Source organism: Bubalus kerabau, chromosome 13, assembly GCF_029407905.1.
Source record: "Bubalus kerabau isolate K-KA32 ecotype Philippines breed swamp buffalo chromosome 13, PCC_UOA_SB_1v2, whole genome shotgun sequence".
Classification (NCBI taxonomy): domain Eukaryota; kingdom Metazoa; phylum Chordata; class Mammalia; order Artiodactyla; family Bovidae; genus Bubalus; species Bubalus kerabau.
Window position 1 is genome coordinate 73,474,079 of NC_073636.1, and position 142,817 is coordinate 73,616,895.

At 47.5% G+C, this 142,817-nt stretch overlaps 2 protein-coding genes, 1 long non-coding RNA gene, 2 other non-coding genes and 1 pseudogene across 11 annotated transcripts; 1 reads left to right on the plus strand and 5 right to left on the minus strand.

Moving 5' to 3' along the window:
- Positions 1-7,997: 7,997 nt before the first annotated feature.
- Positions 7,998-87,925, plus strand: PKIG (cAMP-dependent protein kinase inhibitor gamma). Of its 6 annotated transcripts, none has more exons than XM_055545080.1 (4): positions 7,998-8,133; positions 63,305-63,374; positions 83,563-83,736; positions 87,178-87,925. In XM_055545080.1, exons 3-4 carry the CDS (start codon positions 83,586-83,588, stop codon positions 87,255-87,257), a joined length of 231 nt encoding a protein of 76 aa, XP_055401055.1. In that variant the 5' UTR covers positions 7,998-8,133; positions 63,305-63,374; positions 83,563-83,585; the 3' UTR covers positions 87,258-87,925. The 6 variants fall into 6 exon arrangements, with proteins under 6 accessions (XP_055401055.1, XP_055401060.1, XP_055401058.1 ...); XM_055545085.1 differs by lacking the exon at positions 7,998-8,133 and adding an exon at positions 49,899-50,047; XM_055545083.1 differs by lacking the exon at positions 7,998-8,133 and adding an exon at positions 50,219-50,444.
- Positions 29,786-32,307, minus strand: LOC129625980 (uncharacterized). The gene is made up of 2 exons (XR_008701681.1): positions 31,919-32,307; positions 29,786-30,020 (listed from the first exon to the last, which is right to left on the minus strand). It is a non-coding gene; the product is annotated as an uncharacterized LOC129625980 (long non-coding RNA).
- Positions 76,064-76,135, minus strand: LOC129626281 (small nucleolar RNA U2-30). The gene has a single exon (XR_008701894.1). It is a non-coding gene; the product is annotated as a small nucleolar RNA U2-30 (small nucleolar RNA).
- LOC129626285 (small nucleolar RNA U2-19) lies at positions 76,284-76,363 on the minus strand. Its single transcript, XR_008701897.1, has one exon. It is a non-coding gene; the product is annotated as a small nucleolar RNA U2-19 (small nucleolar RNA).
- Positions 87,926-88,429: 504 nt separating the features above from the next.
- On the minus strand, positions 88,430-116,056 carry ADA (adenosine deaminase). 2 transcript variants are annotated; one of them, XM_055545088.1, is made up of 12 exons: positions 115,892-116,056; positions 104,113-104,174; positions 98,478-98,600; positions 95,424-95,567; positions 94,321-94,436; positions 93,001-93,128; positions 91,994-92,065; positions 91,804-91,905; positions 91,420-91,484; positions 89,939-90,068; positions 89,221-89,323; positions 88,430-88,745 (listed from the first exon to the last, which is right to left on the minus strand). In XM_055545088.1, the coding sequence occupies exons 1-12, from the start codon at positions 115,922-115,924 to the stop codon at positions 88,732-88,734; spliced, it is 1,092 nt and encodes a 363-aa protein (XP_055401063.1). In that variant the 5' UTR covers positions 115,925-116,056; the 3' UTR covers positions 88,430-88,731. The 2 variants fall into 2 exon arrangements, with proteins under 2 accessions (XP_055401063.1, XP_055401062.1); XM_055545087.1 differs by having other exon boundaries at positions 88,430-88,748.
- Positions 116,057-137,163: 21,107 nt separating this feature from the next.
- On the minus strand, positions 137,164-137,281 carry LOC129626282 (uncharacterized; annotated as a pseudogene).
- Positions 137,282-142,817: the final 5,536 nt, after the last annotated feature.

The window sequence follows — 142,817 nt, forward strand, 5'->3', positions numbered from 1 at the left end:
GTACTGAAATGTTAGAGCAGGTAGGTAGCTAGGTATGAGCAGAAGAATAGTGGGGAGAGGCCAAGAGGCAGGACAATGTGGCCAAAATCTTTGCTCCCTGTCCACTGATGCCAAATAGAAAAACGGAGATAGAATTTGAAGAAAATAGAAAAGAGTGGCTTTATTATTTTTGCCAGGCAAAAGGAATACACACTAGGCTAGTACCTCAAGAACTATGCCCTGTTCTCTTGGGAATAGGGAGAGGTTTTTATACCCTCATGAAGGTCTTGCTTTTTTTTTTTCCTCTTGTGAAGTTTCAAAACAGCTACAGCTGCCACCAGGCAACTCAGCAACCAGGTCTATTGTCCCTGAAGTTGTCGGCCTCTGACCTTTTTGAAATGCACAATGATACAACAGAGTGTAGGGGGAGAAGGATGCCAGGTGCAGAGTACAATTCATATGAAGTCAGAGAGTAATTAGTTTTGTGAAGGACAAGTCCAGCTACAAGTGTTTGCGGTTAGTAACAGCTAAAGAATAACCAAGATTGTTTAACTCTTCCAAGCCTCTTTGGCTTGTCTGTGCCAAAGGCCTTTCACTCATTTCTGTTTTTGCTGTAAACAGCAAAAGTCCAATGGCAGACAGAGAAAGGCAGGAACCTCCAGACTGACAGGAAACCACACCTTTTGGCTGATAAGTATCCTGCAAGCAGACAAAGAAAGGCAAGGAAAGGCAGGAATCTCCTGCATAAGCATGTAACCTGTTGCTCTTTATGCTCTCATTACAATAAAATTAGCTTCATTAAGTGAGCAGAGAAGTTCCCATCATGCACCACCATGACCCTTGTGATCCAAGCTGAATAAGGACAAAAACCCCTCCTCTGCTTGGTAAGATGGAGCTGGGATGAAAATCAGGGACTATGACCTCCAAACTCCTCCTTCCCCAGTGAATATTCCACCCCTTCATTTGTATGCCCTCATATCTGGCTTGCCAGAGAAATCCAGAGCAGCAGCTGCTCACCTGTCTCCGCGCCCTCCCTCTGAGGGCATTGTTGTTCAGTCCCTAAGTCATGTCTGACTCTTTCCGACCCCAGGGACTGCAGCACGCCAGGCTTCCCTGTCCATCACTATCTCCCAGAACTTGCTCAAACTCATGTCCATCAAGTCAGTGATGCCATCCAACCGTCTCATCCTCTGTTGTCCGCTTCTCCTCCTGCCTTCTATCTTCCCCAGAATCAGGGTCTTTTCCAATGAGTTGGCTTTTCGCCTCAGGTAGCCAAAGTATTGGAGGGCGTATTCGAGCTCGGGCGGCTGCGACGGTGCACAAGCGAGCGCGGCTACCCCACATCCGAGGTCAGAGGCAGAAGCCGGGAGGAACCCATGCCCGAGGGGCGGCGGCCTAGAGGAGCTACCCCAAGTCTGAGGTCAGGGGCAGCAGCGGAGAGTGCCAGGCTGCGACGGCGCAGGAACGGCCTAGAGGAGCTACCCCTGCCCCAGGCCAGGGGCGGCGGCCGGGAGGAGCAACCCACGTCCAAGGAGCGGTGGCCTCGCTGGTTCAGGAGGGCCTGCTGCTGCTGCTGCTAAGTCGCTTCAGTCGTCTCCGACTCTGTGCGACCCCATAGACGGCAGCCCACCAGGCTCCCCCATCCCTGGGATTCTCCAGGCAAGAACACTGGAGTGGGTTGCCATTTCCTTCTCCAACACATGAAAGTGAAAAGTGAAAATGAAGTTGCTCAGTTGTGTCGGACTCTGTGCGACCCCATGGACTGCGGAGCCTATCAGGCTCCTCAGTCCATGGGATTTTCCAGGCAAGAGTACTGGAGTGGGGTGCCATCGCCTAGAGGAGCTATTCCACGTTCCAGGTCAGGAGGGGCGGCAGTGAGGAGATACCCCTCGTCCAAGGTAAGGAGCAGCGGCTGCGCTTTGCTGGAGCAGCCGTGAAGAGATACCCCACGTCCAAGGTAAGAGAAACCCCAGTAAGATGGTAGGCGCTGAGAGAGGGCATCAGAGGGCAGATACACTGAAACCATAATCACAGAAAACTAGTCAATCTAATCACACTAGGACCACAGCCTTGTCTAACTCAATGAAACTAAGCCACACCCTGTGGGGCCACCCAAGACGGGCGGGTCATGGTGGAGAGATCTGACAGAATGTGGTCCACTGGAGAAGGGAATGGCAAACCACTTCAGTAGTCTTGCCTTGAGAACCCCATGAACAGTATGAAAAGGCAAAATGATAGGATACTGAAAGAGGAACTCCCCAGGTCAGTAGGTGTCCAATATGCTACTAGAGATCAGTGGAGAAATAACTCCAGGAAGAATGAAGGGATGGAGCCAAAGCAAAAACAATACCCAGCTGTGGCTGTGACTGGTGATAGAAGCAAGGTCTGATGCTGTAAAGAGTAATATTGCATAGGAACCTGGAATGTTAGGTCCATGAATCAAGGCAAATTGGAAGTGGTCAAACAGGAGATGACAAGAGTGAACGTAGACATTCTAGAAATCAGTGAACTCAAATGGACTGGAATGGGTGAATTTAACTCAGATGACCATTATATCTACTACTGCAGGCAGGAATCCCTTAGAAGAAATGGAGTAGCCATCATGGTCAACAAAAGAGTCCGAAATGCAGTACTTGGATGCAATCTCAAAAACAACAGAATGATCTCTCTGTTTGTTTCCAAGGCAAACCATTCAATATCACAGTAATCCAAGTCTATGCCCCAACCAGTAATGCTGAAGAAGCTGAAGTTGAACGGTTCTATGAAGACCTACAAGACCTTTTAGAACTAACACCCAAAAAAGATGTCCTTTTCATTATAGGGGACTGGAATGCAAAAGTAGGAAGTCAAGAAACACCTGGAGTAACAGGCAAATTTGGCCTTGGAATACAGAATGAAGCAGGGCAAAGACTAATAGAGTTTTGCCAAGAAAATGCACTGGTCATAACAAACACCCTCTTCCAACAACACAAGAGAAGACTCTACACATGGACATCACCAGATGGTCAACACCGAAATCAGATTGATTATATTCTTTGCAGCCAAAGATGGAGAAGCTCTATACAGTCAGCAAAAACAAGACCAGGAGCTGACTGTGGCTCAGACCATGAACTCCTTATTGCCAAATTCAGACTTAAATTGAAGAAAGTAGGGAAAATCACTAGACCATTCAGGTATGACCTAAATCAAATCCCTTATGATTATACAGTGGAAGTGAGAAATAGATTTAAGGGCCTAGATCTGATAGATAGAGTGCCTGATGAACTATGGAATGAGGTTCGTGACATTGTACAGGAGACAGGGATCAAGACCATCCCCATGGAAAAGAAATGCAAAAAAGCAAAATGGCTGTCTGAGGAGGCCTTACAAATAGCTGTGAAAAGAAGAGAAGCGAAAAGCAAAGGAGAAAAGGAATGCAGAGTTCCAAAGAATAGCAAGAAGAGATAAGAAAGACTTCCTCAGCGACCAATGCAAAGAAATGGAGGAAAACAACAGAATGGGAAAGACTAGCGATCTCTTCAAGAAAATTAGAGATACCAAGGGAACATTTCATGCAAAGATGGGCTCGATAAAGGACACAAATGGTATGGACCTAACAGAAGCAGAAGATATTAAGAAGAGATGGCAAGAATACACAGAAGAACTGTACAAAAAAGATCTTTACAACCCAGATAATTATGATGGTGTGATCACTTACCTAGAACCAGACATCCTGGAATGTGAAGTCAAGTGGGCCTTGGAAAGCATCACTATGAACAAAGCTAGTGGAGGTGATGGAATTCCAGTTGAGCTCTTTCAAATCCTGAAAGATGATGCTGTGAAAGTGCAGCACTCAATATGCCAGCAAATTTGGAAAACTCAGCAGTGGCCACAGGACTAGAAAAGGTCAGTTTTCATTCCAATCCCAAAGAAAGGCAATGCCAAAGAATGCTCAAACTACAGCACAATCGCACTCATCTCACATGCTAGTAAAGTAATGCTCAAAATTCTCCAAGCCAGGCTTCAGCAGTATGTGAACCATGAACTTCCAGATGTTCAAGCTGGTTTTAGAAAAGACAGAGGAACCAGAGATCAAATTGCCAACATCCGCTGTATCATAGAAAAAGCAAGAGAGTTCCAGAAAAACATCTATTTCTTCTTTATTGACTATGCCAAAGCCTTTGACTGTGTGGATCACAAGAAACTGTGGAAAATTCTGAAAGAAATGGGAATACCAGACCACCTGACCTGCCTCTTGAGAAACCTATATGCAGGTCAGGAAGCAACAGTTAGAACTGGACGTGGAACAACAGACTGGTTCCAAATAGGAAAAGGAGTACGTCAAGGCTGTATATCGCCACCCCGCTTATTTAACTTATATGCAGAGTACATCATGAGAAACACTGGACTGGAAGAAGCACAAGCTGGAATCAAGATTGCCGGGAGAAATAACAACAACCTCAGATATGCAGATGACACCACCCTTATGGCAGAAAGTGAAGAGTAACTAAAAAGCCTCTTGATGAAAGTGAAAGAGGAGAGTGGAAAAGTTGGCTTAAAGCTCAACATTTCAGAAAACGAAGATCATGGCATCTGGTCCCATCACTTCATGGCAAATAGATGGGGAAACAGTGGTAACAGTGTCAGACTTTATTTTTTGGGGCTCCAAAATCACTGCAGATGGTGATGCAGCCAAGAAATTAAAAGACACTTACTCCTTGGAAGAAAAGTTATGACCAACTTAGATAGCATATTGAAAAGCAGAGACATTACTTTGCCAACAAAGGTCTGTCTAGTCAAGGCTATGGTTTTTCCAGTGGTCATGTATGGATGTGAGAGTTGGACTGTGAAGAAAGCTGAGAACTGAAGAATTGATGCTTTTGAACTGTGGTGTTGGAGAAGACTCTTGAGAATCCCCTGGACTGCAAGGAGATCCAACCAGTCAATTCTGAAGGAGATCAGCCCTGGGATTTCTTTGGAAGGAATGATGCTAAAGCTGAAACTCCAATACTTTGGCCACCTCATGTGAAGAGTTGACTCATTGGAAAAGACCCTGATGCTGGGAGGGATTGGGGGCAGGAGGAGAAGGGGACGACAGGATGAGATGGCTGGATGGCATCACTGACTGGATGGATGTGAGTCTGAGTGAATTCCGGGAATTGGTGATGGACAGGGAGACCTGGTGTGCTGCGATTCATGGGGTTGTAAAGAGTCGGACACAACTGAGCGACTGAACTAACTAACTAATTAACTATTCTTGCTTAAATAAATTCTCACTTTACTTTCTTAACCTCCTTGCTTGTCTCTGAATTCTTTCAAGATGAGCCAAGAACCTTAAATTCACTGGGAACCAAAAGAAACAGGCAACAAATAACTGTATAAAATGACATCAGATACTGACAAGAGCTGTGAAGAAAAAAAAAACCAGGAGAAGACAAGACAGAGTTGCTGGGCCTTTTTTAAAGAAAGCAGTCAGGACAAGTCTTTTTGAAGAGTGACATTTGGGCAGATATTTGAAGGAAGTGTGGAAGTCATGGGAATATCTGGAGGAAAAGAGTTTCCAGTGTGGAACAGCAGGAGGAAAATCCCCAAGATGGAAGTATGCATGCACGCCCACTCGCTCAGTTGTGTCTGACTCTTTACGACCCCATGGACTGTAGCCTGCCAGGCTCTTCTGTCCTTGGGATTTTCCAGGCAAGAATACTGGAGTCATTTCGTCCTCCAGGGGATCTTCCTGACCCAGGGATGGAACTTGCGTCTGCTGCATTGGCAGGCGGATTCTTTACCACTAAACCACTTGGGAATACCATGATAGAAGTTTGCTTAACTTAAAAACCACAAAGACAGGGTGGCTGGAGCATGGGCAAGAGGGAACATGGTGAGAGATTGTATGGGACAGGCATGCATGGAGGTAGTTCACCTTGTGGGTGGTGTGTCTGTCGTTGACCATAGTAACTCTAGATTTTATTCAGTACATTCAAAAGTTTTTGAGCAGGGGAAAGATGTGATCATGTTTACATTTCATTTTATTTTTTAATTTTATTTTATTTTTAAACTTTACATAATTGTATTAGTTTTGCCAAATATCAAAATGAATCCGCCACAGGTATACATGTGCATGTTTACATTTTAAAAGGATCATTTTGGTTTTGGAGTAGAGAGGAGACCGAGGCAGGGCTGGAGGTCACAGCAGGAGCAAAGACAGGACTAGTTAGGAGACTGTTGCTGTATGAAATGGAAAATGTTGCCTGCCATGTGTCGACTGAAAAGAAACGCACATGAGAGCAAAATGAGGACTATAACCTGGGAGACAGCATTTAAGACAGCTCTGAGAAGTGCTGGGCTGGGGGCGCTCGGGGTGGAGTTCAGTATATATGTGATTTTGATGATGGGGAAGTACATAAAATCAGGCACAGATTTTTGCCGAAGGTTGCTGCTGCTAGTCTCATGAAGATTAGTCATGAGAAGCAGACATCCTTAGCAAAGATTTTAGTGCTTTTCTAGATATGATGAAATGCAAGACTTGGGCTCATAACACCGTCTTTTGAAACTATTTAACTATCTGGAGACCTGTTTTGCCAGTTATTCCCAGAGCACAGAGTGCCTCACTCCTGATCTCCATCTCTGACTTCTTTTTAGGAGGTGCTGAAAGGTCAGCAAACTGCAGCGGCTCTTAACTGCCGCAAAGGTAGACAGCAAGTACTGATGGTAAGTGCCAATTTCTAAGTGACACGTGTGAGAAAACAAAGGATGTTGCAGCCATTAAGCCATTACCACCACCAAGGACAGTGAGCCCTGAAGGAACTCAGGATGGAGACAAAACCCTTGACCACTGCAGTCATTCCAGCTGTGCACCTGAAGGAATTCAGGATGGAGGAAATCTGGATACTGGACCTAGGTAGATAACGTGCTTATCAAAGGAATGATTTCAGTGTGCCCCGACTCTTACATAGAAAGAGCAGACCCATACATAGAAAAGCGCTAAGTTCTTAAACTTGAGATGTCTGGTTTTCTTTAACAGTAATCTGTGTTGCAAAAACTCCAATATATCCCGGATCCTCCCTCCTCTCTTCAGAGCAGTTTCTCAAAGCTATCTGAGAGGGTGTGTCCTGGACTTAAGTCAATTTTGTCTGCCAAAATTCTCAACTTTTAGGTTGTGCTTTTTTTTTTTTTTTCAGTTGATAGCTGTATGCATAGCTTGAAGACCAGTCTATAGCTAAACTGTATCTACGTCTGTTTCAGTCCTCCTTAATTCTATGATAATCCATTTTATGGATGTACTATTATGTACTTAATTCATCAGTCCTAGATGTTTAGCTTCTTCTCAGCCCTTCTACTGTTACAAACAATGAACCAAATGAATATCCTTTATGTTCATGTCCCAAGATTACCTGCAGGATTATTCCACGACGTATAACTGCTGATCACAGGTTACAGTATGTTATTTCTCACACTGAAATTAAATCTGGTGAACTCATTCTCACCATGAACCCAAAGAAACAAGGGGTTTTGTTCAGTTGGTTGGTTTGGTTTTGGTTTCAGTTAAAAAAAAAAAAAATCTTTGGGGAACTGGCTGGCCGTCAGGTGGTTAGGATTCGGAGTTTTCACTACCCACGGGTGGTGGGCATGGCAAAAAAAAAAAAAAGAATTCTTTGTCATACCACTTCTTCGGATATTAAAGAGAGAGGCATGCGCCACCCCTCCCACATCAGTTTTCTTCTTTAAATATTCCCAGTCTAGCAAGATTCCGCCTGCGGCTCCGTCATCTCTCCCAGAATAGTCTCCATCTCAGGTGCCAGAGAGATAAACTGAGGCACAGGCAGGATCCGAAGCACAAGTCCTCCCCCCGGTTTGGCTGTCCTCTTTTCCCCCTCAACATTTCCTTCCCTCTCCTGTCCCTCCGGGCCACGTTTCAGGTTGCCAGCCCCCAACCCGGGTCCCTCGCGGCTCAGAACTGGAACTTCCACCCGCTGCCCCTCCTCGGCGCGCTCGGGGGCTGCGGAAGGGGCTGCGACGCCTCCTGGTCCCCTCCGAGCCGCCGTAGCGCGAGCCTCGGGAGTTCGGCAGCTCCAGTCGCCAAGGCAACGGGCTCCGCTGCGCTCGGCGGGCGCCTGGCAGCCCTGGGGAGGCGCTGCGGGCCGGCGGCCCGGGCTCGGCTGGCCGGCGGGACGGCAGGTGAGCAGGGGCCGGGCGGGCAATCGCGACCCCAACGCCCGGCTCCCGGCGTCGCTTCTTCGCAGCGGGCGAGGGGCTGGGCCGCTGGGATTTCCGGAAAGGAGACAGGGCCTGACCTTTATCCTCGGCTCCCCGCTCCTCCATCATTGGCGCCTGGGAGGAGCCCCTCGAGCAGTTTAATTCCGTAGAGCGCGGGCGGGGAGTCGCTTTGGGTTGTTCATTATGTTGGAGGTGGGGGGGGGGGCGCAATTGGCTTGATTCAAAAGTTTTTTTTAAAGCACGTCTTATTTGGGGGTCTCCGAACTCCGAACTGCCGAAAATGTGCGTCTGTGCGACTCTTCTGGGGCCAGAGAGGATTAACTTCTTTGTACATCAGTTTTCCTATCTGCAGAATGGGGACAATCATAGCACCTGTTTTAAAAGGTTATTACAAAGTAAATAATATATTTCAGATCTTTGCAGCGAAACCCTCAATCCTTGGGAGCTTTTATTATTACTACTACTACTAAAGAAGGTCCATTATCGAGCATGTGTTGTGTTCCAGGGCCTGGGCTGATCGCCAGGGGTAAAAATAAGTGAATGAGACATCTTGTCCTCAGGGAACTCCACAGAGTTAAGGTATAAATAGGAGCTCATTGTGGTTCCAGCTATGATTTTCGGACATTCAGGGGACTGTGAATACACAGAGAAGGCAGTTAACCCAGATTTCCGGAGATGAGGTTGGGGAGGATGGTCAAAGAGCGATTCCAAAAGAAGATGCTTTCCGAAATGAGACGTGACAGCTACCTTTGTATTGGCCGGGAGATGAAGCTGGTGGAGTGCATAGTGTTCTGGGCAGAGAGAACAGACCAGTGCAAGGTTCTGGGGAGAAAGTGCAGGCTTTTTGGACATCGATTAGCCTCGTTAGAGACATTCTGGGAAGTGGAAGTGGTCTAGCTAGGTGTGTCTGAGAGAGAAGCAGGTGCCTTTCTGAAAGATTTTCTTTTGTCTACCTGTAAGTTTGGACTTTATCGTGAGGGTTGGTGGGGAACACCAAAGGATTTAAATCAGGGCAGTGAGTATGTTTTGTGTGTGTGTGTGTGTAATCAGAGGTGGGGTTTCCAAAAGATCAGGGGTTTTTGTTCTCTCTTGGTCTCATCACCCCTCCAGTCTGTTTTTCACGTTGCAGCTATTCATTTATGGTGATTCAAAATAAAATGTATTTATTGAGCATCTGTTACATGCCAGGCCCTGTGTAAGGAATCAGGTTCCTACCCTCATGGCATGTATTCTAGACATGTTCAAAGGTACATTCATAGAGACAGAAGTAGTCCAATACAGCTAGAACTGAATCAATACCGGAAGAGACCCATCCAGAGAGTGGTTTTTGTATTTTTTAAGGCCCACATCATTCAGGGTCACTATCTTGTACACTCTTGGCAGAACCATTCACTTAGAACTACACCAAGAAGAAATGGCGAGAGAAGTGGGAGGAAAGCTAGGAGAGTGTAGTAAGGAAAGCCCAAGGAAGAGATCCACTTTGTTGGATGCAGTTGAGATTTCAAGTAAAATAAGTTACATGTTAAAATGCGCCTTTTGCTTAAGTAAATATAGAGGTCACCGAGAAACCCAATTGAGCAGATTTGGTGAAATGTTGGGGGCGGAATCTATCATATCGGCATCTTCCAAAGGTTCCATGTAATATGTCAGTGGAATGAGGAGCGAGTGGGATGTGAGAAAGTAAGGTGTAGGCAGCTCCAAGAAGTTTGGCTGTGAAGAGAGGCGAGGAGAAGGCTGGAGAGCAGTTGGGGAATCAGGTGAAGTCTTTTTAAGCAGAAGACAGACAGGAGCAGATGCAAATGCTGATGGTAGAGCCAGTAAGGGAGGGAGAGACTGAGAAAATACAGGAGATTTTCTCAGGGGAAAATAAATGGCACAAACAACTTGCCAAAAATGTGAGAGTGGATACGATCCACAGCACAGATCCTTTACAAAGAGTCTGATGACGTGTTTTGTTTTTTTTTCTTCTTCTTCTTTCTGGACATATGGTAAGCAAGGTAATTGCTGAAAAGGAATGCGCCCATGTAATGCCAGCAGAAAAATAAAGATGTAAATGTGGAAAGTTCTATATTCCTTCTCATCAAATAGGAGACATTTACTGAACTAGCATTGTGTTAAGCCCTCTCCAGGCACTAGTCTCAGTTGAAAGCATGGTCTTTACAACAACCCTGGGAGAGAGAGCGCCTCTAGTGTAATTCCCAGCTTATGGATGAGGACATTGGGGTATAATGCTTAGCCCGGGTTACATAGGATTTGAATCCAGGCCTGAGCCCAGAGCTTTTGCTCTTAATCATTCCTTAAATGATATGATTGTCTACCTATGAGATGATTAGCTGCTGAAAAAAATCCAAGAGAATTGAGTTAAAAATAAGCAAGCTATAAGAGAGACAAAAAAACAATAGCTTTATACCAGCAGTAGGAGTAAGAAAATGGAATTGTAGGTGAAATGGCAGTAGCAACATGAAAAATAAATAAAGAATAAACCTTAAAATAAATGCACCCAGGCTAGTCAAATAGGATAAGAGTTGGCTGGAGGTTGGGGAGTATAGGTCAGAAAGTGTGTTTGTATGAAGAGGAAGTAATTTTTTTCTTTGGGAAAATCAGGGTATTGATACCAGGAACAAAGCATGTAAAAAAACCAGATGTCTATTATGAGACATAATGAGAAAATATGCAAAGATGTTGACTATGATGTTTCATAATATTGAAAAACTAATAACAGACTGGCTAAATTATGATGCGGTCATGTGATTAAAAAAGAAGAAGGTGGGAGCCATATATATGAGAAGGATGTTTTAGTGTAAAAACAGATTTCACTTGGGTTCTGGTTTTGGTGTTTTCTAAAAGATGTCTAGAAAGATGAGTTCTTTATTTTATTTTTAAAAAATATTTATTTTGTATTTAGCTGTGCTGGTCTTAGCTGCGGTCCAAGGGTTCTTCAGTCTTCACTGTGGCATGAGTGATCTTTTTAGTGTGGTACATGGACTCTGTTTCCCTGACCAGGGATTGAAACCAGCCTCCCTGCGCTGGCAGCGTGGTGTCGTACCATTGCATAGTGTCACTACCATAGCGTAGTGGCTTACCACCAGGGAAGTCCCAAGATGAGTTCTTTAAGACAGTTTTTTATTTTTTATTCTGGTAAGCAACCCATAAATTTATCATAACCATATTTAAGTGTAAAGTTTAATAGTGTTAAGGATAGTTACATCCTTGTGCAATCAACCTCCAGAATTTTTTCATCTTGCAAATCTGAAACTTTATGCCCATTAAAACAACTCCATGTTTCTCCCTCTCCCTAGTCTCTGGCAACCACCATCCTACTTTCTGTTTCTATGAATTTGGTTACTCTGGATACTTCATATAAGTGAAATCATTCAATGTTTATCTTTTTGTGATTTTTTTTTCCCATTTAGCATAATATCCTAAGGGTTTCCCTGGTGGCTCAGTGCTAAAGAATCTGCCTGCCAATACAGGAGACATGAGTTCGATCCCTGGGTCAGGAAGATCCCCTGGAGAAGGAAATGGCAACCCACTCCAGTATTCTTGCCTGGGAAATCCCATGGACAGAGAAGCCTGGCGGACTGTAGTCCATGGAGTCACAAAAGACTCAGACACTACTTAGCTACTAAACAACAACAACAGCATAATGTCCTAAAGGTGCATCTGTGTTAGCATGTCAGCATTTCCTGCCTTTTTAAGGCTGAATGATATTCCACTGTATGGATATACACATTTTGTATATACATTGTATGTATGAACACATTTTGTTTATTCATTCCATAGATGGACATTTGCGTTGCTTTCCCCTTCTGGCTATTTTGAGTAATGCTGCTACAGACGATGAATGTGCCAGAAAGCTAAGTTCTTTGTGTCCTGAGACCCATGGGGACCTTTTTATTCCTTTCCTTATTGCCTTAGTTTTCTTTTTTATGAGCATGAATGGCTTTCGTAATCAGAAAAATGAAAACAATAAGGATATATCCTATTTGGGGAGATGGGGGAATAAAGGTTGAAAAAAAAAGGTCAGACCTAGGGCAGTGGCTGCAGGAATGGAATGGAGTGGGCTGATTTGAGAGACCGTTCGGGAGAATCAACAGGACTTGACAACCAAGAGGTAAGGGAGAAAGGCGTGAAGGACGAAGCCTTGGGGGCCTGTGGGGAGAAAGGGCTTCGACTTAGGGAAGTGAAGTAAGGTGAAAGTCACTCGGACGTGTCAGACTCTTGCGACCCCATGGACTGTAGCCTGCCAGGCTCCTCTGTCCGTGGGATTTAGACTTGGGGAGGAGGGAGGAAATAAGGTTAGAGAGCCACCTGAGCCTTTTTGTTCAGCGGTTTAGACTCTTTCCTGATAGTAGAAGGAAACCATTGAAATGAAGGGAAATGACTTAATCACATTCGAGTTATAGAAAGATCACCGTGGCCAATCCATTCTGCGAGCTGAAGCCAGAGTGCAAAATTTCCCTTTGTGTTACTTAGACTTGAACCCTTGTTAATTTCCTCTTATTTGAGACAAAGCATTGGTGCTAAAAGATGCATATCTACTCTTCTAAAAGCACCTGAAATATTTTAAACAAAGTCCTTTTTAGATTACGTTGATTCCTAATTGCATTCAGTTTTATCTTAACGACACAGTCTCCTGTTACTTGACTTTCTATCTTTAGCAGGGGAAATATAATTGGGAAAGCAAACAAGAAATATAAACAACTCAAGTTACAGACCTTCAGTTAATTGCAAATATCTTTGTCCTTTGGGGAAAAGGGGGCCAATGAGGTAAACAGTGTCTTACCAAATGCTTACTACAAAGCAAAAGTTGTTAAGAGTCCAAATGGATTCAGCTCATTACCTACTTCTCCTCCCACAAACCTGTAATGTCTCTGCTTCCAGAGCGTCCCAGAGAGGGAACTAATTGTTGTGCTGACATCTCATAAGCGTTTTGCAGTTTTTAAGAGCTGCATGTCCACAAGATGTGAACCCACGATCTCATTTCGTTCCTTCCAATAATTCTTAGATAGGGATTATCATTCCTATTTTCAGATGAGGAAATTGAATTTCAGAGGCTTTAAGAAACCTCCTAGCTCCTACATCTAATAAATTCTGGATTTTGAATCTAGGTTTTCTTATTTTCTTTTTATATTATAGCCTCCTCTTATGTACAGTTTTAAACATATACAAAAGTAAAAAAGATAGTATAATACATACCTTATACTCATAACCCAGCTTCAACAGATACCAACAAACGGTCAGTTTTATTCCATCTATACCCTCCACTCCCTCCCCACCATAGATTATATTAAAGCAAATCCTAAAATATCATATCATTTCATCTATAAATACTTTAATATGCATATGAGAGAGAAGGATTTTTTTCTTTCCCCTTTCACCCCTGTGATCACACCTAAGAAAATGAACAGGAGTGATTCCTCAACGTTACCTTGTATCCATTTGGTTCTCAGTTTCTCCTTATCTCATAGATGTCTTTCACACTTGGTTCATTGGAATTGGGATCTAAACAAGGATCACATCTGGGTGATGGTCGCTTAAGTCTTAGAATCTGTAGCAATTTTGCCTCTTCTTTTTTCCCCTTACCTTTCATTTGTTGAAAACTCAGGTCATTTGTCCCGTCCAGCTACTCTGGATTTGCCTGGTTATATCCCTCTAATGTCCTCCTCCATTCTCTTTATTTTGTTTGGCCGTTGCTCTTTATGGGTGGTGTTGTGTATCGTATCAGCAGGCAGTAAAGGTTGATTCTCACCTGGTAAGATTGATCATGGGTTCAGGGGTTTGTTAGCACGATCCCTTCATTATAAGTTTCTCATCAGCCTTTCACAAAATGGTTTTAGCAGCTGTTAATGATCATTGCCTCGGTCTACTTACTATTTCATGATGTGTGCGTACTCAGTCATAAAGTCATGTTTGACTCTTTGTGACCCCATGGACTGTAGCCCACCAGGCTCCTCTGTCCATGGGATTCTCCAGGCAAGAATACTGGAGTGGGTTGCCATGCCCTCCTGCAGGGGATCTTCCTGACCCAGGAATCGAACCCACATCTCCCACACCGGCAGGCGGATTCTTTACCATTGTGCCACCTGGGAAGCCCCGATCCTGAGTCATGTTCTCAGTATGTGCTCAGAAAATAGAGCCTATATATTCAGCTCAATACTGGTTGCTCACAGCATTGCTCTCCTGGGTTGGTCTTATGTGTTGGCAAAACCACACTGTATCAGTGCTTGTATCAGTGCTTTTCAAACTGTACCTGCAGTTGGTTGGGGATTAGTAGGTAAAGGAACTGTTTGGGAGAGGAGTTCCAGCATAACGGGAGTTAATCTGCTTTTCTCCCATGCCCAGTTCCATAAGCCTGCCTGCTGTGTACCTCTACCTGCCACCAAAAGGAAGCTTGAAAAAGAAGTGCTGGTGATCTAATTTGCAACATAGATTAGTCACTCAGTCCTGTCTGACTCTTTGGGACCCCATGGACTGTAGCCCCCCAGGCTCCTCTGTCCAGTGGAATTTTTCAGGCGAGAGTACTGGAGTGGGTTGCCATTTCCTTCTCCAGGGGATCTTCCCGACCCAGGGATTGAACCTGGGTCTCCCGCATTGCAGGCAGACGCTTTACCGTCTGAGCCACCAGGGAAGCCCCGTGTAATTGTATTGTTGTCTCGTGTGCATAGGGTTTAACATTCAGTGTTTCTTGATGAGCTCTGCTTGTTGTATGTGGTGCATATGGCCATCTTTTCCAAACCAAACCGTTGGGACTTTTGTGGTCTGCTGAGTATAGTGTACTTAGAGGGTCAAGAGAACAGACTATTTTAAAACAGCACGGTCTCAGGAAAATCATAGATGTGTTTTTATGTATCCAGAGGAAGCAATACAAAGGCTTGATTAGGAAGCATTGGAGTCCTTTGGACATGGGTTCAAGTCTTGGCCCTTTCTACTTTCTTCTACAAGTTACTTAGTCTTTCTTTCCTTTTTTTTTTTTTAATGTTTTAATTTCCTTGATAACTCGTAGAAAAGCCCTTATTGTGATTAGCATTTGAATAGGAGGATCATCTTTTTTTATTTTTAATTTTTTTATTGAGTGAAAGTTTCTTTAAATTCTGTCATGCTTTACAGATTTCACAAATATGATTTCATATAATCCCACAATAACCCTTTTTCTCCCACCCCTATAGTGCCCCTCCCACTTCCCTTGTCCCACTAGTAACCACTAGTTTGTTCTGTGAGTCTGCTTCTTTTTAAAAAAAAAAAAAATTAACTTTTCTTTCTAAGCTTCAGCATTTCCTCATTGTAAAAAGGATATAATGAAAGTTCCTCATCTCTTGTGAGGATTGCATGAAAATAAAGGGCTCAGCACAAGGTCTGGCAGGTAGTTAGTAAGCACTTGACATTATCTGCTAACTGTTAGGGTTATTATAATGCCTTTGAAACGTGTCCACTTATTCAGTGACCTTTTTTTATACAAGTTTATTTATTATTTTTGGCTGTGCTGGGTCTTCTTGCTTTGTGTTCTTTCTCTAGTTGCTGCAAGCAAGGGCTACTGTCTAGATGTGGCGCACGGGCGTCTCGTTGCAGTGGCTTCTCTTGTTCTGGAGCAGAGGTTCAAGGATTCGTAGGCTTCAGGAGTTGCAGCTCATGGGGCTTAGCTGCTCCGAGGCATGTGGAGTCTTCCCGGACTAGGAATCGAACCCATGTCCCCTGCATTGGCAGGGGAATTAACCACCGGACCACCAGGGAAGTCCTTTCTTGGCAGAAGCCTGTAGAAGACCAGAAGAACAAAAAGTTCTTCTAAATAACTCACTATTTGGTACCTTACTGTGTGTGTAGTAACTTCTTTATCAGACCTGGTATAGAAAAGGCATGTGCTTCCCTGGTGGCTCAGATGGTCAAGTATCTGCTTGCGATGCAGGAGGCCTGGGTTTGATCCCTGGGTCAGGAAGATCCCCTGGAGAAGGAAATAGCTACCCACTCCAGTGGGCTTCGCAGGTGGCCAGAGCAGGAACCTACCTGACAATGCAGGAGGCATAAGAGACATAGGTTCAATCCCTGGGTTGGGAAGATCCCCTGGAGGAGGGCACGGCAACCCACTCCAGTATTCTTGCCTGGAGAATCCCATGGACAGAGGAGTCTGGTGGTCTACAGTCCCTGGGGTCATAAAGAGTTGGACACAGCTGAGTGACTAACACTTTCACTTTTCATGGAAAAGGCACAGAACTGTTAAAGACCCAGTGCCTGACTTTGCATGCCCCTTGGGAAGACCTCCCTTATTTGCCTTTCTCACAATATTTGAATAGCACTCAGCACCTAGTCCCTTGCCTCTAAGATGATCTCTCTGTACTGTGGATATTTTTTGGCACTTATAAAGGTCCCAGAGGCAGCACAGACTTCATCATTAACATAATCCACTGTCTCAGGCTGCTCTGCCCTCCCTGGGGTGTTGGCTTCATCCTCGGGCCAGCAGCAAAATATGGGCAGCAATTCTGGGCCCCAGGTCCATGTACAGCACCTACCAAAGGAATAGAAAGATTCTTACTTCCTCTGTTCTCCCATCCCCTGCCCCCAGTACTGATCCTGCAATGTCATTGGCCTGAATCGAGTCATGTGCCCACTTTGCGAGCCACTTCCTGTCACCAGGGCAACGCCATGCCTTATTGACTTCAGCCTGGTTCTTAAAGAAGTTATTTACAACTGGGATGAAATTATCTTTAGGCCAATCCAGAACAGAATTGCATGTCTGTTAGGCAGTTTTTCTGTGAATAGGAGGAATGGATACCAAGTAGTTTGGTCACCTAGGATTTGGGTTGGCTTTAAGACAAATTATTTTTCTTTCAAAAGACATCAAGTCCAAAATAGGCAATCTTGCTGACATGGGACTGCCACAGTCTAGATCTTTCTCTCTTTCTGCTTCACTGTCCTTATAACATGGCTGGCACGCTCATGGTCATCTTGAGGTCACAACTGGACTTCTGGCTCTCCAACCAAACAGTCCTTCCTTGAAGCAGGAAGAAGTAGAAGGGAGGGCCAAGGACACCCTTTTAAATACCAGAAGCCTCGGCCAGCACGTACAGCTTACACCTCATTAACCGTTTATGTCTGTGAGGAGGCTGCTGAATGTCCTTTCTTAGCTGGGCGCACCACTGTTCCCACAATAGAGGGATACCTTGCTGCAAAAGAGAGGGAAAATGCCGATCTGGCAATGCGCAGTGCCCAAGTCTGAAGGCAGCCAGCCATAACCTCCATACTTTCCATTTGGAAGAAGCCAGTCTTGAATGAGTGTACTGTCTTTTTATTCATGTTTTTTTAATCCAGTAACAAGACATACTTGATATAATGTCTTATAATTTCATATTTTCCATTTAACAACATGACAAGTATCTCTTCATTCGGTTAACATTACAATCTGTCTGTGTTAGTCACTCAGACTCTTTGTGAACCCATGGACTATAGTCGACCAGGCTCCTCTGTCCATGGGATTCTCCAGGCAAGAATACTGGAGTGGATTGCCATTCCCTCCACCCAGGGATTGAACCCAGGTCTCAAGCATTGCAAGCAGATTCTTTAGCCATCTGAGCCATCAGGGAAGCCCTAATATTACACTGTTGTTGCTGCTGCTGCTAAGTCACTTCAGTCGTGTCTGACTAGGAGCTTTTAATCCAGTCTCCACTTAATGAATGCTGACAAAGCCTCTCCATTGTCACTGTAAAACTTAGTGTTTAATTTCCACAGCCTTCTGAATGTTCCTGGCTAATAAATGGCTCTGCTTTGCTGTCCGATACAATAGCCATTGGCCATTTGTGACTGTTTATTTTTTTTTTAAGATTTGTTCATTTTTTAATTTATTTTTGGTTCTGCTGGGTCTTCGTTGCTGCATGCAGGTTTTCTCTAGTTGTTTCTAGCTGGGGCTACTCTTCATTGCACTGCGCGGGCTTCTTATTGCAATGGCTTCTCTTGTTGCAGAACACAGGCTGCAGATGCATGGGCTTCATTCCGGAGCACAGGGGCTCAGTAATTGTGGCTCACGGTCTAGAGCACTGGCTCAGTAGTTGCGGCACGTGGGGCTTAGTTGCTCCGCAGCACACGGGAACTTCCCAGACCAGGAATCGAACCTGTGACCCCTGCATTGGCAGGCAGATTCTCAACTGCTCGACCAGCAGTGAAGCTCCCTGACTGTTTAAATTTTAGTTAATTAAAGTTGAATTAAAAATCCGGTCTTTCAGTCTCAATAGCCACATGCGACTGGTGATCACTGAATTCAACAGCCCAGATATAAAACGTTTCCATCATTGCAGAAACTTCTATTGGCTAGTACTGCTCTCGAGCACCAGTACACAGCTGTGCTCACCATTTGGTTTTAGGGAGTTTTAATGGTTCAAGTCACTAAGCTGGAACCAGATGGCCTGAGTTTGAATTCTCAGCCTGCTGTTTACTAGTTGTATTATCTCAAGCAAATTACTTAACTTCCCTGTGCCTCAGTTTCCTTATTTGTAAAAGACTGTTATTACATATTAAAGAACTTCTTTAATGAGCTTCTTAGAACAGTGGGCTTCCCTGGTGGCTGAGTGGTAAAGAATCCAGTTGCCAATACAGGAGACTGGATTCAATCCCTGGGTCAGGAAGATCCCCTGGAGAAGGAAATGGCAACCCACTAGTCTTCTTTGCTTGGGAAATCCATGAACAGAGGAGCCTGGTGGGCTGCAGTCCATAGGTCACAGAGTCAGACATGACTGAGTCCATGCACCCTCATCCAAAAGGTGAATGAGTATTTAAAAAGTTCTTGTCAATTTTAGAGGTGGAAGAGACCTCTGAAAAGATTGAGAGAAAAAAAATTCATCAAAATGTAGAATTTTTGCCGTGTCCAGCTCTTTTCGACTTCATGGATTGGACCCTGCCAGGCTCCTCTGTCCATGGTATTCTCTGGCAAGAATACTGGAGTGGGTTGCCATGCCCTTCTCCAGGGGACCTTCCCCACCCAGGGATCGAACCTGTGTCTCCTGCATTGCAGGCAGATTCTTTACTGTTTGAGCCACCAGGAAAGCCCTTTTGCCTTTGTACAGCTTCACAAGTGGCTTTTCAGTGAAAACTGGAAATCATTTCCTGGGTGTGGTCATGCAGAAACTTTAAGTGCTAGAACTTATTCTCAAAGAAACCACCTTGATCCCTTATCAAGTATTTGGCAAGTAACGTACATTTTCAACAATTCCTCTCTTTTAACTGGCTGTTTTTGTTTTTAATGGATTCTACTGTTATTAGTCCTGATCCCATCAAGGAGAGAGCTTCTACTTTATTTCATTTTAAATTGTTATGTAGAGATTACTGTGCGTCAGTTGACATGAATGATTATCACCAAACCCTATTGTTGGATATTTATTTCTCCGTTTTTTGTATTTTGGGTGTTGTGCTGTTGATCTTTACAGAAAGACCTTCTCCAATCAGTATATTTTAATCCAAGGACTTGGGAGGAATGTCAACCCCTTTTTACTGAGAGGCCTGAATTTCAGTCTGGAAATCATCTTAATACCATAAAAGAGGGCATGTGGGCATGCCAGCCCTAATTGTGCTTTTGGATTTAGCTCCATTTCTCCTTGTGGCCACTCTCAGATTCTAGATGATATTTACTGTTTGGTACACAAAAATTTCCTACTGTCCTAGAAAAATCTGTAATGCACGTTGTTCTGATGTAACTTCTTTTTCCAATTCACATAGCACTTTATTTGAATCTTTTTTTAAAATAGCATTTATCACAAATAGTACTCCTCTATACTTTTTTTTGCATTTGTTTTGTATCTACTCCTAAGCTCTTAGCCTGTTGAGGATAGCAGTCTTTCATTGGACCTTTACAGATCCTAACCTACAGGCCCTCAATTTATATTCATGGAATGAATGAATGAATTTGTCATTTTCTATTATTACATAGCCATCTTTTATAACATTTCCTTTGAATTCATTGTTAGTGGATAGTCTTCTAGTTAAGTCAGATTCCACAGGAAAGCAAAAAAAAAAAAATGTTTATAAGGTGATGTTCAAACGTAAACATTCATAGAGGGACTTCCCTGGTGGTCCAGTGGCTAAGACTCCACACTCCCAGTGCAGAGGGGGGCCTAGGTTTGATCCTGGGTCGGGGAACTAGATCTCACATGCTGCGACTAAGACCTGGGGCAGCCAAATAAATAAATATTAAAAACAAAAACAAAGCTAGGGGAGTGTAAAGAAACCCCCAGTGCATATCATCTAAACTTCAACAATTAACATTTTAGAACCAATTTTTGATTTGGGTAGAGAGACCATGAAGGCTTTGGGGTGCCCATTTTGATTTTGGGGAGAAGGCAGCAGGGCATATATGATGGGCAGTGTAGAGAAAGAGGAGGCTGGTGGTCCACAGCCAAACCTGCCTGCCTCCCTCGCAGGGCTGTGGTGAGGGTTTCATGAGTTGACACACACACAGTGCCGAGAACAAAGCCCAGCCACGTGGTGGGTACAGCTGGAGGGCTGCCCCTGCCACTGCCATTCCTGTCATTGCCACTGCTCTCACTGCTGCACAGGTTCAGGGGGCTGAGTTTGGTGGCTTTGGCACTTAACTTACTTGGGAGCCTTGGCCATCAGACTTTTTGAGCTGCAGTTTTTTGCATCTAAAAAGTAAGAATGATAATAGCATCTGATCTGCTACACAAGGCAGTGGAATCATGCCTGTAAATGTGTTCTGGGCTAATTAACATTAATCCCGGTTTTCTGGGGGTTGTGTTCCCATCTGGCGGGACCCCTTGGAGCTCTTGGGAGCTTTTTGTAAGTCCAGCTTGTCTCTCATATGGACTCTTGTTCTGAGATTTCGTGAGCCCCAGAGTCATTTGTCAGTCTAACAAATACTATAGCACAGTAAGCTTCATTTTTATTTGCAAAATGTTTGTTCCTGAAGCATGACAACAATTTCACTTTATATAGCTTGTCCATACTTGCACGGGAAATGAAATACTTATCAACCAAGTTGATTAAGGGGTAAAAATCGTTTTCCTAAGAAACGGTTTACAGGGGATTCATGTTGGAAAAAACTTCATAGCAGAATCTGTTTCACCATCTTTGAAATATAAACAGTATCTTCATTTGTCTATATTTTTCTTATAACACTTTGCTCAACTCCTAATTAAAAATAGCTTTCCCAAAGCCAGAATCCCTCTAAAAAAATCCATTTTCTTTTAAATGAAGGCTAAGTTTTAAACACTCTGCTTTCTCCTTAGCACTGCAAAGAATTCTAATTATGCAGAACATCCATCCAAACCACGCACACACATATCTGTCTGAGATAAGAGTTCGTAGATACTGTGGGAAGAGAAATGGAATATCCCTGATGGTTATAATACATTTCTGCAGTGTTTGTTTGGACAGACAATCAACTGTTAGGTCTCCTGGGTATGAGAGTTAAATAAATCCAGGTCAGAAAGTCAGTGCCCCAAACTTAATTTCTCAGGAAGATAGTCCCTTCTCAAACCATTACTTGCCATTAGGTTTAGCTTTTTTAAAAAGTTTGATTTTTGTTCTTTCAGTTAGTAAAAAATGTTGTCTTTTTACCATTTGTAATTTATAGCATCTTAAACTTTTATAAACGTCTTCATTCAAAGAAACTAAACCCTTGTTCCGTATCTGCGAATACCAAAAACAAATACAAATAAAAATGCAGTTTTATGTCAAAAAAGAGCAAGCTCTTAATTCCACTATCTGGCCCCAATGACATATGATCTCTTAGTTTTATTTCCCATAGACTGTTCTATTTAAGTGTTTTATTACACAGGCTCTTGACTCTTTTTTCCCCTGGAATCCAAGTATATTTTGGTGATGCTTCTTTTCAAAAGATCCAGCACAAATCATCTTACAGATGTTACCTAGCCAGTGTTGTGTTAGAAGATATGCCACTTCTCATATAAATTTAAATCTTACTGAAACTTCTAGATTGAAAGGATTGGCCAAAAGAACTTTGGATTTTTATAGCCGCAGGGCTCCTTTACTTCGCTGGGATACGTGTTTATGTCTTTTTGATTGAAGTGGATGTTGGAAAGGGGTCTAAATGTACTGCTTGATCCTCCTTGTTAATTGTTGAAAAATGAAGTTGGAAACTAGTTTTCAATTCTAGAGGAACTGGGAGATTTTATCCAGTGTCTGAGATTCACCTTAGTTTTTTATATGCTGGAACTTTAGGCTCGAATTTTTCTTTGATTTTTCACATGTATTGAGCATCTTCTGTGTGCCTAGCCGTGTGTAGGGTGTCTAACACATTCTAGCACCTTTAATCTTATAGCAGCACTGGTAGTTAGATAGGACTCAAATACCCGGTTGCTTAGGCTGCGCACCTTCTTCTTTGATCCCTTTCATTGTTCTGTCCTCACCCAGTCCATTTGGTTGTGTTGCTATAGAAACAAATCACACCCTGCCCCAGCTGCCAACTGTGAGCTGCCAGACAGCAGCCGTGGCCTGCTCGCTGGTCTCCCTGGTTCCCTTCCTGTCCCACTATAGGACACCTGAAACTAACACAGTGTTGTCTGTCAATTATATCTCTATAAAACTGGGGGAGGGGAGGAGGAAAGTGAGTGCGGACAGAAATGAGGGTGGAAGTTCCACATTCATGATCAAAGGCCTTGCAGGGAGCTCTGTAGTGGCGCTGTCCAGTATGGTGGCTGTTAGCCGCACATGTTTACTGAGCGCCTGACGTGGCTGGTCCAACCCGAGATGTGTTGTGCACAGTGGATTTCAAAGACTTAGTACAAAGATCAGGGATATGTCATTAATGGTTTTTATGTTGCTTACATGCTGAGATGATGTTTTGGAAATACTGGATTAAATAGAACAGATTTTTAAGGTTAAAAAAGTTTTGTGTATGTATACATATTATGTAGGTTTGTACACAGTAGCCTCGTAGTAGTAGCCATGGTGTGTGTGTATGTTTTTTTTTTTTTAACTTTTTGAGATAGTTGTAGACTCATATGCTGTTGTAAGAAATAATACAGAGAGATCCCATTTACCCTTTCTCCAATTTACCTTAGTAATAGATCTCAGCTCAAATGTCACCTCCTCCAGGGAGCCTTCCCTGACCACTCTAATGTAGCCTACTTTCCCCACTTTTGTTCACCTGGCCTATTACTCTGTTTAATTTTATTCATAGAATTTGCTTATGTTTGAAATTATCTTTTTTTTTTTTTATTATTACTGTTTAATAGCCTTTTGCTCAGTAGAAGGTGAACTAAATAGAGTGGGAACCTTGCCTGTTCTATTCATTGCTTTATCTCCTGTGGGAGAAGAAAAACTTCTAGAGTCTGTGCTCGTTGCCTTTTAGGACCTCTCATTTAATGGGGGCTGGATTGATTCCCTCCCCCCCAGATTTTTATTATGAAAAACTTCAAACATACAGAAAAAAAATTTAAAGAGTTCAGTGAGCATCTGTATCAAATACCTACATCAAACAACATTAACATTTTGCTGCATATGCTATATCAACATATGTGTCTGTTTTTCAATTTTTGCTGAACTGTTTGAAAATATGGTACTGACATAATTCACCTGTGAATACAAAGCAGATCATCATCTTCCTTGATATTTACATCCACAGTATTTACATTCTTCCTCCCCCATGCATTCTTGGAAAATACATTGTCTCCATGTAAAAGTATTTTGTTCTATGTGAAAAGAAGTTCTAGGCTCAGATAATTTTAAACTGTCTTTCCACTTACATTAATATCTTGGTATTTGAAAGATAGGCAGGGTAAGGGCAATGTTCCTATAAGACTGCCTGACAATTTGCTGGACTTGTAACATCTTGTGTGTGTTAAACACTTAGTCATATCCAACTCTTTGTGACCCCATGGACTGTAGCCCACCAGATTGCTCTGTCCATGGGATTTTCCAGGGAAGAATACTGGAGTGTGTAGCCATTTCCTTCTCCAAGGGATCTTCCCGACCCAGGTCTCCTGCATTGCAAGCAGATTCTTTACTGTCTGAGCCATCGGAAGAAGCCATCAGGAAGACTTGTAACATCTTGGTCTTCACCTATTAAATACCCATTTGAGTGAGGAAGCCGTCAAATATTGTGACAACCCAATACGCCCTCCCCTTCTTCCCCGTTTCCAAAAGGCCCTGCAGTGTCTGTGTAGTGAGTCATTGACCTAACTAGTCCCCTCAGGAAAGAGCTGTGGGTTAAAGGAGAAGAAAACTTGGATTCGCAGAATAACTGCACTCACTGTAACAATTCAGTATTGAGGGAATGGAGGTGGTAGAACATATCTGCAGCGCTCTTTTTGTAATAGAAGCATATGTGTTCTAGATTTGTATATATATTTATTCAGTTTATTTAATTGAATAAATGTATCTGTTTATTCAATTCTGCCCCTATACCACCACCACTACTTTGTTCCAGAAAGACTATATGATAATTCTTGATTTATTTAACCACTAAGTATGTCTTCTGTACCGGTCTGAATCAACTAGGGAGTGTTTGTAATTCTTGTGCTTTTCCATACAAAGGGACTTGAAGCAGACCCAGGACCCTCTCAATTGCTTTATTTCTCCCTGTTTAGCTGGAGGTGCCGAAGGGTGTATCTCAGTGCTGCTGCCTGTTCTGCACTGATCTCTACTTTTCACTGTCACCTGTCAAAGTCCATTTGTCAAGCTTATCTCAAATGCCATGTTGGCTGTGGGTCTTCCTTGGAGCCCTGCATCAAGATGTAGTCTAACCCCCCCTAACACATTCTTTCTCGTATCACTGGCCACGGACTGCCTCGTGTTGCATTTGAGTGTATGTTTCCCTTATCTCCTATATATGTTTTCGGTCACCATTCCCTGGGCAACTCCTATGTGATAGGCCTTGTTCAGGATTCTGGAAATGGCGATGACTGTTCCTAGAGAGTCCCATTTTCTTCTTACTTTTCTCTCCTGATAATAGGGTATCCTCTTGTTCCTTTGGATCCCAGGTGGTGCCTGGTAAAATGCCTTTGCAGTGATTTATGTATATTTCTGAACTGGGCCTGGGATCCAGGGAAACAAGCACTTCGAGATGAGATCTGAGTTCAGTCATAGCACGGCCACGGTGCGACCCTGGGTAAATCACTTACCTTCTGTCAGCTCCAGGTTCCTTATCTAGAAAACACTGAAAATAATATCTATCCTACAGGATTGTTGTAAATTTAAAGATGAATTATATGAAGTGCCAGGACTGTTTTCAGCACATAGTAGGTGCTCATTCAGTGGTAGTGATTATAAGGGAAGCTCAGGGCTTCCTTTAGGTCACTTGAATGAACAGTACGATTATTTAGGATCTTAATTGTCTTAAAGGAAGCACTGACTTTGTCTTGGGAGCCTCTCCCAGAAGAAATAAGCCGTGGGGATGGTCTGGCCCATCACTGATTAACTGTTCCCTTTTTAGAGTCAGTGATCTGAGTCTCTGTTTTTGAACTACTTATATAATATATACCACCTGTTATTTGTGTATTTTTAGCAGTGGGAGCCGAGTAATCCCAATCCTGTCTGTAAAAGAGCAAACTGTTTACCAGAAACAGAGGGTTTTTTTTTTTCTTAACACTGACTCACACTGACTCATCCATCTCATTTTCCTTCCCTCCCCTCATAACAACCTTGCAAGGGAGAGAATTTTGGGGGAATTTAGTTGGCTTACCTTTTTTTCTTTTTCTTTTTTACTTTCCAAAGATGAAAGCTTGAAGGTGTCACATGATTAATTCCATCTCAGGAAAGGCTAAGGTCTATACTGCCCTGGGGTGGCCAGAATGACCAGTGCCATGTAGCCAAACATCTCACGTAAAACCTTGTCTAGACAAACCAATTCTGTTGGCTGAGAGATTGGACGAGAGCCTGAAACGTACACATTAATCGACTTAACACATGTTGTCAACTCAACTTCATCTCTTTTTGAACCTAGAAAATTTCTTCTGAGCTAGGAAACCTGAGAAGAATTATTAATAGAACCAGAGCCTGTGATGCCTAAACATTCAGATTTGAGATGACAGACACAGAATTCAAGCAGCAGCACATTAGAGTCAATAAAATGGGGAAGGAAGGTTCTAGATCAGAATGACTAATATCCTTATGCCTTCATTTGACATTTGTTGTGTGAATATTGACTGATCATCCGTGATGTGCCAGGTGCTTGGGCTACAACAGTGAATAAGAAGACGATACCTGCTGTCATGGATCTTCTCTTCTGATGTGTGTTCCTAATAAATGCTGTGGTGGTAGGAATATAGGATGCTGAGGAAGCGGAGAAGTGCCTTGGCCTGCACGTGTGAGCACGTGGGCGTCCATGAGGATGAGGGGAGGAAGGAAGGCTTCCTGGAGGAAAAGGCACCCAAACTGAGACAGGCTAGACGAGGAAAGGTGTAACTAGAAGGAAGGCAGTAGGATGGGGCCAGATGGCAGCGGAGATGCCAGATAGACAGGGCCATGGGCGTGAAGGCCTCAAGGTGGGAAAGAGCTTGCCTTTGGAGGAAGCAAAGCAAGTTCCAGTGTCAACAAAAGACAGCTGAGTGAGGGTGAAGTTTGGCACAAGCTAACTTTGGATAACCTGACAGGAGCATTGTGGATCTGTTTATTGTCTCAGACTGTCAAGAATCTGCCTGTAGTGCAGGAGACCCGGGTTTGATCCCTGGGTCAGGAAGATCCCCTGGAGAAGGATACAGCTACCCACTCCAGTATTCTTGCCTGGAGAACTCCATGGACAGAGAAGCCTTGAGGGCTATAGTCCATGGTGTCACAAAGAGTCAGACCCGACTGAGCGACTAACACCTTATTAATTAAAAACAATTTTTTTTTAACTGGGGTAAATTTTACATACAGTGAAATGTATATGACAAGTACATATATTTATCCTTGTAACCAATGCTCCATTTTTTTTTTTCTCTTGGCCACACTGCACAGCATGCTGGAAATCCCTGACCAGGGATCGATCCCAGGCCCCCTGCAGTGGAAGTGCAGAATCTTAACCATTGGACCACTAGAGCTTTATTTTTTAATTTGTTTTTTAAATGTTACATTAGCTGCACATGTTGCAAATCTCCTTTGGAGGAGGGAGTGGTTATTTTGAGATGTACTTCTGACATAACAAAGGTCCGTCTAGTCAAGGCTATGGTTTTTCCAGTGGTCATGTATGGATGTGAGAGTTGGACTGTGAAGAAAGCTGAGTGCTGAAGAATTGATGCTTTTGAACTGTGGTGTTGCAGAAGACTCTTGAGAGTCCCTTGGACTGCAAGGAGATCCAACCAGTCCATCCTAAAGATCAGTCCTGGGTGTTCACTGGAAGGAATGATGCTGAAGCTGAAACTCCAATACTTTGGCCACCTCATGCGAAGAGTTGACTCACTGGAAAAGACCCTGATATTGGGAGGGATTAGGGGCAGGAGAAGAAGGGGACGACAGAGGATGAGATGGCTGGATGGCATCACCGACTCAGTGGATGTGAGTTTGGGTAAATTCCGGGAGTTGGTGATGGACAGGGAGGCCTGGCGTGCTGCGATTCATGGGGTTGCAAAGAGTTGGACACAACTGAGCGACTGAACTGAGTCTGAACTGAGTCTGACATAACTTCACAGGTAAGCCTGCTCAGGATGGGGGGAAATGGAATATGAGATGAGAAAGCCAGTGTGCATACTCAGTCGTGTCCAACTCTTCTGACCCCATAGACTATGGCCAGCCAGGCTTCTCTGTCCATAGGATTTTCCAGTCAAGAATACTGGAGCAGATTGCCATTTCCTACTCCAGGGACTCTTCCCAGCCCAGGGATCAAATGCCATTTCCTACCGCTGGGCATGTTTGCAACCCAGGGATTGAACCTGCATCTCTTGAGTCTGCTGCATTGACAGGCAGATTCTTTATCAACTGTACCACCTGAGAAGCCAGAGGAAAGCAACAAAGGGAAGATGGCATCCATTCTTTTTTTTTTTTGGCCATGAGGCATGCAGTATCTTAATTCCCCAACTAAGGATCGAAGCCATGCCCCCTGCAGTGGAAGCGAGAAGTCTTAACCACCATGGAAGTCCCAAGGGATGGGTTTTGAGCAGGACCCAGACTTGATGCTCACTGCTTGCTAACTTAGAATGCCCTGAGGCTGGGGAGGGGCACCAGGACTGGAATGGGTAGTGGTCTGCTGGTGGGTGGAGAAAGCTCCAAGATCGTCGTTTTCCTGAGACGTTTTTAGCAGAGGACAAACCCCTATGTGCTTTGTAGGATCTGGAGCATCTACACAGAACACAGAAGATTGTGGTTTTCCAAGGTCTCCCTGGAAGGAGTCCCAGGCCACCTACATTTTGAAGAAAGCCTCCTGAAAGCATGCCCGGCTTTCCAGGCAGTGTTTCTCCCAACTTCATTGATGAAACGCAGGAAAACAGTCACCTTATTGATTTTTTTTTGTTTGTTACCTACCATACACGTGACATTTTCCTTTTCTAGAAGTCGGGTATTAAAAATATTGTTACAGTTTGGGGTTTTAGGGATTTACTGAAGCTTTTATCATTTAAATGTTCTGACTATTTCAATATCTGGGTTTTTGACATAGTGCCAGAAATCACTGAACGTGTTACTATGCTCTGGCTAGGGTTTCCAGGACTATGTTAAACAGACATGGCAGGAGTGGGGCATCCTTGTTTTGTTCCTGATCTTAGAGGAAAAGCTTTCAGGTTTTCACTGTTGAGTATGATGTTAGCTGTGTGTGGGCTTGTCATATGTGGCCTTTATTATGTTGAGTTACATTTCTTGTATACATTATTTGTTGAGCGTTTTTATCATGAAAGGATGGTGATTTTTCTGAATCTACTGAAATGATCATATGATTTTTATCCTTCATTTCTGTTAATGTAGTATGTTGCATTTATTGATTTGCCTATGTTAAGCCATTCTTGCATCCAGGGGTAAATTAAATTTGATTTCAGTGTATGATCTTTTAATGTGCTCTTGAATTCAGTATTATAGTTTTTTTTTAAGTCCATTTAAAAAAATTTTTTTATTTATTTACTTTTGGCTGTGCTGGGTGTTGCTGCATGTGGGCTTGCTGTGGTGTGCTGGCCTCTCATTGAGGTGGCTTCTCTGGTGGTGCATGGGCCCCAGGGCTCATGGGCTTCAGTAGCTTCAGCTTGGGGACTTAGTTGCCCTGAGGTGTGTGGGATCTTAATTCCCTGACCGGGGATCGAACCCACATTCCCTGCCTTGCAGAGAGGATTCTTAACCACTGGACTACTAAGGAAGTCCTATGCTTAAAATTTTGATGGCTATTTCCATTTTCATCCTTGGAAGTTTTCACTAGTTTCCACTCTAAACTACAGACTGAACTGGCTTTCTTTTGACTTACAAGATACAGAGTTCCTTATAACCAGATAGTCTATGAATGTCACAAAGCATTAAAGCAGGTGGAAAACCAAGTCCAAATGGCTAGAGTATATAAGTTCAAGATTTACCAAGGAATACATGTATCGAGAGGTTTTGATAATCTCCTTTTATTTTTCCATTAAAAATTAACATGTTCGTCAATATCCAAGATATTCCTGTAGCTATTCTATAAAATGCTAAAAGGTAAATGAACATCCCTTTCTTTTCTCCTTTCCACGTTATGTTTTCTCAGTGTTGTATCCTCTTATCACTCTACTTCTTATCTTTTCAAAAATATGTTTATTTATTTGAGTAGACAATACCATTTTATAGTACAAAACTCACAAGTTATTCCAAGACATGTGGTGGGAATTCTGCTTCCAGTCGTGGCAGTCTAGGTCATTTGAATCAACCATGCTGATGACAGCTTAGAAAGCTGGACAAGACGTAAAAACATTTTCTCAAAAGCTTCAGTGAGTTTGCAAGATATTGAAGGATTCCCATCCCAACATCTGGAAGAATGAAAAAATCAAGACAGGTAAGCCTTGCTAGCAAAATCATTTTTGCCCTGAAAACATTTGCTTATCCTAAGAAAGCATCCGTGAGGTTAAGCAGTGCTTTTGGCAGACTCACCCATGAGGGCAGAGTTTATAGTTTGTTGACTGTCAAGGATAGAGACTCGAATAAATCACACCCCCAGTTTGAATGGAACCCCTAAAACATAAAGGGGATCTTGAACATAGCCTTACCACTAAGCTTCCAGGTCCAGGGAAGCTTTATCTTGATTGTCCTAAGCTAATAGCATTATTGGACAACTGATAGAAGCAAGTGACAAAATCCTCTCTAGGGGAAGATGTTAGCATCCTGAGCATCGGAATAATTGTCCTCTCAATAATTTTTTTATATAATGAGCAGCACATAAGGAAAAAATGATTCACAAGGAAAATAGGACACCCATGAAAAGAACTAGAACACGAAAACAATAAAAATATTGTCAAAACCGTGAGATATTGGAGTATCAGACACAGACTCCAGAACAACCACATTCACTATCTAAAAAGAAACAGAAGCCAAGAGTGAAAATGTCAGTTAGTAACTGGACACTGTTAAAAATAACAAGAGATTTGAAAAGAAGAACCAAATAGACATTCTAGAACTGAAGAATGTAATAACTGAAAACAAGAACACAGTGGATTTAAAAGCAGATTGCGTAGGTAAAGAGAGAGTTAATGAACTAAGAGATAGATGAGAAGACAGTGATCCAGAATGAACCATGATGAGACAAAAATATAAAAAATACAGAAAAGATGGTAAGATAATTTAAAAGGATACAGTGAGAAGGTCTAATATACATTTACAGTTGACACTTGAATAACACAGGGGTTTAATCTGTGTATAACTTATAGTCACCCCTCTGTATCTGTGGCAACCCCACGTCTGTGGAATCAACCAACCATAGACTGTGTAATACTGTAGTATTTACTATTGAAAAATATTCACACGTAAGTGGACCTGCACAGTGCAAACCCTTGTCATTCAAAGGTCAACTGTAATTGGAATCCGAGAAGGAGAAGAACAAAAATGGTACAGTGGTAATACTTGAAGAGATCATTGCTAAGCATTTCCCAAAACTATTAAAAGAGGTGAATCACAGATTCAAAAGTATATAACCTTAAATGCATATATTAGGGAAGAAGAAAGGCTAAAAACTGAGCAAATGTTTATCTTAAGTCAGAAAAAGCAAAACAAAATCAAGAAAATAAGGGGAAAGAAAGAATAAGGAGAAGAGGAGGAATGAAGTATAAAGCAAATGTATAATAGAGAATACCAATGAAAGCAAAGCTTGGTTCTTGGAAAAGACTGATGAAAATTACATACTTCAGCAACGTTGATCAAGAAAAGGAAAAAAGGGTACAGATAACCAGTCAGGAGTGAAAAGGGGGATCACACAGTTATGAACAGGATAAGATATAATGAGCAACTTTATGTCAAAAATTTTAGAAATTTAGGTGAATAAATTTATGAGTAATATAACTGTTAATAAAAATTAAATCACCAATTAAAAACCTTTCCACAAGGAAAATCGCAGTCCTATATGCCTTTACTGGGAAGTTATATCAAACATTTAAGAGAGAAAGAATTAATATTACACAAACTTTTCCTGAGAGTAGAAAAAGGGGTTAGTAAAACTAAGAAACCTGATAATGACATTATGAGAAAAGAAAAATCACAGGCCATTTTACTCATGGATATTTGCTAAGCTAAATATTAGCAAAGCAAAATCCAGTATTTCACTTACTACAGTGGTATAAGAAACTAACCAAAATGCTGTGGCTTAAAACGGCCATTTTACTACGATAGGGATTCTGTGAGTCAGGAATCTGGACAGGGCAAAATGGTGATGGCTTACCTCTGCTCCGTGTTGTCTGGGCCGCGTGTTTGGAAGTCTCAAAGAGAATCTTGGAATCATCTGGAGGCATTTTCATTTGCAGGTCCTGCAGCTGATGCTGTCTGTCATAAAGACCCTCAGCTGGCTGTTGTGTAGAAACTCAGCTCATCTCAACCGGAGTGCCTGCATGTGACCTCTCCCTGTGGTCTGTCGGAATGGGGTAGTTCAAGCTTTCTTACCGCATGGCAGCTCGGTTTCAAGTGCAGGGTCCTAAGAGAGCAAATTGGAAGTGCTTAGCATTTTTATTATCTAGTCTTGAAATTCACGTACTGCCACACCCATAGTGCTGTCTTGGTTGAAAATATTGCAAATGTCCCATCCTGATTCCAGGGAAAGGATCATAGAACCTACCACCCGAAGGGAGGGGTGTCAAGGTCACATTGTAAAAGCATGTGGGATGGGATTATATTGTTGAGGCCATCTTTGGAAAAATACAGTTTGCTCTATATGTGAAGTTAAAGTCTCTCAGTCATGTCCAGCTCTTTGTGACCCCATGGATATTCAGTCCATAGAATTCTCCAGGCCAGAATACTGGAGTGTGTAGCTATTCCCTTCTCCGAGGGATATCCCAAACCCAGGAATCAAACCCAGGTCTCCCTCGTTGCAGGCAGATTCTTTACCAGCTGAGCCACCAGGGAAGCCCAGTATATGAAAGGGATAAGACCAAGTTGGGTTTATTTCAGAAATGCAAGATTCATTTCACATGAAGGACTCAGTATAATTTGCTGACACATTAAAAGGGGAAAACGATGATGGTATGATAAAATTTGGCATCAATTCCTGATTAAAACAGCAACAACGATAACTTTTAGCCACCTAGGAATAAATGGGAGCTTTCTTAATATGGTGAAGATATAAGTATAAAACAGGTATAGCAGATATGCTGCTGCTGCTGCTAGGTCGCTTCAGTCGTGTCCGACTCTGTGAGACCCCATAGACGGCAGCCCACCAGGCTCCCCTGTCCCTGGGATTCTCCAGGCAAGAACACTGGAGTGAGTTGCCATTTCCTTCTCCAGTGCATAAAAATGAAAAGTGAAAGTGAAGTCGCTCATTCGTTTCCAACTCATAGCGACCCCATGGACTGCAGCCTAGCAGGCTCCTCCGTCCCTGGGATTTTCCAGGCAAGAGTACTGGAGTGGGGTGCCATTGCCTTCTCCGGCAGGTATCATGCTGAATGGTAAATTTTCACTTTGAGTTCAGAAATCAGAGTTGCCCATTCTCATCATGTCTATTCAACAATTGTTGGAAGTTCTAGCAAGTGCAATGAGGAAAGAAAGATGAAATGTGTAAGTATTAGGAAGAATTAATAACTTATTGTTTATAGATGATATGATTGTTTATATAGAAACCACAGAAGAATTCTATATAAACATTACTGTATTAAAGTTGAAAGTTTTGCAAGTTTGCTCAATACTAAATCAATATACAAAATCAGTTGTATTTTTTATACACCAGCTGTAAATAGAAAATTGAAATTCTAAGCCACAAAATCCACTCTAGCTGGTTTAAGCAGAAGTAGTTTACAGTTTCCAGGAAGTTGATAAGTGTGGACTTTAATGTTACACAGATGGAAATAAAGCAGTCAGGGGCAGTGTTTCCATAGAAATGCCCAGTCACACTATTGGAGAAGGAAATAGCAACCCACTCCAGTGTTCTTGCCTGGAGAATCCCAGGGACGGGGGAGCCTGGTGGGCTGCCATCTATGGGGTCGCACAGAGTCGGACACGGCTGAAGCGACTTAGCAGCAGCAGCAGCAGCCCAGTCACACTAAGGAGGACTGTTTTAGAGAATACACCATTGCTGCCTTGACTCAGTTATTCAGCACAAGTGGTATTAGATGCTGGACATCAGAAACTCTGCCCCGTAACAGCTCTATAACCTGGGTTCATAATTTTATTTAAGGTCTTCGGTGCAGTTAAATGTACTTTCATGACCTTTATATTCCTCATGCCCATCATTGGCCTACAGCACCAATACCTGAGTTTGAAACAGCTTTGCCTTCAGTATGTACTTTACTTGGGATGGCCATAGGTGATGACTTTTACAGCCCTTTCAGCATTACATGCCATTGGCTACCAGCATCCCATCCTCTAATGACGAGTGGGCAAACTCTGGCCTGCAGGTCAAATCTAACCTGCTATTTGTCTTGGTAAGTAAGCTATTATTGAAATACAACCATGCTCATTGGTTTACACATGGTCTTTGGCTGCTTTTGCACTGTGACAGTTGAGTAGTTGCAACAGAAGTTACTTGCTGTGCAAGTTTTTTAAGACTATTGGTTACTTGTTCAGGGAGACACACTCTGTGCAAAATGGTTCTTAGAGACTGAGACAGAGCTCCAACATTCCTTCTGGGCCTCTTGAAGCTCCCTAAGTTACATGATGTCCTCATCAGGGTTCCCTTGAGACATTAGCCCCTTCAGTCAAAAGCTTCACCTGGAGTGTCAGCGTTGATCAGTACATTCAGCGCTGCAAGCCTGTCTTGATTGCTAGAGTCCAAAGAAACTATGGGTTTCCCAGGTGGCTCAGTGGTAAAGCATCCACCTACCAGTGCAAGAGACGTGGGTTTGATCCCTGGGTCAGAAAAATCCCCTGGAGAAGGAAATGGCAACCTATTCCAGAGTTGACCCAACTTAGCAACTAAGACAGGAACAACAAAGAAACTATGGGTTCTATTTCTATAATTAAAAGGTTTTATTTTATTTTTGCCTTTGCTCTGTTAAAGTGTCCCTTTTAGCCCTCAGCTTCAGATAGAACAGTGTCTTCAGCTCATAGAGGGTTCCATTGTTAGAAGTCTGAGAAACGCTCTGTGATAACGTATGGATAATCTTGTTATATGGCCAGAAACTAATGGATGCTGAAGAGTCCTTGGAAGATCAGTCTTTCCTGTAGCTTAAGGCCATTAAGTCAGAATCATTCTTGCTGAATTTGTAAAAATGGAGTTAGCAGTTGGTGCATAAGAATTGTAGGGATCATAAACTTTGTTCTTCTCCTCTTTGACCACATGTAATATGTTTAGTCCACTTTGAAGTCTTCTGATCTTGAAAAATGAAAATGTTAGTCACTCAGTTGTGTCTGACTCTTGGCGACCTCATGGACTGTGGCCCACCAGGCTCCTCTGTCCATGGAATTCTGCAAGCAAGAATACTGGATTGGGTTGCCATTCCCTTCTCCAGGAATTTTCCCAACCCAGGGATCTAACCCAGGTCTCCTGCATTGCAGGCAGATTCTTTACCATCTGAGCCACCAGGGAAGCACAAAGCAGAAGCCTGGTTCTCCTGTCATGGGATCCATGGGGTAGAGAAGTCTCAGTGTATTTGTCCTCTCTAATTTTTCTTTCTCGGGTTCACACTATTTATGGGCTTTTGGTCAGCTTGCGCTAGTTTCTCTCATAGAAGCATCCTGTCTGCTTTTGTTCTCTTTCGAATTTGTTGCCTTTAAATTTATCTTCAAGTATATCATCTTTCTGTTTTCCTAAATGGAACTTTAAAAACTTCAGCCTAAGTATTTGCAGAGTCTTCTTATCTCTCAGCCAACAGCCTTTGTCCTCCCATGGCGGAGGGAGGATCCCTTTGATCTTTTGCCAGTCTGCTCTCTTTAAAGACTGCACTGGTTCAGGCCTGGAATTTTTTCCTGGCGAAGAATTTTCATCTTTGGACGCATTAGCCTCTTTGCAGCCTTCTAATAAACAGTCTCTCTTATAAAGCATAACGGTGGTGCACATTAGTTTGAAGCTACCTTTAGGTCGATGGGCTATCAGCCTTGTCCTTGATCTAATCTTTCGTTGTACTGGAATCCACTGGATGTATAAGTATCACGGAGTTGCCGAGAGCAATACAGTCCGTCATGGGAAATGAGAAGAAGGCTCCAGGGTCCTTCCTCTGTGATTGATTGTCTTATCAAAGCTTTTGAGGCGGAGCTCTGTCTAAGGAGCTCCGAGGCTGCTCAGGGCACTTCCAATCTTACAGGCCCTGCCTCACACTGTCGTCTCTGTCTCAGTTTTCCAAAATCCTCCTTTTTCTTCACTTATTTTGTTTTCCTTTCGAGGACCTGCTTCCCTCCATCCTGTCTCCTTTTCCTTTCTCTCTCCTTATGCTTGTAGGTCATTCCAGTCATTCAAGTGGCCTGGGTCACGGCTGAGGGACCTGGGCAGAGCTTGAAGACTCCCCCCCACCTTCCTGTGCAGCTTCAGTGCTCCTCTCCTTGCTCCTTCTATAGGTCTTGGTCCAGCTGGTTTTCTTGTACATCTCCCACATGTAGGAACGATCCTCTGTGCCAGGCCCAGGCTGGTGGTTCACCTTCTGGGCCAGGTCAGGGGGGTAGAGGTTGGGAACAGGGCCCTGATGGAGCGTGGCTCATGTCTCTCTCCATTATTTTAATGGCCAGTGTGTTTAATATTTTGACTGTTTCCATTTTTTTCACCGTTATAAATAACTACCAACATCTCTCTTACAAGTTAAGAGTGTATGCCTAATTGTAGCAGTTGGTGTGTATTGACCAAAGGAACTTAAAAATAACTTTCTATATGTTTTCCTTTTATAGAAATAATACTGTATTTTTGTTACAAAAAGAATGCTTTGCCAGAAAAAATTTTAAATACCAATGAGCTGAAAGAAGAAAATGAAGTTACCTGCGGTATTACTGATAGTTTCATTCATTTTTAATGCAAAATACTATTTTCTGTTTAACAAACATGAGCCCCTTTATATACATACATAAACATTAAATGGGGCTTCCCTGATGACTCGGATGGTAAAGAATCTGTCTCCAATGCAGGTAGACCCGGGTTCGATCCCTGAGCTGGGAAGATCCCCTGGAGAGGGAAACCGCAACCCACTCCAGTATTCTGGCCTGGAGAACTCCATGGCCAAGTTCTCCTCCATGGAGGAGCCTGGCAGGCCACAGTTTATGGGGTCGCAAAGAGTCAGACAAGACTGAGCGACTAACACTTAAACATTAAATGAGACATTTCATGTTATTAGAAATGCTTCTATAGCATCACTTACGACTGCTTAATATTTCATTCTATAAATGTACCGAGGTTTACTTAGCTACTCCCTCATATGGACTTTTAGGTTTGCTTTCAGGTTTTCACTGTCCTCAGCCGTGCTGGAGTGAACAACCTTGAGTCACGTCTTTACACACATCCATAATGTCTTCTCTAAGCAAATTTTTAGAAATCAAATGGCTGGGTTGAAGGGCATGTATGTGTTTTTAAATTAGTAAACTTTATTTTTTAGACCAGTTTTAGGTTCAAGCAAAATTGAGCCAAAAGTACAGTTTCCATGTCCACAACCCGCACCCCCCAACCTGTGCATGTATAATTTTAAGGATTTCTGCATATGTTGCCAAATTGCCTTTTAGGACTATTGTACCAGTTTCCCTCCTTACCTACATGTTCCCAGAGCCCCACGACACTGAGTATTATCGTTAAAAAGAAATCTTTGATACGGCACATTTAAAGCAGAATACCTTTTCCTGTCATCATAAGATTCAATTTTTTTTCTTCTAAAATATATATTTACATTATTTATAACATTACTATTTATTACAGTTCCTTTGCCAGTTTAACAAAAAAATAAAGTAATACATGTACATAAAAATAAACACCCAGATAGGATAGACAGATGCAGAGGTGTCTGGGAGGAAGGTTTCAGGATATTTGGTTCACCGTATTGATTTAAGTGGCCAGTGTCCTAACCCACTCACTCTGTATCCTTTCATTTCCCTCTGTGCAGAATGAAATTATCATGCCTCCACATTACTCTACCTGCTGTTCTCCCCTCGGCCTCCCCACATTCAAATGAGATAGACACTGTTATGGTCTTCCTTTTACAAATGAGATGACAGAATTCAGAGAGCTGAAGTGATTTGCCTGAGGTCACACAGCTAGGAAGTGGACGAGGGAGCCAGGATTTTCCTTTAAGTCCATATGATTTCAACACCTATACTTAAAAGATGCCACAGTAACAAATTTTCCCTCTTCCCCGTCCCTCAAGGCTGCTGCCTTTCCTGACGTGCCTGTTTCTGTCATTACTGTCATCTTCCCTAAGTTTGGGAAAAGGTAGGTAGGTCTGTATTTTGATTTTGGCTGCAGGACTTAAAAGCTGTATATGACCCTAGGTGGACTTCCCTGGTGGTTCAGTGGTTAAGAATCTGCCTGCCAATGCAGGAGACACAGGTCCAATCCCTGGTCCGGGAAGATTCCACATGCCACCGGGATGCTAAGCCCATGTACCACAACTACCGCGCCCACCAGCCTAGAGCGGGTGCTCTGCAACAAGAGAAGCCACCGCAATGAGAAGCCCACGCACCGCAACTAGAGAGTAGCCCCTGCTCACTGCGACTAGAGAAAGCCCAGCGACGAAGAACCAGTGCAGGCATAAATAAATAAAATTTGTTTTTAAAGTTGAAAAAAAAAAGACCCTCGGCAAGTCTCTCTTTCCTTCTTTGCCTCCATTTCTTCTTCTATAAAATCAGAGTATAATTATCTGTGACAGGATGTTTTGTAGAAAAAGGGACACACAGTCCATGTGACAGTCCCATGTAATGCAAATATCAAGTATTATTATTTCAGAGCCTGGGAAATAATTGCTGATCTAACAAAGTACACTAGCCATGTGGACATAGGCTTCTCTTAGCATACATGACTTTTTCAGAAGAATCTTTGCGTTTGTTATCTGCTTTTTTTTTTAAAGTAACATTGAAAAAAATCCATGGTTACTCTTTATTAAGGAAAAGAGCTCTATTGTTAACTCCTTTTTTAAAAAGTAACATTGAAAAAAAATCCATGGTTACTCTTTAAGGAAAAAAGCTCAGTGTTTGTGGGGGGATGGGATATTTTTATGCAGACACAGGGGAATCCCAAGTCCGCGGAAGAGCCAGCTGGCTGTTTCAGTGGCCCCAGTGCCCTGGTTGGGCGCTGCTTTCCTCTGCTTGTCCTCAGTATTCGTGTAAATCTGTTCCCACCTGTCGTTTCACTTGTAATTAACAAACCCTGGAGCCAAAAGGGAAGTTGAGGGGTGAGGTAGTCTCAAACGTAGGTGGCTCACCCCATCCTCTTGTTGCGGTCTTTCTCCTCATTTCCTCCCCTCAGTTGACCGGAATTCCATGAATACAGGGATTATGTTGCATTTATACCATCAGGACCTGGTGTATTAGGTCTCCAACAAATGTTTATAAACGAATGAATGCTGGCAGTGTTCTTAGGCCTTCTGCAAACTACAAGATGGCTTGTGGTCCCCACGGTCAACAACAAGCAGTGTCCTTCAACACTGTTGTGGTTTCCCTAGAGCAAGAATTATTGAGCTTGGTCTCTGGACCTGTCATGGATCCAGAGAGGGCCTTCAGGGATTCCCACAGACCGCTTGAAATCAGATCCATTTGAAGACAGGGATTTTCTGAAGAGCAGCGTCTTAGCTTTCACTGCCTTCTCAAAGGAGTATGTGACCAAAAATAAATAGAAATCACCGCACAAACTGTGGAAAGCTTTTCAGCGGGGTGGAGTCCTCTAGCCTCTTCATTTTCCTGCACACACGGTCGTATTGATTTGTACCTTGACCCCACTTGATAAATGAACCATACCGTAACCAGGAGGAGTTAGCACTTCAAGATTTAGATCAGGTTAGCATGACCCCTGGCCTCACGTGCTGTAGATCTGCGTGACCCCAGGCTTCCTGTGCTGTACAAGTCCAAAGTTTCCCAAGATTGTAAAGATTCCTTCGTGGGGAAGGAGTGGCTTATATTCTCCTGGTCTTCTCTGCCACCTCTTTCTGTTTCTCAACCTGTCAGCTCATCATAGAAACTCAGTCCCCTCCTGGTTTCCATCAAGAACAAAGAACACACCCACAAAGAGCTTTTATGTCATCATCTTTGCTGACGTTTGGAAAATCCCAGCAAGGGGTCACGGTGGCAGAAAACCCAGACCTCTGACATCTTCCGGGCTCCTAGCTCCATCCCCTTCTGCTGTTCCTCACAGATTTCCCTTAGAAGTCCAGTTCACCTTTCATTACTGCGCAGAGCTACTTGGCAATAAAAACCTTCAGCTTTTATTTCTTTTTTGCATGGCTGAACCCCAAAAGAGGATTAGCAGCCAAGAGGGCCTTCCACTTGACAGGAGCCTTTCTGTTCAGAAGGCAGATATGGTTATAAAGACTTTTTTCTTTTTGTATATACATTTAAACATTTTCTCAAATTTCATGAAGCCATCTAAAAAATCCTGTAGACCTGTATTAAGAATCGCTTTCACTTCACTGTGAATGTAGGCTCTGCAATGAGATAGAGCCTATGAGCACATTGAAGATGTTGTTCTTACATAGAACAAAAGGGCAGGAACATTTTTATTTGAGATCTACTAAACAAGTTTCCCTCTTCTAAAAACTGAGTTTTTTCTTCTGTTTAAGTTCCTCCAACTTTATTTTCCTCATCTTCTTCTTTTTTTTTTTAAAAAGTAATACATTTATTTTTGAAGAGTGTAACACTAATATGCATTTTATAAAAAATAGAACAACACGGAAGTATACCACTTAATGAAATCTGGAATCCAGTTTGGTATATTCTGTATCTTTTCAGAGGTTTAAATGCATATAATAACAGAACAGTGATTGTGAGCCAGGTACAGTGCATTGTCTCATAAAATTCTCACAGTGTCTCTGAGATGGGGCCCCTGTTTACCAGAAAGCAAAGTTGAGGCTTATGGCTAACTGGTGACTTGCCTAAACATATTTCCAATATATTGCTACATAAGCAATCTGTGATAAATTGAGACATATCTAATTGTCTGATTATCTGTTCTTGTCTGATTATCTCCATGTAATAAATTTCCAAAACTGGAATTGCTTGGTCAGAAAGTGTGCATGGTGATAGAACTTCCCTGGGGGTCCAGTGGCTAAGACTCTGTGCTCCCAGAGCAGGGGGCCCGGGGTCTGTCCCTGCTCAGGGAACTAGATCCCACATGCTACAGCTTAACAGTTCGTGGGCCCCAAGTAAAAATCCTGAATGCTGCAACTAAAGAACTCTCACGCCGCAGCTAAGACCTGGCACAGCCAAATAAATAATTTTTTTTTTTTAAAGTGTGTACACTGAAATGTTGGTTCATTTGGAGAAAGGTAGTTAAGAGCTTTGGGCTTCCCAGGTGGCACAGTGGTAAAGAACCTGCCTGCCATTGCAGGAGACGCAGGTTTGATCCCTGGGTCAGGAAGATCCCCTGGGGTAGGACATGGCAACCCGCTCCAGTGTTTTCACCTGGAAAATCCCATGAACAGAGGAGACTGGTGGTCTACAGTCCGTGGGGTTGCTAAGAGTCAAACATCACTGAGCGTGCGCACACACACACACCAGTGTTCACATTCCCACTGCCAACTTGCTGGCCACTCACTAGACTTAGAACTTCCCTGGTGGCTCAGACGGTGAAGCATCTGCCTACAGTGCGGGAGACCCAGGTTCCATCCCTGGGTGGGGATGATCCCCTGGAGAAGGAAATGGCAACCCACTCCAGTACTCTTGCCTGGAAAATCCCATGGACGGAGGAGCCTGGTAGGCTACAGTCCATGGGGTCGCAAAGAGTCAGACACAGACTTAATCTGAACCTCAGTTTGTTCTTATGTTAAGTGGAGCTGATAACAGAAACCTCTTGTGGCCATGAGGACTGAAAGATGATGAATGGTATGTCCCTGGCCAGTGTCCAACACATAGAAAGAGCAGTATATTTAGAAAGACTGGTCCCTGCTCTTACAAAGCTGGCATTTTAATGTGGGAGTAGGGGAGGGGACAGTGAAAGACTGGCAGTAAACAGATTAATGAACAGGAAAAAGAACAGTGCTGTTCAGACAATTAAAGTGATGTGATAGGTAGGTGGGTGTTTCCTGGTGATTGCCAAGGGGGAGGGGGTTGATGGAGGAGGGTTGGAGTGGGAGGTTGGGGTTAGCAGATATAAGCTTTTATATATAGAATGAGTCAACAACAAGGTCCTACTGTATTCAGTACTCTATGATAAACCATAATGGAAAAGAGTTTTTTTTTTTTTAAAGTATGTATATGAATGTATTCAGTTGTATGTACAACTGAATCCCTGTGCTGTACAGCAGTAATTAACGCAACATTGTAAATCAACTACACTTCCATTTTTTAAATTAAAAAAAAAAAAAAGTGGTGGTCATAAATTGACTGCTGCTACTGCTGCTAAGCCGCTTCAGTCGTGTCCAACTCTGTGCGACCCCAGAGACGGCAGCCCACCAGGCTCCCCCGTCCCTGGGATTCTCCAGGCAAGAACACTGGAGTGGGTTGCCATTTCCTTCTCCAATGCATGAAAGTGAAAAGTGAAAGTGAAGTCGCTCAGTCGTGTCCGACTCCTAGCGGCCCCATGGACTGCTGCCTACCAGGCTCCTCCGTCCATGGGATTTTCCAGGCAGCAGTACTGGAGTGGGGTACCATTGCCTTCTCCACATAAATTGACTAAATACTGACAAATTGACCTGCAAAAAAATTTCCTAAAATTCCATTCCCTCTGTGTATAGACATGTTTCTTTTCTTCGCCCTCACGGGCACCTTTCTCCTGATTTTAAAAAGGGGTGTCAAGAGATTGTCTTAGAGAGCTTTCTATCTGTCTTCTAATGAGCTTCACAGGCAGGGGGAAAAGATAAAACCAGTTGATACCTCCGAGGAATCCCTTCTGTCCTCCCTCCCTCAGTGAACGGTCCAGCATCAGCCCTCAGACTCTGAGCCTCCCTTTGCCCTGCCCTTTCTCTCTGTGCCAGTGCCCCTCTGCACCCTGTAATAGACTGGAAACCACCAGCGTTTCAGCCAATATCCATGGGGATCGACCGCCGCTTTCCTCCTCAGGAATTAGGCAGTGCCTGGCTCAGGGGAGACGGCTGATCAAGCATTGATTTTGCTATACAAACAAGGCAGCTTTTAGAGATAAGCTGGTTTTTCCAAACGAATTTGTTGGCAAGGATCTAGTACCTCCTGTGAGTTAAACCTACACAGAGGGCTCTGTACCTCCTTCTGTTACAGTCAGACCCTCTCCTGCTTGGCGGCCAGGGGAGGGGGCCTGCCCAGCTCTGAAGCCTATATCTGCTTCTGCCCCAGAGTCGGTGGGTAAGAAGACCTCCTTTATTTGTTTGTAATGCACCTGTGATTGCGTATTGTTTGTGGATCTGTTCGGTAAAGCCTTTCATCAACCTACATAAACTGTGTCATAAGAAACATTCTCTTCGTAGGTCTTAAGCTTGGAGCCGCAACATTAAATGATACAGCACATGTTAAAATTACAGACTTCATTCAGGTCCTGTTTTTATTTCAGTTTTTTTTTTTTTAATAGCAGTCACATGGTATTAGAATTTAATGTCTGATTCAAGCCTTAGAATAACATTGTGTAGCTTAAACCCGTAGACAAATGGATTAAACGTCACTAGTTCTTAAAATGCCATTTCTTTTTATGATCTTTTTAAACTCACTCAGCAACTTAAGTAAAACATCCCAAGGGCAACATGTGTTCATGATTGGGTGAGGGGGGATAGTCTGGGGATGGCGTGGGGAGGGAATGTGTTCGGTGAAATTGTCCAGGAGCAAAGCACAGCTCACTTGAAGCCCAGAGATTTGTCATCCAAATATGTGCAGATTGCTGGTGCTATAAATAGTTTGAGCTCAAGTAAACAGCTTTCTTCCTCTCTAGCTGTGGTTCGGTCATTGTTCAGATGCCAGAGCTGCTTGGGGAGCAGCAGTAGCTTTCGCTCTTCTCTTAGGCTGCCACCAGCGACCCGCGGTACCCAGGGCTTGAGATGATGGGGGGCACCCCATCCTTGGGCCCTTCAGTTCCCTACCTTTGCTTCCCACCCCGCCCCTGCCTGTCCTGCATCTCTGCAGACCTGCCTCTGCTCCAGAGGAGCCCAGACCTGAGATTCCCGGCAGCTCTAAAAAGCCCCGGGACCACCTGGCTGTTGACTGAAGTAGACTGAGGCGACACAGACGTTCAGTTTTCAGGGCAGAAACACATACGACTCGTTCCCTTCTGTTGGAGCTAAGAAGAGCTGTGCGGTGGTCAGAACTGCCATGGGCTGCCGATGCCAGCAGCTGTCCCGCCGTGTGCCAGGCAGACAGGCAGGCGGGCGGCTGACATTTCCAAAGCACCATTGGGGACTCGAGCAAAATGCTGCCGTTAGAGCAACTGAGGACATTCCACGGTTTATTACTCTACTTCCTTTGGAAAAAATAAGTCTCTCTTTCTCTTAAAATCCCTGCTTCAGCCATGTTCATCTGCTGTGGCTCTCATGTCAGATGCCCACAAAGACCCTAGGAAGATCTTGACATTTTGTTGTTGAGGGCGCAGGGGACAGGAATGCTAGCAAGGACCGGACTAGGATCAGGAATCCTGGGATCCTTGGGCAAGTTACCCAACTTTTCTTAGCTTTAGTTTCTTCATCTGTCAGGTGAGGATAGTCCTGTTTCATGGAGTTGATGAGAAAATGGATGTAGCAGTATTTTCTGGATGGTACTGAACAGCAGGCTATAAAGGAGAGGTGGGGAAGTGGAAAGGGTCTCCCAAGCCTGGCCTTGTGGACTGTGTGACCTCAAGCCCATGAGCCAGTGCCTCGCAGCCTCAGTCTTTTTATCTGTAAAATGGTAATGTCAATACCTGCCTTGTAGCGATGTTGTGAAGATTAGAAATAACACATGTAAAACTCTCACAAATGGCAGATAATAGATAAATGGCAATATCGTGGTGGTGTTACATTTCCTGCGGAGATATTCACTCTGGCCACTTGAGGATTCTTCACCTGGAGAAACAGCTTCAGTTTGTAGATGTTGAGATTACCAAAAGTCCCTGCAAAATGCTTATGGCAATAACTGGTAAAGAATAGATAACATTTTAAAAAATCAAAGTAATGAAATTATTATTAAAAAAAATTCCTACGAGTCCAGAAAGGCATCAGTCTACTGCTTACTCCCTCACCTGACATAACCATTTAATTTTTCTGCCACTTCTCTAAGTAAAATTACCTCTATTACTTAAAATTTTTTTTTAATTTATTTTATGTATTTATTTGTGGCTGTGCTGGGTCTTCACTGCTGTGAGGGCTTTTCTCTAGTTTCGGCAAGCGGGGCACTCTAGTGGTGGTGTGCGGCTCCTCTTGGTGCAGAGCACAGGCTCTAGGGCTTCAGTAGTTGAAGCCTGGGGCTCCGTAGTTGCAGCTGCCTGACTCGAGGCCACAAGCTCAGTAGTTGTGACTCACAGGCTGAGTTGCCCCATGGCATGTGGGATCTTCCCCATGTCTCCTGCATGAGCAGGCAGATTCTTTACCACTGAGCCACAGGGAAGCCCTCTATTACTTTTTTTAAACATTTTTGTCAAAATGGCACAGGCACACAGGTTTGCTTTGTTCTTTTTAAGGTCAAATACCATTATAAACTTACACTAGAAAAACGCTCTCCCCTGTTCCCCACCCCTTCTTCCCTTCCCTCCTGTCTTGCTCCCAAGAGCATACACTTTTGATCCTGTTGGCTGTTTGTTCTAGAATTTCTCTCCCTATATATAAGTAATATATAGTATCTCTCTCTCTTGTAAATCTTTCTACTATGGAAATTTTCAAACATGTTATCATAGAATAGTATAGTGAATTGTCCTGGACCACTCATTACTCAGCCCTAAGGTTCACGACCAGTTTTGTTTCATCTGTGCTAGTGGCCATTTTCCCCCTACTCACAGATAATTTGGGCATAAATTCTAGACATTTCATCAATAACTACTCAAGCATATATCTCTAAGAAAATAAGGACTCCTTTAAAAAAAACTGTACTACCATTATTATACAATAAAATTACTAATAATCCATTATTATTAGCAAAGATCTCCGATAAACTCAAAATATTTATTTTTCAAATCAGATCCAAACAAGGGCACATGCAACCATGATGCTCTTTACTTATCAGTTTTCGACAACTTGCCTGTTGACCTCCTTGGCTGGTGCACGAGGCCTTAGCCTCTGTTCAGACACCTCAGCCCTGCTCACATTCTTTTCTCCCTTTCCTCCCGGCAGCACGGTTTTTTGGTTAAATTCATATTCAGTGTTTTCAGTGTTATGGCACTGTAAATATTATTTACCACCAAGCCAATAACTTTCTAATTTTTTTTTTTCCTTTCTGATGGTTTTTCTGGACTTACTGCTTCTGCTTTAATATGCTCAGTTTTCCTTGTTCCATCGTTCTGAGTCTTTCCATACTTTCCCGTAGTCTTTGAGTACAGTTTTTGGCAGGCTTGTCAGGGAATTCCATGAGGTCCATTTCCCTGGAGCTTCCACCTTCCTGCTTGGATCAGGCTGATGCTCCCCAGGGCTCAAGAGTCAGCCAGGTCCTGAAGCCACTCGCTTCATCATCATCACCATCATCCTTAACATGCCTTTCACCTCTCTTGTTAGATCCTTCTTTTCCAATTCTTACTTTTTAGTTTAAACCCTTGTTTAGGTAAATTTCTCCTCCAGAAGTTTACCGACAAAGCAGTGTACAAGTGAAGTTGTTCTAGGTCCTTGCAATTCTGAAAAAGTCTTTATTTTGCCTAGCTGAGTATACATTCTAGGTCCCAAATCATTTTGAACTTTTTTCTTGAAAAGCATTGCTCCTTTTCTTCAGGCATCAGCATTGCTGGCAAGAGGTCTGATACCAGTTTGATTCTTTTCTATTGAAATAATCTCTCTACAATGGTGTAGCAATTTTTCCTTTTTGAATTCTAAAAGGTCAAGACAGTATGTCTTTTTTCATCCTCTTGGTGCTTTTTAAGCTTTTCGGTTTGAAGATGCAGCCTCCCTTTGTCTCTGAGAACTTTTCCTCATGATTTCTTGGATAACTTCCTGTTGTACTTTCTATTCTGTTCTTTTTCTGGAATTCCTATTTAGTCTGACGTCAAACTTCCTGGATTGTTGTTCTATATCAAGATCCTTTTTTTGTCCTGTGAATGTTTTTTCCCTATATTTTGAAAGATCTCCTTTTCATATTTTCCAGCCCTTCTCCTTAGTTGTCAATTTCAGTTTTCATGTCGTTAATTTTTAAGAGCCCATTTTTGTCTGTTTATTTTATGTTTTATGGACACAGGATCTTCAGAATCTCTGTGAAGACATAAGAATTTTTTTTTAATAAAGCTTACCATTTGTCTGAACCTTTTTTCTCATGGTGGAGTCTATTTTTCTCTTTATTTCAATCTCTGTCATGCTGTTGGTTTTCATCAGATTCTCTGTGATAGTTTTTTCTTTCTGCCGTTTATAGTCGATAATAAAAGCCTCCTTTTAGGAGTGAGGCCTTGATTTCCTCCGGAATTGGTTGTCTGTTTGCCCCCAGAGACCCTACCGCTGCCTGGGAAGCTGCTGGAAGTTCTGAGTACCATCCTGAAGGGTGCATCGTACTCTCAGGCACCTGAGACTGAAGGTCCTTTAAAAGTTAAAATAAGGATGCCCACTCTCCTACTCCAAGCCCTGGCTCACCCCAAGGCAGTTATTCCGTTTATTCAAAGAGCCCTCCCTTCTGCCTGGGTCTCTGCAGAGCTTGCTGACCCTCCATGTGCTGAGGGTGTGTCGTGGGCAGCTGACTGGCACAGGGGCTTCAGTGGGTCCCCCAATTTTCAGTCCTCTTCCCAAATCCTCTTGAGGCCCACCATCCCCAGCCCCAGAGCTTCCCTGGACTTCCCACATTTCCACGGGGGCTTTTCTGTCCTTGTGCTCTGGACTTCATCTTCTGTCATCTTTAACATCTTTTAGAAATTATTTGGAATGAAATTTTTTGTTCTCTAATGATTCTACCTGACAAGAGGGAAAGCCTGGTTTAAAATTTAGAAGACATGCTACTTTTTTTTTTTTTAAGCATCAAAGAATTGCAATAAGAGCTTCCCTGATAGCTCTTTTGGTAAAGAATCTGTCTCCAATGCAGGAGACCCTGGTTTGATCCCTGGGTTGGGAAGATCTGCTGGAGAAGGGATAGGCTACCCACTCCAGTATTCTTGGGCTTCCCTTGTAGCTCAGCTGGTAAAGAATCCACCTGCAATGTGGGAGTCCTGGGTTCGATCCCTGGGTTGGGAAGATCCCCTGGAGAAGGGAAAGGCTACCCACTCCAGTATTATGGCCTGGAGAATTCCATGGACTGTATAATCCACAAGGTTGCAAAGAGTCGGACAGGACTGAGTGACTTTCACATACATACACAAGCCTGGACTATCCGGGATATGTGTGTGTGTTTAGAAAATATTTGTTGAGTTTCCTGTTCTGTACCAGTGAATGAAGGCGACATGTCATTGACCTTGTGGTGCCCACAGTACATGTAACATGTGTTAGCAATAACATGGGTTAACAATAACATGTTAACAAGTTAGGAGAGGCAGAAGGTGCCTGGAGACCCTGAAACATGGGGGAGCTCATGTGGTTCAGAGGGAAGACCTCCAGAAGGAAGTGACATTTAATCAGATCTGATGGCTGAGTAGCAGTTAACCAAAACAAGAGGGTGGGGGAACCTCCCTCGTGGTCCAGTGGCTAAGACTCTCTGCTCTCAAAGCAGGGGGCCCAGGATTGATCCCTGGCCAGGGAACTAGATCCCACATACCGCAACTAACATTTCACATACCACAACTAAAGATCCCACTTGTTGCGAGGAAGATAAAAAATCCCGCATGCCACAGTTAAGACCTGGCGCAGCCAAAAATGAGGAGAATAAATAAGTATTAAAACAAACAAGAGGGTGGGGCCAATCAGATGCATGTTCAACAGTGCAGTGTCAGAGAGAGCACACCTCAAACCAATAGAAGGTCTTCCTGCTGTTAGAGCACCAGACTGCTCAGCCTCAGAAAATAGCCCTGCCTTCTGGGGCCTGGCATTCCCCATCTCAGAAATGAGGAGACCACACGCTCTTTTCAGCTCTAAAAGCCAACACGTCTAAGATTGTTTAACTCAAGAGTTGGAGATCCCGCCTCTCCCATAACTGCCCCCATCTGAAACCCATTCTTGCTAGGGGGAAGCAGGTCTTTAAGAAGGCTGGAAAAGGTAGGGAGGGGCAGTGTGGTGTTCGTATATCAAACATTTGTCATCTTTTGTGGAGTTAACCACCCCCGCCCCCAAATGACTTGTTTCTGAATTCAAACACTGTTTTGAGTGACGGTGCAGTTCTTTCTGGGTCCGTGCCCCCAGGAGGTTAACAGGCTGTTCCTGGTGATAGAATGATGGGTCACCTTCCTTTTTTCCTTTTTTTTCCCCCCTGATCTTTTCTACTTTCCTATTTTTTTTTAACAATAAGCAAGCATGATTCTAATTTGAAAGCAAAGAAAATCTACTTTCATTTATTAAATCTCAGGCCATATGTTTCTCAATTATATTTGTCTGGAAAAAAAGGGGAACTTACAGCTGTGTGGCATAGGGAATAAGTGCGTTTGAAATGGCGTGACAGCTGAAACCGGCCTTGGATTGGGTGAAAAGTTAATTGTATTTTAACAACAGGTGTTCAGACTAGAGGGTGGGTGTATGCGTGTGTGTTTAGTTACTTGCTCTTATCTAACTCTGTGACTCCGTGGACTATAGTCTGCCAGGCTTCTTTGTCCATGGGGATTCTCCAGGCAAGAATACTGGAGTAGATTGGCTTTCCCTTCTCCAGGGGATCGTCTCGACCCAGGGATCGAACCCATGTCTCCTGCATTGCGGGTGGATTCTTTACCGTCTGAGCCACCAGGGAAGCCCAGAGGGTGGGTAATTAGTGGTGGCCAGAATTTATTCATTCACATACTCCTTTCAACAGATATCCATCAGTTACCATCTAAATAAGTTACTCAGGTGATCTGTGTCTGGAATTTTGTCCTGTGTCAAGTGGAGATAATAAATATACCTGCCTCGTAGGATCCGTGTTGAGATTAAATGAGGTAATTTATATAGAGCAGTTAGAATGTCATCTGATATACGATAAACATTCAGTACAGGTTTTTGTTATTTATGGATTTCCTTATTTTAATAAGTATCTTATAACATGTACAAAATGCTCATAAACTAGACACAGCTTTTGCTTAAGAAGCTCAAATTCTACAGCAGAATAAGCTCTATCCAGATATAAATATGCCTCGAAGGAGAAAAGGGTAAGTCTCTTAAGAGAGAAGCAGATCAAGTACTTAGAAAATTCATCGGGAGAAATCCCTTCAGGACTAGGGGTGAGGGGATGGGAATTAAAGGCAGCTTTGGGGCCAAGGGGCTTCTGGGGCCTTTAGGCCAGCCCTGGGTGCCGAAGCTGCCAGTTTCCTTTATCCTCAAATGGGGCCAATCCTGCTGGCTGGGGAAATCTACTGAGTTCCTCCAGGGAAGCATTTAGAAGGCAGCAGAGGAAGGGTCTCAAGGAGACAGGTCTGGCCCAGGCAGCCCCATCTTGGAGCACAGGCTCCATCACTTTCTCCAGGGGGCCCTCTGAGCAGGCCGGCCAGTCCGCGTTTCCACAACCGTCGGATGAGACTGTGAATAGCTTTCCTGTCGCTGATTCGGGTAAGGATGCCATCCAGCGGGGGTTTCACAGCTCAGCGCGTGGCCTCGGTCCACGCAGCGCGTCCCCTGCCGTGGTCAGTGGAGGACAGACTGGCTGTGCCGCTGCCATCCCAGTTCTCTCTTCGTGGCTCCTGTCACAGCTGGACGGTTATTCGGTCGGCAGGGCTCATGTGACAGAATGCGTGTTGTCGAGGAAAACGCTACCTTTGTTTTTATGAATGAGCGCCTTCCTAGTATTTTTCGATCAAGTGACACACCGTGCTTCAGCGTGCTGAGAGTGATGTCAGTCGACTGACCTGTCAGGATCTGGCTTCACTTCCTGACGCCCACTCAGATGCCTGGAATAAAGGCCCAGCCGAGCACCACCCCGCCTCCGGGCCCTGCACACAGAGTGTATCTGCGAGAATGTCAGCCAGCACTCGAGGCTTTGCTCCTTACTCATCCTGACAAACAGCAGCCCTCCTCTCTGGCTTCCTGACATTCTTGACCTTATTCATTGTCATGTCGTGCTCAGGGCAGAGGGTGGTGACTCTGAGTCAGACTTAGAAAATGATGTCTTTAGGATGTGCCAGCTGATTTTTACAAGTATTTTTGAACTTGTAGTATGTGGTGCAAATCACCCAAGAACTTTGAAGGGGGAAAGCTGTTATTATTCTCATTTTCCATTGGGAAACTGAAGCACAAAGAAGCTAACTGGCCCAGGGTCCTACTCAGGCAGAAGGTCCAGGGGCGAGGAGGAAGTGGTCTCGGTCCGTGAACCGCTGCTCTCTGGGGGTGACCAGGCTGGTGTCCCCCGTATTCTCCCGCAGTCTCACACCGCCCTGTGGGAAAGCCTGCAGAGTGGCACACTCCCTCCTAATACACACTCTGTTTGCTGGGACCTTTTCTGACTAACATCAGCGTTTTCTGAGCATTCATCAAAATTGTTGTTCAGTCACACACTGCCTCAGTGTTCCTCCCACCTATAAACAGCTTCTTTCCCAATAGGGCCCAAGTTCCAAACGGCTTTAAGGCAAGTCAGGTCTGCGTCTCTGGGGGGAGGAGCGACTGAAGCCCTGACGTGCCTCAGGCCACACAGTATTTTGGTAGAAAAGCAGGTAAGCACCCCTCTTACCTAGCGGCCCGAAGTGTTTCCTGTCAGCTGAACCCAGGAAGACTCTCCCTCCCACTGCTTCCCCGCTGGTTTGAAGAAGCTTTGCCTGTTTCCCAAAGTGGGGATGATCCCATTTACAGCTGAGGGCCTGGCTCAGTGGAGTAACCGTTTTGGGAAGGAGCACTGGCGGTGGTGTGGCTCTCGTCTGACCTCAGGAGGAGTTAAAAGACTCCATTTCCAAGTTTGGGCCTCTCATCTTCAGCCGCATGCCCTCGGGCACGTCTCTTAGCTTCTCTGTGTTTCATTTTCCTATCCAGGAAAAGGAGATTAGCAATGACCTAATTCTCCTCAAGTGAGAGTCAGAGGAGACTTTTTAATTTCTTTCTTTCTTTATTTCTGGCTGTGCTGGGTATTCATTGCTGTGCCCGGTCTTTGTCTAGTGATGACTGCTCTTCGTTGCGGCGCACGGGCTTCTCGTTGTGGTGCACGGGCTTCTCGTTGCGGTGGCTTCCCTTCTTGTGGAACACGGGCCCGAGGGAGTAGGCTCAGAGTCGTGGCACACGGGCTTAGTTGTCCCTAGACATATGGGATCTTCCCAGACCAGGGATCAAACCTGTGTTCCCTGCATTGGCAGGCGGATCTTAACCACTGGACGCCCAGGGAAGTCCCCAAAGGAGACTGTGTACAAGTTAGAGCCACCATCTATTGTCACTCACGTGGCCAAATACCTTCAGGTCCCTTTCGTGTGTTATATGGAGGCCCTCATATCCCATTTTGCAATTAAAAAAAAAAAAAGGTTCAGAGAAGTTAAGTCACATAGGAGTCAGAGCAGCTGCATCCCTGGCTCCAAAATTGATGCTCATAATCACTATACATGTCACATTGCTTCCCACTGTACACCAAAGCAGAGAGCTTTATTTGTCTTTCTTATCAAGCACTCTTCAAACACAGGAGATTACTTATCTCTTGTAACTATGACTGTTTCATGTTAGTCCCTTAGGACAGTTAAATTCTCTTGCTGCTTTATCTTATCTTGTAGTTTATGCTGCCTCTTTCCATGTCCCCCAGGACTTGTTCAGTGAATTCTTGGGGGTTTTCTCCCAGAGAAACTGCTCAGCTCCACCAGAAAGGGGGTTGAAGGAGCCTGAGCTCAACCAGGCATCTTGAGCAGTAGCCTCTGACCCCTCCAGGGTTCCTCCCTCCCTCAACCCTGTGGTCAGCCACTTTGTAGTAAAGTTCCTTATGGTGAATTTGTTGATTAAGCTCGTCCGTTACTGAATTCTATAAGTGGAAGACACCAAAACCCTCATTTTATTGATGAGAAAACTGAGATCCAAAGAGAGAGGTGACGTGTGTGGTGTCATTCATTCAGTTAGGAGCGTGTCGGGGACCAGAGCCCAGTTCCCAGGCAACAGCCCAGTGCCCGTTCTGAGCCTTCGGTGTGGACATGTGCCATCTGTCGAAGTAAAGGGCAGACCCGCGCCCTCTGTTCAGCACGCACCTAGGAAACTTTCAGGAGAAATTCAACAGCTTGGAAAATCGAGCAGGAAGAAAAAAGATGGAGATGGTACGGAGTCGGGGGGGGGCGGAGGTGTGGTGGTGTGCAGCTCTCCTGCCCTAACTAGCGTAATCATACACCCAAGAAGTGAGTTGGACCACGGCACAGCAAACTGGATCAGCCCACGGTCAGCAGTGACTAAAAGGCAAAGGGATTTACTCCGGGAGCCCTGGCCCCAGGAGCGGATAGGAAGCTTTTTGTCACTGAGGCCAAAAATGGAAGGAAGGATGTTAGGCAAACGTGCCGGCCCGGGATGCAGTTACAGCCCCCGCGGCTCATTGTCCAGAGGAAACAGATCTGTCCTGTGGACGGAGAGGTGGAAGCTGTACCAGGGAGCTGAGCGGTTGACATCATCAGCCGAGCATTGGGTTACAACAAATGGGGACTCACTTGGCCCGAGACGTGGGAAACACCCACTAAAACCTCGAAGTGCATTTCATTTAGCAGAGAGAGAGAGAGAGAGGGGGGCACGAGAGAGCCCGCCTGCCCCCGCCAGCCCGCTCTGCTAGTCTTGCTTACCCTCCGAAAGGAGGCGTCCTGAATGCTGGCTCCTTAAATCCGACCTTCCCTTCTGACCGAGGACCGCTGGACTTGGAAGGAACTCTCCTGCTCTCGTAAGTAGGACTTTCTTCCCCGCCGCCGCCCCCACCCCCAGGGAGAAGCAGGCTGGGAGGCAGGGCTCTGCGGAGAGTTTGCTTTCCAGCCTGTTGGTCACCAAGTGTCTATTTTTACATTATGATATGTTATTGCTCTGAAAACCATGGCTTTGTCTGAAAACGCCTAGGGCTAGAGTCTGAACTTCAAGGCTCACAGACAGGGCTCCAGTCAAACGCTGTCTCACTTCGTTTCCCAAAGAACTTGGATAGAGTAACTCGGGCTTTAAAAGCAGCTCCTTTCCCCAAATATAGATAAGGAAATAAATCCTCCCTTAGAAACTGGTATTTGGGAAAACTTTTAATTTATTTTTCTGATGACCAAAGTGGGACCCCCCAAAATCTTAAACATTCTAGAGAGAAATGTCTCTGCAGATGAGAATTCCCCATAATCTGCCGCTCTCAGAGGCAGCAGAGGGTATTTTCAGTTTAAGATACAGAGATGATTAGATTTCATGACGTTACCTCATCACTTCTGCCCAGTGCTGCAGGAACTGCCTAGGAAACTCCAAGACAGAAATCTTTACCTTTGGCTTTCTGATCTTTTAATTGCTTCCGTAAAAAAAAAAATGTGCTGCTTATTCCTAGAAAATAAACAAGACTGTGTAAGCCCTTGGGCATTTTCTCTGCTAGGTTCTGTCCTCAGGATTTTAAACTGAGGGACCCGCTTAGTGCAGAGAGGAAGGGAGGGGGCCGAGCCGAGGGTTCTCAGGTGGCTGGAGACACAAAGCTTGCAGGTGCTGTGTGTGCGCCACTCACCCTCCTCACAGGTAAAAATAGTTGAAAAATCACAGTTAAAGAAGAAATTCTCGAGCTTTAAAAAAGAAAATTAAGAAGCAAGAGCCACTGTATAACAGAAGGGCCATCCAAGGAAACTGGGGCCCTGGGCAGGTGTTTTATTCTCTGGACCTCAGTTCCCTCGTTTGTACCTAAATGAGGGGCCAAACTAGATGAGCCCTCCATCTGAACAACATGGCTTTAAACTGTGAGGGTCTGCTGTCCTGCGGATGTTTTCCCATAAATAACACGCTACAGAACCAGGGTCCGCAGTTGATTGAGTCCACAGAAGCAGGCCCGGGATGCTGCAGACACGTGGATACAGAGGGCCGACTGTAAAGTCACACTTGGATTTTCAGCTGCCCAGAGGATCGGTGCCCCTCACCCCTGTGCTGCTCAAGGGTCAGCTGTGTTCCCAAATTCAGCCTGAAAGAAACCACCAAAGCCCTTTCCCCTTTGAGGAGAACACTTAGGGCTCGAGGAACAAAGCGCCCGTGGTTGTCAGCATCCCGGAGTGGGTGAAAACTGGTGCCTCTAGGAGAACTAAAAGAGGACACAAAACAGGCACTGTGGTTACTTGCTGAGTTTAAATTTTGTCAGATTTTGTGTTCTGGAAAGAGAAATCCTCAGTGTATGTGCGTGTATATCGGGGAGCGAGGAGGAAAAAGAACCAACAGTAAGTCTTGAGCTCCTGGTGAGAGCCAGGCTCTGTGTTATGCTCATCCTTTCACATAACACCAGGCGGTCAGTATCATTATTTCCCGACTCCACCGACAGGGTAACTCTCCACTATATGTCCCCATGTTTTCCTGAACTCCTTTCTATGTTTACCCGAGCTGTGAGAGACCGAACCCTAACCTCTTGACCACCAGGGAGTCGCACCTGAGCTGTGCTGGCGTGACCCCTTCACTGCTTCTGCTGGACCGCAGGCCCCGTCTCCTCGTTCCTGGTAGAGAACTTGGGACATAGGTACAGAGGAGACACATCATACTCAATTTCAACTTGAAGCCCACTGTCCCACTCCCCAGCTTGGCCAAAGAGAGGGAGAAGAGGAGACAGAAATCTCGATTCATCTCCCTCCCCTCTCCATTTCACCTCGACACAGTCCGCACCGCTGCGGGGAAACGGGGCGTGAGCGTGGGTGCTCAGTTGCTTCGGTTGTGTCTGACTCTCTGCAACCTCATGGACCGTAGTCCGCCAGGCTCCTCTGTCCATGGGATCCTCCAGGCCAGGATACTGGGGTGGACATTGCAGGGAAAGGTTGGCCAGAGCCAAAGTACAAAGAAAAGCAAAAGAAGCTGTTAGGTCTCGGGCTTTGGGTTTCCAAGGCTCCAGGTCTTGGCAGTTGAAGGGTTTTTCTTCTCTTTAAGAGCCTATCAGAGACCCTAACCCTAGGAAGATGCGGTATTTAAGACTATTTGGATTAAGACCATATTGCAGTCCATGGGGTCGCAAAGAGTCAACTGAGCGACTGAACTGACTGTCTGGATTAAGATTGTGGTGAGCTGAAGCCCCTTGGCAGATCTGAGAGCTGCAGCTTATCTCCTCCCAGCAGCTGAGCCCTTTGAAAGTGGACCGTTGCCGCCAGGGCACTGCCCCCGGGGTGTGGGCAACGGGAGGGCCCGGGCCTCCGCCCCAGCCTCACTCAGGACCTAGAGCCCTCGGGGCCCTGACACTTCAGCTGCTTAAAAAGTCCGTCTCCCTCCTAAGGTGGTGCTGAGGAGGAGGTGATACCCTGGAAGGAAGGTACCTGGTTTGCATTTCTATTTTTGTTGAATGTGAATGCTTGCCCAGTCTGTCTAGTGTTCCCCAGGCTTCTGCCTGGGCCCTGGCCCCTGTGGACCGTTGTATTTGTGGCCCCCGGCTGGCTGGTTGTCCCCAGTCCCTGTCACCTCTCATAGGGTTCCATGAGAGGTTGAGCCATCTCGGAGAGATTCCTCCCCACCCTCCATTTCCCAGAAATGTGGGGTCACAATTATATCTACCTCAGGGGGTGTCAGGGCTTCCCTGGTGGCTCAGCAGTGAAGAATTTGCCTGTAATACAGGAGATGGGGGTTCGATCCCTGGATCTCCAGGAAAGATGCCCTGGAGAAGGGAATGGCTACCCACTCCAGTATTCTTGCCTGGAGAATCCCATGGACAGAGGCGCCTGGCGGGCTACAGTCCACGGGGTCGCAAAGAATTGGGCATGACTGAAGCAACTTAGCAGGCAGGCAGGGGTGCCATGAGGACAAAGCAGCTTAAAGCTCACAACACACTTAGTTGACTCAGTAATACATGCTCAGGATTAGCTGCTTTATGGTTTCTAGAAAGAGAACATTAGCTGACATCCTAGGATGTGAGCTGACATCCCCTGGCCCCTCAGTCCCAGGATGGCATTTGTGTGAGGAGCCAGAAGTCATCTCTGAGTTCCTCAATCTACACACACCCACCCACCCCCACACACACACACACACACCCACCCAGCCCCCACCAGGATGGCCCTGGGGCTGCCATGCTGGCTGTTTAACCCGAGCCCCAGCACCATTTCCCATCACCCACTGAAGTGCTGAGGCCAGAAGCTGAAGTGGGTGCTTTTTCCTGACACCAGAGGTTCCTGGCCCACCCAGCGACCAAAGGGAAAAGCTGGTGGTAGGTGTTCCTTTCTGAGCATAACGGGCAGCTGAACTCCCCCAGTCCACTCCACCAGGCGCTTTCACGAGAGGCCAGGAGTGATTCCTAAGTGGAGACCGACGTGGAAAGTCTAAGGTTCTTGGAAACAAGTTATTAATCAGGACCCAAGGCTGAGCTCACTACCTCCTGGAAATATTTCAGAAATGCCTCACGAAAACTTTTAAGTACTGCCCCTTCAAAGAATGGTTTCTTTGGGAGTTGCACTCAGCTGCCGTGCTAAGCGATTCTGAATTGCCGATGATAAACGCGTCTGCTCTGACCGGACAAGGCCAGCATCTCCTAACTGTAAAAGTAGTCTCTAATCTTCCAAGAAATTGCTGTCCTTCAACTTGGCTCTTCCAAACTGAATAATGGACCTTCAGGGCACTCGAATAATGAAGGATTTGGTTGCTAATGCAGTCTTACTATGTCCCAGGGACCTGTGTTTAGTACTGTATGGCGGTGGGCCCTGCCAGTCTGTGAACCGTGCTGAGGGCTGGTGGGCACCGAGAGCACAAGCCTTGAGGATCAGGCTGATGAAGAGACAGCCTCTGGTCTGGTGCAGTTCTCAAGAGCATCGTGAGGACAGGCAGATGAGTGAATAATTATGGTGGATCAGCAGCAGGTAGACGAGGCCCTGATCCTGAGCTGGGTTGATTACCCCCACGCTCCCCTCCACTTCCTGATGCCCAGAGCTGTGCCAGCACTTGCCTTAAGGAGAAATGAGAGCCGCTCCTGCTGAAGGCTTCACCCCCAGCACCTTCCTATCCCCCAGGGTTTCAGAGGAAAGAAAGGAACTCATCATGAAAGTGCAACAGCCCCAACTTAGAGGACACGGAATCCTAGGGATGGGTGATTCTGTTGTCTAAAATCACCACTACGCTTTCTGTTGGTTTATTTTTACAACACTTATTGTGGCCTTTTTTTTTTTTTTTTTTCCTTCGTATTACAAAGTTAGAACACCTTCATGGAAGGATAAGCTGGATCTGGTGGCTCAGTCAGTAAAGAATCTGCCTGCAACGTAGGAGACTGCCTACAATGCAGGAGACATGAGTTCAATCCTTGGGTCGTGAAGATCCCCTGGAGAAGAAAATGGCAACTCACTCTATTATTATTGCCTGGGAAATCCCATGAACAGAGGAGCCTGGCAGGTACAGACCATGGGGTTGCAAGAGTGGGACACGACTTCACGACTAAACCACCACCGTGGAAAGGAAAAGCTAGACAGTACAGAAAAACACACTGAAATCGTCATGCAGTGATTTCAGTTCTCTGATTTTTAAATAGGGCATGGTGAGGTCAAAGCACATGAATCTTTTACGTTTCTGATCCGCATTTGCAGTTAGTCACTGGGAAGTTTTCGCCTGTGTAAGTTCCCATTAGCAATCCATGGTTTTGCCCCCATCCCCTTCTTAGGCACACACCCACTGCATCGGGAGTTGAGCTCGTTTTACTCTTCCCCAGGCAGAGTCCCTGTCTGCGTGTCTCAGAGGTACTCAGGTTCTGTGTTGCACTCCCCTTGGGCAGAGGAGAAACCAGGTCTGCCGTCGATTAAGGACCCCAGCTTTCCTTTGTATTTTCCTTTACAGATGTGTGAATTCATCCATAATTAAGAACCCTTGTGTTTTCAGCATTATGGGCAAGGTGCTGTTGGCAATAACAGGGTAAGTGAGACTTGTAAGTAGCTCCCAGCCTGATAGGAAGAAAAACTCTTAACATGTGTGATCATGTGCCCCAAGAGAGGGATAGTGCTGTGGAAGCCTGACAGAGTAGCATTTAAGCTGAGTGTTTGATTCATTTCAGTAACTCTTTGATGTATTCAGCCAGTATTTACTGAGCACCTAGTATCTGCTAGGCACTGGGCAAGGTGATGGTTGGAGAGCACTGCAGAGAACAGCCGTGGTCCCTCCTCACATGTAGTGTACGGGACTGATAGTGGTGTTAGGAAATACCCAGGACGAGTGAGGGATGTGGAGGAGACTGTGGTCAGGGCAGGTTTGCCGCAAGAGATGGTGGTGTTTGAACCCAGATGAGGAGTTGGTTATGCTGAGAGCTAAGGCGGAAGCAGGGGGCTGGGGTGCAAGGGTGCTGCGTTGTGGGAAAGACTGTTCCAGGTAGAGAGGGGAACACCGGTGAAAGGCTGGAGGCAGGGAGGCCAGTGGGGCTAAAGCCTAGAGGGGAAAGCAAGAGAGAAGAGGGAGAAGATGGAGGCAATGAGGACAGGACCCAGGACGGATTTTCCTTGTCTTGTCTTCAGCAGCTGGATTCCAGTGTATGAGCAAACTTTCTCCCTGAGGTGGCATAGAATAGTCCTCCTGGTCTGTAATTTTTTTCATAAGGGGCAGGAAAAATCTGGTACTCCCAAGAGCCAGTGTTTTCATTCGTTGGCTTGCCTGTTAGCTCCCTTTCTCTCTGATTTCAGTTGTGAGCTCCCTACTGGACTTGGGTTTGGAGACCAGAGTTTGTGTTGCCATTCTATCACCAACTTGCTATGTGACCTTAAAAGATCCTTAACTTCTCCGGGCCTCATTTGCATCTCCAAAGGAGATCCTGAGGCTGATCTGATCCCAGGGCCATTGTGAAGACTGAAAAAGATAAAGTATCTTAAAGTGCTTTGTAAAATACGAAGTGTTATAGACACATGCGGTATCATTATTATTTCAGCTTAAGATTTCTAATTAATGAAATGAAATAAAATTAAACTAAAAGCAAAGCATGGCACCAGGTAAGGGCAGAGTGTACCCTTCCAGGTAACCTGCAAATGGCCGATTCCACCTAGGTGGCTCGCCTTCAAGAGCTGGTTGTGAGTGCTGTTCCTTTTTTCTCTTTCATTTCATCCACTGGGATAAACCATCTCCTTCCTTTCTGCTTCTGTCAGAATGGGTTACAAAAGAATCCATTTTGCTTCTCTGGATTTCAGGACCCATTTGATAGCGAAGCCAGAGAATCTGCTTGGAGGCCAAGAGAGCCTTGTGAGCAGAGCTGCTGCGGTTTAGTGGGCCTGGATTCCCGGCAGACATAGGTGCCTGGGAGTACATTTATTTGGGTTTTGGAAGAAAGGTAACTGGGGGCAGGGAGCCACAGAAAACAGTCAACGGTGCGGAACCAGCCCACACACCACCTGAGCAGGGCAAGAGATTTTTAAAGGGGGGCATTTTTTTTTGTTTTAAGTAAAAAAAATTTCCCCTTTAAAATAAAACACATAAATGCTTAGGGGGAAAAGTGCAGCTTTTCCCCATCTCATGAAGCTTTTAAAAATGTCTTCCAGGGGATTCCCCCGCGGTCCAGTGGTTAAAACTCGGCGCTTCCAATGCACAGGGCATGGGTTCGATCCTTGATCAGGGAACTAAGAGACGACATGCCTCAGGGCATGGCCAAAAGAAATGTTTTTTAGATAAATTGTCTTCCAGCTGTTAAAATGATAGTTTGGAAGACCTGTTCTTTATTTGACCAAAAAAGAAAGTGAGAGGAAGTACAGTTAACTATCCCATGTAAAGATGAATGGGTAGCGTGTGACATAGTTTACTATCATGCATTGTCTCTGCTCTCGTGTGTTTATTTCTTTGCTGTTGTTTTTGCTTTCTTCATTGACTTCGCCTAGAGATGCATGTGCTGATTGTAACTAACTGAACAATTTGAAGATGTATACAGAGAAAGTTTATCATCTCTCCTATCTTCCTGCTCCCCATTTCCATCCTTCTGAGCTAACCAGGGCAGTTAGTTTGGTGTATATCCTTCTATACCTCTCTCCGAGCTCCCGTGTAGATGGATATTGTGTGTATGTATGTGGTTATTGTGTTTTGCCAGAAGTGGGATTGTACTTACTTATTTTACAGTTTATTTTTCCCACTAAATAATACATCCTGGGTAGGTACAAATCCAGTTCACTCTTAAATAACTTCAGGGCTGTAGATCTAGAGGTACCACAATATAGTCAACCAGTTCTCCTTTGGCAGATACTCGAGTTACTACCATTTTTTCCTGTTAAAAATCTTGCTGTGTTAAATATCTTCATGTACATATCTTCACTGGTGCTTTTACTTTTATAGATTGATTATGTTTTCAAAAATAGTATTGCTGGGTTAAAAAGTATTCATACTTGATATTTTGATTGATAATATAATCCTACTTTACAAAGAGTTGTAATAATTTACGTTCTCCCCAGCCATATATGAGTACTTTCATTTCCCTAAAGCTTTACCAGTATTAGGAATTCTCTCTTCTGTCCATCTCTCCCCCATCGCTCTTGTTTCATTTGTGACCAAGCTGATGGGGAAATAGCATCTTCTGTATATTGTTTAGTGAAATTGAACATTGTTGCGTGTTAACTGATCTTTTCATTTTCTTTATCTGTGAACTTCCTTTGCCCACATTCCTATGAATTGTTTGTCTTTTCTCAACCACACGTAGGAGCGCTTAATGTGTTTATATATTAAAGATCCCATATGTGTTGCAAATGTTTCCCTAATCTATTATTTATTAATTTGTTTCTGTATTGCTCCTCATAGATCTGAATTTCTTGCCTTGTTTAGGAATAATTTCCCCACCTCAAAGTTACATAAATATTTTAGTACATGTTTTTCTAATACTTATATGGTTCTAGTTAATTTAATCCTGAACCTTTAATCCCTTTGGAATTTATGTTTGTGCATCGTGAGGAGTAATGATCAGGCTTTGTTCTAGATAGGCCAGCAGCATTTATTAAATACGCCATCTTTTCTGTTTTGTATTGAAATCCATCTTTGTCATTAATAAGTTCCTTTATGGTATGTTTCTGAACTTGGTATTCTAGCCCACAACTTATTTGTCTATTCTTCTGTTAATTCTGTATCTTTTTATTATTATGTCTTTATAATAACTTTTTAAAATTTTAAGACAAATCCCCTCTTTACTTTTTATGATTTTCTTTATTTCTTGGCTAATTTTCTTGAATACTTACTATTCCATATGAACTCTAACGTAATTTTTTTCATTCCCCCATCCCAGAAACCTATTGGTATTCTTACTGGAATTTAATTAAGATTATATAGTAATCTGGGAAGGTTGGCATTTTAGGATGATTAGACTTTTCTACCCAGGAACATACTAACTGGACTGGACTCATGTGTTTTATTTCTATATTTTGTTGTTTTTAAAATTTCAGTACTCATCATGGAAGTGTTATCTAAAATAAAACAGCATTTCTTTGTCCTGAATAATCGAGGACCTTAGAATATTTATCTGATTTCGGTTCCATCTTCCACGTTATCATTGTCAAATACTGTCAAGTCTGTTTTTACCTCCTCATTTAGCTTGTCTCACTCAGTCGGTACTTGTTTAAATGTACCAATATTCTTACTAATTTTGCTCACTGTTGCTTCTACAATCACACTGATACTCTGTGTTCACTTTCTCTTCTATTGGAGAATGTTTTGGAGTTCTGTCAATGGTAAACCTGCTTAGTCTTTGTCCAAAAATTTCTTTTGCCCTTACTCTTGATACTTTGGAATTTAAACAGGGTGTATAATGACTATGAAAGATGTGTGTGCCTCTAATAAAAGTTTTCAGCTGCAACAGAAACAGTTCCTGTAAAAATTGAAAGCCTTTCCTTCCTCTCCCCTCAGTTTCTGAGTCCCAGGGGGAGCCGCTGTTTTGGGTTTGCTGTTTGCCTTTTTCTAATATAGATACAAAAAGTGTGTATGTACACAAACTCTGTACTTTTTTCCTAAGGATAAACAATCACGTTCATTTTTTACTAAAATGGTATATACAATTTTACACTTTTTTAAACACCAGAGTATGTACATTTTCCCATGTCAGTACCACAGAATCTCCCCCGTTCTTTGTAATGGCTGTATAGTTCCTCCCTGCGTCGATATCATAATTTAACTCTTTTTCCTAGCAACAGACACTTAAGTTGTTTCCTCTTTTATTTTTTATTTTTTTACTTTTACACAGTATGTTTTACTGGACTTTTTTTTTAACTTATGTGAACCTATTTATAGTATAAATTTTTAGATGTTTGAGTGAGCCAAAGGATGTGCACAGTTAATAAGTTGATGGATATTGTTAACTTGTATTCGTAAAAGATTGCTTCAGCCCTAGGGGATGTCTGACTCTAATTTCTGTTTTTCTTCTGGTTCCTTAGAATTTCCACATTGATTAGTCAACAGTGGAAAATCTGAAGAGATGCGAGCAGGAAAAAGAAACTGAACCAGGTGGGTAGTCACACTGTTCACACCACTCTGCTGCAGCGTCACGAGTGTTTGCCTGCGTACTTTTACTTCCGTTTGAAGGAAAAGAAATCGGTTCCAAACGAAATCAGAGAGGACGCGGCGTCCCATGAGGGAGAGCCAGGACGGCCCTTTTCAGAAGTTACGTAAAATCACGCTGCAGTTTCAGTCATGATTCCATTTACACCGTTTCTCTGATGCTATAGAGAATCAGAAAGACAATTTACCTCTGGTGGCTTACAAGAGAATGGGTTTCTTCGACCATCTACTTAAGCAGATAGAATGCAAATCTGGGTGCAATGCCAACTTCCCCGTCCACCAATTTTTTGTTGTAAAAGTATTTTCATAAAGACAAGGGCACATGATGGGGATTTTAATACTGTGGTATAGAAGCAGAAGCAGGCAAAACCCAGCCCAAAGAAACAAGTACAGCCCAGTGATCTGATGTCCTCATCAGATGGTGCAGGTCCCTTCCAGTTGGAAGAAGAATGCAGTTCATAGATCCTAGAATGGTCTGCCTGGAAGTATGGCTGCCTTGGGTCAGTGTTCATATCTTTATGGTATCTAAACATTTTTTAACAGCCTCTGATCCATGGTCCACCCACCTCCCTTGCCCTCAACTTATCTACCCCTTTACAGCTCCATCTTCTTACATTTGGGCAGAATCTCTGGTTTTTATTTCACTGTCCGAGTCCTAGTAGTCCTGGGAGTTTGGGGGATTTCCAGCTCCTTTGATTTCCCTCTCACGGCCCGGCCTGCCTCTAGCACCGCTCCTAAGATTCCTCTTCTCTGTTGGCAGAGAAAGGATCTTATCTGGCAGGCAGCTGCCCTGGGTCTGAAACTCCCCAGCTGCTTATCAGCAAGGCATTTGAGCCTTGCCCTATAGCAGCTTTCCAAGCCACCAGGCTTGTGTCCTGTTCTGACTCAGTGCTGCCGGGAAGCCCCTGGATGCAGATGTTTGCAGTGACTTGGATGCGGCAGTCAGCTCCCAGGACTGTTTATCTGGCCAAGGTCAGAGGGCCTTCTGTTCCAGTTGCTGTGGGAGCACTGGGGCCTAGCCACTGAACCTTGAGGATGCTAGGGTTATGTGAAGTTTAGAGCCAAGGTATTTAAACAGGCTTCTTCTGGGATTCAAGATTTTCCTGAAAACATGGGTACAGTTTTGTATGTACACACATACTCTCCTAGGCTAAATATCTATAGCTTTCCTCGGATTCTCAGATGTGTCTGTGACCTCTGAATGTTAAGAATCAGTGGTCTAGAGAGGGGCTTCCCTGGTGGCTCAATGGTAAAGAATCCACCTGCTAATGCAGGAGACATGGGTTCAATCCCTGATTTGGGAAGATTCCCTGGAGAAGGAAGTGGCAATCCACTCCAGTGTTCTTGCCTGGGAAATCCCATAGACAGAAGAACCTGGCAGGCTACAGTGCCTGGGGTTGCAAAGAGTTGGATACGAGTTAGCAACTGAGCACACACATGTGGTCAAGAGAGAGCCCCAAGTGTTTTGGGGTCTCGAGTCTCCTTAGGCACCAGTCTTCCATGTGCCAGGATATCTTGGGCAACCTCATCTAGGTTTTTCTGTTTAGGGGTGAACTGGGACAAACTAGCTAATATTGCTGGCGCCTGGAGCCATCGGATGGCATGTCCCAAAGTCTAAGCACAGAGTTGCACCCCCAGCCCCTGTTCCATCTCACTGAGCACACTTTGGGGGTTTTCTGGTTTCTGAGTCTGTGGCTCAGAGGGGCTTTACAGCAGCTACACTGGCAGCAGTGGGAACAGTGCTTTCTCTTTATGCTCAGTCATGTCCAGCTCTTTGCGGCCCCATGGACTGTAGCCCGCCAGGCTCTCCTGTCCATGGGATTTTCCAGGCAAGAATACTGGAGTGGGTTGCCATTTCCTCCTCCAGGGGAACTTCCCAACCCAGGGATTGAACCCGAGTCTCCTGCATCTCCTTTCTAAGCCACCAGGCTTGTGTCCTGTTCTGACTCAGTGCCACTGGGAAGCCCCTGGATGCAGATGAATCTGAAGGCAGGTTCTTTACCACTGAGGCACCTGGGAAGCCAGCCCAGTGGGAACAGTGTTGATGGATAGCTGAATTTCAGTCTGGCTTACCACCATCAGGCACAGCATCCAGGGCTTTGTATACCTTATCTTATTTGATCATCACAACTTCCCATGGAGCTTGAAGCTCTTATTTTATGTGTGAAAAACTGAAGCACAGAAAGATCTTGTAATTCACCAGAGGTCACACAGTCAGTAAGTGATACATGACCCAAGTACATGAACTTAACCACCAAGCTTTATGGTGAAAGTAAATTCACCGTTTTTAGAAAAAAATAATGCACTGTGAAGGGTAGATCAAACAGCTCTGTATCTTATAATACTGAGAAGGTTGCCATGTTATACAAGATACTAAAAACTATGCACATGGCACTGATCTTAAATCATGAAGAAAAGGTTAGTGGGTAATACACTAATGCATTAGTGTAGAGCCTGAGAAGAGTGTCCATTTTAATTCAGATAAGGTGTTTTTTTTTTGTTTTTTTTTTTCGGTACAACTTTGCTGAGATATAATTCACATGCCACACAGTTCACTCATTTAAAATATATAATTCATTGGCCTACAGTATATTTCAGAGTTGTGTATCTGTCACCATGATCATTTTAGAACCTTTTCATTCCCCCCAAAAGAAACCTCACATCCTGAACTCATCACCTTCCCAAGCCCCCCAGCCTCTCCAGTCCCAGGCAGCCACCTGTCTGCTTTCTGTCTCCACAGAAGGTTCTGATGCTTAAAAGAGTAACAGTGTGGGAATCTTGGTGATCTGGAGTGAGTCATAACCTGAGGAATGATTAGACAAATGAAATTTGACTCTAATGTATTTTATAAATGGTTTTATTAGCTAAGAAGCTATGAGCCTGTCTTTGATATGCCCAAATTTATGATTGACAAGAGACAAGTTTCTCTGAGTAATTTCCACTTCTCAGCATCGCCTGTCAAGTGGGCTGTTCTCAGCGGGCAGCTGTAAAACAATGACGGTTTCCTGGGGCCACGTCAGAACCAGCGGCGGTTCAGCCATGGGATCTTTGTCCTGTCGCCGGAGTCCCTGGCTCGCTTTCTCTCTCTGCCTGGCGCTAGTTGTCTAAGTGAAGGGGCCCTCAGCTCATTGCCCATCACTCTGAGATTCAGGGCAGGAGCTTGTCAGGCACTCAGAGGTTGTGTACCACCACACGCTCTCCTGGACTCTTTCAGGTTGGCAGATCCACTGTGTCTCTCTCCTGCCTCGCTTGTTCTTTTTGAAAGCATTTCCTGGGTGCCGTGCAGCTGGCACTGTGGTAGGCGCTCAGTCACTCTGCACACTCCTCATCCTGGTTAGTACAGCGCGTGGCCTTTCTGGGCCCAGGTGGGCAGAGTCATTTGCACTGAGACAAGCCAGAGGGGCAGCAAGTTTGGTGACAGAACAGTTCTCTGTTAAGGATGAGACAGATGCCGTGTCCTCCCCCTCAAGACAGAGCTGTCCCCAGAATGCACCATCCTAGAGAATGCGCTTGAAATCTGAGTTGAGGAAATCCAGGTTCAAGGCCTGATTCCGTCAGTAACTGGTTGGAGGACCTTAGGGGACTCATGCGGCTTCTCTGAGCCATGGGCTATCCATTGTGAGGGTTCAGTAACTCAGGGCCTCCCAAAATACCCTCAGTCCCAGTGCTGGGAAGAGTACATACTCCGTAGATGTTGAAGGAGTGAAGGAGCGTCCTGTGATTCTCTGAGCTGGAGCAGAGCCCTGGCAGGTCAGGTGAGCAGGTGGGAGAAGGTCTCAAGGAAGACCAAGGGGAACCTCCTTTTCTTCTCCCAGTCAGTCCCTCCTGCCATTTCAGCCCCTTTCAGCTCACCTGTTCTCGACTCTGGCGTGCTCTGCTTCCTTGAGCCAAAGGGAGCCACACCTTTGAGGCCTCGGGCCTAGGAGCCAGGCACCTGGGTGTGGGGGTCGGGGTGGGTTCCAGTACATCCTTGCTGTGTAAAAGGGACCTAATTGTACAGGGCTGCTGAGAAGCACTTCTTAACCATATCTGACACATAGCACATATACCCCATAAATAGTAGCCATTTTTATTATTCCCTTTGTCATTTGTTTGGTCAGGGACCAGGGCTCAGGTGGTCATTTTCATCACTGGCTTGAGAGTGCACGTGTTCGTTGCTTATTTTGTTTGTTCATTAATGCATTCATATGGATGCATTCATTGAGCATCTTCCATGCATCACACACTCTGCGACGTGGTGGGGATACAGTGACCAGAAGGGGTGCCTGTCCTCCTGGAGCCAGTGGGGAAGGCAGATATGGGACAGGTGGGCCAGCACCTGTGTGGTGGCAAAGCAGGAATCCTTTATCTTCTGCTGGGTCTTGGAAGGGGCCAATGGGCCCTGGGGGCTGGCTGTCCCCTGAAGACCCCATGCCTGGAGGTGGAGGGTGGAGGGCTGGGGGACCGAACCAAGGGACTCGGGGCCAAAGGCACAGGAGAACCTGTTGTTGTTGAGTCACTAAGTTGTGTCTGACTCTTTGCAACCCCATGGACTGCAGCATGCCAGGCTTCCCTGTCCAGAGCTTGCTCAAACTCACGTGCATCGGGTCGGTGATGCCGTCCAGCCATCTCATCCTCTGTGGCCCCCTTCTCCGCCTGCCCTCAGTCTTTCCTAGCATCAGGCTCTTTTCCTGCGTTTCTGCTCAGGTCGGACGGACCCTGGCTTGGAGACATGTGACTCTGCCACGTTTTCTCGTTGCATCGGTCCTCTCCTGTGTTGTGCTGTGTGGATTCTGAGCTCTGTTTATCTCCAGAGGCAGGAGGAATGGGATGAGAACCTTGTCTTTCCTTTAGCTGAAGACCGGAGGACCCCCGCCACCCCAGCTGGGCCTGCTTTTGGGTCAATAGTGTCTGTGCCTGTGAGGGATGTGTGACGCCCTCAGGCCTAACTCCCCGTCCACTCGGGGTGGTGGGGCGCGGGGAGGAGACTCTGAGAACTGGTGTGGAAAGGAGCATTAAAGCATTCATCTGGGAATGGCCCTGAAAGGGGGAAGTCAAAATCAGAGCAAAACTCTGGGTCAGCCCTTATCCTCCAAGGCCCCGGAAGGCCCCAGCCACACTCAGCCTTCTCTCTCCCCCATTCGCTGCGCACCAGCCCTGCGGCCTCCTTGTCCTCTTGCTGGACTCCAGGCAGGCCCCGCCTCTTGCACGCTGTTCCCTCTGCCTGGCACACTTAACCGGGTATCCCCCCAAGTCTCTGCACCCGTGTCCCTCTCCCAGAGGGCCTCCCTGTCTACTCTGAGAGAACCCCCCGGCCCTTGCCCTCCTCCAGTGTTCTCCGAGGCACTGTTACCCCTGATGGTTATTCTGTTTGCTCATTAGTATGAGTCACTCCAGCAGATTGTGATCTTCGTGAGGGCGGGGAGTCTGTGCTGTTCCTTGCTGAATCCCCACTGCCCACTGAGCAATAAATAGGGGAGGGGGTCGTATCTTTAAAGTTAGTGACTGTGTGTAGGTGGCTGGTTTCTGAGCCCGCTCTGCCTTGTACATCTTATTGTTACAGCTCCTAGCGACCAAGCTTTTCAAAGATTCTTGAAGTTTTAAAAAATTCCTATACAGAATTGGTCCCTAAAGTCTCTCCTCTCTCATCACGTGTGTGGGCCATGACACCTTCCATCAGGAGCAGAGGCTGATATGGGCAGTGGTCATCGACTACAAAACACTCACCTGTCCCCCTCTGGGGCACTGTGAGAATCCCCAGGGGAGGCAGGAGGGATAGTTTGAAGCTGTGGTTCACCAGTGATTTTGGAGTTCTGGTATGTGCGCCCCTGCCCCTCCTCCCTGGTGAAGAATTACGGGTGTTGAGTCAACCTCCCTAACTAGGCCTTGACTGTCCCTCCAGAGCCCCTGGTGTCTCACTGCTTTTGTATCTGTGGCACCTAGTCCCAAGCCTGGTACACACTGAGTGATCAGAAATATTTCGTTACATGAATAGATGAAGGAATCCATATTATAGAGATAAGATCTTGCTTCTTTTTCTTCTCCACCATGTCTTTGGGGCATGTTTTCTGTAGACTTTTAGAGGTACTGTAGAGGGACCCCAAGCTGGAAGTCACATTAGAGCTCACCCTGTTTATCCACTGCCACATAACACCCCACTGCCAACATTCAGTGGTTTAAAACGACAGCAGTGACGTGTTACCTTTCATGCTTTTTCCTGTGCGTCAGGAATTTGGGGACCGCCCAGCTGGACAGTTCTGGCTTGAATCTCCCATGCAGTTGCAGGTCGTGGCTGGTGTCGGAGCCTCGAGGAGCCGGCTTGGGGCCGCCTGCTGTATCTCCCTCCATGGCCACCCCAGGACCTTTCCATGTGACTGGTTTGGGCATCCCCGAAACGTGGCAGCCTCAGATTTCCTACACGCAGCTCCAAGCTCCCAAGACAAGTGTCCCAGGAGGGAGCCAGATGGCAGCCGTGGCACTTGTTCTAACCCATCTTGGAGGTCGCACGCCATCACTTCTCTCGCACGCCATCACTTCTCTCGCACGCCATCACTTCTGTCGCACGCCATCACTTCTCTCGTACTCTGTTAGTTAGAGGCAAGTCACGACAGCCGGCTCATTCACAAGGATACAAATTACACTCCACCTCTTGACAAGAGAAATGTCAAAGAACTTGCAGATGTGTTTCAAAAACACCACAGGGATTCCCAGCTTACCCCTTCCTTCTACACTTGAGACCCCCGAGGTTGGAGAGACAAGAACCTTGCCCAGAGGCACCCAGCCTGCCGTCGGCAGACCTGGAGCTCAGTCCAGCTGCTGGAGCTCTGGCCAGCCTGCTGGGAAGTGATCTCACTTCACCTTCCGGTCCGCCTTCCACGTTGCAGCCGGGATTGCTGGCCTCTGGGAACTGCGTTTTAGCGGAGCCCTCACCAAGTATAGATAACGTGCAAACCACAGGAGCGCGGGGAGGCTCAGTCTCCAAGCAATAATATTGTTGGGCTATATTCTGCTGCTTTCCCAAGGCTCCACAGAAGCACAGACTCCCGTGGTTTGAAGATCTTGTGTCACCATCCCAAATGCCCAACCCCAGCCCCCCGTGAAGTGCTAACGCTGCCTAGCCACAGCAGGGGAGAGATGGTGACAGAGTGGGCGGGAGTTTTTTAAATGTGCACCCCCAATACTTTTTTCACCAAAGTTAGATGACAAAAATTAGAATTTGTTGTGGCAGAGTTCAGAGAATCAACCCAACATCACTGGACAGATTCATGAGGTTTTACATTTACAGTCAAACATTCTCAACAGAATTTTGCTTCAGCCTGGGTAAAGTGCATCTGGGTATATGCTTTTGCTAGCATTGCAGAAGGCTGTCCTAGGACCTCATTGCTTTCTTTTCCTTCCTTCAGAAATGCCTTGTTATAAGGTGGGGGAGAGAGGAGGAGAAAGGGGAGAAAGGGGAGTGGGCAGTTTCCAGTGAATCCTTACTGCCCGCCAGGCCTGATGCCAACTCATTTCTGTGCTTCCTGTCCCAATAGTGCAGGCTCCCTCCTCCTCCACACTCAGTGGATGATACGCCCCTGGGCAAGTACTTAGCCCCTCAGTACCTCAGCTTCCTCCTGTGTAGGACAGAAGTAGCAATGCTTCCTACCCCAGAGAGTTGCTGTAAGATGAAGTGAGATGCCTGTAAGATGCTTAGCAGTGTTGCAGGCAGTCAGGACTCTGTAATTGCTGGCTCTGATTATTCCCTACGAGCTCCTTTCCAGGCAGGTGGCACACCCCCATTTTACAGAAGAGGATTCTGTGGGCATTGAGGTGTGCAGCTCTAGGGACAGCAGCTGAGCGACCCCAGGCCCTCGCGGTGCCACCGTATCATGCAGGATTCCAGGTGTTCAGCCCACATGCAGCTGGGTGAGCACGGGAACTCACGACCTGCAGGGCCCCGTGTCGGGGTCCCAGAGCAGGAGCGCCTAAAAAGGCAGGGTTAGGAATCCATCTAAGAGGCTCTATAAAAAGAAAAGTGACAGAGAACATTCCAGGCAGAGCACACAGTCTCATGAAAGCCCTGAAGTCCGGAAGAGCTAGTATGAGGAATTAAAGACCCAGATGGGCCGAGAAGAAGGTGGAAATAAGACAAAAGCTCACAGGAGAAGGCGGGCCCAGGTCGGTGCGGGATGTCAGGGGCTGGTGTAGAGAGCTTGGACTTGGCCAGATGTGAAATGCTGGAGCATCCAAGGCCGAACGAAGCCGGGGAACCACAGGACCCCGTGTCTGAGGCGCGAACCTTGCCCTGGCCCTCGTGGCGAACGCAGACCTTAGGTCGGGGGCAAGTGGGGAGCAGGGAGGTGGTGAGGCGATGCTGCGGCTAGGGGCGCAAATGAGCAATGATGGAGACCGGGAGCTGGAGGGGAGAGGGGGCCCATTCAGGCTCAGTTCTGCAAGTAGAAGCGTGGGGACCCGGTGATGAACCGGACCGGGAGTGAAGAAGGAGAATACTCCATTCCCCTGGGATGACCCCAGGTTTCCAACTTGAGCAGCCTCGACATCTCGTTCCGTCACTGACCTGGGGGGTGATGGGGGGAGCAGGCTTGTGACTGGACACGTGAAGTTGGAAATGCTGGTGAGACGTTCAAGGGAAGGGTGGAGTAGGCGGTTAGACTGCCCATTCTAGAGCTCTGAAGAGAGGCCTGGGGAGCCATCCCCACAGACTGTCAAGGGCAAGGGTGAGAGCTCCCAGGGACACATAGAGAAGAGGGCCCGGGCCTGGTGCTAGGGTGGGGGCCTCTCACATGAAGGTCCCTGACAGAGGAGACGCCTGTATGGACGAGGTTAAGAAGTGGCCCGTCAGGCTGGAGGAGGCCCAGAGGGTGTGGGGTCTGCAGGCCCCCAGCGGGAGGGTGGTCTGAGGAGAAGGGCGTCCGTGGAGACCTCGTGTGACACAGCACCACCCCACTTCCCTCCCAAAGCAGGTCTCTCCACCGCCTGCCCTCCCTGCCGCGTGGTTTTGGCCCCCTGGGTGTGGAGGCCAAGGCCCTGCCCAGCTGCCTCCAAAGGAAGCCTCTCTGTGGGCATCAGGTGCTGCCCTGGTAGGAGCCGGGTTCTTCTCTGGAGACTCCGCCCTGGGTGTGTCCCTCAGGGACTAGGTAGAGCTTGGGGCGTGTTCCCATAACTACTGCCCTGCCCTTTCCCAGGTTCTGGGAATGCTCCCAAGTCTGGAGCCCTGGCCTTTTTATCTTGCCTGCCTCAGTGCCTCTCTGGGTCTGGCTTCTCATCACAGAGAAAAGCCGCTTCCTCTGAATTTGAGGAATGCCAGGTCGCCAGGCCCTGGTATTTCCACCAGGTTTCCACAGCCCTTGCTTTCCCTCAGAGGAGCCTTAGAAAGCATGTTCCCCACCCCTGAGGAGGCCTGTCCCAGGGGACCAAGTCCCACTGTCTGCTCCGTGTCCATTGCAGAAGGCTCTGCTTTCTTATTTGTACTGTCTCTGCAACTACTTAATTTTTTAAAAAGAAAAAAAAACAGGAAATGACCTTTCTGGTATATTTGGAAAACAATTTGGCGCTGTCATGGAATCTGCCTGAGCTATGAGGACTAATAGCTGCAGACTTGGAACAGACTGTGTAGCTCTTGGCAAAAGCTGGGGCCTCTTCAGTTTACAGAGCTGGGGGGAGAATAACAACCAAAGGGAGAAGACGGCTTCCCGTGGGGAAACCAGACGGCACCCAGGGCAAGCACCTGTGAGAGCGCAGCCTCTGACCCCGGGCCGCCAAGGGTCTGGGAAGCTGAGCCCAAAGCCTCTTCCTTTTCAGGGCCAAACTCTTCACCCCGAGGAAGGCCCCCAAACCTCCTGAAGATAGGGAGGAGCAGAAGAGCATCAGGCTTGAGCACCGCTCAGGGCTCAAGCTGAGATAGAATATGGTAGATCGCTTATTCCCAGATTGGCTGTTGACTCTACCTAGATCACCCTCTGTCTGACTTTTCTGTGGACCTCAGCGCAGGATCACATCCTTAAGGAGGCCTTCCCTGACCATTCAGTGTTGAACTGAACCACCCCCACACAGAGAAACCTGTTCTCTTCCTCCACAACACTTACCATAGTCCCTGATGATAGATTCCTTTATTTGCTAATGCCCCTCTCTCTTTTATTAATTGAGGCATAGTTGAGTTACAGTGTTTCAAGTGTATAGCAGAGCGATTCAGTCTCATATTTATATATATATCTTCAGTCTCATATATACACACACACACACACATATATATTCTTTTTCAGATTCTTTCCCATTATAGGATATTACAGGATACTGAATATAGTTCCTTGTCTAATATAGTAGGTCCTTGTTGGTTATCTGTTACATGTATAGTATAGTATACACCTGTTAATTCCAAATTCCAAATTTATTCCTCCCTCCCCTTTTCCCTTTGGAAACCATAAGTCTGTTTTCTATGTCTCTGAGTGTCTGTGAGTCTATTTCTGCCTTATAAATAAGTTTATTTGTATCATTAGTTTAGATTCCACATATAAGTGATATCATATTGTATTTGTCTTTCTCTGCCTGACTTACTTCACTTAGTATGATAATCTCTATGTTCACCTATGTTGCTACAAAAGGCATTATTTCCTTCTTTTTTATGGCTGAGAAATATTCCGTTATATATATATGTATATGTAAACACCACATCCTCATCTGTTGAGGGACATTAGGCTGCTTCCATGCCTTGGGTACTGTAAATACTGCTGCTGTGAGCTTCAGGGTGCATATATCTTTTCAAATTAGAACTTTCTCCAGGTACATGCCCAGGAGTCATATGGCAACTCCATACTGTTCTCCAAGCTGTATCAATTTGCATTCACACCAACAGAGTAGGAGGGTTCTCTTTTCTCCACACTCTCTCTGTTATTTATTATTTGTAGGCTTTTTGATGATGGCCATTCTGATCGATGTGAGGTGACATCTCATTGTAGTTTTGATTTCCAGTGCCTTTTTCTGTTATCACATAGTAAATATCTTTTTGGCTCCAATGCATACCCCATACCTGGCATAGTGCCTGGCATACAAAAAGTACTCAGTAAACACTGAATGAATGAGTGAATGAAGTTTCAGGACTGGAAGACATTTAGGGATCATATTTCAACCTGATTATTCTGATGGGGGGAAAGGAAGCTGGGAGAGAGGGAAGGTCCTTGGGTGGGGAGAAGGGCGTTCACCCTGCTGTAAGGAGACTGAGCCAGACCTCTGGCCCCTGTTATAAGGCAAAGCCACGTAGTCTTTGCTCTGCCCTGGAATCTAGACCGTCTTCTATTATTCACTCATTTATGAAATATTCATTGGGCTTCACCTCTGTGCCAGGCCTATCAGATGCAGCAGTCCACACGTCAGCCAGGGCGCCACTTCTGTGGAGCTTAGTTCACTCAGCACGGTAAAGCACAAAAGCGGGAAGTGTGAGGTTTGGCCTTCTGTCCATCACTAAACATAGAGTGAAAACAAAGAAGCTGAAAGAAAGCGTCAATAGGACACTTTTACTGATAAGTCACCCAGTGAGGATGGACCGTAGTAATGACTTATTGTGAGCCTCTTCCCTTGCACACATCTTATCGGACTCTTTTTGAGCACACTGTCCCGTTGACTTCAGCACAGCCCCCTAAGCAGAAGGTACTGTTATCTCCATGTGGCTGAGGAGGAAACTGGGATCCTGAGAAATGGAGGCAGTTGTCCAAGGTCTCTGAGCTCATAACAGGGATGTGGGCTGCACGCCAGCACTGGGTGCCTCCTGGCAACCACACACCCCTGAGAGATGGGTCACATCGCTGGGGACTCCGACCCCAGGGGTGCAGCAAGGCATGGGAGAAAGACCTCTGGACTAGGAGATCAGACAGCTAGATCCAGAACTTTGGGCGAGTCACTTTCCCTTTCTGAACCTCACTTTCCTCAGCTATTAATGAGAGGTTTGTCTCCATGAGCTCAGGGAGTCTTTTCAGTTTGATGATTCCATAAAACGTTTTGAGATAAATGGGAAAAATTAAGGTAGATACCTCATAGCAAATAAATTCGAGCTCAAAGATTTAAATATGAAAAATAAAGCCAGGAAAATACAAGAAATAAGCAAGAGAGAACTCTTCACCAATCTCAAAGTGGGGAAGACATTTCTAAGTATGATCCAGAACCTGAAAACCATACAGTAAAATATGGATCCGTTTGACTACTTGAAGAGAAAAAAAATGTGTGCACACAGAGAAATAAAATCAGAGAACAAAACCCAAAAAATACATGTAAGGCTTCTTAATGTGAAAGACTGATTATCTCAATATATAAAGAACTCCCACAAATCAGTGGGAATGCTACCATCTAATGGGAAAATGGGCAAAAGGATTTGAGTACAGTTCACAGAAAAGGAAATACACATGGAAAGATGCTGTGTTTTACCCCCAGGAGCAGTGCAAGCTGATACAGCCAGGGACTGTTCTCATCTGTCAGCTTGCTGACTTACTGGCTCAAGGGTGTGAGAGAAGTCGAGGTTTCTTGGTGTATCGTGTCAGGTCACTCAGAGTTCCTGGCGTTGATGCTGTCGTTAACAGAGTCTGAGAACGACCGTTTGCTGATGCAGCTTCCAACTCTGAGGATGGTTGCTCATATTTCCCCATTTGCTGTTGACTTTTTTTTTTTCCTGAGCTCAGATCAAGTGTAGAAACCTTCATAGTTATATAAAGTTCTGCAGTAAAATCTTTTCATCATTGCTCAGAACTGATCAGCCTTTCATACAAGCACACCCACAACCAACTCTCACTTACCCACCAATAAGCCCCTTAATTATCCAGTCACCTACACACACACACACACACACACACACACCCCTTCATACCCCTTATTTTAAATTATTCTTTTGCTTCTCAGAACTACAGAGAGCATGCATCAGGTACACTGGGTGGTCTTCTGATGCTCAGATTTGGCTACTTTCATCACTGATCCACTTCAGTAAGAGCAGATCTCAGAAAATGCTGTTGACTTTTAAGAGCAGAGAGTGAAGGAAAAATATATAAATATTGCAGAAAAATGAAAACAGTGTGTTCCCTAGACCCATCCCTGCGGGGGTGGGGGCGGGGAGGCAGCCGGAGCACACTGGTGGCTGTTGGTGTTTTCCAGGATCGGCCTTTGAGTTTGGCATACTTCCCTCTCCGAGCCAGCAAGGTCGGCCTCCTGTGCTGGGCAGCTTGTAAGGTCAGCTGGGCAAGGGCAGGAGCCAAAGGCCCAGGGTGCCAGTTCGAGAAGGATACTAGCCTTTCTGATGGAGCCTGTAACTCCATCCATCCCACAGTGTCAGATGCTGGAGACCCTGGACCGGAACGTCAGCACAGCCGTCTGTGGCCGACAGAGGCCTTTCCCACTGGTTCCCACAGGCAGGGAAAGGGGGCTGGAGAGGAGATAGAGCGATGGACAGACTCAGATTTAATCTGACAAGTGTTTCCTGAGCACCTGCTGTTTGCCAGGCCCTGGGCAAGAAGCTGAGGACCGAGCAGCCGGAGCGTGTGGTTTAGCTGCCGGGGTTAGGCCTTTCGGCCTGGCCAGGAGAAAACCCAGACAGACATACCGGTTCTTGTGGAGCCCACATCCTAGTTGGAGGAAAAGCCCTGCGGAGCCAGGGCTTGGGAGCTGGTGTGGCCTGCCCAGGGTCTCCCTCTGGGAGGTGCGGGTCCTGCCACCTGAAACAGACCGTCTCAGGTTGTGGTTAGATAAACTCACCTCACAGATCTCAGAGGCTGCTGTGGAAGTTTTGTAAGTGAGGTACAGGAAACGAAATGACTTGACTTGCTTTTACCATTATGGTTAGAACTGCTGCTGCTGCTAAGTCGCTTCAGTTGTGTCCGACTCTGTGCGACCCCATAGACAGCAGCCCACCAGGCTCTGCCATCCCTGGGATTCTCCAGGCAAGAACACTGGAGTGGGTTGCCATTTCCTTCTCCATTGTGTGAAAGTGAAAAGTGAAAGTGAAGTTGCTCAGTCGCGGCCGACTCGTAGCGACCCCATGGACTGCAGCCTACCAGGCTCCTCCATCCATGGGATTTTCTAGGCAAGAATACTGGAGTGGCTTGCCATTGCCTTCTCCGATGGTTAGAACTATCATTATAAATTTTATTCTGTGTTATTACTGTTATTACCAGGCCAGGCCCCGATTCTGAAGCTTTGAGCAGTTTTCCCAGAGGGAGAATGTAGGAGTGAACCTTCCGTGACCTACGGAAGAACCATCTCTGGCAGATTCAGAGCCTGGGGTTGGTTGGTTGGTTGGTTGGGTTTTGGCCAAGAAGCAACCAGCAACACAACTAGGGCAACTTCTTTCTTTCAAGGCAGCTTAGACAAATTGGCCTGGTGCGCCCCCTGCTGGAGCTGTGGGGATTGCCGTGGAATTCTGGTCCAGCTTTATTCTGTTTTATAGACCTGGTAATTCTAAAGGAGATCAGCCCTGGGATTTCTTTGGAAGGAATGATGTAAAGCGGAAACTCCAGTACTTTGGCCCCCTCATGCGAAGAGTTGACTCATTGGAAAAGACTCTGATGCTGGGAGGGATTGGGGGCAGGAGGAGAAGGGGACGACAGAGGATGAGATGGCTGGATGGCATCACTGACTCAATGGACGTGAGTTTGAGTGAACTCCGGGAGTTGGTGGTGGACAGGGAGGCCTGGCGTGCTGTGATTCATGGGGTTGCAAAGAGTCAGACACGACTGAGCGACTGAACTGAACTGAACTGAACTGAGACCTGGTAAATGGAGGCCCAGAGGAGGGCAGTCTTGCTCAAGGTCTGGCGACAGAACAGGTCACGTGTCCTTTTCTTTACTCTTCCTACTACAGGACGCCTCCCTGTCTCCTCCTCATTCATTCTCCAAGTGTGTCTTCTCAGCCTGGGGTTGTGGGGAGATGTGGGTCCAGCCCTCCATACTGGCCAGTCCCTCTTTGCTCTCTCTTTCTCTCTCACACACACACCACTTACTGAGCCCCACCCTGGGTGCTTTCCGGGAGCTTCCTGCCAATGTCGCTTACTTTCTGAAAGCATTGCACAATAACTTGGGCTTATACAAACTACTACCATTATAAAAATTTAGTCTTAGGCGTGAAAGTTCCTCTTTGTCACAAAGTACCACATTTGGCAAGGTGTTTTTCTTGTATCTGCTGTGTAAACTGGGTTATCTTTTTTTTTTTTTTTTAATTGAAGTATGGTTGGTGTACAATATTTTGTTAATTATTTCTATACAGCAAAGTGATTCAGTTATACACACACACACACATGTACATTGTGTTTTATATTCTTTTCCATTATGGTTAATCATGGGATATTGAATATAGTTCTCTGTGCTGTACAGTGGGACCTGGTTTATCCATTCTATGTATGAAAGCTTGGATCTGCCAACCCCAGCCTCCCACACTATCCCACCCCCAGCCCCCTCCCCTTGGCAACCACCACTCGGTTCTCTCTGTTTCTGCTTCTGTTTTGTAGGTAGGTTCATGTGTGTCATATTTTAGATTCTACATATAAGTGATATCATACGTAGTATTTGCCTTTCTGCCTCCCTTCACTTAGTAGGGTCCTCTCTAGTCGCATCCATGTTGCTGCAAATGGCGTTATTTCATTCATTTCTATGGGTGAGTACTATTCTGTTGTGTGTATGCACCATACCTTCACCCATTCACCTGTCTGTGGACATTCAGGTTGTCTCCAGCGTCTTGACTACTGCGAGTAGTGCCGCTATGAACATAGGAGTTCATGCGTCTTTTTGAATTAGTTTTGTCTGGACACATGCCCAGGAGTGGCATTGCTAAATCCTGTTAGTTTTCTGAAGAACCTCCATACTCTTCTCCACGGTGGCTGAACCAAGTTACATTCCCACCAACAGTGTAGGAGGGTTCCCTTTCCTCCGCACTCTGTGAGGTGGTACCTCATAGTTTTGATTTGCATTTCTCTAATAATTAGTGATTTTGAGCATCTTTTCATGTGTCTCTTGGCCCTCTGCATGTCTTCTTTGGAGCAATGTCTGTTTAGGTCTTCTGCCCATTTTTCGATTGGGTTGTTTTTCTTTTGGTGGTGTTGAGTTGTATGAGCTGAAACTGAGTTTTCTTTAAGGTGTTGTTTTGCAATCTGCCTTTTTCTTTTCTTTTAATATATTTTTTTTGAGGTGGACCATTTTTAAAGTCTTCGTTGAATTTGTTACAATATTTTCTGTTGTATGTTTTGGCTTTTTGGCTGTGAGGCATGTGGGAATCTTAGCTCCCGGACCAGGGATCTAACCCACACCCACTGCCTGCTTCAGAAGGCTGAGTCTTAACCCTGGACCACCAGGAAGGCCTTGAGTTTTTCAGGTAATAGTTTATCTCTGACACTTTGCCATCAGTACATGTGCACCCGGTGCTGGTTGTTTTTTGAATACTCTATAATTCCTGCAATGCCTAGCCTTTTCAGGGACATTTGGGAGCTTCCCTGTCACTGACCATGTGCAGTAAGCTTCCTCAAACTATGAAGAGCGTTGGCATTTGCCATCATGTGTCTGGAACTGGGATTTGCTGGGCCCATCTCAACTAGAGTACTGTGAACTCCTATGGTCAGGCCAGTGTCTTAGACCCTCCACCCCGCTTCCTAACTCAGGATCCGTCCAGTGGCCAGAATCCCTGTGGTGACTGTATGATTTGATTGCCTTCAGAAAATCATCGGTGCTCAAAGGGAGATACTTATATTCCCTTAGCAGATTAACCTTATAAAAAAATGTATAATAGCAGTATCCATTCTTGACAAGGGTGCAGATAAATGGACAGTCTTACAGGCTGCTGGTGGGAATATAAATAGGAACAGAACTGAACTTACAAGTTCTATTTACTCATCTTTTTCAGTTATTATAAATACCATTATGTCATTCAGGAAGGCAAATGTGTCACAATATTGTGTCTTAAACATTATTTCACCCTTCCCTTTAACTTAGCAATTTTACTTCTAGAAATGTACTCTAAAGAAATAGCTAGACACAGGCCGAAATATTTACACAAAGACCTGCTGCTGCTGTTGCTGCTGCTGCTAAGTCACTTCAGTCGTGTCTGACTCTGTGCGACCCCATAGATGGCAGCCCACCAGGCTCCCCCATCCCTGGGATTCTCCAGGCAGGAAAGTGCTGCCTATTGTTGTTGGTGTTTAGTCGCTGAGTCATTTCTTACTCTTTGCAACCGCGTGGACTGGAGCCCGCCAGGCTCCTCTGTCCATGGGATTCTCCAGGCAACAATAGTGGAGCAGGTTGCCATGCCCTTCTCCAGGGGGTCTTCCCAATCCAGGCATCAAACCTGGGTCTCCTGTTGCAGGCTGAGCTACCAGAGAAGTGTTCATGTCTAGGGGACTCTTCAAATATATTATGATACACCAAGCACATGTACAAAAATCATCTACAGAGAACCTTCATGGCATGCTTTCAGTTCAGTTCAGTTCAGTCTCGCTCAGTCGTGTCTGACTCTTTGCAACCCCATGAATCACAGCACACCAGGCCTCCCTGTCCATCACCAACTCGCAGAGTTCACTCAAACTCATGTCCATTGAGTCGGTGATGCCATCCAGCCATCTCATCCTCTGTCGTCCCCTTCTCCTCCTGCCCCCAATCCCTCCCAGCATCAGAGTCTTTTCCAATGAGTAGGCTCTTCGCATGAGGTGGCCAAAGTATTGGCGTTTCAGCCTTAGCATCATTCCCTCCAAAGAACACCCAGGGTTGATCTCCTTCAGAATGGACTGGTTGGATCTCCTTGCAGTCCAAGGGACTCTCAAGAGTCTTCTCCAACACCACAGTTCAAAAGCATCAATTCTTCAGTGCTCAGCTTTCTTCACAGTCCAACTCTCACATCCATACATGACCGCTGGGAAAACCATAGCCTTGACTAGACGGACCTTTGCTGGCAAAGTAATGTCTCTGCTTTTGAATATGCTATCTAGGTTGGTCATAACTTTCCTTCCAAGGAGTAAGCGTCTTTGAATTTCATGGCTGCAATCACCATCTGCAGTGATTTTCGAGCCCCCCCAAATAACGTCTGACACTGTTTCCACTGTTTCCCCATCTATTTGCCATGAAGTGATGGGACCAGATGCCATGATCTTCGTTTTCTGAATGTTGAGCTTTAAACCAACTTTTTGACTCTCCACTTTCACTTTCATCAAGAGGCTTTTGAGTTCCCCTTCACTTTCTGCCATAAGGGTGGTGTCATCTGCATATCTGAGGTTATTGATATTTCTCCCGGCAATCTTGATTCCAGCTTGTGCTTCTTCCAGCCCATGTTTCTCATGATGTACTCTGCATACAAGTTAAATAAGCAGGGTGACAATATACAGCCTTGACATACTTCTTTTCCTATTTGGAACCAGTCTATTGTTCCATGTCCAGTTCTAACTGTTGCTTCCTGACCTGCATACAGGTTTCTCAAGAGGCAGGTCAGATGGTCTGGTATTCCCGTCTCTTTCAGAATTTTCCACAGTTTATTGTGATCCACACAGTCAAAGGTTTTGGCATAGTCAATAAAGCAGAAATAGATGTTTTTCTGGAACTCTTTTGCTTTTTCCATGATCCAGCGGATGTTGGCAATTTGATCTCTGGTTCCTCTGCCTTTTCTAAAACCAGCTTGAACATCCGGAAGTTAGTGGTTCACGTATTGTTGAAGCCTGGTTTGGAGAATTTTGAGCATTACTTTACTAGCGTGTGAGATGAGTGCAATTGTGCAGTAGTTTGAGCGTTCTTTGGCATTGCCTTTCTTTGGGATTGGAATGAAAACTGACCTTTTCCAGTCCTGTGGCCACTGCTGAGTTTTCCAAATTTGCTGGCATATTGAGTGCAGCTCTTTCACAGCATCATCTTTCAGGATTTGAAATAGCTCCATTGGAATTCCATCGCCTCCACTAGCTTTGTTCGTAGTGATGCTTTCTAAGGCCCACCATCTCTTGCCTGCAACCCCATGGACTGTAGCCTGCCAGGCTCCTCTGTCCATGGGATTCTCCAGGCAAGAATACTGGAGTGGGTAATCATTCCCTTCTCCAGGGGATCTTCCCAACCCAGGAACCGAACCTGGGTCTCTTACATTCCAGGAGGATTCTTTACCATCTGAGCCTCCAGGGAAGCCCTGTTGTTACAGAGACAGTTACAGAGATGGTGGTCAATAGCCCTGATGGTTGATTTTACAGCTGAGAGAGAGGAAAGCCACATATATAAAGAACCATATGCATATGAAAAAAGATCTGGAGATCATACTATAGTATGCTGTCTTTTATAGCTTACTGTTTGAAACTCCCTAAAGCATGCCATACAAAAACATCTTCATGACCCAGATAATCACGATGGTGTGATCACTGACCTAGAGCCAGACATCCTGGAATGTGAAGTCAAGTGGGCCTTAGAAAGCATCACTACGAACAAAGCTAGTGGGTGGGCGGGAAGAAAGACAGGTAATTAGGCTTTATTACTACAATCAAAGTGAAGAGGTAGTGGCTCAGTCATGTCTTTGTGACCCCATGGACTGGAGCCTTTTGGGCCTGGTCACTCCAGGGGCCAGAGTCATCTTTGAAAATGCTGATCTGATCGTCCTGAGGGAGCAGCTGCAGATGCGAACGGGTCCCTGCCCAGCTCAACGGTGTCTTGGGTGTCTCAGTCCTACTCCTCCTGCCCCCCAGGCCATGGCCCTTGCATTTCTAACACCCACCATGCCTTCCCTCCGCAGAGCCTTTGCTTGTGCTCTTCCCTGCAATCCTAGACGACTCGTCTACCTATTCCTCCTAAAATCTCAGCTAAAATATCACTTCCTGACCCCCAGCCTTGGTCAGGCCCTGGTTGTTCTCTGACCCAGTAGACTGTAAGCTCCCTGAGGGCAGGGACTGGGGCTGACTTGTTCATTGCTGCATCTGTGGCCCCTGGCTGGTGCACAGTATTGATAAATGTGTAGAGGGCTATCATGAACTTTAGAGAAAAAAAAGATGTCCTTTAAAATGATGATGGTAGCTCTGGGGGTATAAAATTATGCATGACTTAATTTGTAGTTTCCTGTGCTTTCTGTTTTGTCGGCCGTGAGCAAGGCAGCAGTTACCATTTTGTCGGAACCCATCAGTGCTGGGTCTTCTCTGCAGGGTACGCCTGGGCTCACCTCTGTCCTCCTGCCCTTACCCCCACAGGCCTGAAGAGCGATGCGACAGGCATGATGGAGGTCGAGTCCTCCTACTCGGACTTCATCTCCTGCGACCGGACGGGCCGCCGGAATGCGGTCCCCGACATCCAGGGAGACTCCGAGGCCGTGAGTGTGCGGAAGCTGGCTGGCGACATGGGCGAGCTGGCCCTCGAGGGCGCAGGTCAGAACCCACAGATACTCTTGGGTCTGAGCACCCCGGGTGGGAGACCCTCTTCTGGGCTCCAGGGCTGGCCTCTTAAGTTCTAGGCTGCCCCCTCTTTCTCAGAGAAGAAACTGCCTTTAAATCGGGCCCCAGGCCCAGGGTCAGTGGCGGAGGGCAGCTAGTCCCTAGGCGGGAGGGTGCCAGCATCTCAGGCCGTGAGGACCCTCTGGCCAGGCATCCCAGTGCTTCCCTTGCCCCTCAGCCTCCCTGCCCATCCATGGGCCCCGTCGGTTCCCCTCTGTGATCCCTCCTGGTTCCTCTGCTTCTCTCTGTCCCCATGTCCACCACCGGGCTCAGGCCACTCCCCGCAGCACAGCAGCCTCTGCCCCGGCCTCCCTGGCCTGCCCTCACCGCAGCCCTCCTCCCAGACAGCTGCCAGCAGGATTCATCTAAAGCTCCCGTCCCGCCGTGCTTCTGCCAGTTCATCCCCCATCCCCCTTCATCTCCCCATTTCCTCCGCTAGAACGTCCTCCACCCAGTCCTGGCTGCTCCAGGAGCCTCCCCCTCCATCCTCACACCGTCCTATCCATCCATGGTCAGCCCTCCCTCGTCTTGCAGCCTGATCTCCTCCCCAGGCTCCGGAGCCTCCCCAGGTCTGAACCTGCTCTCCTCCAGCCTCTGGGCCCCTCTTTCTCCCCTGTGCCTCTAATCCAGCTGAGGAAGGGACTTCCGTTTCTTGAAAATCCCCAGTGGGCCTCCATGCACTCTCCCTGTCTGGTCCTTCCTGGCCATCCCCTTGCTGGGCTGGCTGTTTCTCTTTGTTCTATAGCCCAGACTGTTCTGCTGAGAAGTCTTCTCTGACTTCATTGCCCTCCCTCCTCTGGCCACCTCCACGATCCCACAGAGCCCAAGGATCCTCTGGGATCCGCATCCTGACCGCTTGGGGCCTAGCAGTGTTTGGTGCATATCAGAGGTACCTGGTTGATAGCTGTTCACTGACCAGCACATCCAGCTGCCACGCCGGGCCTGCGGCCAGGGGGCTGGCTGCCAGGCCTCTGTGTCTGCCTGCTGAACTGTTTTCTGTCTCCCTCGATCTCAATGTAGCGGCTCATCCACCCACCCAGGTCCTCTACTGCCTGCTCCCACCCGCATCTGATTTGAAATCCCTGAGGTTATCTGGGTGTCTTGGCATCTGTCTGCCGTTAAGAAGGGCACCCAAGGAAGGAGTAGTGCTGGCCGCAAGTCAGTGAAGCCCTCCTGGCAGAGTGCAGGCTACAGTGACTGGCCAAGGAACCTTCTAGTAGGCCCTGCAACGAGCAGCTTCCCCTGGAGGTCTACAAGGCGTGCTCAGTCCAGCAGACTCACTAGGGGAGAGGGTTACAGAGGATACAGATGCTGATGGCCCTGGAGCATCTGTTTGCTTAAATCTCCTGGGAGACTGATGCCCAGCCCGGGTAAGGGAGGAGGAACCAAGCCCTTCGCCTGTCCTTGAAGGCCTGGCCTCCAGGCTTCCCCAGGTCATATGTGTGTTAACACTCCTCAAGCCCTTTATGTACAAACCTTTGTCTGCTCCCATATTTCCTTCTGTGGGAAGCACAAGTATTTCCTTACTTGGCCAAATAATAAGACATAAACAACCAAGCAGGACCTGAGGGAATATAAACGCATCGCCTGGCAGTATGTGACTGGGAAATTTTCCAAGTCATACTCTGAAACTGGTCCCGAGGGAGTCTGTCCCAGGGCGGGCTTGGGGACCTTCTCTCTGGCCCAGAAGGGAGCTGGCACCTGCAGAGGGGAAGCTTTACTCCTGGCCGAGCTGTCCCCAGGGGCCCGGCGACCGCGGAGGGTCGGAGGTGTCGTCATCCTCACTTCCTGGACCAGGAATTATAGGCTCAGAGAGGTTAACTATGTTGCTCGAGGCCCCACAGCAAGGACATGGCTGAACAGCAGGTCCTGGGAATCTGACTAGAAGGTTCTGCCCTCCAGGGCAGGAGGCTCAGGACCCAGTAGGGCGTCACACGCCGGGAAACCTACCCCGAGTGCCGGCTGCTTTGTCAGGCTTCTGGTGGGCCAGAAGGACCCTATGGGAACAAGTGTTTGCTGCAGGCACCGCCCCAGGATAGTCGGGGGGTGGTGGGGCCGGCATCCAAGTTCTTCCCACATCTCCGCCCTACCACTCACCCCAGTCCCCAGCCAGCTGCTGGGGCAGAATGAGGTGGCGGCAGCGATGTGCCTTTACAAACCCTAGAGAGAGATGCTTTAGAGACGGGCTTCACTCAGGGGAAAGGACACTGCTCCCTCCACCGCTTGGCTCTCAGACAACTCAGTTCACCTCTCTGAGCCTCAATTTTCTCCTCTGAACCTCGGTTTTCTCACTCAAATCGTATCATGACCCTCATCACGCCTCCAGGCTGCTGTGTGACTGCATGGAAAGTACTTGTTAGCCTGAAGCCTAGGGATCCCGGTACACGGTAGTTTCTCCTTCATCCCGTAAAGGGCTCAGCCTACGGATGCAAGACAGGGGCCAGGGGTCAGGGGTCAGGGGCCAGGGGCCAGAGAGGGAGGTAGGGTTCGTCTAGGGAGACACAGCACAATGAAACAGCCTCGGGCTCCACCCTAGACCCTCTGCAGGCCACCCCTGGTGCTCCCAAGTTGGCATCATCTTTTTTTTTTTTTAATATTTATTTGGCTGCGCTGGGTCTTAGTTGCAGCAGGCGGGATCTTTGGTGTTTGTTTTGGCATACAAACTCTTAGTTGCTGCTGGTAGGATCTAGTTCCCTGACCAGGGATTGAACCTGGGCCCCCTGCACGGGGAGCATGGAGTCTTAACCACTGGACCACCGGGGAAGTCCTGAGCCGGCATCATCTGATGCCCTTTTCCCTGTCTTGTAAGAACCTCCATTTGCTGAACACCCGTCATGTGCTGGGACCTCACATGCCCTCTCCCTCTGGAGAAACCACCCAAATATCCTGACCCTCGACAGCTCTTTACCTGTTGCTTGTAGCATCCCTCCGTGATCCTGGCCCTTCATTGATTTTAATTATTCCTCGGTGGCTTAGTCGGTAAAGAATCCACCTACAATGCCGGAGACCCAAGTTCAATCTCTGGGTTAGGAAGATCTCCCAGAGAGGGATATGGCAACCCACTCCAGTATTCTTGCCTGGGAAATCCCATGGACAGAGGAGCCTGGCGGGCTACAGTCCCTGGAGTGACACGAGTCAGACACAACTTATTGACTAAACTACCACCACCACACTAGTAACAGCAGATGCATTTCCTTTGTAGAAAGAAAAAGGATGCAGACCCGGGTAGAGTTCCCTTTGGCCGCCACCACCCCTAGTCCAGCTCCTGTCCTGCTCCCCAGGCTTATCCACACCATTCCCACTATGGCCAGGCCCCACCAGACCTCCTTCTACACTTTACATTTGTGACTATGCCCCTCTCCCTCTCCTCTGCAGAAGGACAGGCAGAGGTGGGCACCTCGGACAAGGAAGCCAGCAGCCAGCCTGAGAGCAGCGATGGCACCACCTCATCCTGAACGCGACCTTGCCCGAGGAGGCTGGAAGGGAGACGTGCCATGGACCTGGAGCCCTGGCAATGACCCAGCAGCCTCTCCTGTGAGCGGTGTGTTCCAGGCAAGCAGGGCCAGACTGAAAGGCGGGCCCAGGGGCTCCCACGGCCCCCACCCTGGGAAGGCCCTCTGCCCGCACCCCCAGGCTCCACGCCCCCGCCACCTCCCCCCTGCACCTGGGTACACTTTCAAGACACTGTAACCACAAGGATGTAATTTATTCAGGGGGCGCTGGGACTCAGAGACTGGGTCCTGGCTCCAGGGGTGAGTGGCCTGGGCGGGGACCACGTCCCAGCTCAGCCCACTGTCTCCAGCCTTTCCAGCCTTCTGAGTCAGGACACCTTCTTACCCCGTTTTTTAAAAAGCACTTTTAAACTTTTTAGAAACTTTCAACCTTTTCTCAGCAGAGAAGGGAGGGAGCTGACAATTTTTTTTTTTTTTGGAAGCCATTGTAAGCTAAACTCTTGAACCATCTATGCAGCTCTGAGGTTCCCTCCTGGAGCTTCACAGATCCATTTTTAGGGAAGGGATTTTTGTGCTCAAAACCATCTTGATTAACTCTCTGCCCTTTCTACCAAGATAAGTGATACCTAGGACCCAGGAAATAAATGCTGACGATTTGTGTGACTGGTTTACGACGACTGTTTCTCCTTTAAACAGCAAAAAGCAGGATCCAGGCCTTGTCTTCCCAAGGCCACGACTAGCTGAGACCCACTGCTGCCCCAGGCTCCCACATAACCTGTGAAGTAGTGGAGAAGATGCCGGGGTTCCACAGAGCCACCACTCCTCGGCCCAGTATCTAATGAGCCCTCTTCCATCTCACCCTCTCCCACCCCACTTCACAGCCATGGGAACCCAAAAGGAAAGTTTCCCCCTTAGGACCTAGGGTCAAAGGGGCTTAAGAGTTCAGTGCACATTTAAGAAACTGACTCTTTGAGAGAAGCCTGGTTTCTTCTGGAAACCTTTCTGTCCTCCCTCTTCCCATTCACAGCCCCCCCCCCCCCCCCCTCCGCCGCAGGCTTGCAGGACACTGCTGCTGGGCAGACTGCCTGCAGCTGGGGTCCCTGAGGCCCCTTCCATTCTCCACAAACCCAAGGCGCCCGCCCAGACCGCAGTGCACACACCACAGGGCCGCACAGCCCCAGCCATTGGCTTCTTTATTGAGCACCAGATTTTCAGCACAAGTCACCAGAGGAGGAGGAATTCAGATTCAGCCTGCCCTAGGCCCTGATCCTGGCCCAGGCACACAATCAAAGGAGAGCCACGGCCCTGCCGAGGTATATGTATACGGAAAGAGGCACGTGGGCTTCACAATCATTGGTAGATGATTCTGGAAATCACAGTCTTCCTGGAAGGAATAAAGGTAAGCATGTCGCTTGACCCCGGAGCTGTGAAGGCTCCATCCACAGGGCCAGGACTCGGAGAGGTAGCCACGACACCTTCACAGACACTGCTCTGCTTGACAAGCCAGAGAAGCAAAAGGTTAGGTAACTTGTAGTATCCAGGACATCAAACAAACAAAAAAAATCACAGGACGTCAGAGCCAGAAAGGAACCCCTTTGTACAGATGGGGAGACTGAGGCTTGGAGCAAGGGAGGGCTCTGCCAAGGCCACACAGGAAGGAAGAAGCAGAACAAAGCTGCGACCTGGGCTCAACTCCCTGCCCTTGGCTTTGGGCAGCCCTGGAGATGCCCCCGATTGCTGGGACCTTTGGGAGTGGGTTTCAGAAAGTCTTGTCCCCAGACCAGCCTCATGAGACGCTTATGCAGAACGTAAGCTGGTCTTGTCAGAGGCTACCACCAGCCAGGGAGTCATCACCCAGCCTTGGTGCTGCCCGGAATAGGGGTGGAGAGCGTCCTGCTAGAAGCCCCCAGAAGCCAGACAGGAGCCAGGGCAGGACGCCAGCCCAGCAGGTCCACCAGAAACATACCTGCAGAGGCCAGAGACGGCATCCCGTAGGCCTTATAGAGCAGATCAAGAAGCTCCTTCTTCTCATCTTCAGGGAGGAAACTGGACTTAGCCGCATTGATGTTCTGGAAGGGCCAGCACGACAGACAGCATGAAACCAGACAGCACGGAAGGGAGCCCTTGGCAATCTAGTGACGGTCCAGCCTCTTCATTAGACATGGGCAATTCGATAAGCTCAGCATGGGGAGCCCTTGTTCAGGCTCACAGGCAGCAAGTGCCAGAGCAGAGACTATGAGGGTCTGTGTTCTTAAAGTGGCAGGACGTGACACACAGATGCGGGAAGGAGGCTGGAGAAACCTTTGAAGACAGGGCAGGATGTGTGGGGCCAGAGAGACAGTCCTGCAGGGACAGACTGGGGGTATCAGAACCACTGAAATCAAGGGCTCATCCTGGGGTCCAGGAGTGGCCTGCAAACCACATGTAGGATGTAGAGCTGAGCCCCTTTCTGGGGAGATGGCTGACAGTGCTGAGGGTCTCTTAGGGCACTTGAGCCAAGCAAAGGATAGAAAATCCAGTCCCAGGTCAGGATCTCAGCCACAGATGTCTTCTCCGTGGAAGACATCGAACTCCATGTCTGGCTTGGTCTGGCCTGTTGAGACTCACCCCTAGTTCTCCAGGGGTTCCAGGACCTGCAGGCCACACACTCACACAGCTCAGAGTTAAGGCTCACAGCCACTTACCAGTCTCTTAAACTCCTCTTCGGTGAAGCCCATTTCATTCTTGGTCATCTGGTAATCAGTGTCCAGCGTGGACTTGAAGATGAGTGGGTCATCCGTGTTGAGCGAGTAGTTAACCTGGTCGTTTTTGAACCTGGATATGGGGGAAGGGAGCAAGGGAGAAGCACCCCCCTGTTACTCATGGACATCCACCCTCCTCTGAGCCTCGTGGCACCCTTGGACGTGCCTGGAAGATCTCATCATTGTATAGAGGAAGAAAAACTCAGAGAACTCCAGCGACTTGTCTAAGGCCACAAAACAGCAACTCAAGACTTAACGCATCCAGCCAGGCTTAGAGCCAGCTAAAGGCAGGAGAGGAGCCAAGTAGAAAGGTGCTTGGGGTGGGCTAAAAAAGCAACCCCCCCCCCCACCAGCTACCACCCTCTCTAGCCTTCCCCTTCATAGCCGCCACCCTGGGAGAGTTGTTGGCACCCCTCTCCCCCAGCCATCCTCAGTCCCACTGGGATCTGACTCTTCAGACCCACCATGGAAACTGTTCTTGGCACTGCCTCTGACCGCCATCTTGTTGAGTCCAGAGGACTTTTCCTAGCTCTCACCTCACCCGACTTGTGTCGCAGAATTTTATACTGTTGACCTTTTCCCTAGATTTCTCCGACACCACCACTTGGCTTTCCTTCTGCCTATCCCTTTAGTATCACTGTCCTTCTGGGTTTCTTTCCTAAGCTCTCCTGCTTCACCACCTGCTGAGGGCTTCCCTTCTTCTTCAAACACCACATCTGCTTAGACGACTCAAGTGTTCCGCCAGCCCACAGACTGTAAACCCATGTGCCTCTAGGAACCTCCACTTGGAAGTCCTGTAGGTACTGCCCACTCCACGTTCTAAAGCAGACTTTGGGCCCCTGTTGTAAATGCAGCCCAAGCTCCCTTCCTTGTCATAATCTTGGCAGACAGACCATCAGTGCTGGCCTGACTGTGGTCACCCAGAGTTCTTGGTGAGCTTCTCCTGGGTCAGCTTGGCCCTCCTGAGGCTTCTCCCAGGACAACCTGAAGAAGGGCCAAGGTCATGGGGTGGGACTGGATGGATGGGTAGGGGAACAGACTCTCCAGGGGGAAGTGTCAAGATGGTGCTGTGGGAATGCCCAGAGACCACGTGGGCAAGAGAGACTCATCTTCCTCATTGCTAGGAGGCAGAATCTGGAGTGTGGAAGTTCCCTTGTGGTTAACAGGGCATTCTGTTAGAGCTTGATGGAGCTATAGGGCCCCCAGCTCTGCTTTCCAATAGCTGAGTGACCTTGGTCAAGTTACACCATATCCAAGCTTTGGATTCTTCACTTGTCGGAGGATGAGGACAATAATTCCTGCTTCCCAAGCACTGGAAGAGATTCCATACCCGAGAGACCCAGCAGGACCAGCGCCCCATATCTGCACCCCCTTCCCACCCTTGGCTTTCCTAGTAACAAAAACTGAGTGGGACCAGGCCTCACCGAACAACTGGGTGCTCCGTGCCGGGCTTCCAGGCGCCGGTGAGGTAGCTGGACCAGGGGCAGACCTGGAAGGGGCGGCGGGTGGCTGGCACGAAACTCCACATCCTCCCGGGCCACGTTGACCCCCCTTCCCCTGGCCCCGGCCAGAGCCACCTGCCCTGGCAGCAGGCTTGCCCTGGTCACGCCAGTGGCCTTGTAGTTGAGTCCCATGAACCTGTCAGTACCCCACCCAGCAGCAATTAGGCCCACGGCCATGCTCCCACGGCCCCTGACCGCCCTACTGTGGCCCCCTGGCCATGCCCCGTGCCGCTGGCCCCTCCCCCGTGCCCCTGACCCTGCCCCACTTTGCACCACCTCCCTGTCCTCCCCTCCCCGGCCCCTCACCTCGAAATGCATGTTTTCCTGCCGCAGCCTGTTGTAAAGGGTGGCATCCTCCAGGGTGTGGTAGCCATGCCCCAGCCTCTCGGTCTTGAGTGTGTCCACAGCCTGAGGACAAACGGCATGGAGCCCAGCGAGGGCCTCGGGAGCGGGGGGAGCGGGGAGAAGGACCCCTCCACCAACCCGCACCACTCACCTCTTTCACCACATTGGCCGAGCCCACTTCCCCGGCGTGGACCGTGCGGTGGACGCCGCTCTTCACGGCCTCCTGGAAGGGCAAGGGCAAGGGCAAGTTCAGGGGCGGCCTGGGGTTCTCCCTGTGGGCCTTGCCTTCACCGCACCCTGGGGCTGAGTCAGCCTGGCCCGCTTCCAGACAGGGAGGTCCAGGTGGGTTTTGTTTTTGTAACCACATGTAAGTGGTCGCTCTCATTTATTAGACAGTTATTATGTGTCAGGCACTGTACTTGGTTTGGATACACCATGGTAACATTCACAACTGCTCTGATACTTGCCTTACAGGGAGGGGCAAGGGACAAACTCAGGAGGGTCAGGGATCAGACAGCTAGGAAGTAGGGGCTGAGCTCTGAAGCCAGGCAGACTCCAGAGCTCCTGTTCTCCACCCCAAGCTTCACCCCTTCCATGGGAAGCACGTCATGAGGCTTTGAGAGGTTGGCTCCATCCAACCCAGTCATCCCAGCAGATGGAACAGGCCCAGAGAAGGGACAGTCTTGCCCAAGGTCACAAGGCAAATCATTAGGCAGAAAGGCTCCAACACAGGACCCCCAGCATCCAGTGGGGTTTTTTCCTTCATACCAGAGTTCCAATTTCTAGAGCCCCTAGACAACTTCCCTGGTGACTCAGACGGTAAAGAATCTGAAATCTGCCTGCAATGCAGGATACTGGGTTTCAATCCTTTTGTTCAGAAGATCCCCTGGAGAAGGGAAAGACTACTCCCTCCATTACTCTTGCCTGGACAATTCCACGGACAGAGGAGCCTGGCAGGCTACAGTCCATGGGGTTGCAAAAGAGTCAGACACGACTGAGCGACTAACACTTTAGACCCAAGTCAAGAACGCTTGGGAGCCCACGGGGCCTTGGGATCCCCGGTCGGTGTGACCACTCCCTACTGGGGTGGGGATATGCTGCCTGCGTGCGGCTTCCCCCATGCCTGCAGCTCCCTGACCTCCTTTCCCCAGGACCCACCGCATAGGCCTCCACATGTCCAGAGAAGAGGCTGCTGCCTCCAATGGTCTCATCTCCGGCCAGGTCAATGGCCACCACGGTCTGCTCTCGGTACTTCTTACACAGCTCCACCACCTCAGAGGACCAGCCTGTGGGCGAGATGCCCGCCGGGCCTCTGGCAGCGGCATGGAGGAGAAAGACCTCCCACCCCACGCACCCCTGCCTCCCACGCAAGGCAGAGGGCCCCGGGTCCTGTCTTTCAGGCCTGACTCCACAGCCTTCCAGGCCTCAATGTCCTCTCCTCGCAGAGTGGACACCACCTGCTGCAGCACAAGGTCACAGGGATGCTTTTGCCAAGGCCCCGCGGGAGAAACACCAGGGGGCAGGGCCTGGGCTCAGTAAAGGACAAGTGGCAGTTCTCTCTCTCGATCCCCGACACCCACCTCAACTCAGCAGAGGGGATGGAGGTCCACACAGGTTAACATTTAAACCTAAAATGTAACTCACACTTGTGTTTCTAAACGTATTCCTAACTACCACACACTCACAACCAGTGAGGTCATCGTAAAGAATGAACCACCGCAGGCTCTGCAACCAGATGGCCCTGGCTTCTGATCCGGGCTTTCTGCTTTGCTGGTTGAGCCTCTACCTCAGTTTCGTCATCTGTCGAATGGGGATACGTGGTGGTCGAATTTATCAACCACCAATGTCAAATGGTGGTCCTGCTTCCTAGGCCCCTGTGAGGATTAGAGAGAATACAAGCCATTCTGCCCAGGGAGGCCCTGTGGGTTGACATCAGCCCCTCGCTGTGGTCTCACTCCTCCTTAGGGCAGAGAATAGGGTGAGTACGGTCACCTCCTGTGACAAGGCATATCTGAGGTCCAGAGAGGTGATGTGATCTGGCCAGAGTCGCCCAGCCGTGGAAGCACAAGCCCTGGAGATGTGACGGGTGTCAGCCACAGGGAGACCCTTCAGGCCCCAGAGCTCAGACGCTAGTCCCAAGTTCTGCAGCTCTGACAGGAGGGGGCCCAGCCCACAGAGTCTCCAGGAAGGACTGTGAGCTGATGGGAACCTGGCTTGCCTTCTCTCTATTGTTCAGGCTTCCTTGGTTTTGAGCCTCCTGCAGGTCACTTGGCTCTCAGGCTCAACCTCCCTGGGGAGCCAAGTCTGTTGCAGGAAATTCTGAGCCTGCCCGGAAGGAAGTCCCACCACAGTCCATCTGATGGGCTCAAGGGTGGCCACGGGGTGGGGGTGGGGACACAGAGGAGACCAGGTATGACTCCTGTGCCCCCCAGGTCACGGTGGTGGCAGATGGGCGGCTGGGGCCGGGGTCACACTCACTGGGCTGGTGGCGCATGCAGCACAGGATGGACCGCACCTTCACGCCGAAGTCCCTCTCCCCCTCCTGCAGGCCCTGGTTCACCAGCGACACCACCTCATCCGGGGTGAGGTCCCCTCTGTGTGGGTAAGAGAAGGGTGGGCCCAAGACAAAGGCAGGTATAAAGGACAGAGGCTGGGTCGGAGGAGGTAGGAGAGAGATCGGAAGGAGGGGTCTTCCAGGAGAAGCCCTAGGCCCCACTAGCCAACCGCCTCCACGGAAAGGCCTAGGGAGATGGCCCCAAGGCCTAGGACACCCCCTTCCATCTTCCTTTGGTCTGCCTGGGAGCTTTCAGACCTGGAAGTTCTGTCCCAACTGGGGGGTCGTCAGACAGCCCCCTACTCAAGATGCAGAGCTCTGCTGAGCTAAGGTGTTCTGATTCCCATTTGTCCACAAGTATCCGAGTCACAGTTGCTGCTGCTGCTGCTAAGTCGCTTCAGTCGTGTCCGACTCTGTGCGACCCCATAGACGGCAGCCCACCAGGCTCCCCCATCCCTGGGATTCTCCAGGCAAGAACACTGGAGTGGGTTGCCATTTCCTTCTCCAATGCATGAAAGTGAAAAGTGAAAGGGAAGTCGCTCAGTCGTATCCGACTCTTAGCTATGGACTGCAGCCTACCAGGCTCCTCCATGCATGGGATTTTCCAGGCAAGAGTACTGGAGTGGGGAAGGGGGCAAGGCAGTTGAGAGGTACCATGGGGGTCATCCCAGGGGTCTAGGCAGAAGGGGCAAGAATGGGTCACATCGCTTCAGCTACCGGGTGAGGATGGGACCCCTAGATGTCATTGGACAAGCAGGTTCATGTTACTAGACCACAGGCCTGTGCCCAGGACTAAGGATGGCAAGACACAGCCAAACGTTTTTGCCCAAGGTAAGAACAGAAGCCCAGGTGACGGATGGGAACCACATCCCTCAGGGCAGAGACAGGCCCATCTTGCTGAGGCTGTGGACCAGCTCAGGATGCAAGATCAAAGTCTTGCTTGGGCCAGGGCTCCAGGGTGCCCCTCGGTCTCGGGCCAGGCCACCCTGCCACAGCCCCAGCACAGCCCTCTGGGGGGGTCACTCACTCAGCCTGGTTCCAGGGGATTGGCTCCACCTTAGAGTTGGCCAGCAGGTGTGGGCTGTAGCGCACCTCCACGTATACCACGTTCTCCTTGGCCTTCATCTCCACAAACTCATAGGCAATCCTTTTGACGGCCTCCCGGCAGCCCCTGGGAAAGGAAGAGAGAGATTAGAGAGCACTCCCCTTGGGTGCTCCAGGAGTGACCAAGCTGTTCCCAACCCATGGCAGACCAAACCCACGTGGGGCCCCCAATCTCTCATCCCCCGGTCACAAGATCTGGGCCTCTACTGCAAAAGATCCCAGAAGTCCAGCACATCCTGTCAGCTCTACTTCCCAATTCAATGCCAATCCTCGCCCCCTCCAGCCCGGTTCAACCACCCCACCAGCCTCTCCGTCTCCACATTTGTCCCAGTACAGCAGCTACTGCAGTCTTTTAAAAATGGAAATCAAGGAACACCACTCTGGGACTTCCCTGGTCCAGTGGTTAAGAATCTGCCTTGCAGTTCAGGGAACACAGGTTCAATCCCTGGTCAGGAAACTAAGATCCCACAGGCTGCCAAGCAAGTAAGCTCACGTGCTGCAACTAGAGAGACCCTGCATCGCAGCTAGAGAGTCCTGCACTGCACCTAGGGAGTCCCTGCACCGCAACAGAAGATCTCACATCACACCATGAAAGATCCTGAGTGCCGTAACTAAGACCCAATACACCCAAAAATAAGAGTGTCACTCCTCCACTCCGAACCCCAATGGCGTTCCACCTCATGGAGGAAATCTCAACTCTGAGACCCTGCCCACAAAGCCTACACAGTCCAGTCCCTGCCAACCTCCCTGCTCCTTCCTTGAGGCCTCCAGGGCCTTCTTTCCACCGAGCGAACAGTCAAGCTAGTTCGCAGGTCAGGGCCTTCGTGTTTGCAGCTCCCTGGCCTGCAGGCTCTTCCTCGGATCACCCTGTCCTCCCTGCTCCCTCCATTCAGAGCCTGGCTCCAACCTCACCTCCTCAGGGAGGCCTTCCCTGGCCACTTCATTTTAAAACAGCCCCTCTCCCTTCTCCACCCCTTTCCCAGGGCTTCAGTTTTCTTCCTGCCGCTTATCGCCACCTGACATGACAGATCACGTGGTTTCTTTATTAGCCAATTTTCACCTCCCCAACCTAGAACATAGTCTCCATGAGACAAGGACCCTTCTGTCTTGTCATGGCTACAATCCCTCAGCCAAGAACAGAGTCTAGGACACTGCAGCCACTGAAATATTTCTTGAGTGATAGATGTAGGCCAGCAGGGAGGAGAAATAGGAGAAAAGGACACACAGAGGCAGCAAAAGCCAAACTAGAGGAGGGGGATTGCACCAAACTAAAGAGCTTCCACATAGCAAAGGAAACCAGCAGCCGAGTGACAGGCAACCTACCGAACGGGAGAAAGTGTTTGCAAACCACACACGCAGTAAGGGGCTAATGCCCTGAATGCGGAAGGAATTCCTACAACTCAACAGCAAAGCAAACAACAATACAAAAATTGATTTAAAAAAAAAATAGGCAAAAGGGGACTTCCCTGTTGGTCCAGTGACTAAGATTCTGTGCTCCCAATGCAGGGGGCCCAGGTTTGATCCCTGGACAGGGAACTGGATCCCACGGGCCACAACTAAGACCCAGCACAGCCAAATAAATAGTTTTAGAAAATAGAGGACCTGAGTAGACATTTGTCAAAAGACATACAAATGGCCAACAGGTACACGAGAAGGTGCCTAATGTCACTAATCACCAGGGAAATGCAAAGCAAAACTGAGTTAAGCCCTCACAAAGCTGCCCTCTTCTGTCTTGTGGCCAAGAGACAGGAGCTGGGTAGCAGCACAGGAGAGGTACCTCAGCCTGTATATGAGCTCCGCCAGTCCATGTGTCTGGGTGTGGGGTGTCCAGGCGGAGGCAGCATGTGCACCACAGCATCTACTGACGTGCCAAGGATGAGGGCCCTGCGGGCCCTCCAGTCTGAGCCCAGAAGCTTCCAGAAAGCAGCCAGCAGCCTTGGTACACATCTTCCTTCCTTCCTTCCCCAGGACTCCTCATTCCTGTCCTGCCACTTACCCAGCCAAAGGCTTCTATCCGTCTTGCACACCCTCCTCACTGGTCCTCCAACAGCTTGTCCTCCAGACCTGTCTTTAGGTCCAGCCCGCTGGACAATAGCACACATTTCCCTCCCAAGGATCCCTCCATACTTCCTCCTCCAAGAAGCCTTCCCTGCCTCCTCCAGCCCCCTCCACCTCTTCCCCCTCTGAGCTCCGGCAGCACTGACTGCCAAGGCCCAATTATCGCCTGCCTTGGGAAACTCTGCTTCATGCCAGTAAGCTCACGGTGACACCGGGGCGAGAATCTGGGCTTCACCCCTTGCCAGCTGTGTGGTCTGAGTAAGTCCTTCAACTTTCCTGAGCCTTCATCTCCTCCCCTGCCAATGAGGAGGGGGTCCAGCTCTCAGGACTGTGAACAGCTACAAACAGGACAGTTCTGTAAGCTGTACACATTACATTCTTCTATATCTAAGAGTCTGATTTTTTTTAATGGAAGGAATGAAAAATAAATTTTAAAATGGAAGGAATGAAAAGCAACATCAAACCAGCAGTGCCTGGCTTTCAATAAAGGTAGCAACTGTCCTCATAGAAACAGGGAGCTTCCTGAGGACAGCGCTGTGTCCATTCCAAACCCCAGCCTGGGAGGCAGAGGGTCATAAGCCCCATAGACTAGACGAGGGAGCTGAGGCGCAGAGTGGGCAAATTCCTCAGTGTTGCAGTTATCTCATGAAAGATTCTGGTACCAGGATCTGTGCTCTCAATCCTCACATTCTGTCACTTTTCTATGGAAGGAGAGGAGTTTCCGCCCATCACACCCACTTTCCAGAAGGGAAAGCCAAGGCCCAAAGGCATGGGAGATTTGCAGCAGGAGTGCGCCCAATGGTGAGAGGTAGAGCAGAGTACCCTAGTGCCTTCTCCTGCCCCACAGGCTGCGGTGTGCAGGCTGGGGGCTGGCAGCATGACAGGACGCTGCCCAGGGCCTGGGGGTGGGAAGACTCACGCAATGGCAGGCATGTAGTAGTTGAACTTGGCCAGGAACTCTGGGAGGCTGAGTGGCTTGTCCATGCCAATGATGTTCTGTAGCTCCTCTGGTGTGTCGGCGGGGAGGGCGATGCCCCTCTTCCTGGGAACGAAACAATGAGGATGGTGGACGACCCTGGGCAGGACCCTACAGTTCCTGACAGGGTGCAGGTATCCAGCTCCTCCCATTGGACAGATGGGAAAACTGAGGCCTAGGGCATATAGAACCAGGACCCAAATCCTTCCAGGACCTCCTGTCACTGAAGCCATGACAAGCCAACAAATCTCAAGGAGGACAACTGGTGTTAAAACCCATTTAACACATGAACACACACACACACACACACACACACACACACACACACCCGTGTCTGGGGACATGGAAGATGCAAGGGCAAACTCGCAGTAGAGCCAGCTGATCCTGTGCCAGGTCAGGGGTCATCAGGGGCAAGAACGGCAGCACACAATTCCCGGGGTAGGGTCAGGCGCCAGACTTCCCCACCCCACCCTCCGAGTGGCCGGCACATCAGAGAGGCTGGCCCGGCTCATTATGCTGGCAGAACACGGGGGCCTCCCCAGCTCTCTCCCCTCCCTGCCCACAGCCCCCCACACATGGCCGCTCAGTTCAGGCTGGCTGAGAACAGCCCTTCTGCTCCGGGGCCTCCGTTTCTCCGCAGAGCTCCCTGCCTCCTCCCAGCCGGGGCCCGCAGGTGCGAGGCTGGGCTGGCTTCCTCGCTTCTCTGCTCTTCTGGGCCCTGTCCCCACCCATGGGTCACCCCGGGCCTCAGTTTTTCCACTTGTAGGATAAAAGTGACAGGCAAAGAACCCCAGACACTCAAGAGATGCTTCTCCCATGAGGGTCAGGAGATCAAAGGAACCCTAGGAAACAAACAGGCAGAGAAAGATTAAAAACCTTAAAACGAACAGCCTCAAGGAGAGAAAACAATGCCCCATCCTTGAAATGAGAACACTCCTTTTTAAAAAGGGGACTTTCAGGGAGGAAGAAAGAGCTCTCGGAGATCTAGAAGAATAGGGCAGTGAACATCAGGATGTAATAAAAGGAATGGAAAATAGAATTGAGAAAATCCTCCAGCAAGTAGAACAAAAGACAAGATAAAAAATAGGAGCAAATGATTAAGAAAATTAAGTGATTCAACCAAGAGGTCGGCCTCCAGTGACCTGCAGAGCAAGAACAGAAGACAGAAGGGATGACATTGCCAAAGAAATGGAAAATGGACCGAAGTGTTGCAGTCCTTTTAATAGCTTGTTATTAAAATATTAAAATGTTTCTCTACATAGATACCTGTTCCCTAAGTCCCCCTAAACGTGTCCTCTTCTGCTTCAAGGTGACCCCAGGCCTCATGAGTGTCCTGTGGGTATCACCAGGGGGCACCCTGGTGCTCAAGCTCCGAGTCAGGCCTCCATCCCTGCTAGATGTCCCCAGGGAAGATGATGCCCATGGTGTGGTCCTGGCACCAAGGTCAGGTGCTCAGTGCCCCCTGGGCCTTCCCCTGCTGGCCAGCCTGCCTCAGTCACCCTCATGAGGCCCTCCCCAGTCACCACGGCCTCTGCAGAGCCCGTACCAGTTGTTAGATGCTATATTTGGCATATTTTTCTGGGAGCTGGTGGGTGGAAGGCAGAGAAGTTAAGGCTAAGCCTCCAGCTCCCATATTCCCAAACACAGTGGCCACATTTGCCGCAGGCCCCCTGGACCAATCCAGAGATCCAGAACTTTTTGTTTTTGTTTTTGTTTTTTTGCTACTCCATATAGCATGCAGAATCTTAGTTCCCTGACTAGGGATCAAACCTGGGCCCCCTGCATTGGAAATGAGAGTCTGAACTGCTGGACTACCAGGGAAGTCTCAGATCCAGAGCTTTCAATCTTCTCCCTCTGCACATCACCATCTGAGGGCCCACAGAGTGCTGGGCCCTGGATAGGTAGCCAAGACCAAGGCAGACCCTCGTGTCTGACCACCCCCTTTGTGCCTCCCCCGAGCCCCACCCTCTCCCAGGCTCCACATTTCCTAATATGGCTCCTCCTTCCTGGCGCTAGTTAGGGTAAAGACCCCACCTGCCAATGCAGGAGACACAAGAGACACAGATTTGATTCCTGGATTGGGAAGGTCCCCTGGAGGAGGGCATGAAAACCCACTGCAGTATTCTTGCCTGGAGAATCCCAGGGACAGAGGAGCCTGGCGGGCTACAGTCCATGGGATCGCAAAAGAATCGGACATAACTGAAGCGACTTAGCATGCACACACTCCTCTATCTACCCAGTTGCCTGAACCCAAGTCAAAGGCCTCCCTGAGATGCCATCTCCCTTCCTCATCAACAGCTGGTTCCCAAGCCCTAGTTATTTCCTCCTAAATATTTCTCCCATTAGTCTCTGCTTCTCCACTGCCACCCAAAAGAGATCTTTTTACCCCACAGATAGAGTGACCTGGGAAGGCCTTTTGGAGGAGGTGACAGTTAAGCAAAGAGTGAGATTGTCCTTTTCCCCTGAGGGAGCAGGAAGAAAGATACAGGCAGGCAGGATCTGAGCCCCGCTAGAGCCCCAGGAAGGAGCAGTGAGAAAATTCCAGGGCAGGGCAGCTGCAGATCAGAGCAGGGCCAGTGGTAGACGAGCCAAGGGGCAGGCAGGGCCAGATGGGGGCTTCGTAGGAGCTGGGACCTTACCCTGAAAGCCCCAGGAAGCCACTGAAGGATTCTAAGCAGTGGGGTGACATGCAAAGATGCACTTTTTAAAGAGCTCCTCCTGGCTGGGGTGTGGGGAACAGAGGAAAACCAGGGCAGAAGCCAGAGCTGCTGCGGTGGTCCCCTAGGAGACTGTCCAGCACCTCGCATGGGACTGGGTCTCTGGAAGCTGCTAGACTAAGCTGTAAAGCTCCTCCCCAGGACCCAAGATTGACACAGGAAGGAATTGTTCCTAGGTCCCCTGCCGCCTGGTGGCTCAAACAGTAAAGAATCCACCTGCAATGCAGGAGACCCGAGTTCGATCTCTGGGTCAGGAAGATCCCCTGGAGGAGGGCATGGCAACCCACTCCAGTATTCTTGCCTGGAGAATCCCAAGGACAGTGGAGCCTGGAGGGCTGCATATAGTCAGCGGGGTCACAAAGAGTCAGACACGACGACTGAGTGGCTAACACTTTCACTTTTCACTTTCCCCTGCCACCCACAGCCACTCATGGCAGCCAAACCTCTCTCCACCGAGGGCCAAGCTCAGTTCTTAGATGGCTCCCCAGTCAACCATGGCCATACTCTGGTTTTTGCTCAATTCTCTGCTTTCCTTGGTGTTGCGATACACTAAGAGCCAAGAAGATTCCTCTTCTTGGGCTCTAAAATCACTACAGATGGGGACTGCAGCCACGAAATCAGAAGACAACTGCTTCTTGGCAGGAAAGCTATGACACGTCTAGACATTGTGTTGAAAAGCAGAGTCATTACTCTGCCCACAAAGACCTATATAGTCGAGGCTATGGTCTTCCCAGTGGTCACGTATAGTTGTGTGAGCTGGACCAAAGAAAAGGCAGAATGCCAAGAATTGATGCCTTTGAACTGTGGTACTGGAGAAGACTCCTGAAAGTCCCTTGGACAGCAAGATCAAACCAGTCAATCTTAAGGGAGATCAACCCTGAATATTCACTGGAAGGACTGATGCCGAAACAAAAGCTCCAGTATTTTGGTCATCTGATGCAAACAGCTGACTCATTGGAAAAGCCCCCGATGCTGAGAAAGATTGAGGGCAGAAGGAGAAGAGGACATCAGAGGATGAGATGGCTGAACAGCCTCACCGATGCAATAAACAAGAAGTTGGGCAAACTCCAGCAGATGGTGAGGGACAGGGAGGCCTGGAGGGCTGCAGTCCATGGAGTCGCAAAGAGTTGGACACGACTGAGCGACTGAATGACAGTAACAACAAGAGCCCAATCAAGAGGATGAACACAGGCTTCGGTGTTCAAAGTCCATCCTCCTCCAGTAGGAACCAAGTCACCCGGGCAAAAGCTGTCCCCCTGAGGACCTCCACATCCTTGTCAGTAAAACACAGACCGTACTTTCTTTTCAAGGTACAGGGAAGAACAAATGAGACTATTTGTGTGTCCAGGGAAAGATGGCAGACTCTCAAGTCCAATGATCTGGGTTTAAATCCCAGCTCTTATTTAAAGGCTGTGTGATCTTGGGTAAGTTACCCAAATTCTTTGCTTATTAGGTCTGGCATGTTTGAGAACACTTGGCATGAACTAACCAAGAAGTAGTAGAAGAGGTCAAAGAGATTAACACAGGCTTTGTAGAACTTCAAAGGCCATGTGGGGACACTGGCTTTGACCCGGAGCAAGTTGGGAGGGTTTGACCAAGGATCCAATTGCACAATGTTCTAAGATGATTGTTCTGACTCCAGTGTTGTTGGGGACAGTAGATGGGGGAGGTCAGGGTGGCCACTTGGAGACCAGTCAGGAAGTCATTGCAATAGTCCAATGGCTCAAACCAGGATGGTGACAGGGAGGAGACAGTGGTCAGATTCAGAATGGGCTTGTGGCAAAGTCGGGAAGGAGATTGAGAAAGAAATTAAAGCCCCCAGAGACAATATAGAATAAGAAGAAACCGGTGAGGGAATTCCCTAATGGTCCAGGAGTTGGGACTCTCTAGTGTCACTGCTGAGGGCCTGGGCCTGACCCTTGGTCAGGAAACTAAGATCCCACAAGCCATGGCATGGGAGCAAAAAAAAAAAAACAGGTGAGAACACAGTCAACGGAGGCTCAAGTCACAGGGCAGGTAAAAGGCCACTGGATTTGGCTGGGGTGGAGGAGGTGTCAGGCCAGACACACCCACACTTCCCCCTCTCAGCCGCAGCCCACCCCACCTAGGAGGCCTCCAGCATGTTCTGTCCATATCCCTGTCTGACTGACTCCCCGGTCCCCTGCCTGCTGACCTCAAGATCAAACTCCAGCTGGATCAAACCCACACCCCTTCTCTAGAGCCCAAAGAAGTGCCTAGATGGTTCCCAGGATGCCAAGTCGACATGGAAACAGGAAACCTAACCCGCTGCCCAACAAGGGCTACTCCCTTTCCTCCTCCCTCTACCCTGCCCTGGGCACTCTCAGATTCTTGCTCCACTAATGAGCGTGATCTGACCCCTTAATGGGTTGCCCGCGATTAGATCCCATCTGGGTACCTGGTTAACCCACCCTAATGCCCTCATTAGGGACCCTGACTCAACAGCTGGTACTTGACATTGGGCAAAGGACAGGCAGAGATAAGCCCAGTGGCTTCACCCCACTTAGTCAGAGGCATAGGTTGCAATTAATAATAGTAATATCATCACAAAGTGACATTTATGGAGCACTTAGCATGCTTGCCCTCAGCTAAGTATTTTTTGTGCAATACTTCATCCAAACCTCCAGCTCACTGGGGCAATGGTCAGGGGCACGGACTCAGGATCACACCTGTTTACATCACAACTCACTTCCCCTACCCTGACTCGGTTTCCTTGCCAGTAAGTTGGGGACAATAATATACCCACCTCACAAGTTGTCACGAGATTTCAGTAAGTCAATCCAAACCACATGGACCTCTCCAGAGGCCTCCTGGAGAAGAAGGCCTCTTATCTGTGGACTTACCTGCCATAATATAAGATGGTTTCGGGCTTGATGGCTCCATCCAGGTGGACATGCAGTTCTACCTGCAAGGGCGCAGAGGAAAAAGAGAAAAAACAAACACCCATAAACTGGAGAACCCTGTGGACAGAGGAGCCTGGTGGGCTACAGTCCATGTGGTTGCCAAGAGTTGGCCATGACTGAAGCGACTTGGAATGCGATGGTGTATTTGTTTCAGGTGGGCAGCAAAGGGACTCAGCCATACATATACAGGTATCCATTCTCCCCTTGCATTTCAAGTTGCTTCCCCACAGGGAAGACCAGGCAAGAATACTGGAGTGGGTTGCCATGCTCTCCTCCAGGGGATCTTCCTGACTCAGGGGTTGAACCAGAGTCTCTAACATATCCTGCATTGGCAGGTGGGTTCTTTACCACTAGCACCACCTGGGAAGCCCTAACTGGCTATACTCTGATACAAAATAAAGTTTTTGTTTTTTCTTAAAAGATCTTCCCACAACTCCAGAAAGGGCACTAGCGACTTGGCTATCTTGGTGATCCTCTCCCATATGCTCATCCCCACCAACAACACTCAGGACACAAAGCTAAAAGCTTACAGACAGGGACTTGGGGGCCAGCTCATCAGACTGGACTCCCAGCTCTGCCTCTTCTCTGGCTGTGAGATCTTAGACAAGACACTTGAGCTCTTTGAGCCTGTTTCCTCAACAGCCAAAAAGATTGCTTCCCTGTCCAAGAACATTTTAAGGATTTTAAAAGGTGGCAAGTTCAGCCCATGGACAAGAGCCCCTGCCTCTTAGCCAGGGTCCTTCGCATAGACTATAAAGAAAAGCAGAGCAGGTGCTGGGAGATGGTGGGGAAGCAACTGCCTTCTCTCTGCTCCATGTCATGGAAGAGCTTTTCCCCAGCCAGGGAGACCATTTTTAATAAACATCTCTACCAGGGTGGGGCCTTCTCTGGAACTTTGGAGTCCAGACAAGAAGTGGCCACCCTGGCTTGAGAGGGAGTAGCCAGGGACCCACTGGCCCAAGGGCATTCCTGGAGCACCCACATGAGCTGCCTCCTGTATGGGAAACCCAGCCTGGGGCCCCCAGGGGGCCAGCAGGGCCAGGGCCACCAAGCCCCCCATCAGCAGGATATCAGAATAACCAGATCTCTCCGGAAGTCATTCAGCCGGCAAAGGACCAACTCTGTCACCGATTCTGCATCCAGTGAGTTGTTGGATTCCCTGACAAGATGAATTGAATGCCCACTTAGCCAAAAGTTGATTGGATTCTCAAGAAGTACTCTACACTGGGAACACTGACGGGCGGGGAACTGCCAACCAGCTGTTCGAACTTGGACAGGTGACCTCACCTCTCTGAGCCTCCTGTTTCTTCCAGAAAAATAAATGACCCAATCAAAAAATGGGCCAAAAATAGACATTTCTCCAAAGAAGACATACAGATGGCTAACAAACACATGAAAAGATGCTCAACATCACTCATTATCAGAGAAATGCAAATCAAAACCACTATGAGGTACCATTTCACACCAGTCAGAATGGCTGCGATCCAAAAGTCTACAAGTAATAAATGCTGGAGAGGGTGTGGAGAAAAGGGAACCCTCTTACACTGTTGGAAACTAGTACAGCCACTATGGAGAACAGTGTGGAGATTCCTTAAAAAACTGGTAATAGAACTGCCTTATGATCCAGCAATCCCACTGCTGGGCATACACACTGAGGAAACCAGAAGGGAAAGAGACACGTGTACCCCAGTGTTCATCGCAGCACTGTTTATAATAGCCAGGACATGGAAGCAACCTAGATGTCCATCAGCAGATGAATGGATAAGAAAGCTGTGGTACATATACACAATGGAGTATTACTCAGCAATTAAAAAGAATACATTTGAATCAGTTCTAATGAGGTGGATGAAACTGGAGCCTATTATACAGAGTGAAGTAAGCCAGAAAGAAAAACACCAATACAGTATACTAACGCATATATATGGAATTTAGAAAGATGGTAACAATAACCCTGTGTACGAGACAGCAAAAGAGACACTGATGTATAGAACAGTCTTATGGACTCTGTGGGAGAGGGAGAGGGTGGGAAGATTTGGGAGAATGGCATTGAAACATGTAAAATATCATGTATGAAACGAGTTTCCAGTCTAGGTTCGATGCACGATACTGGATGCTTGGGGCTAGTGCACTGGGATGACCCAGAGGGATGGTATGGGGAGGGAGGAGGGAGGAGGGTTCAAGATGGGGAACACATGTATACCTGTGGTGGATTCATTTTGATATTTGGCCAAACTAATACAATTATGTAAAGTTTAAAATAAAATAAAATGGCACATCCTAAAAAAATAATAATAACAAAATAAAATAGCAACTATAGGCATTTATAAAAATGCCTTAAAGAAAAAAAAATAAAGTCTTTATTGAATTTGTCACAATATTGCCTCTCTTTTATGTTTTGGGTTTTTTTTTGTCCACAAGGCAAGTGGGATCTCAGCTCCCTGATCAGGGATCCAACCCACAGTCCCTGCATTGGAGGAGTCCTGGTCCTATGAGGCTTACAGTCCAGCAAGAGAGAGAGATGTTAAGTAAATGTCACACTGGTGAATGCACAGTCACAAGCCAAGTCAGCTCCTGGGAGGCATGAATGCAGACCTACCAAAGAGGTAAAAACAAAAGAACTCACTCAGCTAGAGGGCCGATGATGATTTCCCAGAGAAAGCAGAGGTTGAAATTTCCTAAAGGATATCAACCCTAAATATTCATTGGAAGGACTGATGCTGAAGGTCCAATACTTTGACCACCTGATGCAAAGAGCTGACTCACTGAAAAAGACCCTCATGCTGGAAAAGATTGAGGGCAGGAGAAGATGGGGGTGACAGAGGATGAGATGGTTGGATGGCATCACTGACTCAATGGACATGAGTTTGAGCAAACTCTGGGAGATGGTGAAGGACAAGGAAGCATCGTGTGCTGCAGTTCATGGGGTATCAAAGAATCGGACACGACTTAGTGACTTAACAACAGGCAAAAGTGGGGGTGAGCGGGAAGGCTGGAAGAGCATCTAGACAGAGGGAACAGCATGTACGAAGGCCATGTGGGGGGAGAAGAACATGGAGTGAGAGGGACTGAACACAGGTCCAGAGAGGGGAGCAATGGTGGGACTGGAGAGGCTGTAGGGGCACCAGGAGGATTGGGTTCTGACCTGAGAGCAACAGAGACATGGGTTTGATGCTGAAGAGGACAATGCATAGCTAGAGACTGCTGTAGTCAAGTTTCTGAATGATGATGGTGTCGCGGACTGGGATGGTGAGGTCAACATGCCAGGTGGACAGAAAGGGGTGTCAGGGAGGATGTTTCAGGTCAGGCCTGGGTGAGAAGTGATTCTGACACTGAGACAGAGAGTCCAGGAAAAGGATCAAGCTCTGAGCAGGGAGGAGATGCAGAGGCGTGGGGAGAGAAGCACAGTCAGTGTGATCTTGGGTATGTGAAGCTGGGATGCCACCAAGACCTTCACGTGCACGGGGACTGAGCCAGTGGCTGTGCAGGTCTGGAGCTCCCAGAGAGATCCAGGCTGGAGAAGTGAGTAGGAACACAGAGGCTGTGGTCTTGAATGAGCTCCCCCAGGAAGGGAACATAGAGGAAAGAGCAGGAAGGGAAGCCTGGGTGAGCACCAGTGCCCAGTGGCTTACAGAAGCATGTGAGCCTGGAGAAGAGCTGCCAGAGAGATGAAAGAAGGGGAGCCAGGAGTGTGCAGGCTGCAGAAGGTGAGAAGATTTCAACAGGGAGGAGTCCCCTCCCCACCCCGCTGCGGCTGGTGCAGGGGGCTGAATGGTGAGCCCCCCAAAAGACAGCTATATCCTAATCCCCAGATTTGGGGATTTGTACAGTTTGCCCTGTACAGACTTCCGTACAGGGCAAACGATGGGATGAAAAATCTTAAGAAGTTTTTTTCTGGAATATCTGGGTGGGCCCTACACCCAATCCCGTTTTCCCTCATGAGGGAGGCAGAGAGTATTGAGAGGCACACATGAGAGGAAGCAGCATTAGGACCACGGCAACACGTGAAAGTGAGGTGACCGCAAGCCAAGGGACACCTGGAGCCTCCAGAGGCTGAAGAGCTGGCAAATGGTTATGAGAAGGTAGGAGAGGGTCCCTCTGAGAAGGAGGAAATAGAGGAAGAGTCAGCAGGGGAAAGGGACAAGGAAGGAGAGCTATCAGCTCCAGGCAGAGGGACATGCGGGCATTATGTGTCTGAATCAGGCGGTGAGAGATGAGGCCAGATAGAGAGTTAGGCAGATGGAGGGCAGGGAGATCTCACAGGTCACAGGAAAGGGTGATCTGCTGAAGGGTTTCCCACAGGGGGAGTCACCTTGTAAAAGCTTCCTCTGGCTGCTGTGTGGAAAGCAGGCTGAAGGAAGTCAGAACAGAAGACAGAGACCTGAGGGTGTGTTCCAGATGGGAGATGAGCCCCACGGGGAAGACCCGCTGCAGCGCCAGACATGGTACATGTTCAGGGAGCGGGAACTGACTGGTTCCCTGGAAAGGAGGCCTCAGGGAGCCCTCAGGATACGGGTGGCAAGGGCGCCCCGGGCGGAGGGAAAGCAGAGCCTGCCTCTTGCGCCCAACCTCCCCCACCATTGCCCCCCCAACCCCGCCTCATGCTGTGTTCTTCAGGGCCTCCTGGGAAGCTGCCCAGACATGTTTCAGGGGAGGAACAGAGGCCAGGAACTGCCTGCACTGGCGGTCCATGCTCAGACAGGCCTCCCACTGCGCTTTCTGGAAAACAGATGACCCATGGAGAAAGCTGTCAGCCTACCCCAGATGACAAGCAGGCACAAGCTCAAAGATGGCGGTGGGTAGGGGGGAGGTACCCTGCTCTGTCAGCCCCCTTCAGGGCAAAGAAATAACAGTGACCTCCAATTTACCATCTCCTATGTTCTGGACCATCTATATGCATCATTTTATACCATCCTTGCTGGGAAAGAATGAAGGCGGGAGGAGAAGGGGACAACAGAGGATGAGATGGTTAGATGGCATCACCAACTCGATGCACATGAGTTTGAGTAAGCTCCAGGAGCTGGCGATGGGACAGGGAGGCCTGGTGTGCTGCAGACCACGGGGTCGCAAAGAGTCAGACACAACTAAGCGACTGAACTGAACTGAATATCATCCTTACAACCAGGGAGGTAGGGACTTCACTCCCATTTTACACATGAGGAAACAGGCTCACAAAAAGTATCCAAGGATGCAGAGGCAGTGATGGAGTTAGGGTTTGTGCTACCCAGGTTTGAACTGAGCTCCTGCTCTACTGTCTCTGCAGGCCTAACCTCAGATGTAAGGAGCTGCTTACTGTTATCAGACCCTTTATTTCCTTTCATCTTTGCTCCTAGTCAAGCTCCTCGGGGGACACCCTAGCTCCATGTTGCGGATGGGGAAATGGACTTGCCAAGCTGAGCTCAGAGAAATTCAGGAACCTGCCGGGTTACCCAGACCAACAAGGGCAGAGCTGGGGCAGAACCCGAGCCCCTCCACCTCTAACCCAAGTCCTGCCCACTGGCCATACTACCTCCTGAGAACTGGCAGCGCACCTATACTAGGCCTCCTGAGTGCTGGGGGTGGGGGGACCTCAACCCCCACCCCTGCAGTCACTTTCCACGAGGCTGACTCACAGCGAGCATCCGACAGAACTGCAGGAAATCCTCCAGGTCTGAACAGGAAACATCCCTAGTTGCCAAAAAATATTTACTAAGTTCCCCCACCCCCAGGTGCCAGGCACTGTGGGGAACACAGGGAATCTGTGCTCTCAGGAGATACCAGGCAGGCAGGTGAGGCCCAGGAAGGAATATGTACTCCCCAAGGTCGCTGGTGACTCAGTGGTAGAGAACCCGCCTGCCAGTGGAGGAGACCTGGGTTTGATCCCTGGGTTGTGAAGGTCCCCTGGAGCAGGGAATGGTTACCTGCTCCAGTATTTTTGTCTGGAGAATCCCATGGACCAAGGACCCTGGGGGGCTATATAGTCCAGGGATCGCAAGGAGTCAGACATGACTTAGTGACTAAACAACAACAACAAAGGTCACATGAGGTGTCAGTGGCAGGGCCAGGATGAGGACCCAGGTCTTGAACTCTAGGACCAGGCACTCCCAGATCTGACTCCCACTCATGACTGGCGGGGCTGTCTACCTTCAAGGCACAGCTGAACCAGACTACTTCTCCTCAGCACCCCCTGCCCCAACTCACCAAACAAACCCATTTTGTTTTCATCTTCCCGACTTTTTATTTTTGCTTATTTATTTAATGTTGTAGACTACACTGCGCAGCATGCAGGATCTTAGTTCCTCAACCAGGGATTGAACCCCTGCCCCCTGCATCGGGAGCTCAGAGTCTTAACCACTGGGACCACCAGGGACGTCCCCATCCCACTGGCTTTTTCAGCTCACTTACTTATCATGCCTGTGTCCCTGACTCTCAGTTCCCTTCAAACGGGGACTTTGTGCCATCCTGCTGTGCCCCCAGTGCCTAAGACAGAGCCCCGCACAGCAGGAGGGGCTCAGTAGGTGCTAAACAGCTAAGTGATTGTTTTCTCCTCTCCCTGTCCTGGGTCAGCAGTGCTGTGTCCTCTCTCTGCAGGGCTGACCTGCCCACCTTGGGCCTAGCAGAGAACTCAGATGGGGCAGCGTAGCCAGGGTGGCTTGACCAGCCCCCAGGACCTGGGCACTGCAGTCAGAGCCAGGAGGAGCCACAGGTGCCCATGACCCTTCTTAGCCCCACTCTCGGCACTGAGTTGGGCAACACCAGGGGTCAGTGCCCTCATGCCACCACAGCCTCTCAGCCAACTTTTGGGGTGATGTCAGGAGACAGAGCAGCCTCAGGGCTGCCATTGTTTCAACCACACCTCCTCCAAGAAGTCCTCTGGGCTCAGCCCCATCTGCACCTGTAGCTCCGAGGTACAGAGCAAAAAGGGCCATCCCTCAGCGCCTCCGGCTGACTCAGGGCTCAGCTGAGCTCCCTGGGCCTCTGTGAGCTTCCCCAGGGGGTTTCACAAATGGCAAGGTGTGTCTTCAGCCAGGGGTCAACCTATAGGGCAACAGCCTAGGAACTCAGCAAGGTTACCCCCATTTTATAGATAAGAAGACAGAGGCTCAGCGAGATTTAATAACTTGCCCTAGGGCACAGTCTAATGAGTCACGCCCGGAAGCTGTTTGATTCTAAAGAGGGAGGTCGTAACCACATCACACTCTGTTCATCCTGCATATCCGTGCTGGTCAAATCTAAACAGGATGATTAATAACCGTGATGAGGGTGATCAATAGCAGCTAGCATCGGCCTGCCCGCTCTCCCAGGCCTGCACTTGGTGTTTTATGTAGGGTGGATACAAATATGATTTCTGTTTTACAGATGAGGAAACTGAGGCACAGAGAAGCAACTCCCTTGAGAACCCCAGAGACAGTCTCTCTCCTGACCTTGCTCCTTTGGGGCCTCAGAACCTAAGGAATGAGGGTGAGATGGTCCCCAACCCTCTATAAATATAGGCTTGAGCCTCACCTTGGCTGCCCTGGCCTATTCTTCTCCCCTGTCCAAATCCAGGCCACAGTCCTACCCTTCTCCAGCCCAGGGGCATCCCCCAGGACAACAGGGCAGGCGGACAAACTTCTTCCAGCTCCCAGGTCCCAGGAGCCCTTCCCACACAGGCCACCCCCACCCTGAGGTCAGACGTAGAATTGTAGAATCGGGAGGCTGTCTGCCCTGCCTGCCCTGCCCAGCCTCGCTGTGTGACCCTGGACACCGTACCTCCTCTCTCTGGCCCTTGCTTCTTCCTCTGTGAAACACAAGGCTTGAAGGAAACGCAATCTCTCTCTTCCCCTCCCTCCCAACTGCCACGTGCATTGTAACAGGTAGGGGTGGAGGGCTCTTCCCGGCCAGGCCGCATTTTTCTTTTAACAGGTGGCTCTAGTAACAGCAAAGCCCCAAAAGCCCACAGCAGTGCTAACCCAGTGGGCCTTATGGCTGGAAGACAAGAGGCGACGGTGAGAGCTGCAGGTGCAGGTGGAGAGGCCACCGCAGCCCCCGCCGCGCTCCCCAGGGAGGAAATGCACCCCTGAGGACCTGCCCGCCAGCCAGGTGCTTCACAGGCCCCAGTCAGCATCCATTTCCCCCCAAAAACTATGTGACCCTGGCTTTATCAGCCCACTTTACAGAGAGGGAAACTGGGGCTCAGGGAACTGTCTACTTGAGCCCTTGTAGCTGCTAAGCGGTGAGGCAAGGATCCCAGCTCAGTCTGTCTGAAGCCCACGGCCACCTTGATTCCAACTCCGCCCCTGCCCCCACAAAGTGGGGTGTAAATATGCAAAGCAGTTAACAGCATCTACCTTGGTCTTGGGTAGGTCTGGGTTCATGCTAGCTCTGCTGTTTTCTGGCCGTGTGACTTTGACAAGTTCCTTCCCTCTCTGAGCCTCAGTCTCCTTATATGTATATGAAGATAATAACAGGACTGTATTTTTTTTTTTTTTTTTTTTTTGCAGCATAAGTGTCTGCATTTCCCTGACCAGGGATCCACCTTGCGCCCCCTACATTGGAAAGTGGAATCTTAACCACTGGATCGCTGGGGAAGTCCCATAATAGGACTTACTTTAAAGGACTGCTGTGAGCACTAAATGAGTTAATATACACAAAGCAGAACAGTGCCTGAAACAGAATGAACATTCAAATAAGAGAAAGAAAAAAGTATGTTAGACATTGAGCTTCAATACTCTGCATGAACAGGCGGCCTGGGCTGTTGCAACCTGAACCAGCCCACAGCTTCAAGGCTGTCAGATTTTGTGTAGCATTGAACAAGCCGCTTCACCTGTCACGCCTTAGTTTCATCATCTGTAAACAGGGACGAAAACATCCGCTTTGTCGAGCTGTCCAGAGGATTCTGTGAGATAAATCACCCAGGTGCCTGGTACCCACAAACACTCAAATGGCAGCATCGTTACTTTTATTAAAGTGACAGCCATGTGACCACCATTGCCCTCCAAGACACTGAACTCCTAAGGGCCATGAGATTTTCCAGCCTTGCCTCCTGTGGAAACAGACTGATAAGGGTCCCCCGTCCACCCGCCTTTGCACCTCCTCCAGGGCCCAGCAGGTGTTCAGGAAGTTATTTGTTGGAATAACATGATCAGAGCAGGTAGGCAGCTGCCTAGGGTTTTGCTACTCAAAGTGTGGTCTGTGGCCCAGCAGCACCAGCACCTCCTGGGAGCTTGTTAGGAGCGCAGCATCTCAGGCCCCAAACCCAGATCTCCTGATTCAGAGTCTGAACGCTAACAGGTGTCAGGTGATGTGAATACACATGAACATTTGGAAGACATGGCCTTGCTTTGCCTTCTCAAAGTTGGCCAGTCCTGAGAAACCAAAGAACCCAGCCGCGGTTTCTGTCCCAGAGAGGCCCACACGTGGGGCACCACCCCCGCTAGTGGCTTCTGCAGAGGCAGTTCAGGAGAGCTGGCTAGGGCATGGAATTTCTGAAGCCAGCCCACCCTGGGCTCTAACCCCAGCATCACCACACCCTAGCTATGTGATCATAGGCCTCATTAATTTCTGTGTCTCTCTGTTCATCTGTAAAATGAGACAACACCAGCTGCCACCCAGAGTCACTGCTGCTGCTGCTAAGTCGCGTCAGTCGTGTCCGACTCTGTGCGACCCCATAGACGGCAGCCCACCAGGCTCCCCCGTCCCTGAGATTCTCCAGGCAAGAACACTGGAGTGGCTTGCCATTTCCTTCTCCAGTGCATGAAAGTGAAAAGTGAAGTCGCTCAGTTGTGTCCGACTCTTCACGACCCCATGGATTGCAGCCTACCAGGCGCCTCCGTCCATGGGATTTTCCAGGCACTGCTAGGATCAAGTAAATTAATGAAGGGTAGTATATCAGAATGGTGCCTGGCACAGAGCAATAATTCAACTCAATAGGTTCTAGCTATTAATTCTAGTGGTTCCCCATCCCACACAAGGGAAGGCAGGGAGTTGGCTCTGGTCACAATGGCTGAGATCCACACTCCTGGCTTCACTGACCAGCTTGGACACACTCCCTCCTCTAAATAATACAAAATGTATCGCATCTCGTGTAGGTAGTGGGTGACACTCTATCTTCCCTCTCAAGCATTGCCTTTTAATCTTTGGACACGTCCGTTACAGGTAGAGCCCATTTCTCAGCTGCAGAAACTGAGGCCCAGAGAGGGGAAATGGCCTGCCAGCTTGAAGCAGAGAGGATTGGGAGAGGCCCAAATAATGGGCATGATAATAATCCCTCCCTCCCTGTAACAGTCCCACCTGTTACAGCGGTGTTGAAGGTGTTGGCGCATATAGCAAGTTCTACAGAAGGGTCATCTGTTATCTCTCTCCATAACCCCCATTTCACTCCCAGTCAAGAGGTTTTGTCTTTTGCCTTGGAATGCATATTAGGGTCAGATGGCTCCCCAGCCCAAAGGCAGGGGGACTCCCAAAGCACTGAAAACAGGGAATTCCCTGGCAGTCCAGTGGTTTGGCTCCATGCTTTCACCAAGATCCTGCCCGGGGACTTCCCTGGGGGTCCAGTGGTTAAGACAATGCATTTCCACTGCAGGAGGCATGGGTTCCATCCCTGATCAGGGACCTAAGATCCAGCATGCTGCGTGCACAGCCAAAAAAATAAATTTACAAAAGCAGGGGGGAAGCCTTCAAAGGAACAAAACACTAATGATGGGACATGGGGCATCCGGGTGAGCTGGGAAGGAGGCATGCGGATGGCAGATGCTCAGTCCCAGTGCCTGAAACATCTGGCAGGGAGCAGCAGAGGCGTTTGCCCTCTGGTGGGGGCATCAGAAGTGGGGACCAGGCCTTATCTCGTCAGAGTCCCCCCACCCCTTCTCCCCCACACCCAGGATTCTCACCCATGCTTTAGCAATACCTGCCATCATCACTCACACCTATTTCTCAGAGAGGCAAGTTGAGGTTGATTGCAGCTCGCTCCTTCCTCTGACCCCACCCAACCCATCTCAAACCCTACGAGCTGATTCACTCTGCTGGACAGACTCCTGGGCTCCTTTCCCTGGACTCTCTCAGTGCTCCCAAGCCTGCCAAGTGGGCCCGGACCCTCCCTGACCCCACCATTCCCAAGACACCACAGCTGGTGGGAGAAGGGACAAAGAATTTATCCCTTGGTGGCTGGTGGCCATGACTCGGCCCAGAGTGAACTCTATGGGGGCCCAAGGCCCAAGGCCCATCCAGTCCCTCTAAAGTGGGGAGAGGGGTTCCCTGCTCCCCTCCTTACCCTTTATAGCATGGCCCACTGCTCTCACAGGCACATCCACAAACCAGGGTTCCTTGGTGCTCACAAAATAGTCACAGTGTTGGAGTATAAAGCTGTTTCCATTCACCCGGCACTCATGTGCTGTTCACACTAAGTGCCTGTGGGTGTAGATACAGGGGCCCATTTGACAGCCAAGGTTCAGAGAGGTTAAGCCACCTGCCTAGGCTGCTCAGCACAGGCATTGCTAGGATGCCCATTTGACAGACAGTGAAACTGAGACCCAGAGGGGCCAAATCAGAGGCAAAAGCAGAACTTGGAGGACAGCCAGGGGCGCCTCCAGATTCAGAACCCTTCCTGTCTCACTGCCTCTCATTAACCGGCGGCCAAGGACCTGAGCTGAGGGAAGAACGCGCCTGCAGCTGCCCCATTTGCTCCCGGGACAGTGGATGCCCCCAAGCCCTCCAGCCAGACAAGGAGCCGGACCCCGGAACCCGAGCCCCCGCCCGCGCTCACTTTGGGCTTGTTGAAAGCTGGCGTCTGGGCCATGGTGCCAAGCGTGCGCTCCAGCGCTGCTCGCTCTGCCGAAAGAAGATCGGTGGTCCCCGATGGGTCGATGGCCAGTCCGCTTCTCCGGGGGCCCGCAGTGACCGCGGCCCGCCAAACTCCTCTTAACGGGGCCCGGCCCCGCCCCCGCCGTCCGGGCCCCGCCCCCGCCCCCGCCCCCTTGCCGGAGCCCCCGCCCCTCCCCTCCCCATCGACTGGCGCGCTGCGCATTTCCTGGAATTCCTGCCGCTCGGGGTAGACAAACCCGAGTCCCCTCGGAGCCTTGGCCTGCCTCAGGTCTCTGGCCCGGGACCCCGGGTTGGAGCCACCTGTGGGCTCACACCCCAGCCGCCTGGCCGGGCTCTGCGCCGGCCCGGTCCCTCCTGCAGGGTCACACTACTGCCTGGGCGCCTACATGTGCCAGGCCACAGCTGGAAACTGGGAAATCGGTGCGCTTCACAAACTTCATGGGGCTCGCACTCTACCGGACAAGACACACGCTCATCGCAGAATCACACAACATTAATGTATAATCAAGAAGCTTTAACGGGGACCAGTCGTGGCCGGCAGGTGGGGGAGGGCTTCTCCGGGGATCTTAAGGAGTTTATCAAGTGAAGGGGGTTGGGGTGGGTAAGGATGGAATGGAAGAGGGCAACCCGGGTGGAGAGGGTCTTCTGTGTTGGAGACCCCAGGGAGCTGGGGAATGAAAAGAGGGAGAGGGCAGACAGCAAATTCTCTCCTAGGCATTTACCCTTGAGAAACGACCCACGGTGCCGCCGGAGAACGCCTATAAGAATGTTCCCACGGTGCTGTTTCTAATAGCAAAACCATTCCAAACACCCAGCTGCCCATCCCCAGGCGGGTGGGCAAATAAACTGGGATATTCACACCATGGAATATTATACAGCAGTGAAATTGAATGACCTTCAGACAACAACACAGATCTATCTCACAAACAACGCTAAATAAGTTGCAGAAAACGACATACACGATGACGCAAATCTAGAATGTATAATGAAAGCAACACCCAGACTATGCATATTTAGACAAACAGGCATCGGTATAAAAATAGCAAGGGAAAATGTTTGAGAAGGATGGTTATCTTGGGGGAATGGGGAAGGAGAGGAGGAGGGGAGGAGCATACAGTTATTTTCAGGTTATTGGCGATGGTCCAGTACTTGGTGGGATGGTGGTTCTGGTTTCACTTCATTATAGAAGAAATACAGTAACCATACATAAGGGAGAAAGAGAGGGGTAGGAGAGTGCAGGACAAGGGGCCAGAGCAGGCAAGGGCCAGAGCAGGCAAGGACCAGACCTCACGGGACCTGTTGGATTTGGTGAAGGTTTGGTCTTTTTCTCCCCAAGAGCTCTGGAAAATCAATGGAGGTTTTTAAGTGGAGGCAAGATAGGATGAAACTTTTATTTGGAAGAAACATTCTCCAGCAGCTCCTCAAAGTGTGGTCCTGAAATCATTAGCATCGTTATCACCTAGGAGTCTATCTGAACCGCAGACTCTCAGACCCCATTGTAGCCCTCCGGAACTGGAATTTGTACTTGAATTTCCTCCCCCATGTGGTTCCTATGCAGCTGGAGGGGAAGCCCAGGCTTGCTGCTGTGAGGGGAAGGCACTGCAGAGGCGCCAGAGGAGGAAGGAGGTGGCTGCAGTTATCTGAGTAGAGATGGCTGTGACCGTGGGGAAGTCACATTTAGGGGGTAGAATCAACGAGGCTTGGATTGAATTGTATGTGACAGTGAGGGCAAGAGTGAGTCAAAAATGACCCTTTTTTGACTCACTATCGCCCTAGAACCTCCCTGGCAGTCTAGTGGTTAAGACTCTGGGCTCCCAAAGCAGGGAGCATAGGTTATCTTACCTGATTAGGGAACTGTGATCCCACATGCCACACAGTGCAGTCAAAAGGTGTTTTTAAATAAATAAAACACATTTACTAGTGGAAAGAAAGAGTAAAACAACTGTCTCAAATAAAAGTGGAAAAAAAAAAATCCTTCTGATGCATTGTTGAAGCCAGAGGAGTTTTCTATAAGACCCTTTCCTGGCTTTTCATGTCACTTAGAGTACACAATAATGGCTCCTGTTTACTGAGACATATTTGGAGTCAGGTACTCTGGGAAGCACTTTGTAAGCACCATCCCATTTAATGTCCACAGCAATTCTGTGAAGTAGGATCAGATCCCATTTTACAAATGAGAACACTGAGGCTCAGAAAAAGGAAGAGCCTTCTTGGCACACGTGTTGTATGTGGGGGAGCTAGGATTTGAATTTGAATCTGATTCTAGAACCTTCACTCTGTACCTTATTACTGTCTCCCCATCCCCTGTATGACAATCCAGTCCCTCTCCAATGTCAGTCTCATCACTTCCCAGCACATTTCCCAAACACTAGTCAATCTGGATGGCTTTCTGGCCAGCGAAAGTTGACCCAATTCTTTGCTATTCCTCCCACTGTCCGATGGAATCTAATTTTCCTCCTTCTGTTCCTGAGCTGGGCTGAGTGACTTGTTTGATAGAACCTGATGGATGTGACATTCCTGGACTTTGAACCTAGATCAAAAGAAGCCCTGAAGCTTCCACTGGGGCCTAGTGAACATTTTTTCTGGAAGCCCTGAGTCGCTATGTAGGAAATCCAACTGCCTTGAGACCATCACACTAAAGAATCCTGTATAATCACTTCAGTCCACCAGCCTTTTCATTGTCTCCACCAAGAAACCAAATACACTGGTGGAGCCACCCTCCAGACCAGAAGAGCTGCCGGCTGAATCTGTGACTTCAGTCCTGCTGTGTGGAACAGAAGAATTACCCCGCCGACCCCGGGCCTGGGGTCGTGCCCTACACAATTGTGGTTTATAATAACTGGCTGTTATTCTGAGCCTCTGAGTCTTGGGGTGGATTATTAGGCAGCCCTAGATAACAGAAGTGCTGACCCACTCCAGGCCCCCGGGTCTCTGCCCTTAGTTTACTCCCCCCTGACATCTGGAGAAGCCTTCTCCTGGATCCTGGAAATTATCAAGATTATGCTTTCCATTCAGGTCAGATGCAAAGGAAAACTGTCGGCATATATGCTGCATTTATATCTCCCTGTTTTCCCTTCCAGATGCATTTCCTGCTTATTGCTGCTCTGTGCCAGGCAGTCTGACCACCAGCAGCCTCTCTTGCTCTCTGACTTCTGGTTGGATTTGGTCGATAGGGGGCACCACTAGGAGATCAGAAGGTGGGAGGAGGGAGAAGTCAGGATGTTTATTCCCTCTTCTCTGTCCCTTACACAGTCCCTGGGTCAGCTCTGTCTCTCTACCAGGGTCCAGGCTTCCAGCAGGTGGCCCTCTCCACACCATTCCCTCTCCAGGTTCCCTCCTGCCCCTTGGGCTACTGCACTGCCCTTTATTGATTTCCCGAAACTCTGCTTTCTGGGTTAGGGTACCCTGCCTGCCCCTCCCCCCTGGCCTTCCCCCAACCCCAGCCTGGGCGGCAGAGCTTGAGATAAGAGTCAAACACAAGTAGTTTGGGAAGACATCCTGGGAAGTACGGGAAGGGGAGGGCAGAAGTGAGACAGGATGTGAGAGAAGCTGAAACTTCCAGGCAATTTACCAGACAGGACACTTGGAGCTCAGCCCCTCAGCGGACCTCAGAGATTACATAGATGTGTCCCTGAGATAACTCAGCTGAGGAGCAAGGAAGCTGCTGGGTTTATCTACCCACTGCCTGCTGTCATTGTTGGGAGGGTTGCTCCAAGATGTTGAGTTCCTGGTTCTTTTAGCTTGCTCAGGACACTGGCTAAGCTTACCTTCTCAGTTAGAAAACACCAGCAGGGGGAGAGTGGGGAGGGAGGAGGGGGGCGCGCGCGAAAGGTGCTGACTCAGGTGATGGTGAGGGCATATGGGCAGGGTACTGACAGTTATGCCTACCTGCTGCTGCTGCCGCTAAGTCGCTTCAGTCGTGTCCGACTGTGCGACTCCAGAGACAGCAGCCCACCAGGCTCCTCTGTCTCTGGGATTCTCCAGGCAAGAACACTGGAGTGGGTTGCCATTTCCTTCTCCAATGCAGGAAAGTGAAAAGTGAAAGTGAAGTCGCTCAGTCGTGTCTGACTCTTAGCGACCTCATGGACTGCAGCCCACCAGGCTCCTCCGTCCATGGGATTTTCCAGGCAAGAGTACTGGAGTGGGGTGCCATTGCCTTCTCCGATGCCTACCTACCTCTTTGTAAATAATTCCTTTTTACAAATTTTGTATTTTTTCAGCTTTACTGAGGTATAATCGACAAACTGGTAAGATATTTAAAGTGTATGATGCAATGATTTGATATACATATCCATCATGAAAGGATTTCTCCCCATTAAGTTAATAATACATCCATCACCTCATATATTTACCTCTTTTTGTATGTGTGAGAACGTTTAAGCTCTATTCTCTTAGCAAATGCCAGCCGCACAACAGAAAGATCAACTAAAGTCACCATATTATACATCAGATCCTCCGACCTTATTCATCTTGTTGTTGTATAGTCACTAAGTCATGTCCTACTTTTTGTGACCTCATGGACTGTAGCCCGTCAGGTTCCTCTGTCCATGGGATTTCCCAGGCACAAATACTGGAACAGGTTGTCATTCCTCCTTGAGGGCTCTTCCCTACCCAGGGATCAAACACACGTCTCCTACATTGTCAGGCGGATTCTCTTCCACTGAGCCATCAGGGAAACCTCATTCATCTTATAACTGAATGGAAATAATTCCTCTATTAAACTTTCCTCGATTGCTCAATTTGGGTGTATCACCTGGTTCCTGCCAGAACCCTCAGTCATACAGGCTGGTGATGAATCTATCCACATTAGTACACAGTGGGCCAATGTCTACAGAGTTGGAGGAAGGATGGAGAGAGATACTCTTCCCCAAATTCATTATCCACAAGATTCATCATTCATGTGTGAAGAAAAGCAAGATCTATTCTCAAACATGCAGGAACTGTAACTCTCACATACCCTTCCTAAAAAATCTAGTTCAAGATTTAATTCCAGCCAACAACACCAAAAAAAAAAGAAAGAAAGAAAAGAAAAGAAAATGCAGAATTAATGAATAAGAATATCCCAATCTGAACCAATCCTGGTCAGGGGTATTATCTCCAGTTAAAGAATTAAGTTGTGACAAAGAACACTGGTAACTTAGAACTACAGCACTAAATGTAACTGTCAAAGTTGTAAAGAGGAAAAGTAACATAATGAAGAAAAATCTGATGTTCAAGGCCTGTGTCTTAGAGTTAAGGTAGCTACTGTAACACACACACTGTTACAAATACCTGGTAAATAGACCAGAAGAGTTCTTTCTCATGTAACAGTTCTGGGTGGGTGGAAACTCTCCATTCAGTCCTTCTGGAACTCAGGCTGAATCTACAACATGTGGGTCTCAAGGTCACCCTGGGGGTCATCTTTATTAAGGAGTCCTGGGAATTTTGAGGGGCCAGGCTCAGAAGCGGCACACAATGGTTCAGTCCACGCTCAGTCCCCATCCCTGCAACTGGGTCCTGTGGTCACATTGAATTGCAGGGGAGACGTAGGGAAATGTAGTCCAGTTTGGGAAGGAATGGAGAGCCAGGATGTGGGTGAGCCTCTAGCCGTCTCTGTTGGGTTGGGAATGCATCTTCCTGGAGGGAGCACCTTTTCTCCCCTCCCCGTAAGACTTGTCATCATCTTCCACATATCGAAGAGTCGTGTGACCTTGTCTAACCTCACCAGCCAGCTGGACAGTCTTCAAAGGCAGGACAGTTCCAGTTTCTCCGAAGTCTCCAGCCCTGACGCAGGGCCTGCTGGAGAGTAGGAACTTGTTATATGTTGGTGCAAAGATGAAAGGGAAGTTTCAGGTCATTATTCACAAGCTCCTGAGATACGCAAAGCCCTCTGCTGAGTGTGACCTTGTGTCCAGTCCTATGATGGGTTCAAGCTGCCTTGGTTAAGGGAGGGCAAGTCAAAGCACAAGCAAAAGGACTTCAACCCACAGGCAAATTAATCCCTCCCCACCCCAGTCCCTCATAAAAATACGTGTCACAGTAATAGCTCCCATTTAATGAGTACCTATTATGTGCTGGTCATTGCGGGAAGCCATGTGGCTTGATCTCATCAAATCCTCCCAGCAGCCCGATGAGGTAAGTGATTAGTTCCCATTTTTGGAGGCAGAAACCAAGGCTCAAAGCGGTGAGAGATGAAGTTGGAGTTTGAGCGTGAACCTGCTAGGCCTCAGCCTGTGCTCTTGCCCTCTGTTGGCACCCCGAAGAAAGCGGGGCTAGCTGGGCGACAGCCAGGTCTGGAAGAGCCCTAGGTGGGCAGGTGGGAGCCCAGGGTTGGCATCCCAGCCCTGCATTGGGCTCTGTATGACTGAGAGTGGGTCACTTCATTTGTTCAGCACATAGTTCCCTGGCTGGCTCTGTGCCAGGCACAGGATATAGAGAGAGAAAAAAACAAACCATTCTTGAGTTGGTTTGCTCACAGTGAAGCAGGGGAGCCGGGGCTATTGGTTTGACACAACATGATAAAGGTCATCAAGTATTTCTTCCTCTTCAGCTCTGTTGTCTTCCTCTGAGAAACTTCAGGCAAGGGAACCAGACCTCAATGGTTGCAAACTCAAAGGCTGACAGAGCCAGCATGGAATGCAGACGGTCTGGAGTTTCAGGTCCAGTGCTTCCAGCTTTGTGACCTATGACTTGGGCAAATCCTCTCTGAGCCTCAGATTCCTCGTCTGTTGACTGGAGACAATGCATATATACATACCAAGCTCAGAGTACTGTGTATATTGTTGTTGTTGTTCAGTCGCTCAGTCGTGTCTGACGCTTTGCAACCCCATGGACTGCAGCACACCAGGCTTCCCTGTCCTTCACCATTTCCCAGAGCTTGCTCAAACTCATGTTCATTGAGTCAGTGATGCCATCCAACCATGTGTGTGTGTGTGTGTGTGTGTGTGTGTGTGTGTATGGCCAATACTCAGGCCACCTGATGTGAAGAGCCTTTCCACTGGAGAGTCTTTTTACTGGAAAAGACCCAGATGCTGGGAAAGATTGAAGGCAAAAGGAGAAGGGGATGGAAGAGGATGAGATAGTTAGATAGTATTACTGACTCAATGGACATGAATTTAAGCAAACTCTGGGAGATAGTGGAGAACAGATGAGTCTGGCATGCTACAGTCCATGGGGTTGCAAAGAGTCACACACAGCTTGAACAACAACAACAACATATATGTAGTAACATATACCTAGCTCATAGGGTTTATATATAATATAGGATTGTGCTGTGATTAGTTGCTCAGCCATGTCCAGTTCTTTGCAACCCCATGAACTGTAGCCTGCCAGGCTCCTCTGTCCATGGAATTCTCCAGACAAGAATACTGGAGTGGGTAGCCATCCCCTTCTCCAGGGGATCTTCCCAACCCAGGGATTGAACTCAGGTCTCCCACGTTGCAGGCAGATTCTTTACTGTCTGAGCCAAGGAAGCCCAAAACTGCAATTTTAATGTTCAAAATATGCTCAAATAGCTCTTGATTTTAAAGACTCTGTATGAGCTAAAGAAAACGTCTGGAGGCCAGATTTTTTCCCTGGCCCTGTGGATTCTGTAACAGCTAAGTTCTCTGCTGATTCTCATCTTCTAGGATCTCTGAATAGGAGAGAGGATGACAAGGAAGGGGTTGCCCCCAACTCAAGTTTACAGGATTAGGATCAGAGGCACCCAACAGAAAATCCTAAAATTATAGTGGCCAAAATAAGAAAGAAGTCTATTTCTTTATCATGTGAAAGAAGTCCAAAGGTGGGCAATGCAGGCTGGTATGGCAACCCCATGAAGACGGTTTCTTCCATCTCTAGCAAGTGGCCTCTTTCCTTATTGCCCAGTACAGCTGCTGGAGCACTGGCCATCACATTTGCAGCCCAGAGAGCAGAGTGGCAGAAGACCATTTCTCTTATAAAGATAGTTTCTGACTTGCTCACAACACTACTATTTATAAGTCACATGGCCATATCTAATTGCAAAAGACACTGGAAAATACCTTGGAGCTAGGAACAAGATAGCTACCTAAAAGAGAGATTGTTACTGAAGAAGAAGAAGATAGTAGATATTAGAAGGCAAATTACCTCGTGTGTGAGGAGGGCATGTGACTAGCTGGAGAGGATATTACCAGGCAGTTAGCCTTTGCCGCCCATGTGACCTCTTTTGCCTCGTGTCTTTGAGCCTCTTTCTGACTCCAAGAAGAAAATTAGAGAACCAGACAGAGAGAGGCCAACTGAATAGAATGACAGCAGCAGCTTACCAACGACCTGCTATATTCCCGGCCCTTGCTGAGCCTTGCAAGAACATCCTCTCAGGTCATTCTCTCTCTCCCGAGAGGCAGCCTTCTGCTCCAGAGCGGAGGGGTCATGTCCTGCCTGTGCCAGCCGTGGTAGGAGAAATCGAGTCATCCCACAGACAGTTACTAACCAGCCTTTTCAGTTTTATCTGCTCTGCATCTCGGCCTTTGGAGATTCCTGGTTCCTCCAACCCCTGAGCCTTCCTGAGGATCTTAAATTGTCTTGTGTCCTGATGAAAGTGAAAGTGTTAGTTGCTCAGTCATGACTGACTCTTTGTGACCCTCCTGGACTGTAGCTCACCCAGGCTCCTCTGTCCATGGAATTCTCCAGGCAAGAATACTGGAGTGGGTAGCCATTCCCTTCTCCAGGGGATCTTCCTGAGCCAGGGATCAGAGCCAGGGATCAAACCCAGGTCTCCCACATTGCAGGGAGACTCTTTACTATCTGAGCCACCTGGCTCCCCCTAAATTGTCAGGTTTTAACCTCTCAGGTTTCTTAAATCGGTCCCCACTCACCATCTGCTTTCCAGCTTCCAGAATGTGGTTGACTCTCCAGATCTGCTGTCATGGCCTCACATGGTCTCTCTGTCCCAGTGGATAAGTGTGTATTTTTTTTAATGTCTTTATGCCATTATACTGGAACTCCAGAGAATAGTGAAGGTAAATATGGGTGCCATGTTTAACTGGCAACCTCCAGCCTGCATCCTTGACTCGGGCAGCCCTCCGCAATTATTCCACTGCATTCCCATCCCACTCCTCTTCCTCCTCACCAGTTCCAGGAGCCTGTTGGACCTGCAGCATATGGGGCTGTCTTTCTCCCGCTGAGCCTGGTTGTACGTATCTCCTGCATCTACAGCCCCAGATCCGCTTCTCAAGGTCAGAGGTCTTGCCTCTTTCTTCTTTGCCCTCAGACAGGTCTGGGCAAGCCCATGGCAGGTAGCTCTGAGTCTCTGGTGTGGCTCATTCCTGAGAGGTCAGGTGTTGGCCTTCATAAGTTAAAATTCAAAGCTGGGGATGCAAGCTAGCCATTTCTAAATTGGAACAGCAGAGAAAATCTCTCCATAAAGGTATATCCTTACTGTGATTACAATGGAATCCAAAGTCAAAAACCTCATTAGAGTGCATTCCTCCTTGTAAACCCCTTAGGAAGGTGCTATCCTAAAGGAAATCAGTCCTGAATATTCATTGGAAGGACTGATGCTGAAGGTGAAACTCCAATACTTTGGCCACCTGATGCAAAGAACTGACCCATTGGAAAAGACCCTGATTCTGAGAAAGAGTGAAGGCAGGAGGAGAAGGGGACGACAGAGGATGAGATGGTTGGATGGCATCACCGACTCTATGGACATGAGTTTGAGTAGGCTCCGGGAGTTGGTAATGGGCAGGAAAGCCTGGCGTGCTGCAGTCCATGGGGTCGCAAAGCGTCAGACATGACTGAGTGACTGAACTGAACTAACGGTACGCACTGTTGTTGGGTGCAGTTGACCTGGCCGGCACCTCCTCCAGGGTTTCCTCCTGTGTCTTGGTTAAGCCCCCACAGGAGATCCCGGTTTGGGTTCAGAAGCCATGTTGTATCAACGTCTCCAAACCCCCGAGTCCCTTCTGCGGGCCGTGATGCTCGTGATACTCATAGGATAAGAGGCACACGGTCCTCAAGAACTAAGTGAGCATCCATCCCTTCTGTTGGGCCTGAGGAATGTTCTGGGATACAGGAGTTGGCTGCGGAATCCAGGGCAGTACCAGGGCAACCCGGACGCTGGGCACCCTGCGAGAACACCTGTGGCAGCAGGTTCGATCCTCAGATGCATCCAGGGTGTGTACTTGTCGCACATGCAGCTTAAAATAGTTATTTCCCGTTTCCCACCCACCCCACCCCACTTTGCCCAGCAAGGCAGATGGTGGACTGGTTCAGAGAGTGGGCTCTTGAACTGGGATGCCTGGGCCCAAACCCGAGCACCAACACCAGCTGTGAAACAAGTCATTTCACCTCTTTCTGCCTTGGTTTCCTCATCCATAAAATGGGGAGACAAAGCACAAATTCTACCCCGTAGGGTTACTGTAATGCATGTAAAGCACTTCAAATGTCTTCTACATTCCTTGCCTAAAATCCCTTACCCAAAATACCAATATCTCAGGGTCCTCGTGCATTTTGGGATTTGGGGAGTTTCGGAGTTTTAGAAAGCATATGTCGTAGGTTATATTAAGATACTAGTGGGAGGGATAAATTAGGAGTTTGGGATTAACATATACACTTGTTGTTTTAGTCACTAAGTCATGTCTGACTCTTTTGCAACCCCACAGACTGTAGCCCACCAGGCTTCTCTGTCCATGGGATTTCCCAGGTAAGAATACTGGAGTGGGTCGCTGTTTTCTTCTCCAGGGGATCTTCTCCCCTCAAGGATTGAACCTGAGTCTCCTGCATTGGCAAGTGGATTCTCTTCCACCAAGCCACCTGGGAAGCCCAACATATACATACTACTATATAAAAAATAGATAACCGACAAGGACCTACTGGATTACACAGGGCACTGTACTCAATATTTTGTAGTAACATATATGGGGAAAGAATCTGAAAAAGAATAGATATATGTATACATATAATTGAGCCATTTTGCTGTACACCTGCAACTAATACATTGTAAATTAACTATACCTCAAAATAAAAAACATTTTTTTAAGATACTAGTGGGGAACTGGGTGAGCATGCCATAATTAAACACATTAATATCTCTGCAGAGTAACATCAATATTCATACAACTGTTCAGGTTGGGTTTTTACCACCAGAGGAGTTTTGGTGCTAACCTTAAATTATTTTGCTCACAACTTTTTTTGGCTCCCAGACTGCAGGTAGGGGATTGTAGGCCTCTGTAAGGGTTTTTGTTATTAGTGTTTAATGAACATTCAGTGTCACGGCCATGTAATCACTTCTTGACTACAACTCAGAGCTTTCACGCTCAAGGCTCTTCTGGGTTCACGGAGTTTTTGGCACCAACAGCTCTGAACAACCTTCAGAGGCAGAGCGGACTCTCCTCTCCTCTGTCTACCCAGGCCCTCAGCTTAGTGGTTTCCCTCTCTGCCCTTCGATATGCTGGTGGGGTGTGGATGCAAATTCAAGTCTTCAAGAGCCTTCTCCAGGGAGCCAGCTGGCCCTCAACAGGAGGGGGGTGGATAAGCCATGAGAAAATGTTTCTGGCAAAGCTTCCATGGGTTTCAGGCAGGAGTCTGGTCTGGGCAGGAGAGATCATGGAGCCAGAGAAGGATTTACGGCTTCTCCACAGCCCCTGGGCGTCCACAAACATCTCTAGGGAGGATGCAGCCACACTTGCTGGAAGGCTTGGGAAGGGATACCGGGAAGTTTCCTCAGGTGAGCCTCCAGAAAACACGTGTGTGACAGGTGCTCAAGACATTAGGGGGGCTTCCCAGGTGGTAAAGGATCCACCTGCCAATACAGGAGATGCGGGTTCAGTCCCAGGGTTGGGAAGATCTCCTGGAGAAGAAAATGGCAACCCACTCCTATATTCTCACCTGGGAAGTCCCTTGAACTGAGGAGCCTGGCGGGCTACAGTCCATGGGGTCACAAAGGGTCAGACACAACTTAGCGACTAAACAGCAACAACAAGGTATTAGGGAGTTAGAATGACTGTTGCAGGGGGCAAAGCACAGCCCCCGAGAGAGGCCTCATCTGGACAACCCTGTCCACACCTCACAGAGCTCCCTCCCCCGCTGTCAGCTTGCTCAGGCATTCCTGGCACAGCTTTCTCAATATGGGACTTTATTTTGCAAATTCATTTCTTTTGGGATTTGTCTGGGAGGGAAAATTCGTTCCTGCGTTCCTATGTCTTGTCAGTGGAGCTTAGGCAATCAAAGACATGAGCCCTTTTCCAAGACTGGGAGAAGAGGGTAATTGGACTCAAACTTCTGTACCACACATGTGGACCCAGCTCCTCAGTCCACCTGTCCAAGACTTCTAAGCCTTATGCCAACTGGAGTCACAGAGGAGCCAGGGTTTCCCCTCCTGTTTTCATCCCCTCCACCATCTGGGGTACTCCCTTTCCCTCTCGGCCACTTAACTCCCCCTCCCCCACAAAAGGACCCAAGACTTGGAACAGTCCCTCTTTGCTCACTTCCTAAGAAAGAATCCCTGCCCAGGAAGAACCCTGGAGTAGGATAGGAGTTAGGAGAATTCAGTCCAAGTTTCAGCTCTGCCCGTCACACACACTGTGACCTGGTCCCTTGTCCCCTCCATGCCTCAATATCCCCATATACTGGAGGGAGAGATTGAATTTGAGCAGAAGCTATAAAATCAAATAGCCAGAGAAACCAGGCAGATGGAGAGCAAGGATCAGGTGAGCTTAGAAAATGCCAGCCCAGCTGAAGGGGACAACAGCTCCCAAAGTCCAGCTCCTCACTGCCATATAGAAGAGTAAGCCCTGTGTTGTGAGATTTCTGATTCTTCAAGAGAAGATGTATTAGTCAGGATAGGCTGCTGTAACAAACAATCCCAAAGCGCATTGCCTTAATATTGTAAAGTTGTTATTTCCTGTTCCCACCACAGTCCAGTGTGGGCCAGCGGGGGGCTCCCCACAGCCATGGAGGGGCCCCGTGCCTTTCGTCTGGTGGCTCTGCCGTCTCCTCAGGCCTAGGGGCCTCCCCTGGATCTTCCCCACCTGCCCCACAGACCCAGAAAAGAGTCTGGAGGGTGGGGAGGGAGGAAGTGGGCAGGAAGTAGGACATATTGTTAATACTTCTGCCCACATTCCACTGGCTACAATGTAGTCACATGGTCCACATAACCAAGAGGGAGGCTGGGAAATTGAGTCTTGCTCTGTTCAGGGCAATAGCAACCCACTCCAGTACTCGTGCCTGGAAAATCCCATGGACAGAGGAGCTTGGTAGGCTGCAGTCCATGGAGTCACTAAGAGTTGGACGCGACTGAGCAACTTCACTTTTCACTTTCACACATTGGAGAAGGAAATGGCAACCCACTCCAGTGTTCTTGCCTGGAGAATCCCAGGGATGGGGGAGCCTGGTGGGCTGCCGTCTATGGGGTCACACAGAGTTGGACATGACTGAAGTGACTTAGCAGCAGCAGCAGCTGTTCAGGGAAAAATAGGGTGTAGGTTTGGTGAAAGGCAGACTTTTGGTTAAAGTCTCTGACACAAGGTGAAAATCTGGATTATATGTGAAATTTTCTAATTCTTAAATATTGGCAAGTCATTAAATTTTTACAAAAGATATTACTTGGATTAAACAAAGCCTTCTTATGAACAGTACAGCCCTCATGCTATGTCTGTGACCACTAGGTTAGAGGGTCTCATCTTGCCCAAATGATCCTACATGGATGGGCCATGGATTGGTGAGGCGGCTGTTTTCAATTACTCACTTACACGTTCACACAGTCATTCAACAAACATTTATTCAACTACTCCATGCCAGACCTTGTGATAGGCAGTGAGGACACAAGAAGAACACAAAGCCCTCTCCTTCCTTTGAAGAGTTCACAGTTGTTTTTACCCCTGGGTAGAAAATAGTGTTCAATTTTTTAAATGAAATTTTAGACTTATTTGACATAGTGCTACATTTTAGCAGAGGAGCATCCCTTAACAGGAAAAAATGACTTCCTAGGGGGAATTCTGGGTTAAGGACTAATAGGGAGAGCAGTAGATAGTGTCAGGAGCCCTGATTGGAAAGTTTGTCCCCTCCAAGCTTTACCATTCAGCATGAGCATGGGCTCAGGCAAGTGGGTTGTCCTAGCTGAGCCTCAGTCTCCACCTCCGTGAAATGGGTATGATAGTACCTATCTTACAGGGCATCTGGGAAACAAGAGAAGGAGTCAGCAAAGCTGAATATGGTGCCTGGCACACGGCAGATACATTACCCCTTGTTTCCCAGTGGCCATGGTGGTGAGCCAGGGGTGATTAGTTTGGGACAACAGTGTCCCAGCATCTCATTTAATTCCCAGTCAGCATTTACTGGGTGTGACCCTGGGCCAGATCCTATACTGGGTGCTGGGGACACAAGGTGAGAAAGAGCTGGCCCACCGAGAGGAACTCATGATCTAAAGGCAGCTGCCTTCTGACCTCACCCATCACAGGTGTGTGCCCTTCATCACCTCAAATCAAAAGGCAGATGGGAGGGCAGGATGCTTGGTCCAGAGTTACTTTTCCAACAAGCATGTTGGTCATCTTGGTTGACATCAGCAAAGAACTATTAGCAGAAGGCTTGTAAGGACCCCAGGGGACTGGGGTGGGGCTGGGGGCTTGAGGTGGACTCAGGCTGGAGAGACAAAGGGTTTCCTTAGGTACCAGTTCACAAAGAGAGCCCTGCACAGATTTTGAAAACAAACTTCCAGTTACCAAAGGGGAAACGTGTGGGGAGAGGGATAAATCAGGAGCTGGGGACTGACACATAGGCATTACTATATATAAAATAGATAACCACTCATAACCTACTTCACTCCAGTACTCTTGCCCCATGGACGGAGGAGCGTGGAAGACTGAAGTCCATGGGGTCACTGAGGGTCGGACACGACTGAGCAACTTCACTTTCACTTTTCACTTTCATGTATTGGAGAAGGAAATGGCAACCCACTCCAGTGTTCTTGCCTGGAGAATCCCAGGGACGGGGGAGACTGGTGGGCTGCCGTCTATGGGGTTGCCCAGAGTCGGACACGACTGAAGTGACTAGCAGCAGCAGCATAACCTACTGCAGAGCACAGGGAACTCTACTCAATATTCTGTAATAACCCATACGGGAAGAGAATCTGAAAAAGAATGGACATATGAATAACTGAATCTCTTAGCTGTATACCTGAAACTAACACAACATTGTAAATCAACTATATTCCAATACAAAATAAAGATTAAAACAAACTAGCAAACAAACAAAAACCAAAGAGAGCTTTGTGACTTGATGCTGTCCCTAGGGCCAGAAAGCTTCCTCTAATCTAAGGCTGTCTACAGTCTTCCAGCCAGCCCTGCGGGGGGAGGGGCAGTCATAAGACTCAGCTGAGAACATGGACTGAAGAAGCAGAGAGATGGTTCCAGTTTGTCCAATGCTATCCAGCTGCTAAGGAGTGGCCCAGAGATTCGAATCTAGGTTTGCACTCTTTTTCTACACTTCACAACAGTGCCAGGGAGAGAGATTTCTGCCGTAGGGCTCAGATGACCTTCTCTGGGGGTTCCTGATCAGCTGCCCCAGGATGGAGGGAGGGAATCCAGCCAGTGAGGGCTCTGAAGGGGTCTGGCAAGAGATAAATTTCTCTGTCTGAGGCCTGCAGGCTGTCTGGAAAGCCGGAGTTCCTCCCTCCCTTCCCGGTTGATTGCCAGCTCTGACTGTTACAGGTTGCTTCGGCCTTCCGAATCTGTGGTTCTACTATGCACCAGGCTCTGCTCAAAGTACACTGAGGGTACAGGGTGAGCTAGACAGACAGACATGGACTCCAGCTTCACAGGGCAGCTAACCTATTCTGGAGGCCTCATGGACCAAGCGATGCTTGAACACAGATGAACAAGATAAGAAGCTGTACGCCACATTCAATAGGAGTGGGCAGGGTAGAGGCTCCATTCTGGGATGAGGTAGAAATGAATTTACCAGGCTTACCTTGAAGCTCCGAAGCTTAAGCTCTAGAGCCCCTCATTTGCCAGATGCCTTCCAGTGACCTGGGAGGAGCCCAAGCAGGACACATTCAGGGTCACATGCTGATGCAGAGTTTGCCAAAGTAAGCTAGTTGAACTGCGGATGATGAAGAATGTTGCCTCTTTACTCTTTGACATCCCCCTTGGTCATACTTCCCCTTATTTGGGTGTCACGGGCACGGCGGTGACATTTTTGGGGATCTAGCTAAGGGGAAGCTGTCATGGAATGCCACATTGATGAAAAATAAAACTCAAAATATATCACTGCTAAGAGGACATTTGCAACAAACTGCTTAATAGGCAGCATCTTAGTCAAAAGGTTTTTAAGATGCATGATCAAGGAAATAGGAAAAGTCCTGAAATCTTACAGCTCCCCTATGAAAGAAACTTAATACATGTTTTTCTAAATTTGACAACAGTCCTAAAAATTTATGACCTCATTTATAATGAGTTGTGAAGCTGGGAAGAAACTTTTCTAAATGATCAACAATTAAAAAAAAAAATCTTTTGGTCAACTGTGCTAGAGAAAAGGCCAAATGCTCTTATTTTCTCTAAAGAAAATGACACTACAAAATCAATGTCATATGAAGAGGTGATCCTAAAAGCATACAGCCAAAACTTAGGAATAAAAAAAAAATTTTATGGATGTGTATCAGGCAATAAATATAAATATTATTATTTTTCTAGATATTGTCTAGGGTCTATAAGCTTGTTTAAAAATATTCATCTATTTGGTTGCACTGGGTCATAGTTGCAGCACACAGGAATTCTTAGTTGTAGCATATGAACCCTTTAGGGCATGTGGGATCTAGTTCCCTGCCTGGGGATCAAACCTGGGCTGTCTGCATTGGGAGCACAGAGTTTTAGCCACTGGACCACCAGGGAAGTCTCTGTTTATCATCTTCTAAAAATTTGTTGTGATTCTGTTTCTTGTTCTAAATATTCCCATTCTTATCTGATTTTGTCTTCTTTTTTCTTAAAGAAGGTCTCCCAGCTTTAAAAGTTTCAGGTCCACAAAACCTGGCTATCCTCTTATGGAGAGGGTAAGGCATGTGCAAAGGTCCAATGGCAGGGGGTGGGAGCTGGGCTGTGATCGGGAAATAGAATCACAGAGAAGACCGGAAGAGGAGAGGAGAGCGTACTGCCTGTAACCCCGACTTGACTTCTCACTGCCTGTGTGGCCAAAGACGGGGGAGAGCCTTTGGACCCTAATCCAAAGAGACCAAGGCCAAAGAAAGGACCTCATAAGTCATTTCCTCCCCCTCCTACCAGTGTAGGGATCCTCTTCTTGACAGTTGCTTACTGAGCCTTAACTCTGCACGCTTCCTGAGTTGGGGAGCTCACTTCCTCCCCCAAATGTGATATTGCCACAGATCAAAACTCTGGTTGTTAAACTTCCTTCAAGTTGACCCCGTCTGTGCTTCCTTTTTGGGTTGTCTTCTTCCCTAGTGTCCCCAGAAGTAACTGGTCGCTTCTTCTCATTTCATAATAGCACTGCAGACACGTGAGACCAGGGTTCAAGTATGTTCCTGCCCAGGATTACCTGGTTTCCTTCAGAGATTCTTCCTATGACTTGACTTCCATGGATTTTCCCACCCATTATGTCAAAGATTTCTAACTACACATACATATGTGATGATGATGATGATAATAGCTGACACACCTTGGATGCTTACTGTGTACTAGGCTCTGTGCTGGGTGTTGTTTGTGCTTAATCTTTATGACAATCCTGGGAAATAGGCACAGCTATGAAGCCCATTTTACAGATGAGGAAACTGAGGCTCAAAGTAATTAACCTTTCCAGGTTACATAACATATAGGTGGTATAATCTCCAACTTTAGAGCTCATGCTTTTAATCCCCACAAGAAGTAGCTGGAAGTAGGGAATTCCAATTTGTGTAATATGAGAATAATATTGATTGGGCTTTCCTGGTGGCTCAGCTCGTAAAGAATCTGCCTGCAATGCGGGAGAGCTGGGTTTGATCCCTGGGTTGAGAAGATCCCCTGAAGAAGGTAAAGGCTGCCCACTCCAGTATTCTGGCCTGGAGAATTCCATGGACGGTACAGTCCCTGGGGTCGCAAACAGTCGGACATGACTGAGTGACTTCCACTTCACATAATCAATGTAGGTCGCTCCATCAGGAAGCTATGACAGCTTATAGTTGTACAAGTGTCAAGTAACTAAACTGTAAAATACACAGGCCAAAACTTGACAGAACTGAAGGGAGAATTAGCATCTACAGCAGTTGAAGATCTAAAAAATATTTCTTTAAATTATAATTATGGTAGAAGACACATAAAAAATGTACCATATTAACCATTTAAAGTGTATAATTTTGTAGTATTATGTATATTTACATTTTTTCTAAATGATTTCCAAAGTTTTTCACATTGTAGAGCAGAAATTCAATTCATTAAGCAACTTCCCATTTCCCCTCCCTCAGCCCCGGGCCATCATCCTTCTACTTTCTTTTTTTTTTTTAACATACATTTTATTTTGTTGAAGTATAGTCACTTTACAATGTTGTAGTAATTACTGCCGTACAGCAAAGTGATTCAGTTATACACAGACACACACACATCTTCTTCCATACTCTTTTCCATTATGGTTTATCCCAGGGTATTGAATACTGTTCCCTGTGCTATACTATAGGACCTTGTTGTTTACTCATCCTATACGTAATAGTTTGCATCTGCTAATGCCCACCCTTCTGCTATGAATCTGACTACTCTAGGGAACTCATATAAGTGGAATCATATAGTTCTTTCTTTTTGTTTTGCTTCACTTAGTATAACGTTTTCAAGTTTCATCATGTTGTAGCACATGTCAGAATCTCCTCTTTTTTAAGGCTAAATAATACACCATTGTATGTAGATATGCATTTTGCGTATTCATTCCTGTGTGTACAAATGTCAGTAGCTGGAGATCTTAATACCTTTTTCTCAGTCATTTATGGGTCAGCTAGTGACGAACCAAACCAGTAGAATCATAATGTGGGGCTTCCACGGTGCTCAGTGGTGAAGAATCAGCCTGCCAATGCAGGAGGCTCCGGTTCAACCCCTGCTCCAGGAAGATCCCTCGTGCCTTGGAACACCTAAGCCTGTGCACCACAACGACTGAGTCTGTGCTCTAGAGCCTGGAACCATAACTACTAAGGCCCTCAAGCCCCCACTGAAGCCCACGCACCTAGAGCCTGTGCTCCACAAGAAAAGCTACCACAATGAGAAGCCCACACACCACTGCTGCAACTAGAGAAAAACCTGCTCAGCAACAAAGACCCAGCACAGCCAAAAATAAAATAAATAAAGACACATTAAAAAAATAAGGGGGATATATGGCATCTAGAAAAATGGTACTGATGAAGCCACCTGCAGGGCAGCAATAGAGATGCAGACACAGAGAACAGACTGTGGGCACAACGGGGGAAGGAGAGGCTGGGGCAAATTGAGAGCAGCACTGAAACACATACATCACCGTATGAAAAATAGACAGCAAGTGGCAATCAGCTGTATGGCGCATGAGCTCAGCCCAGGGCTCTGTGGCAACCTAGAGAGCTGGGATGGGGTGGGAGGGGGCAGGGAGGTTCAGGAGGGAGGGGACAGAGGTATACCTATGGCTGATTCATGTTGGCGAATGGCAGAAACCAATACAACATTGCAAAGCAATTATCCTCCGATTAGAAATAAACAAATTAAGTTAAGGAAACATAATGGGGACTTCCCTGGTGGTCCAGTGGCTATGACTCTACACTCCCAATGCATGGGACCTGGGTTCAATCCCTGATCAGGGAGCTAGATCCTGCATGCCACAACTAAGACCCCGCACAGCCAAATAAACAAATAATAATACTTTAAAAACATAATGATCTAGATAATACCAGCAACTACCTTGAGCTAATTGATACTTAATGGTTCATTATAACCAATGACTTCTCTTCAAGTGCATGGGGTACCTTCACCAGGGTAGACGTATGCTCTGCCTTAAGCCAGTCTCACTATATTTCAAAATATTGAAATCTTACAGAGTGTTCTCTGATCACAGTGAAAGTGAAAGTGAAGTCGCTCAGTTGTGTCAGATTCTTTGCGACCCCATGAACTGTAGCCCACCAGGCTCCTCTGTCCATGGGATTCTCCAGGCAAGAATACTGGAGTGGATTGCCATTTCCTTCTCCAGGGGATCTTCCCGACCCAGGGATTGAACCCAGGTCTCCTGCATTGCGGGAAGATGCTTTAACCTCTGAGCCACCAGGGAAGTGGGATGGAATTATATATTAATAATGACATATCTAAGACAAACCCACATATTTAGAAATTACACATTTATAAATAACTCAAGCATCCAAGAAGAAACAATGAAGAAAATTAAAAATATTTCCAACTAAGTGAAAATGAACAAACAGTATATCATCACCTGTGGGATGAATCAAAAGCAATGTCTAGGAGAATTTTTAGCTTTTAATGCTTATGTTGGAAAAGAATAAAATTCTGATACTCTGGCCTTTATGGAGAGTCTCTCAAATATCCTCTAATAAATCTCTCCTATTCAAACTAGCTAGAGTGATTTCGTTTCCAAGTAAGAATTTTGGTTGATCAAATAATTAGTACCAGGAGTGGGGCCCATGATGATTAATTTTATGTGTCCACTTGGTTGGGCTCTGTTGTCCCATTGTTTGGTCAAGTATAGATGTTGCTAAAGGTATTTTATCGATGTGATTAACATTTACAAACAATCGGCTTTAAATAAGGAATGTTACCCTCCATAATGTAGATGGGCCTCCTCCAGTGAGCTGAAAGTCCTAAGTGCAAAAAATGAGTTTTTCCAGAGAAGAAGGAAATCTGCTCCAAGACTGTAACATAGACCTTTCTCTCCCTTTCTCTCTCTCGTGTGTGTGTGTGTCTTAGTGAGGCATCTAAGATGCCTAATCCTTCCTGATCACCAAGTCCTATTAGCATGATATTATCAATAAATTGGACCAGCGTGGTACTCATGCGACAGTGAGACAGACACACAGAGCTGGAGGATTGACCTAATAGTAAAGAAAGGGGTGAAGGTGAGCCACTCTTCCTGCCAGTGAAATCAACCTGCTCTGGAGCAGGAGAAAGAGCCCTGAGTATGATTTTGCTGATTCTGTAACATTGGTAAGTCACTTTCCTTCTCCGGATCTTAGTTTTCTCATCTGTAAACTGAGAGGGCTGGATAAGACAACCTCCAAAGACCCTGTTTTTCCTTCTAATCCTGAACTTCTGCCAATGATCAGAGCTTCCTGTCTCGCCAGCTGTGGGATGCTGTCCAATCTACTAATCTCACTCATCCTCAGTCTTCTTCCTTGAGAAATATATTAAACTGATAAGAACAAATACTACACTTGATCTTAGCCAAAAGGCCAAGAAGCGATTCCTTGAGAAATATAGTTAATAACCTACAGTCTCTCAGCGTGTCTGTGCAACTGAAATGCAGCCCCAAGGCAGTAAGCTCCTTGATTAAGGGCACTGGCTTTAGCCATGGTCCAGACTTGACTTTGAGTCCCAGACCCACCACTGCTTGGCTGAGTGAACACCTTGGGCAACATTCTCCTCTGTCAGCCTCCGTTTGCTTATCTGCTAGATGAAGACAATAGTACCCACCTCACAGGATTTCGTGAGGATAAAATGAGATCCTGGTTGTAAAGTGCTTGTCATATCTTAGATGTCTGATGAGTCTGGGCCTCTTCTCTGCCTGAATCTGCACCATTATCTTTCAAAGCTTCAGTTTCTTCATATATGAAGTGGGATTAGTAAATCCTCATTACAATCACAGGAACTTCACACACGGCTTGAATCCACTCAATGTTCCCACTAGACAAATACAAGGTTCAATTGTCTTTTCCACTAGGGACAAAGGCATAAAAGGACTCTGTAGGGTAACAGATGCGTCTAGGTAAAGGACACACACTCGGCTTCCTTAAGCACTAAGGGGGCCAGGAGTGGGCCAGAAGAGCAGAGGGTGGCACCTGGAACTGGTTATTTGCCCCCTGAGGCTCCCTCTGGGAGGAGAGGCGTCTAGTCAGCAGCAAAGAGAGACCGCCAATGGGAAAGGCATCAGGGCTGCCCACCCTGCAGCCCACCCCAGGCCCAGCTGGCTCAGGAAGGCGAGGTCAGCCATCACCAGATATCTGACCCCACGGAGGCCCCGCCAGCCTCAGCTGGTCCATGCTACAGGCCCAGCCACATCTGGTGGCATGATCTTAGAGCAACGATCTGTGGACACCAGACATGTGCAGCCTGGGGCAAAGTGGGGCTGGCCTGCCAATGCAGTCCCTCATCCCCTGACCTCACCCCTCCTGATCATCCATCAGGAAGCTGGGCCCCCAGCTCTCAGCCCATTATAATAACCACCATTCTCCCCCACACGGTTCACCACACAGGCTCCACCGTGGGCCTCAGCAGGCCCTCCTAAAGGCCTGCAAGGGAGGGAGGGGGAGGGCAGAAAGAGAGACTGGGCAGATGACCAACTCCACTTTATAGGCAAGGAAACTGGGGCCCAGAGAGAGCCAGTTTATCTGTCTGCCTCCCACTGGACTATGAGCAACTTGAAATGAAGGATTAGGTCCTGCTCATTCCGTCATTCATTCCAGGCAGAGGAAATAGTGAATGCAAAGGTCCTGGGGCAGGAATGCATTTGGTAGCTTAGAGAATGATCTCAGTCAGCAAATGAGAATTACAGGAGATGAGCTGGTGAAGTGAGCACTGGCCAGACCATGCAAGGCCTCATACAACATGGAAAGGAGGCTGGCTTTTATTCCAATTGCCAAGGAAATCCCTGGAAGGTGTCTACTCTGAGAACAGACACGGAGAAGACAACAGCCAGTCAGGCAGGTCTGTTCTCATCTTCTGGTGTCAAATGTGAGAATCAGGCAGTTAAATGTCCTCACAGAGCATGACCCATGCCGTGCTGGGGACCCAGTGGGGTGGCGAGAGAACATGGGGCCCTGCCCCAGCCCAAGTGGCCAAGAGTACTTCCCAGGAAAAGAGGCATTTCTGCTGAGACCTGATGGCTGACCCAGAGTCAGCTGGTTTGAAAGAGTTGCAGGAAGGGACAGGAAGGAACATTCCAGGCAGAGGGGGAAGTAAGTACAAATGCCTGAAATGAGGGAAAGCCCGGGGCTTTAGGGGACCATTAGAAGTTTAATATGGCAACACGGCAGATGGCAAGCAGGGGTTGGCCCGGATGGTGATGAGGTGCGGGGATGTCCAGCACATGTCTGCCTCTCTCATTTGACCTTGACATCTGAGCCTCGTCCTATGTCAGGAAGCAGTCTTCTACCACAGGACTTGACTTCTAAGGGCTACTTTGTATTATTCCATTGTACATTCTGTTGTACAGTAACCAGTCCCCCGGCATTGACCATTCAGAGTCTCTCTAGTTTTTCCCTATTATAAACAATGCTGTGATGAACATCTTTGTCTATATATCTTAGTACACATGTATTATTATCTCAGTGTAGTAAGGATGGAAGTCGTGGGGGCTGACCAGGGCCCAGTCCTGGAGGCTTCTTGGGCAGCCCTTTGTTGAGTATCTGCTTAAAGGGCCATAAACAGAGAGATGCTGGGAGAAGGCTTCAGGGAGTGATAAAGAGCCGTGACCATGAACTCTGGCTGCCCAGGCCAGATAAAGACTAGAGAGGAGCCCCAGGCCTTGGGCCCCACCTGTTCTGTATGCTGCATGTTTGTCCAGCTGTCCTGGTGCACTGGCTCCTGGCCCCTTCCAAGAAGCAGCAGAAATACTTAAGATGTGGGTCTGAAAAGTTAGCCCACCAGATGTGGGGTTCAGACCATTTGCTCCTCGGGGAGAAGGTCAAGGTTTAGAACTCCTTCCTAATTGCGAGTCACCGTGCCAGGGATGGGGTCTGTGATGAGATTGTGATCAGCCTGCCCTACCTGCTTCCACGTGGGCTTTTTCATGTTCTCCTGATGTGTAGGAGTCCCTCAGCTAGTTTTAGAGGATTTTCCCCACAGGAAACAGTTCTGTATGTAGCTGGAGATTCAGTGAGTCTGTGAAAGGAAGTGAATTCAGCATCCTCCCAGGCCGCCGTCTTGCACCAGAACTGAAACAAAATACTGCAGACTGAGCACGGACCTAAAAATAAGCCTCTATTGAAACCACAGGTCTACCACTAAAGAGCTGAGTGACTCTGGGCCACTCACCCAAACACTCTGAATTTCAGTGTCTTCACTGGTACAGCGGGGGAAAATAACGAAGATGGTTGTGAAAGTTAAATGAGATTACCAAGCACTTGGCCCATACATAGTCCATGCTTTTAAATAAACAACCTATATTTTCATTGTCATCTTGGGTTTCTATCCCTTTAAAAATTTGCATGCTATACAATTTAATCATTTAAAGTATGTAATTCAATGGGGTTTACTATATTCATCACAATCAGTTTTGGAACTTTTTCATCATCCCTCCCTCAAAATATCCTGTACCCATGAGGAGTCACTCCCTAGCCAACCCCTCTCCCTGCTAATCTCCCACCCCTCCCAGTCCAAGGCAACCACCCATTTATTGTCTGTCTTTGTGGATTTGCCTATAAATGGAATCATACAAGATAGAAAGTGCACAGAGTCCTCTTGTGACTGGCCTGTTTCACTGAACATAATGTTTTCAAGGTTCATCGATGGTGTAACATACATCAGTACTTCATTCCTTTTTAGACCATGGGGTCACTGAGAGTCACTGAGCAACTTCACTTTCACTTTTCTCTTTCATGCACTGGAGAAGGAAATGGCAACCCACTCCAGTGTTCTTGCCTGGAGAGTCCCAGGGACGGCAGAGCCTGGTGGGCTGCCGTCTATGGGGTCACACAGAGTCGGACACGACTGAAGTGACTTAGCATTAGCATTAGAGGGTGTGTAGAGGTATCTCACTGTGGTTTTGACCTGCATTTTCTTGATGGTTGTTGTCTCATTTTTTCAATGGAATCCCCTTCATGTCCAGGGACAGATAAATCCTGGGATATCCCATTCCTAACATGGAAGCACTAACTCATCACAAAGAAAGAAAAAAATCTTACAGGTCTGTTATTAACCCACAACATTTCTTAAAGTGGCTCTTCCATAAATCAACTGACTATTTCCCAGCTTTGGGGGCATTGGGACAATTCTAATTTTCTTCTATTATTTCTAATAATTATAAATTACTGGCCATTCCATGGGAAATGCCCATAATAAGTGAACAAAAGCAGGACAAGAAATACTCAGTTTAACTGACATATATACACTACCAAGTGTGAAATTGCTAGCAAGCAAGAAGCTGTTCACAGCACAGGGAGCTCAGCTCGGTGCTCTGTGATGACCTCGTAGGGTGGGATGGGGGTGCGGTGGGAGGGTCAACAGAGGGGGGATATATGTATACACATAACTGATCCACATTGTTGTACAGCAGAAAGCAACACAACATTTTAAAGCAATTATACTCCAATTTAAAAATAATAATAATAAAGGTACACTTAAAAGTACTCAGTTTAATCATCTAAGCTGAAAAAAAAAGTTTGTTAATCCATCCAAATATGCTTTAAGCACCATCCTGGTGTTAAGGCTCATGCTATCTTATTTATGGACAAAGTCTGAAAAGGAATAGCAAAAACGAAACTACAGTATGGGGGTAGAGAATTAAGTACAAACTACTAGATACAAAATAAGCTCCAAGGATATTCCCTGATAGCTCAGTTGGTAAAGAATCTGCCTGCAATGCAGGAGACCCCGGTTCAATCCCTGGATTGGGAAGATCCCCTGGAAAAGGGAAAGGCTACCCACTCCAGTATTCTGGCCTGGAGAATTCCATGGACTGTATAGTCCATGGGGTCACAAAGAGTTGGACGCAACTTTCACTTTCAAGGATATATTGTACAATATGGGGAATATAGACAATGCTTTATAATAACTATATATGGAGCATAACCTTTAAAAATTCTAAATTGTTATGTTGTACATCTGTAACTTATATAATATTGTACAGAAACCATACTTTAGTTAAAGAGCGTAACATACTACTTGTGTTGAGGGTGACAGGAGTTCTGGGTGAGAGAAGTCCCACCCTTCCCCATCTCTATTTCCCAAAATAGAACACTGACCGCACAATTGCACTCATCTCACGCACTAGTAAAGTAATGCTCAAAATTCTCCAAGCCAGGCTTCAGCAATATGTGAACCATGAACTTCCTGATGTTCAAGCTGGTTTTAGAAAAGGCAGAGGAACCAGAGATCAAATTGCCAACATCAGCTGGATCATAGAAAAAGCAAGAGAGTTCCAGAAAAACATCTATTTCTGCTTTATTGACTATGCCAAAGCCTTTGACTGTGTGGATCACAATAAACTGTGGAAAATTCTTCAAGAGATGGGAATACCAGACCACCTGATCTGCCTCTTGAGAAATTTGTATGCAGGTCAGGAAGCAACAGTTGGAGCTGGACATGGAACAACAGACTGGTTCCAAATAGGAAAAGGAGTTCATCAAGGCTGTATGTTGTCACCCTGTTTATTTAACTTATATGCGGAGTACATCATGAGAAACGCTGGACTGGAAGAAACACAAGCTGGAATCAAGATTGCTGGGAGAAATATCAATAACCTCAGATATGCAGATGACACCACCCTTATGGCAGAAAGTGAAGAGGAACTCAAAAGCCTCTTGATGAAAGTGAAAGTGGAGAGTGAAAAAGTTGGCTTAAAGGTCAACATTCAGAAAACGAAGATCATGGCATCCGGTCCCACCACTTCATGGGAAATAGATGGGGAAACAGTGGAAACAGTGTCAGACTTTATTTTTCTGGGCTCCAAAATCACTACAGATGGTGACTGCAGCCATGAAATTAAAAGAGGCTTACTCCTTGGAAGGAAAGTTATGACCAACCTAGATAGCATATTCAAAAGCAGAGACATTACTTTGCCAA

Excerpts from the sequence above, each read along its gene's own strand:
- PKIG (XM_055545080.1), top strand. The coding sequence starts at position 83,586 with ATGATGGAGGTCGAGTCCTCCTACTCGGACTTCATCTCCTGCGACCGG. Across the intron at positions 83,737-87,177 it reads GCTGGCCCTCGAGGGCGCAG|AAGGACAGGCAGAGGTGGGC; the intron begins GTCAGAACCCAC and ends TCTCCTCTGCAG.
- ADA (XM_055545087.1), bottom strand. The coding sequence starts at position 115,924 with ATGGCCCAGACGCCAGCTTTCAACAAGCCCAAA. Across the intron at positions 98,601-104,112 it reads ACCATCTTATATTATGGCAG|GAAGAGGGGCATCGCCCTCC; the intron begins GTAAGTCCACAG and ends TTTCGTTCCCAG. Across the intron at positions 89,324-89,938 it reads AAGAGGAGTTTAAGAGACTG|AACATCAATGCGGCTAAGTC; the intron begins GTAAGTGGCTGT and ends TGGCCCTTCCAG.